Genomic DNA, 144179 nt, shown 5'->3' with positions numbered 1-144179 from the left:
TTAATACACATTCCAGGTGTTTTCGTGCAAAATTTATGAATATACCCCCAAAAAGGTTGCTTTTGCAATTTCATGCTGAATTGATTTTTATTTTTTATAATATAATTTTATGATAGCAACACATCTAAAAGCAGTGAATACACAAATGTTCCAATGTACTCATTCTAAAATCAATTTAGTTATTTTTTTATATAATATAACATTTATTTGAGAAATCACAGAGCTTTGTCAGTATTTTCTTTTCTTTCATCAATGGCTCTTGTTACACAGCATATGATGATTTTAATTAGTTTACCGTGGCATATTCAAGGTTAAACGGGGATGTTTCTGTGAGATAAAACTTATCGCCACATATATGAATATCCAATATGTGCATTTACTACAACATAGCATTACTAATTAGGATTTTACATTAATGAATAGACTGTTATTGAGGATATAATCAAAAAAGTATCTTAGTAGGACCTCGAAGCTTACATGTTCATCCACTCGCTGTGCTGGTTTATTTTCTGACTTGTAACTGTTGAATAGATTTAATTGATGTTACGCCATTCTATAAACGGGCGAGAATCTCAGCAGCTGTAAATGGAGTTGCCATGCAAGCCTTTGAGGCTTAATTGTTTGTTGATTAGATTAACATTAACTCCCAGGACCATCTGGGAGGCTTCGGTCGGACCGTCGAGGCTCTGAGAATTCTGGCTCTTTCTCCTCTGATGATTAGCGGTTTTGCTCCATGTTTTCCAAATGGAATCGTGTCTTCTGAAGCGGAAATTAGCTGGATACATCCTCGCTGTGGCATTTCGAACTAATGCCTGCTGATTAGGCAGGAGATATAATCATCTTTTGCTGGCAAATGGTGGAAAGCAAGAGCTGGGACTGGGAAAGTAGAATCTAGTCAATTGACGATTAAACAGAAAATGTATTAGAGCTTTACATTTACTGTAATAATGAGGATGGGTTACAATGGTTGACAAGTTGTCCAACAACTGACTTGTTTCTTAGCGAGGTCAACTAGTTTATTTATATTTTTCATTTTCCTTAAGTTATTTGTGTTAAACTGCATCCAACAACTGTCTGGTTTATTAATGAGGTTGACTAGTTTATCTAGTTTTTTTTAAAATCATTTATTAGTGATATCGACTATTTCTTTGTGTGTTTTATTTATTGATGTTATTTTTAAATGCATCTAACATTCAAGTGTATTTTTTCAGATCTTTTTTTTTTTTTTTGTCTTTTAAATTGCATTTATATTTTGTCAGTGAAGTCAACTAGTTTATCTACATTTGTATTATTTTTCTGTACATATTGGACATGTTGATGCTGTAAAAACCAGCCTAATGTTTAAGACTTGCGCAAGCAGATAGTTTAATTAAGGCGATTAATTAAATTGTATGTGTTTGTGTTTGAGATATCAAAAAAGATCATTAATTAGCCTGTTAAATTAAATAAACACTGGCGTATGTACGCAGCTGATTTTTCCTTAGTGATTGCTCATTATAGTCTGTTAAACTGATTAACTATGATCATGAGTGTCCATTAATTAGAAAACTAATGAAGCTGAGGCACTGCTCATTAATTGTGTTTTTGTCATTATATCAGATTTCGCTGCATGCAGCAGAGTGGAGACAAATCAATATGTATTTGAAATTATCTCTTAATTGAGAAAAAGACCAAATATAAAAAGTAACTGTTAAGTTACTTTTTGAGGTTCAGAAGTCTAAAAACAAAAAGCTTTTATTTTTCATTGTTTTATAACATATATATCTATAATTTGTAAGCATACAAATTTGAGTGAAAATTTTCATTGAAAAATGTCTCGCTTTGGCTTTAATGTCTCGCTTTAGCTTTAATGTTCTTCAATTGAATTTAACCCTTTGAGCTTTCTCGTCAACATTAATGTCGCAAATTTTACATTTGAGAAGTGACGGAAATTCTGCCGAATCATGAATATTTCCGCCTAATAACTGTATATATGTTTATTATGACTTATTTTAAATCTGTAAAAAAATGACTCTGCATTTATATCTATGTTAAAACAATAAAAATAATATTGATAAACTCCATTTAGTTTTTCACTTAGTCTGACAGAGCTGTTCATGGCTCCACCGCAGGGATTTTCAGCACTAGGCAAATGTGCTCAAATGAACCAGTGTTTGTTTTTACATTCCCAGCAGTTGATCCGAATCTTTCTAAGTAATAACACTCAACTACGGTTTCTTTGGAATTTATACACATACAGAACTTAGTATATAGCTGCGGTTTATTACCCTAGAAAACCTCTATGCCGGATACCTGGTCAGGGTTACATGAAACCTTAAAGTGGGTAAAGTAACAACATGGGCCATAGATATGGCCAGTACATTGTGCCCAAAAAAAGTGTTATGGCATGCAAGGCTTTTTCCAGTACCTTGAACACAGGGACAAATACTCAATGTATTTGGGGGTTGAGAAGAGGGTATTTATGCACTACATATGTATGTATATGATTTCAAATTGGAGCATAACATCTTATTCTAATGTAAATTAACATAAATCTAAATGTTTGACTACAAGGGAAAAAAAGTTTTCCCATACCTCCCATTATGGACATAAAATCAATAATAATCTAGACAGGTGGAGTAATAATAAAATAATAAAATATGATTCGTTAACAACGGTCTCCTGGTGTTCTTCTAAAATGAGGGCGAGCCACAAATCGTGAGTACAGTTTACAAACCCGTGGGAACGGATTGCGAAAGTGTGGGCACGGTTTATGAATTTATGGGTACAGATTGCAAAAACTGAAGGCACGGTGTACAAATCTGAGAGCGCAGATTAGAAACTCATGGGTACGGTTTATTAACCAGTGGGCACAATTTGTTAAACCGAGGGAACAGTTTGAGAATTCGTGAGTACGGTTTATAAACTGAGCGGACGGATTGCAAAACCGTCGCCACGGATTGTTTTTTTTTTCCCCACAGGTGACTTCCCGGGCTCCGTAGGATCAGATTCTGGGTCAAACTGAAATGCTTGAACGACTGCGTGTCTTCGTGCCATTGCAATATATCCAACATAAACAAACATGCATGGTACCGTTGCGCAAGATGGTCAAGGCCACATCTTGCGCCGCCTTTCTCCTCCTCATTAGCATTTAAAGCTACAGACACCGAAACGACCCGTCTGAAGGAAGCTCATTCTGGAACTGGCTTGTAGTGGCTATAATTCTGCACCGAGGCTGAATTTTTGGAAAGAGATTTCAGATACAGTACTAAGGACCACTAAGGACTATATTAAAGCCTACAAAGTAGCATGTCATGGGACCTTTAAATGTTGAGCAAGCCATCTCATTTGCTGCAGGATCAGCAGAAGCCAATCAGCTTGTGCAATGTGGTAATGATGTGATTGCTTGCAGATTGCATTGAAATGACCTATATATCGGACCAATAGGGCTGTTCCAATAGGGCTTGGTATTGCAAAATTAAGCATTCAGACTTGGACTGTCTTTCCCAATTGATAATTGTGTATATAGGCTTAAATCATTGTTAAATTGTTGAGGGGAACAATAGTCTAATCTGCCTGGGCTCGATGCCCTGTCCACATCCTAACCAAATATAAATAAAGCGGACATGAAGACTGCATTTGAGTTAATAACAGATGGGTTCTGTGAACAATATTAACAATGACCGTGTTTACAGTCCCAGATTGCTGTTAATTCGAATTCAGTTCCAATTGCAGACTCAAAACATATTGTTTATATGTAACTTAAACACTGCGATTCAATGAAAATCTTTGTTTAGATGTGCATCAGATGTATTCTGTGCAAAGAATGGAATGTAGTGTCAATGTTACTAAGTTTTTAGCCTCAATTAGACTTCATTGGATTAGAGTACGGAGCAAAGACTTCTGGGAAAGAGTTGACCTACACCGCACTGTGCCTGTAACGTTTTTGTGAAGATTGTGAAGGTAGTTGGATTCAACGGATTCGGTTTAACGCATTCGCAAAACTACTATAAATTGGGTTAAGGTAATTCAGAGATTTATTTTTTTCCTGAATGAAGTGTTTATGAAGGCTTTTCTTTCCAGCTGAGCTATTAGTTAAATTAGGATATAAACCTGAATTGGTCAGTATAATAACGTATTCTATATGATTTTATTCAACTGTATTTCTATACTAATTATTTATTTATTTAACTGACTTTTTTTTAATCCAAACTGGTATTTTAACTGTAATTGTTCACCATAACAGACGATTAAATTACTTTGGGAATTTTTTTGGAAAAGCCTCTCAAAACACACTTTTATCCTCCATAGTTTACATAATACCGGCTGGAGGTCTGAAACTGCCTTACAACAGTTTTATAAACATGAAATTAATATTGAAAAGACAAAAAATGGGCAGTTCATTTGTATATTTCTTGTCTGCCAATGAAAATAATTGTGTGTAACTGTATGTTTCTTTATATTAACTTATTCAACTCTTGCTTCAACTGAAGTAAATTATTTTCAAAGCCGTTATGAAGCAGCATTTAGAAACAGTACGGTTATCTAAGGTCAAGGCGGTTTTTAAATCCAAAAGACTCTCAGCGGTGTGAATGTTTCCAGGATTGCCTCAGCTCTGAGGTAAACAACCCTCAACTTTTACTTTCACAGCAGGACGCACAAACCACAAAAAAGGCTTTAGTATGTGAATCCATTTCATTCTTTTTCATCAGTCAGAGTCCTGCTATATAATCCCCAAAAATATCTGCCCTAATATCTCAGATGTGAATCCAAAAGTAATTTACAGTCAGTTTATTTGTAGTCATTTCAGCTGTTTATGCACAGGCAATGCGGATGTAATGCCGATGAGCTTTGTTTAAGCCTGAGTCAAGAGGAAAGATGAAATCTGGCATATGATGTATAGTTACAGAGAATGTTAAAAAGTATCCGTCCGCACTTTTTTCCAAGGAACTTCGTGCTTCTTTATTTGTTTAATCTTGTGAACAGGGCTGTTGCTAAGAATACAGGGCTCTTTGGCCACGAAGGCTCTTGGGTCTGTTACCATATTTTAAGTGAAGTGCACAAACACGTATTTGACATTGGGAAAAGACTCCATTTTGAATCTTGTTCAAGTTGTTTTTCAATATAAGTCTAGGCCTGTTCAAACCCAGGATGATACCCATTTGGTTAAAGAAATACACATACTGATAAATCTTCAACTTAAGTTACATTGAATCAAGGCATCTGTCAATTCATCAATGTAAACTTTATATTTAATCTGAATCCTTTATACATCATCTTTTCATATATATATATACAGTATATATATATACACACATATATATATATATATATATATATATATATATATATATATATACAGTATATATATATATATATATATATGTATATATATATATATATATATGTATATATATATATATATATATATGTATATATATATATATATATATATATATGTATATATATATATATATATATATATATATATATATATATATATATATATATATATATATATGTATATATATATATATATATATATATGTATATATATATATATATATATATATGTATATATATATATATATATATATGTATATATATATATATATATATATATATATATGTATATATATATATATGTATATATATATATATATATATATATATATATGTATATATATATATATATATATATACACTCACCCAAAGGATTATTAGGAACACCATACTAATACTGTGTTTGACCCCCTTTCGCCTTCAGAACTGCCTTAATTCTACGTGCCATTGATTCAACAAGGTGCTGAAAGCATTCTTTACAAATGTTGGCTCATATTGATAGGATAGCATCTTGCAGTTGATGGAGATTTGTGGGATGCACATCCAGGGCACGAAGCTCCCGTTCCACCACATCCCAAAGATGCTCTATTGGGTTGAGATCTGGTGACTGTGGGGGCCATTTTAGTACAGTGATCTCATTGTCATGTTCAAGAAACCAATTTGAAATGATTCGAGCTTTGTGACATGGTGCATTATCCTGCTGGAAGTAGCCATCAGAGGATGGGTACATGGTGGTCATAAAGGGATGGACATGGTCAGAAACAATGCTCAGGTAGGCCGTGGCATTTAAACGATGCCCAATTGGCACTAAGGGGCCTAAAGTGTGCCAAGAAAACATCCCCCACACCATTACACCACCACCACCAGCCTGCACAGTGGTAACAAGGCATGATGGATCCATGTTCTCATTCTGTTTACGCCAAATTCTGACTCTACCATCTGAATGTCTCAACAGAAATCGAGACTCATCAGACCAGGCAACATTTTTCCAGTCTTCAACTGTCCAATTTTGGTGAGCTCGTGCAAATTGTAGCCTCTTTTTCCTATTTGTAGTGGAGATGAGTGGTACCCGATGGGGTCTTCTGCTGTTGTAGCCCATCCGCCTCAAGGTTGTGCGTGTTGTGGCTTCACAAATGCTTTACTGCATACCTCGGTTGTAACAAGTGGTTATTTCAGTCAAAGTTGCTCTTCTATCAGCTTGAATCAGTCGGCCCATTCTCCTCTGACCTCTAGCATCAACAAGGCATTTTCGCCCACAGGGCTGCCACATACTGGATATTTTTCCCTTTTCACACCATTCTTTGTAAACCCTAGAAATGGTTGTGCGTGAAAATCCCAGTAACTGAGCAGGTTGTGAAATACTCAGACCGGCCCGTCTGGCACCAACAACCATGCCACGCTCAAAATTGCTTAAATCACCTTTCTTTCCCATTCTGACATTCAGTTTGGAGTTCAGGAGATTGTCTTGACCAGGACCACACCCCTAAATGCATTGAAGCAACTGCCATGTGATTGGTTGATTAGATAATTGCATTAATGAGAAATTGAACAGGTGTTCCTAATAATCCTTTAGGTGAGTGTATATATATATATATATATAAATATTTATAAAAAGTCATAAGAAATTACCGAAATTTAGTATAACTTTCAATAAAGTCAATTCTACACATGTAAAGGTTTTATTTGTTCATTTTGCACTTCAGCAAATTTCTATATTTTCATTGCCTGAATATGTCTATTGAAGTAATACGCTATTTTTTTAAAGAAGAGCAACTATTAACAAAACTTTCTCCATCTAATCTGTAATGATCTTAGAAATGTGGTACCTTTAAAAATGCCAATCAGACGGGAGCTTCCAGCGCACGCTGCGCTTTCCAGTTTTGTGTGCATAGGCATATTATAGTTTATCAATTTGTGGCATTATTATGACAAAAACAAAACACGTTATATAACAGTATATTTCCGTTCCCTAATTTAATTAGCCATGCTTTGTTCCAAGATTGCTGATATTTCCAGAACACAGTAATACTTGAGTTGCATATTTATACAGTCCTAATTTTAGTCTTTTGTCTTTATAGATTCTTTGAGGAATGGGTGTGTTATCATTTTGACTGTAAACACCCTCCAAGCGTTCATTATAGACAGGATTGAGCACATATCCGCCAACCTACGGTGACTTTTGAGAAAGTCTGGAAGACATCAGCGTTTGCACGGCCCTTGAAAGACATCTGAAAACCCCTTTGTTTATGGGAAACAAAATCTGGCTTGGTTTTAACATCACCATATCAGTTTACCTCCCCTGCCTCTTGAGTTCAGATTTCTCAAGTAAACCTGACACACACACACAGACACACACACACACACCATTAGTATTCCATCTGACTCACACTTTGCACTTACCTGTTTATGTGGAGTTTCTGGTGTGTATCTACATAAACAGCTGCCATGGATTTCACTGGCGTCCATGCATACACACTGTTCCTGGATAATGTTGCTGTGGCATCGTAAAAAAAGACAGACTTTGACAAAACAAAGGTACTTTGGACAATATAGGCTTGATCTCAGAAACTAGTGAAACAGTAAAATGTCTATAACAAAAAAAAGATGCCATATTTTTAGTGACGCCCGCACGTTTGAGCTTTGTTAACAGGGTTTGTTCTCGTGAGGCAAGTACGGTTGAGCTTGTTTGTGCGAATAAGTAAATAATTAGACGTGAAATATTGACTTGAGTTGAAATATTTTTATTAGGTCTTTAAACGCAAAGCTTCCGCGGAGAAAGCAGTTGCTAGCAAGCGGGAAGCTCAAACTAGAAGGACATTTAAGGGATACGGTACAGTCACATACAGTCAAACCAAAATTTATTCAGACACCTTCAACATTTCTCACATTATCACAGTTTAGGCTATTCGCTATAGTTTAGAAAATGGTAATACAATATGACAAGAACTCAAGAGTTATCAAATCAATTGACTTGGTTTTGTCTCACAAATGAATTATGTTGAATATCGGTCAGCTGTTAAATTTAACTACACAGTCCAATTTAGGTCAACCAATTACCAAGCAATGCTTAATTTTGTTCAGTCTTTGGTGTACAGTGCTATGCATAAGTTTAGACACCCATGCTAAAGTTGACTAAAAAGAGGAATAAATAATCTTTTGGAAATTGAACTTAATGCCTTAATTAAAAAAAAAAAATAGGAAAAATCCAACCTTTAAGGACACCAATTTACTTTGTGAATGAATAATGAATCGTAAATAAATAAATGTTCTTCCTTAAAATACAGGGTGCATACGTTTGGACACCCCTATGTTAAATTCCCATAGAGGCAAGCAGATTTTTATTTTTAAAGGCCAGTTACTTCATGGATCCAGGATACTATGCATCCTGATAAAGTTCCCTTGGCCTTTGAAATTAAATCAGCCCCACATCATCACATAGCCTTCACCATACCTAGAGATTGGCATGGTTTTATTTCAGTTAGCCTAATAGCTGGTTTGATTTGCATTGAGAGATGATCTTATGGAAAGTACTCCATGCCAATCTCTAGGTATGGTGAAGGCTACGTGATGATGTGGGGCTATTTTAATTCCAAAGGCCAAGGGAACTTTATCAGGATGCATAGTATCCTGGATCCATGAAGTAACTGGCCTTTAAAAATAAAAATCTGCCTGCCTCTATGGGAATTTAACATAGGGGTGTTCAAACTTATGCACCCTGTATTTTTAGAAAGAACATTTATTTATTTACGATACATTATTCATTCACAAAGAAAATTGGTGTCCTTAAAGGTTGGATTTTTCCTATTTTTTTTTTTTTAATTAAGGCATTAAGTTCAATTTCCAAAAGATTATTTATTCCTCTTTTTAGTCAACTTTAGCATGGGTGTCTAAACTTATGCATAGCACTGTAAAAAGGTCGTATTAGCAATTAAAGAAAAAAACACTTAAGCAAAACATGATCAGGTCCAAGTGTCTGAATAGTTTTTGGTCCCAGATCTTTATACATTTTACTGGTAGTCACTGTATGAAGAGTTTTTTGGGTATAATATGTCACAGTTTACTTTATTTTGCTATCCTCACGCACATAAATGAATTATAATGTCCTGTACCCACTAATAATAAAATATCAAAAATTATATCTGGTGTCTGAATAATTTTTGGTTTGAGATTTGAGTAGTTTGACTGTATATATACACACACACACACACACACACACACACACTGTATATATATATATATGTATATATATACATATACACTGTATATATAGGCTATATCTCGAGACTTTTAACGATAAACTGTGGTTTCCTGATATTTTATCATATTTGTGTAGCTTCTTCAAATTGTGATTGCCATTTTTGGCCCAAGACTAATGTTTGAGCAAAGAAAACAAACAAAATATCATGCTGGCTTAAACATTTCTGAGGAGAACCTAAAACAAAATCAGGAGAAGTATAAACTGTCAGAGATGGGCTAAAGAGAAAACTCCCTAGACAGTTTAACATATTTACCCCCATCAAACACCGTCTGTTCAGCTTCATCTGGCCTGTTCTCACAAGCTGAAAATTGAGACTTCGTGACGCTGCACATTGTCCTCTAGAACCGAATGGACAGGGGGATAACGTCATTTCAAAATAAACAGAATTTCGGGAAGGTTTGCGTGGCCTGCTGGCAAAATGCAAGAAGAGCGTTTTTTCAGCGTCAAATTTTTAAACAGATTCCACAATAGTGTGAATATTGTGAATAAATCAAGTCTCTTAGTACTACATGACTTGGAGATCTTTGGAGAAATCAACCAGGTGTCTAAAAATTCAGGAGTTCTACAGCAGGAAAACATAAAAAAGTAAAAACGGGAAAAAAAGCAGAACCGACCTCAATCCTTTTCTTTATTCCTTTCATAGACATTTCAGTGTTCTACTGACCAAAATACATAAAGGAGTCTTTCGAATCTTGACTTTCCTTCTTGCATAGGACAAAGAGAATTTGAAGAAAATTTGAAGAAAGCTTGTGCTGCTCTTCTACATACATTTGAAAACGTATTGCATTATATTCACACACAAAGCTATTGTATGACTTTAGAATTTTTTTTTTTTTTTTTTTTTTTTGTATGGCAATCTCTTTCTGTATTCCACAGAAGAAAGCAAGCCATATAGGTTTGAAACGACATGAAGCGTTGAAGTAAATGATGACAGAATTCTCATTCTCGGAGTGACCTAACTCTTTAAAGAGGATAAGCCGACACTAGATCAAGCACAAGAGATGTTGACTTTTCATTCAGACACCTTTAAAGTGAGTGCACAACATATTGTGTCATAAAAACTTCTATTAGCTCTATACGGACAGGGTTCTTTTACAGTTAATGCATTTTTTATGTGCATGTGTGCATCTGTGTTGTGCTTATAACCTCATTTTATTACCTATAAACGGTAAGAATGATGTCAGTGGTTAGACTTTACTGGCTATCACTCACAAAGTACCTAAATGAAAACCAGCCCTGTGAATATGCTTTGTGTCATGTGATGGTAACCGTTTGTACGTCTTTACGATTCCTATAGAACAAAGAGAGCACTGGAAATGTAGGGCACTGAATAAACAGATTAAAATGAAATCCAGAAATACAATTTGCACCAAATAAACAATGGAAAAATCACAATAACTTGTTTTATTGCTGCGGCTGTTTTGTTATTCTTTTTCATTTCTTTGGACAAGGTTTGTGAACATGTCAGAGACTCACTGGTCATTACAAATCATTCTTGCTGAAGAAAACAACAGAGGAAATGCCTCTTTGAACCTGATTCAAAGCAAACAATTATTTAATAATTTAATGCATTTATTATTACATTATGTATTTTTAAAATGTTCGGCTCTTTTAGCCCAACATCAACAAGGTCTCTTCAAAATCCAAAAATGTTCACGTTCCAAGTGTTCGGGATGATGCAACTTACTCGCGGTTTAAAGAATCCAAAGACGAAGGGGAGTCAAAAGTTACAACCTAAAGGGATTTGATAAAAGAATAAACTCAGATAATCCAACATAGTGTAACAGCAGACCATGAACTGAGGAAACATAGGAACTTAAGTATTCAATGATAATGAATGACTAACAGGTGTGATGATCAATGAAATGCCATGGTAACTGATATGAGCGGGAAAAGTGGAAAAGACAACAGGTATTTAATAAAAGCAACTAAAAGTCCATCAAAATTAAACTAAACTAAATATATGTGATACTTATGATTCAATTTTTGGGTTAAATAGAGTTTGTGCACAACTGTCGGAGCGCATGCACACAATGCCAAGGCCAATTAACAGATTCATTTCTAAATGCTGGATGAAGCCATCTACAATCACATTATCTCTGTTAATCTGATGCAAAACTATAGACTGGTGTGATTTCGGTAACTAAATCGTTCACATTAAATAAATAAAAAAGACAAGTTATTTTTGTCTGATTGTAATCAAACTTCTAAACGGCATATATAAACGTACTGATTGTAATTTTAGTCAGCTAACAAAAATAAACTTCTGATGTGAGGGGATGTATAGGCGTTTCTTTATGTATGTATGTATGGATGGATGGATGGATGGATACAGACAGACAGATAGACAGACAGATAGATATATAGACAGATAGATACAGACAGACAGACTTTGGTTAATCTTCTAAACATAAATTAAGATATTTTTTAATGAAACCCTAGAGGTTTCTGTTCCTTCATTGAAAATCTAAGTAAACAAAATTCAAAAGATCCAAAAAGGTTATTTAAAGGCATTGTAAAACGAAACCTAAATTGCATCTGTTCATCATATAAAGCATCAGTGTCTCTTCAAAAACTATACAATTCATACCAGATTTGTTTTACAATGCTTTTTTGGATCTTTTTAGTTTTGGGTACATGGACTTCCAATTGAAAGACAGAAACCTCTTAGGTTTCATCAAAAAATATCTTAATTTGTTTCAGAAAGATTAACCAAAGTCATATGGTTTTGGAGTGACATGACTTCACATGACATTCAGCGTCCTATGGGGTGTGGCCAACTAAATTCAAATCCCAACTTATTTTGCAGAACCCTAGTTGGAACATTAACATTGCGAAACTGCGACACAAAATTTCTGACACTGTTCGTACTTCATTAGAGGCTAAGATTTATCATGAAGGCAATTGATCACCCATCACTAAGCGATCCAAGAATGATGATTTTGCATTAGAACATAGGAAATGTTTTACAACCCCTGAAATGTGTCTCAGATGGGAACTTTGTGGCCAAAATCGTACAGTGTGTGCACTCTGCTTAAGTGTTCAAGACGATGTGTGCTTAGGGGCCATATACAGGTAGCAGCCACTTCCCTTGCTCTAGAGTCTCACTAATATTAGTAAAATGGCCCACAAAGGGCTCACTTCCTGTGTGCTTGTTGTGAAACTGATTAGAAAGGGATTTGAGGTAGAAGATGGTTGTTATCACACACTTGATTTATCACTCTCCGCTGCCAAAGGCTGGCCAAATCTATAAACTCCAGGTGTTTCTGTTGAAACTCTTTAGTATAGAAACATTCAGTCTCTTTTCCATTAGAGAGATTGTGTTTTATATCATGCTTTAAAAAACATGCATTCAAAAATCTAAACTGCTTTGTCACCATGTACGTTACTTTAAATTATCCTCTACAAAGTGCTTTTCATTGGGTGACCTGTTGACATTGCTCTGCTAGTTATTTAGGGGTTTCAAAGCACAACATATCAGTCTGTTAACCATGGCTTCTATGACTGTCTCATAAAAATGTTATTGATAATAAAGATGGTTATGTGTTTTGCAAATCTCATCGGACCCGGTAGTAATGCTGTCACTTTGTATTTAGTGGTGGCATTTATAGAATGCTATCCAGGAGTACATCGTTCAACCATACACATCTTTATTGTTTCATCTTCCCTATACACACGTTGTTCTACCTAAAATGCGTTTTCAAGCGTTTCACAAAAGTTTCACATTAACACTGAAGTGTCAGAAAATGCCAAATTAACCTTATTGTGCAGATGAAAAACCTTGTAAAAGCTCACTGGGATGATACAGACGGAATGGACATAATAAAGTTATCATGCTAATCTTCAAGCAGGATCATTTTTTTTTAGCAAAATATCTCACCGTTCACTGATGCGTCCAGGTCGCACTCAATCACCATTATATGTTTGGTCTAAAACACAACTGCTCTCATATTTTTCTCATATTTAAATCCATGCAGGACTGTGATAGGCAGAGTGTACTAAGTAACATATCTATAGTAACAGAATGAAAGTGAATAGCACATAACAGGCACAATACCTGTATAAACATAGTATGCACAATATGCGTCACATGACTAAAAATACATCATAGTTTTCGAAAACCTCAGTCCACACTACAATGTGAAAATGGCGTTTTCAAACGTTTTTCTAAAAGCTCCATCTTTACTGACAAAAAACGGCGTCTCAGTGTTGATGGAAGGCCAAAACGGAGAGAAAAAATGTGTTTTCAAACAAAAATGTATTCGTGTGGACAAGGCCTCAAGCAAGCTTTTTAAAAGTTTAAGCTAAAATCTTACACACTCACAAAGCATGCAACAAATCTGGGCTTGTGTTTCATTATTATATTTATATGTTTTGAGGAATGGTGTCCAATGTTTTCATTTTTCACAGACTCAACCCAAGGAAACATTCATTTATCCATCTGAGTCACATCCCGAGCAATTGAGAGTTGTTGGAGAAAAAGCAGCTGGATTTAGTGAGAATTTGTGACAAAATATGTGCAAAATGGAATGATATTTCCATAGCATGCCAACCTCAACTTTAAAAAGGCTCCAACCTCAACTGGTATTTAACATGACATGCACACATGCCAGTTATATCTGAAATGAGTCAAAAATGGCTCATTTTCTAAGATAACAGTATCCTGGTCCACCACAAGCCACAGAAAAGCCAAAACACATGGAGACATCTGAGTCTCCACAAGTTAAATGCGATTTGTTAAAGAATTTTGGAAAAAGCCCACTATTGTTTCAAAACTTGCCATAATAAAGTCAATTATCATGTTGATTTATTTTGTCATGACATCCAGCAGGAATTGAGATTAAAATGACAAAAGTATCCTGTATAACTGACGGATGAATGTGTCAACTAGGTGTCACTCTAATGTGTGCAGCTTCTGAATTGCCAAAATATGATTCGGAAAATAGGCAGAAATTATAGTCATATCATTTTTATTAAACACAACATACATGTTTCCCATGTTAGCTTAAATGTGCTCTCTCACTATTGGGGTACCACAGGGTTCAGTCCTTGGACCCCTAGACTTCTCTATTTACACCATTAAGTCACTCAGAACAGTCATACAATCATACCGCTTCTTTTATGACTACTGTGCAGAGGATACTCAACCATACATCTTCATTTCCCCTGTCTGCCACACGTCCACAATCGTATGAGGGATCTTTGTATAACTCTTGGACACATTTGAACTGGATATGTCATTACCACAAGTTCCTGAGCTCCCACTCCCACCATCCAATACCTCCTCTTTCCATATTGTTTTAGTCAAAAGGTCAATGTCTCAAAGCGAGTTAAAACGCTTGATGTCATTTCTCTTTTGTGGACCACGTTATGAAAACTTCCAGGTACTTATGCTTCATGCCACATCACATGAAGAAAGTGACACCTTTCCTCCACAACTCTTCAGTCAGGTCTAGTAATTTAATGGCTAGACTACTGAGACTTCCTCCTTGCCATACTGCCACATTACTATGTCCCTTTTGATCGCAGGTAATGAATGCAAAACCCGATCTCACTCATAAAAACAAAATTTATTGAGGTGTATTCAAATATATGAGACACATTCTCCGACTAATAAAACCAGTGATATTTGCAATATATCGTAATGTGTTTTAAAAAAAGGTACAGCCACATTCAGTGACTACTAGGAACCAAAAGTCTCTAGGGCATGTAGTGTATGAACAATGTTTTTCTACCAGTAAGTTGTACCTTTTAGCAGTTTTAAATGTGATACAACACCTTTTCACTGAAGTTTTGAATCAGTCTCCCAGGGGAGACTATTTTACTATTTTGTTCCCCCTTCGTTTTATGGGATATCCTGTTTTTTTAACCAAGCCACCAATGATTTAGGTGACACGCTTGAAGTAAAAGTTCCCCGGGCCAGAAATCAGCTCAGGTTTTTATTGTGTTAGCACTTATAAAGTAATAATATAAAGAAATAAATGAAGTTGAGAGTTAAACATTTGCTGGACCTGTTGATACCCTTTAGGCATTTTGAACTGCACATTTTTCATGCATGGCTACACAGCTGGTCAAAAGTCACATTTCCTTGCCAATGGCCTCATCCAGAGCAATTTGCAAAATGAATAAGGATTGCTGTGGAAGAAAGAGGCGAGAAGGGTGAGAATTTATTGTAGGCAAGGTGACCTGGTTCCAAAATGTTCCTGGAGTGGTTTTTAAGTGGCACACGTCATACAAATATACAATTTCAAACCGAGCGCGACATAAGGTTACAACATGACCAGTACTTAAGTAGTTGTAACTAGCTTCCACTGATGGTAAAAAAAAAATATTTTCATGATTTGTTATCGCAACTTTTAATCTTTTGTCAAATCAACTTAGATAATTAATGTGGTTCAGATAACATAATATTTTGAGTTTCTATTTGTTAAACCAAACTCTTTGTTGTATTAACTCAATTAATTTCAATGAACTCAAAATTAAAGGCAACCAGGTAACTTACTTTTTTAAGTTAAACCAGCAATCATTTTTTAACAGGGTAGGTCCTATCCTTTCAACTTTTTTTTTTTTTTTTTTTTGCAGTGCACTCCAAAAACAAGTGAACGGCTTTGCTGTCTACTGTCTTCTACACGCCCTTAATAACACAGAACCTTATGAGTGACTGGTATGGAAGTCTTTACATAGGCAGCATCTTTGTGCGCTATACAAAAAGTGCCTAACTCTATTGATTTCAACAGAGTTTGATGTTAGCATCTCGCTAAGATAACAATACATAGCCTAGCACTTACACATATTGGGTACAATTCTCAATTTCTAATTAGACGGAAATGTTTTTTTTTTTCCACTGGCTTTGTTGCAATCCATGATGGGAAGGATTTAGTTTCTCACAAACAATAAAGGCAATAGAATCTGAAATTAAACAAATTGTGAAGGAGAAAGACTAAAATAGGATATTCTTGTAAAACATACTCCAATAATCTTTGTTTTATTTACAACTTTGAATTATTTGTTTTATCTTTTTACAGTGTACGATGCCTTAAAATGCTTCCTACGTAGGCAGCTTCCTAGGATAACAGCTTTATTTTTTTAACATTCGAATGAAAAAAAAATAACATGGGGTCTATCAAATTTCAGCATTGCATCGTGCAGAGTATGTTGTACATGTTTTATAAGATTTATGTAAGCTTCTTTAACAAATTGGACATGCAGTAGAGTAATTTGTAGTAGGAACACAAGAGCAGCTGGAAGAATTAAATAGGTTCTCTGGCTTGTCTCCAAGCCATTTTTTACTGCCTGTTTTTCATTCGTAGTGTGCTTTGTCTAATGTTTAATGACGCTTTGGATTTTTACTGATCTCTCATTTTCCTCTACAGTCTAACGAGGGTGAGAGAGAGGGAAATGGGGGTGATAAAAGTGGTTTGCTGTCAAATTACATGTGCGGTTTAGAAGCGAGATGTGTTTATCTGTGTGACTATATACACAGCATTTTGTAAGGAAAGAAGTAAGCAATGGCTTTGCTTGAAAAGAGAGGTTAGACGAATGTTTACCATGGTGTTGTGGAAGCTTATTTTAGCTTTATATAATTTAGAGTAGTTACATTTAGAAAAAAAAGTCAATTTTCCCAATTTAAAGAAATTATTTAGTTATTTATTTTTATTCATTCATTCATTCATTCATTTACTTAATACTTACTTAGCCCCTAGTAGTTTAAAAATGTTAAATAACACAAAGATGAATGATTGCTTGGGTAGAAGTTCTCAGATAACCATTATTTTGAATTTATTTTACATTTATTTTGGATTTTATGTCACTCTTTTTAAATTTACTGGGTGTTGGGGCAAGTTTCATGCTGCTATGAATATATTTAAGAGCACGTCAAGCACCTCAAACAAGCTCCATTGAGTCTATTTTGGAAAAGAATATGAAAGGAAACAGCCGACCATGACAAATCAGGTGTTTTAAATTGTACATCAGCTGATGGCGTTTTGTGCTGTGATTTCCTCCTAAAGTCAGACGATATAATGAACATGAGAAATTTATGTGGCGAGATGAAAATGGAAAGAATTTGCCCACTTTCACAAAAATGAGCACTGAACAAATAATGTAATGCCTTGGTGCGGTATTAGTTGCAAGATGGATTTATTGTCATCACAGGCCATACTGTGTTTTCATGTAATCCATCTAAATGTAATAAGGCCATTATCCGAACTCCTCTAATGTCCAGAGTGGAAAAAATGATCAAATAATGTTTAAAAGAAACAGCCATTCAAACACAATCTCATGGCAATTCGTATATATTTTACATTTAGTTGAATTGGTGGCTAATTTGTATGAACGATTTTTTTTTTTTTCTAAAAATCGCAAATTTCCGTACAAATCACATTGTATGAATTCATAGGAAGTGGATTTGTTTAAACCCCTAAGTGATGGGTACGTTTAGAGGCGGGGTTCAGGGGTAGGTCATGAATTGGGCAACCCTTAAAACATGTACGATTTAGCAAAATTCGTACAAATTCGTACGATTTTTCTTTCCTTCTAAAATTCGCATATTTCCGTACAAATCACATTGTATGAATTCATAGGAGGTCGATTTGTCTAAACCCCTAAGTGATGGGTACGTTTAGAGGCGGGGTTCAGGGGTAGGTCATGAATTGGGCAACCCTTAAAACATGTACGATTTAGCAAAATTCGTACAAATTCGTACGATTTTTTTTTTCCTTCTAAAAATCGCATATTTCCGTACAAATCACATTGTATGAATTCATAGGAGGTCGATTTGTCTAAACCCCTAAGTGATGGGTACGTTTAGAGGCGGGGTTCAGGGGTAGGTCATGAATTGGGCAACCCTTAAAACATGTACGATTTAGCAAAATTCGTACAAATTCGTACGATTTTTTTTTCCTTCAAAAAGAAATCGCATATTTCCGTACAAATCACATTGTATGAATTCATAGGAAGTCGATTTGTCTAAACCCCTAAGTGATGGGTACATTTAGAGGCGGGGTCAGGGGTAGGTCATGAATTGGGCAACCCTTAAAACATGTACGATTTAGCAAAATTCGTACAAATTCGTACGATTTTTCTTTCCTTCTAAAATTCGCATATTTCCGTACAAATCACATTGTATGAATTCATAGGAAGTCGATTTGTCTAAACCCCTAAGTGATGGGTACATTTAGAGGCGGGGTCAGGGGTAGGTCATGAATTGGGCAACCCTTAAAACATGTACGATTTAGCAAAATTCTTACAAATTCGTACGAGTGAGGTCGTATGAATTCGTACGAATTAGCTACCCCGTAAAATTAATACGAATTGCTGTGAGATCAGGTTGACCAAACCTGAGTCTGATTACTTTGGGTAACACCAATTTGAGGTTCTTTTCAGATCAAGTCCTGTATAACGGTACATCAAACTGGAAACCATTTTTATTTTCGTAGGCTGTGAACACAGTCATGGGGTTGTTTCAAGGTCTGACTGTCAGAAAGTGTCTTGCTCCTCTTGTATCTGGTAATGGCAATTCTGAAGAGCCCTTCTGTTAAGAACGGCTTTACAAATGGTGGGTTTTGATGTTGCCATCCTACTTAGGGCTTTTTAGAAACCCGTTTGGATTGAATTGCAAATTAGGATTTTATTCAAGAGCACCTGGTTTTGTTTTTCATTTGTTGAAGAAGTACTGTCACTCATTTGAGTGCCTCATCACTTATGTAATGGTAAATGATCCCATTTTTTACGATTACAGTAGGTGGGTTTGGGATCAAATTTCATTGTATTTTATTTATTAAATATCAGGTTATACATAGATTACATTTTGTATTCCATTATTATTGTTACACTTAACTATACTATTATAACTAAACTAAAAGTGTTGGCTGTTTATAAGTATTCATAAAGCACATATGTGACACTGGACCACAAAACCAGTCACATGGGTCAATTTTTTGAAATTGAGATTTACACATCAGCTGAATAAATAAGCTTTCCATTGATGTGTGGTTTGTTAGGATAGGACAATATTTGGCCGAGATACAACTATTTGAACATCCGGAATCTGAGGGTGCAAAAAAATCGAAACATTGAGAAAATCTCCTTTAAAGTTGTTAATTTATGTTGGCGATTGTGCAGCATTCACTCACAAAAATAAACGTTTTATATATTTACGGTAGGAAATTTACAAAATATCTTCATGGAACATGATCTTTACTTAATATCCTCATGATTTTTGGCATAAAAGAAAAATGGATCATTTGGCTATTGCCACAAATATACCCGTGCGACATGTGACTGGTTTTGTGATCCAGGGTCACATATAATGCCTTATTCTGCATGGCCATATTATATATGCCTTAATCTAACCCAATACCTAAACATAACAACTACCTTAACTATTAACAAGCAGTAATTAGTAGATTATTGAGGCAAAAGTCGTAGTTAACTCGCGTTTAAACAAAAAAGTTGCCAGTACAGCCTGTTTGAATGAATATCTGAACATGCAATCTATCAAAAGAAAGAACAGAGCCTTTGCTTTTAAACAAACAAACAAAATGTTTTTTTGAACCCCTCCACCTCCCCAGCTCCACCTGCCTAGATCTGCTACAGGATTTATGTATGTAATATATGTATTTTGATCAATACATTTTTGCCATTTTATGTATTTTGAAAGATTGCCAATTTGAATCAATTGACTTCCCTAGAAGAAACGCACATTGAAATAAAATACGTGGAGGATTAGTGGCCATACATTGCTGTTCAATTGCGAGGAGTGACCCTCCTGTCTGCCCTCCACGGCAGTATGCGAGAGTGGACATTAATGAGCTGTGTGCTGGCACAGGAAGTTCCGGAACAATGACTTTAACAATTAAGAGAGATCAACTCTGATGCCCCACTGATCACACAGGAAAGGGCTGACTTTGATGGAACAATTTTTACCACGCAGCAGCCTTCATTCCCGCACACACTTAATCCATCTGTGTGTGTACTATGTAATCTCACACAGCCAATTATCTCAGCAGGCTTTGAATGTTTGCTTATGAGCTCCAGTAACTCTGCTCTGTATTGCCAAAGAGCTCTGTGCTTTCATTTGAACCCCTGAGCCACCATGATTTACCCACTTTACAATGTAAAGAAAAGAACATTTCTCATTATGATGGCTTGACAAAGCCAACACACTGCTATTTATTTTGGTTTAAGGTTTTTTTCAGAATCCTTAACCCTTGACCAAAACTTCTGACTCTTCCTTGAGCTTTCAAACTACTACCAAACTTACTTCAAGCTTTTTTGACTTGATGGGCTTTATTTTTCTTTCTAATTGACCGGTCTTATGGTTTTCCTGAAGGAACACACAAAAATCCCCCAAATCTCCTAGACTTCCATTAAATATGTGTGCAACTCATCCTAGAGTGTTCAAGCTACATCTAGCAAACTTGGCACAGTTCTTCCTTACAAAAGCCCATTTATATCTCAAAGTAAAAAATAATTAAATACAAATGATAAAGGTAATGGCAAATTTATATCTCACAACTGTGGATTTTTAAACCTGCCAGTTATGCCATTATTTCTCATAATTTACATCTAGATTAAAATATCTCACAAGATTGTAATTTTATATCTCACAATGTGACTTTATATCTCATAATTGACTATACATACCGATTGTGACTTTTAAATCTCACAACTGCAACTTGTGACTTAATTGTGAATAAATCTCACAATTGCAACTTTCAAATTGCAAATTTCTCAGAATTGCTTATTTGTATCGACCAATTATGACTTTGTCTCACAATTGTGACTTGTGAAATTTTGTGACTTTGGTTTCTCACAACTGTGACTTTACAGTATATCTTGCACTGTGACTTAATTTCAGAATTGTGACTTTGTTTCTCATAACTGTATTTGCTAAGTCACCAACTGTGACTTTATATTGCATAATTGCGACTTTCTCACATTATGACTTTATTTCTTGTTTTATTATTATTAATATTATTATTATTATTATTAGTAGTAGTAGTAGTAGTATGTTTTAAGTGGTTAGACTTTTTTCAAATAATTTTCTTCTAATCAAAAATCCTAAAACATTCCCACAGCAGCACAATATTGTTTTGATAATCCTGTTTTACAGTGTTAAATATTGGTATAGTTCACATGAAATGAAACTACATCCTACTTATTAAAACTTTCTTTTTATACTTTACTGTTACAGCCAGTTACAATAGTCGTATCTCAAAAGTCCTAATTTTGACAGACGAGATCTGCTATTTGTCTCTTTAGTGTCAGCGTGTAATAATAGCAATTACAAAGTAACACTATATTATAAGTAAATGCTTGGGAAGTTTTCCGATGTAATGTGGTTTTCTCCGTTTCTAGAACATGACTGTCAAAAAGCTTTAATTTATTCATCTCTCTTTTGGTGGGAAACTCTAATGAAGAACACAGACCATGAAGTATGATGATGAAAATTCGAGCAAATTCCATAAGAAAGTTCGAGGTGAGATTCAACCTTGCCAGACCTATACAGAGATTGACCAGTTTATATCACCAGCATAGATACCCACCGAAGCAAACCTGTAATTATTATGAAACGTGATAGGCATGGTGGATACATGGAGTAATGCATCCTAAAACCCATTACCTTAAAACTACCAAGAGATCTGTCAAATATCTACAAAAAAAATATGATTGATCTATTTTCATTTCAGGTAACGTCCAGTGTCGGGAAACTACGAATGTCAAATCAGCAGATATATACTGTAGCGCAAACCGACTTCCCTCCAGCCCTCACCATTGCTTTGCTATTGGAACCGCAGACCCCCTCCCTATCGGCAGCATTCGTTAAGCCAAATAACACACAGCAGATGCCCACGAACCCCAGCGCTGTAATGTAGTGAAAGGAGGAAACTGGGGGTAGTATTTTGGGTTCTCAACCGTGCCAGTTTTCTTTATTTTTCTGCAGCCTCTCCAGAGCTGTAGTGGCCTGCGATGGAGAGTCCCAGGGGCGCAGCAGTGTAATGGTAATACGGACCATCTGACAGCTGTCAAAACAGCCCTGTTAGTCAAGCAATGAGGCCTGTCAACCTGCTGAAAAACCAGTCTGCAGCCTCTCAATTTTTCTCTCTCTTTCCCCGACTTACTCACTTTACCCTAACTCCCACAAAACAGAGTCGGTTTCCTTCTTGGGTTGACCTTTCACACTCCGGCCGGGTCCATACAACAACATGTTCTGGTAAAACGCACGTCTAGCAGCCCAAAGGCCTCAAAACGGGAAGTGTTCATAGGGGCACTGTAAGAAGTCATTTTTCAATCAGTATAAAGTATTAAAAATTTCTAAACAACTTTAGAACAAGACAAATTCTCAAGAATTGAAATTTTTCAAAATTCAGAGAATACATATGCACCGTTCAGAAGTGTGGGGTCAGTAAATTAATAGTTTCTTGGCAATAAAGACATTTATAATGTTAGAAAATATTTCTATTTCAAATAAATGATGTTCTTTTGAACGTTCTATTATCAAAGAGTCTTAAAAAAAAAGATCATTTTTTACAAACTGTTTTCAAGTTTGATAAGAAATGTTTCTGCATGTTAGAATGAGCAACTCATCATATTAAAATGATTTCTGAAGGATCTTGTGACACTGAAGACTGGACTAATGATGCTGAAAAATCAGCTTTGATCTCAAATAAATTACTATTTAAATATATATTAAAATAGAAAACAATTATTTTTAAATTGTAATACTTCACAAAATAAAATTTTGATCACATAAATGCAGTCTTGACATAAAACATTAAATACTTCTTTCAAAAACAAATCTCCAAATGTTTGAAAGGTAGTTTATATTTTCTATTGAATACATATATTCTTAAATAGAAGATGTATTTTATTTTTCATAACCCATTAGAAATTATTATTCTTACTTCAAGTTCCTTTATTATTTTATATTTATATATTTCTTTTATATGTTTTGCTTTATTCCAAGATATGATCTCAACAAATATCTAACAAAAACATCTTATGCAAAACTGATGTTCTAAAAATGATGAAAACTGATGAAAAATAAAAATAAAAAAAATAACAAAAAAGATCAATGTTTTTATAAAAATTCAAAAGGTGAAAACTTTGAATTTTGAAACCTTTTTGTTTTCCATGACGAATAATCAAAAGTTAAGCTTGGTAATGCAAGTATGCCAAATATATAGACTACAATACATTGTGTAAAGTGTCCTGGGATGCAGGATATATGAAATACAGTACTCCAGTAAATATCTCCAGGAAATAGCAGCGTCAGTGTAAGCGTGTTCTGTCTTTTCTCATGTAAAATTAAAAACATTCCTGTAATGTTTCATTACATCCTTCCCTTCCTGATTATTAAACGTTTGGCTTGCACTGTCGACACCAGAAGGATATGCAATTGTTTCCATTGAAGAGCACTTGGTTGCAATAGATCACAGGTGGACACTGAAGTAAACACTACATTGTTACACATACACCTGGGTTTAATATAAAAATGTATTATATTTCACTATAATGTATTTTGTTTTTACATTTATTTGGTTTGCATTCCTTTTTATTAGATTTTGTTGGGTTTAATTGATAGGAGAGTAGAGAAACGACAGGAAATGATGTGGAATGTAATATTTCTGTCCACATTGAAACGAATTACACCATCAGAACCAATCAAAGCATTTTTAAGTTGAATATACAGTCTTGAGGATTGGGAACAATGAGATCTAACTGTGGCTATGCAGAATAACGCCACATGTAACAGAGGCAAGCTAATAAGAGCTTTGCAAGTAAACCTCACTCCTCTGGCCTCAAGAGGCGCACTTGTGACTGAAACTGGAGGCTGCGGTCTTTAGAGTCCCTGTTACTGTGTCCACCTCCCATGTCAGAGACGCTGGTGCGAGTAGAACCAAAGGGGTTACATTGGTGCCGAGACCCGGATGGGAGTGAGTGTAACGGTGGCTAGCTAGCAAGAGTTGTACAAGTTAATCTCACTTCCTTGGCCTCAAGAGGTGCACTAGCGACTGACCCTAGAGACTGCAGTCTTTAGTGTCCTTGTGAGCACCCACCTCCTATATCTGAAATGTCAGTGGTGCAAGTAGAACCGGAGGGGTTATATTGGTGCCGTGACCCGGGTGGGAGTGCGGTTTAGGGGGTGAGTGTAACTGAGGCCAACTAGTAAGAGCTGTGTGAGTAAACCAGGGGTTACATTGGTGCCGTGACCCAGATGGGAGTGAGGTTTAGGGGAGTGAGTGTAACTGAGGTCAACTAGTAAGAGCAGTGCGAGTAAACTAGGGGTTGCATTGGTGCCGTGACCCGGATGGGAGTGAGGTTTAGGGGGGTGAGTGTAACTGAGGCCAACTAGTAAGAGCAGTGCGAGTAAACTAGGGGTTGCATTGGTGCCGTGACCCGGATGGGAGTGAGGTTTAGGGGGGTGAGTGTAACTGAGGCCAACTAGAATGAGCTGTGCGAGTAAACCAGGGGTTACATTGGTGCCATGACCCAGATGGGAGTGAGGTTTAAGGGAGTGAGTGTAACTGAGACCAGCTAGCAAGAGCTGTGTGAGTAAATCAGGAGTTACACTGGTGCCGTGACCCGGATGGGAGTGAGGTTTAGGGGAGTGAGTGTAACTGAGACCAACTAGAAAGTATCAGTTTCAGTTTCAAAAAGTGAAGCAAATTACAACTCGTTTGTAAAGTCATTTAATGCTATCTTGTTTTCTTTCCTTTTGCTATTGGAGCGAATGGGAACGCAAAGATTATATTTGCTTTAGTTTCAGTTCACCGCTATAGAAGTTTACCCAACTATGATGACTTTTTCTTCTTAAAACCATGGAAATGTGGTTTGGTTTCATGTTAAAGGTTCGATTTATGGTAAGTTAGAGCAAAAACACCCTTACATGGAAGCTATGTCATTGTTACTTAGAACATGGTGTACATTGTTTTTATACTGCAGTTCATAAATCACATGAATTCGGTTGGTGAAAACTCCATTTTGACATCTTTGCTTTGCGATTGAGTGTTAAAAATCAGAGCTTTTCAGCCTGAGTGAAATTGGTGTGCTTGGACACATTGATGGCTATTTTCTGGATCCTATTTGGTAAGTTGTTACTTTTCATCCTAAATTGGCACTTTTCTACTACAGGGCACATTACCCAGTATAGGTCTGCAGTTATATTCAAGCACCTGATGTCCAGCAGAAAATAGGCCTCAATTTCACAAGATAAGCTGCTGAGATGCATTGATGCGTGGGAAGAAAGCAGGGTAAAAAAAAAACACAAAACAAAAAGCACATCAAATCATTATCTCAAGCTCAGCTGAGGGTGTTAAATACAAAAATACCTCGCATCCATCAATAGTTTGGGGAAATAACCTCAGTCTTAATTCTAGTGGTGTATTTTGGCAGAGATCAGAACAGCTGTGATGTAATTTGTTTGGAGGTCACGTGCGAGAGCCGGGTGTCAGGCTGTCATGTTTAAAGGTGAACAGAAGTCAGCCATCCAGAGAATACCGAGGGCAAGTTCAAGAGGCTTTAAACTGCCACCAAATAGGAAAAGTTGAAAGCTCTTTTAGTGCATCCTGCACTTTGTAATGTATGTATCCATCATCATTATAGCCACTCTAAATGCATCATAAAATGCAGGTACCATTGACAGTATATTGATCTGTCCAGGGCTGTTCACCGTTGACTGAAGTGCACTAGGTCAATTGCAGTGTGTACTTTAATCAAAGTCTTTAAGTGAGTTTGAAATGGTAAGAATTTTCTGTAAGTCATTTTCATTTCTGTGCAAACCGTCAATCTCAAAGATGTTTTAAACAAAACACTACAGGTTTTATTGATAGAGTAGTACTGTGTAAATCTATAATAAAGTGATAAATAATTACAGTACTTATGCTTTTTGTCAATGCACCAGTCATTTACCAATTCATATTTTTATTGTTATAGTTAGTTATCGTCCTTGAGTGTGAATGGGCCTTAAGTGTTTGTCTTCTGGAAAACATGTCTTTACACTGTAAATGAGGTAAGTCTCTGTAATGCACATGTCACATCCATTATAGCTTGAGTCCCTAATGCTGTTGGAATGACTGATTGGTCAGGGGGATACGAGCGTTTGGAGGGAGACACCGTTGACTTTGGCTTGTGTTTGAGGGTACTGTGGGGGTTTCGAGCATTTCTGCTTCCCACCGTTACCTGGCGAGAGTGTCTGGAAAGCCAGCTTGCAGTATGATCAATTTGGCCAACACAAACAGGTGCTGCTTCAGACGTTCTGTCTTTAGATGGTCCCTTGCCATTCGCCAGACAGCCAAATTAATTAACTTCATTCAGACTGTCATAAACAGATATTACGAGCAAATCGTTTTATTTAGACATTCTCTGCTAGACTGATTTGTGAGGTTTGTTTTTATACTTTATTTATTTATTTTTTGTGGTCAGCCTTCCAAATTATGATCATTGAAAATTTTGAAAAGTGCAATAAACATTACAATTTTATTAAAACAAAAGTCAATGCATTTTTTTTTTCCATTTATGATAGCAAATTGACCTTTATCTGCAGCACCCTAATGTCAGTATTTTAATTTCGACATGAAATACACAAACAATGCAAAACATTGTTTCTGCGAGTAGCAGAATTTCAAAAATGAACAGATATATTTATTATAGGAAATAAAACACACACACACAAATGGGAACTGTTTAAAAAAAATGTATGATATAACATCAATATTTTGAAATTAATTGACTTAATAAATACTTGAGTACAGGGTTATTATAGTTAACAAACTAAAACCCTTAAAACATGTTTGTTGCTTGAAATAAATTAAATGTTAACTGAAAATTTGTTTGTACTTGCGCACAGTGCAATAAACCAATCAAAAGTCTCATCTCCCATTCCCTTTAAAAGCCAGTTGCGTTCACGCCATGGCGGATTCGCTTTTTACATGGCGGAATTTGCAAGCGGAAAAACTGAATGCTTCTCTAGAGAGGAAACGGATCTGCTCGTGTGCAAGGTTAAAGTGCAAGCAGACCATCTACGGGACAAAGTGTACGTGCACTGTAGACCTGTCTATATATGACTAATATGCTCTTTAAATAACAAAATAAATACTGCGCCATTGACTTTAGACCAGATTTCAGATGGTCAATGGCTCAGTCTATTTCAGTTTCCTCAAAATATCAACGCGCCAACAATGCACCTGAACACACCTTGTTTCCAGACCAGCACGCCCATGGGCGCAAAAATGGGCGCAAATGCATTTGCTATTTAAACAACGTGGCGCAAGACATGAAAATGATAACTGCGTCAGGCTGAAACTAGCAAAAAACACTTGCGTCGCACCTGGCCCCGTATTGCGCCGGGTGTTTGATAGGGCCCTTGGTTTCTTTCTCTTAAAAACACAGACACACAAGGAAATTCGCATGCATAGGCAGAAAAACGGCTTGCAGAAGACAAAGAAGCTGATGACGTGTTATTCAGATGCTATACCCTGTTGGCGCCTGTGACGTCACCTGACTGTAGTAGCCAATCAAGATTGGCTTGTGTTCACACGTGCTTCAGACACCGGTTCACGCGAAGCATTCCCATAGAGTTAACACCATGATGGAGTGTCAGAGTAGTGTGAATAGACAACAACAGTACTTGAAATATTGCTTTAAGTGTCCTCATCTTTCTGCTTCATTAATACCAACTGGACTTACAAAATGCTGCAAGTCGTATTTACTTTTCCCTGAGCCCAGTCATATTTGTCACTTTGAAGAGATAGTCGTTTCCAGAGAGTAAAGCTTAGGGATGAAAACTTAATAAACTGCTCTCATACAGCCATAGTTCTGCTTGGACATTCGAGAACGTTGTTTCTCTGCTCCTTATTTTATTGTTTAAAGAGCTCTCCATACGTTTTCCATGCACTCTGATCTTTTTCTCCTTTGGTTTCATTAAAGCAAAGCACACTTGGAAAATGGGCATACGCGAATTGCTGCTTTCTAACAACACTCTCGTTCTAACAATCCTCTAACAACTTCAGTATTTGACCTAGTTTATAGTTTAGCACATGCGAAAAACCCACACGGTTCTGAGAAAGAGGAAGAGAGAGCGAGGCGAGGGCGAGACCTGCTCATGTTGTTAATAATGTGGGCGTTTCGTTCTACATCCACACTGAGATTCAGAATAGTTAATGGCCCTCGACAGAAGTGGAAATTGTATTATTAGGTTGAACAGGGGACATTTACTCATCCAACACAAAGCTGATATCTTTACATACCATGCATTTGGATATCTATTAAAGCACTTGTGGATGAGTGTTTGACTCAAACACATGACACTTTTAACAGTGAACTCAAGATATTTTTGATAGATATCCATGCTTTCCTTATGATCTGCATATAATAGTGAGGTTCAAAGGTCTTGGATCATTATAGTGAAAATACATTTATTTTGCACTGGCATGGGAGTGAAAGTCTTATCTTGTTGCAGGTAGTGAAGAGAAGTGGCTGTTGAGCTGAAGACTGGCAGATGATGACACAGAAGACTGAGGAAGACTGAGGAAGATGTGACAGTTTGATGCACAGGTACGTTTTTTCACAGATACATAGTCCGGTACAGGTTCAGTGTAGAATGACAAGTCCAGAACCTGATGTGTTTTTGGTGCTGGCTTATATGGAGGAACTAATGAGGCTGATGGCAGATGTGGTGATTGATGAGTGCGACAAGGTTGTGAAAGATACATTTATATGGGATATAATTTGAAACTGAACTTCAGCCTATACATTTTTTTTATATATATATATAATGGAACTTAGATGTTGAATCATATTAAACAAAACCTAGAGAATATGGGTTGGTGTCTATGACTGCTTCTGTGAGAAAAGACTAACAATAATGAGATAAATGTTTCTGTCACGGTTATGCCGGATAGACTGTTGGGCTTAATAGTAATAATCACGCGTGTTAGTCCCGTCCAATGTCGAAACAGCCGAACCGAAGCTGACAGAGATTCTTCTGGTTTCGTCGAAAGCTACAATTTCCCTTGCGCTGTCGGCGATTAAGCAAAACTTCTTAAATGTAAATATTATATCTCATAAATGGGTGGGAATTAATGTCACCATGAAATGAAAGTTGCACTAGTCTTCCTTATTGTGACTTATATCCAAGTGAAATGGCAAATGTGGGCGGGGCTTGATTTTGTCTGTAGGGAACTGATTGGATGGTTGTGGTTTGCTATTGGTGGATCTGATGTGATTGACAGGTTGCCCCGCCCTCGTCATCAGAGAAGAAAAGAGAGGAGCTGCAAGAGGGAGGGTAAATTATTCTGATTAAAGATTATGAGACACATGATAAATGATAAATCATTTAGAATATACGTGGCAATATTCTATAAAAAAAACAAGAACTGTCCGGTTTGATTTCATGTTGACTTTAAAACCTTCATTTTACATGAACAGCTTCAATTTCCCTCTCGCTGTCAGTGATTAAGCAACATAAACTTCACTGTTAAAAAAAATCCCGTAAAAAAAACGCTAAATCTCTGGCAGCAAAGTTTCCAGACGGATTCCGTTAAATTACAGTAAATAACCATTTCACAAAATTACAGGCAAAAACCATAAAAATACAGAATTGACTTTACAGTCAAAATTAATTAAATTACAGTACATTACTGTTGATAATGGCTTATTAAACCGTGGAAAAACGGATAAATGGTCAAATTACATAAAAAGAACATTTAACTTTAAGGTTAAACTGTAAATTTAGGGTTTTATGAAGTTATTTTATAATAATACTCTGTCTATCTACAGTAATTATCTTTTAATATATAGTTTTTCTGTGTAAAATAACTATGAAGTTATGTATAAAAATGCAGTAAGTACATCAATTCAAATACAAAGTTTGTATATTTACAGCTTTAATTTTTGCAGATCCAGTTTCACAACTTTGACCAATCTCTAATTAAGTACTTAATAATAGCAAATGTACAGTCAATTTCTTTTAAATTAACTAAACGTACAAGTACGGAATACCTGCACATTTACAGTATTACTCATTAAACAAACACTGAACATCAAGATACGTGAATGATAGGAAATGCAAGCTTAGTATATAATTTAGAACATGTAAAAATATCCACATTAAAAGACAATTGCTGTATACCTTTATACTCTAATATAACTTATTTTACACATTTACAATTACATTTTATCCAAAGTGACTTAAAATTAAGAGAACAATAGAAGCAACAAGTGCAGTGACAAGTCCCAGTTAGTGTAGCACAGTACACAATTTTTTTTTTTTTTTTTTATTAAAACAAAGATTTAGTATTATTGGGTCAAATGTTTATGAAAAGATGGATCTTTAGCAGTTTCTTGAAAGTGTGTTGAGTTGGGCAGGTCATCCCACCAGCAGGGAACAGTCCAGGGAAAGGTCAGTGAAAGTGATTTTGTGTCTCTTTGGGATGATGGCACCACAAGGTGCCGTACACTTGCAGAAAACAAGCTTCTGGAGACACATAGATCTGAAGCAGTGAGTTTAGGTCTTGCTGCAGCATCTGGATCAGTTGCAGAGGTTTGACTGATGCTGGAAGGCCTGCAATAGTCCAGTCTGGATAGAACAAGAGCTTAGACAAGGAGTTGTGTGGCACCGATAGGAAGGGCCAGATCTTTCTGATGTTGTATAAGGCAAATCAGCAGGATCGCAGCAAGGATGGTTTGGCTGAAACCATAAGCAGTTCTGTCTTGGCAAGGTTGAGTTGAAGGTGTCGGTCATTCTGTCGGTCATTCATCCAGCAAGAATTTTCCATCAGGTAGGCTGAGATGTGAGCAGGAACCATCAGATCATCTGGCAGGAATGAAAGGTAGAGATATATGTCATTAAGTGATAGGAAAAGTCATGTTTCTAAATGACAGAACCTAGTTACAATACAAAAAAAAATTAAATAGATGGGTGTAATCTAACACAATCGTGGTCTGTAGTAAAACCAAACCTTGTGCAGCTACAGTGGCCTCACAAGGGTCAAATGAATATTCACATGGGAAAATACAGTATAAAATACATTTTCTGCCACTTTTAGTGCAATCATATGGAATCAGAAGACTCGGCCATTACAATATTTTAAATTACTTCTTCCCATACCTTGTTTGCCATGATCATTTTGCTTTCCACTTTGACCTGAAATCACACAAAAAAAAAAATATATATTTTTTTTTTTAACAACTCAGTATTACATTTACACATGTCAGAATATGTTCCACTGGGACAATGCAAAACCTCAACTGACTATGATCTGGAAGCTGAGCAGGAAAGGCTAACAGTGAAGTTTTGAGCTGAGACACCTAGGGGTGTAACTGTCTGTTCATCAGGATCAATGCAATTTTCATAACCAATGATCAAAAGTATCCTATGAAAAAGGCTACTATGATGACCCCAGGCCATCCAAAGTGTAGATAAGTTCATTTCTTCATCAGAACGTACATTCTATCAACTTTTATGTTATAAGCCTAATATATGCACATATATGCATTCTATAGCTACATGTTGGCAAACAGATGCAGCCAGAATATGCAATTTATCATGTTGTGTTCATATTCTAGTCTCATGTGCTTTCCTGTATCAACAAAAAGTACAGTATTTACTAAATTCGTTATCTTAACAGTCTTGATAGCCACGTTAACCCTTACGAAAATTAACTATGGTTTAACCACAAAGAAAAAAAACACACAAAAAAAAACAAACATGGTAGGCCTATTTGTAGTATAACTGGTTATTAAAAATGGTAATAAAAATCTGCCAAAAATGTAGTTACTATAATTTTACTATAATTATAACCAAGGATATTTTTTAAGAGAAGAGTTTTCAGCTTCCAGATGGTGTTTCATAATGTCCCGCCATTTAAGAGATTGATTTACTGACAGATACTATCGCGTATTAACGAAGATTTTATACACAATTAAACGGACTTTGATATGTATAACAAGTCTACGAAAGCTTGTTTTAGGTCTTTTGAGATGTAGGTTCAGCTGATCTTTCTTAAAACAGATGGATGGAAAATGTAAAGACGCATGCTACATTTTCAGTGTTTTGCCCTCCAGCGTAACACAAATGTAATATAAAATATCGTTCACATGTAACTTAGTATAATGAGACTCCTCAGCCGGTGATCGGTTGGCATGATGTCCGCTGTGACGAACCAGGCTCACTGAAAAGGGCGTTATTTCCTAAGAATCCAAATGGACTGACTGACAACAGAACTCTGCTCACGGCTTCTCGATTGCTTTGAACCACTGTTGATCTCACAAATTAATCCACTTCACAAGAGTAGACTGAATTCAAATCTCCCGCTTGCCCAAACTCGACTGATCAGCTAACGTTAACCGTTGTGGGCGGGAGTAAACAGCGGAAAAGTAATGGCGGCGAATTTGAATCTGCGCCATCGCGCGCGCGCACACAAAGCCCTGAATGTGCAGCAACAGAGATTTGGAAAAATATTTCCAAATATAAAATATACATGAAATTATGGTAGAATAAGACAATGAAATGATGATCAAAATGAGTATAAAATAAAATGTGAAATAAAAAATAATTCAATACAGGCCTACTGTAGCCTATGTAGGGTACTGTAGGCCTATATGTACAAATACTATTATTTAACCTAAAAAAAACCCTCACTTTAACCCCCACATGCTTAATAATCTGTAAGGAAAACATATTGAATAGATGCAGATTTCCGCAGCTATACCTTCTTTTCTTTGTTTTCTAATTTCACAGAATAAATCTGTAAAATATTACTTAATAATTTCTGTAAAATTACACATAACTCTGTAAAAATACAGACAAGTTCCTTTTAAAAAATGTAAAATTGATGTAAAACCGAAATACAAGCAATTACCTGTAAAATTAACAGTGGACCTTTAAATTACAGCAAATGCCTTTTATTTTACAGATATTTGCTGTATAATGACAAAACGGTAAAATTCTGTAAAAAAAATACAGACAATTACCTGTACAATTACACTTTTTTTTTTTACAGTGTTCTTAAATGTAAATATTAAAACATTACAACATTTTTATTCATTTTACAGTTTGATTAGATATCCAGATTCAACTTTATTCTTAAATAAATAAATACCTTACCTAATAACCTAAACAAATGTAGGTTAAATCCATAAATAAACATCACACCTTCATCAGATATTAAAGATATGAAATGGGGCTCTTTATTAGTAGGTGTTCAGTACAGACGGTAATTAAATGTTAAGCGGCTGCTGCACTGAGCAGCAGGGAACAACGGCTGTTTAGCGACTGTAGGCTGCAGTCGGCAGAAAACCCACGGGGAACACTTGGACCAGTCCTAATAGTAGCCAACTGTTTTTACGCAGCTGAGCCTTTCTTATCGTCTGCACTATCAGGGTCCATTGCTTCCACAAATAAAGGGGCAATCAAACCATGAGAGCACCACAGAGATCAAAGCAGCGTCCCCAAAAAGAAAAGAAAAAAACTGTGGGACAGTAAAACAACTGCATGATTGTGGATTATGGGGACTGAAGGGAAGTGAACCACCACAGACCGAATCGCGCCCACTTTAGAACCGGATGAGTGTTAGGTGTCTAAATGTGCATGACTGACCACTTTAAATGTTGAGAAGCCAGCTGCATCTTTCTTAATAATAGGTTTTGCTCTGTTGAAGCACAAGAACGAATTTAATCCAAATATCAGAGAAGCCCTGGTAAATACTGAAAACTGTATCCCACAATGTGCTTAACTTGATCTTCCATTTCCAATGTGACAAATAGATTGACAGTAATATTAACCACAACTTTATGCAATATCTCTTCTCTTCTCTGATGACGAGGGCGGGGCAACCTGTCAATCACATGAGATCCACCAATAGCAAACCACAACCATCCAATCATTTCCCCACAGACAAAATCAAGCCTCGCCCCCTAAATGTGTTCTTGTTCAAGAAGCCGTTTCACTATAGGGAAGAAAAGAATATCGCAAGTTCTGTTTAAATCTCTTTCTTGACAGTCTGCCAAATATTTACACAAATTCTGAATAAAATTGCACACCAAATTTCAATTTAATATTTAAAAAAAAAAAAAAAAGATTAAAAAAGATTTTTTTCTAGTATAATGTGCTACAACCTTATATGTTAACCTTACAATCTCTGTGCTTTCTAAATAAAATTTTAGTCAGTAAAGTGTATACTGTAAAAGATTTACAGTGTGTACGGTGCAGAATTCAGCTAGACTTCCATGCTGGTTGCAGGCATTTCAAGTAAAACAACAGGAAAAAGTGTCATCTTGACAGTCAAGTTAATGTCGTTTACAAAACCCTCTCAACATTTTAAATTACTGCCTTGTGTTTTGCATAGAAATATTCCACTGCATGTCTTCAGCGGTGACACAGAAAGCTTAAACTGATATATGTGTGTGATTACTAGAAGATTTACCGAAGGGAAAAGAAATCCTTCCCTAGAAGTTTGGTATTTAGTGTGTGTATGTGCATGTGAAGAGAAAGAGTGTGTGTGTGTGTGTGTGTGTGTGGTTGTGTTTCTTACTCTTTTGGGAGTGAGGTAAATTGCGGTGTGCCCAGCGTGGGAATTGGTTTGCATTTTTTGCTGAGAGAAATTCAAATTCCAGGATAAATTGCCTGTGGAAAATATGAATGAAACAGCACCATGAAAACCGAACACCAAAGCCGAATTCATTGCATCACACTTTCACTGGATCCATACGTTGCACAAGGCAGCGAATGCAGTTGTATTGAGAGTTAGAATAAAAAATTGCAGGGTGAAAGGCTTTGATTTAGATATATCTGCATTCCACGGGTCGCCCGATGAAGCTAGGTTTGAAAAAGATTTTCAATACTGGTCAATCTCTGGCTCACAGCCGTGGCTCCATTGATTGCAATTCGAGCGTAACTCTGCGCAGTTAACATAAATTATCACCAGTCAGAAAGTGAAACCAATCAGTTCCTGAGAAACACAACCTCAGTCTAAAATAAAGGTTCCGATTCATTCCGGTAATGCAGAAATTGACTTAATTTATTTATTTTCAATTCCAATTTTACATAATGCCATCATACTATGGTTTAGTGTAATGCTGACCATTGCAAAAAGGGGTGGGTATGAATTATGCAGGACATATACATGAACTATGATGTGACATGGTGGGAAGGCTTAAAATAAAATCTTAATAAAGATCTCGAGAGAGGGATGGTTTTATGTTTGCTCTAGGGGTCTGTGCGCTTTGGGACCGTGGGGGTCTGTGTCACACCATTCGTCATATTGACAGGTCAGTGGCGTCAAGTGCCAGCAAGTGTGACATTCCTCAGTGCACTAGACCACCAGAACACACACACACACACACACACACACACACACACACACACACACACACACACACACACACACACACACACACACACACACACACACACACACACACACACACACACACACACATCTGGAAAGGAAGATGATATGGTATGTATACCCCCTCTTCACTGAGCGCATTACATCTTCATAACCCCCTTCTGTTTATATGTCAGTTCAAAAGTTGTTGGGTCTAGGTGGGGGAGAATTCGTGCCTATTTGTATCACTAATCATAAATATAAGAGCGGATAGTGTTCAAAGTCACAAACTGCAGACTCAACAAACTGCATTGTTTGCAAAACTACTCTCTTTTATCTTTTGAAAGAAAATAAAACAATACACCATGAGAGGTCATGCTGTGGTTATGCGGTGCGGTCAGGTAAAATGTATAGGTAAGTGCTTCAAATCTCCTAAATCATGATACAAATTCTATGTGATGCATAAACTCATACTGTGGATTTTATCCTATGTCAGGAGGTGAGGGAAGTGAAGAACAAATCATGCTTTATAAAAGCAGAAACTGACAAAAAAAAAAAAAAAAAGCATGAAAAACTGAAGAGCATGAATACAAACTTTTTTGTGCTAAAAATACCTGTTATTCAATTAATTCATCATTGTGAATGAAAATGTAAAGATAAATAACCAATCACAATATGAATTCATATAAATATATATGCAAACGAGCAAATTACTCCACTGAGATTTCCTGTAAATAATAATAATATATGTTTTCCAAGAGCACGCTTGGATTTGCTTGCTCATTGATGATGATTGCTATGCTTCTTATGAACCATAAAGAGATGTTTGTGGCTGTTTTGTAGGTGGAGATGATGCACTTTTACATTTTGCACTTGAATTTAAGATGGACTGTGATCTATTCGCATTTAGCAAAACTTTTGTGCATTCAGACTTTTCATAAATCGTTCATAAGAACATTTGGGATTTAGGATCAATATACACACGTCTTTATAAATAAGGCCCCAGACGTGTTACAAAAATCGCTCCCTATAGTGCACAATTTGAGGGGACAGCCATTTGTAGTGGTGTCCGACCTTATGAGTGCACTCATTCAGTCCCATAATGTACCTCAATAACAAGTGCAAACGCTGTACAGTCTACGGCTAGCCGCTAGAAGATAGTGTCCACATGTTCAGTGTCTGGCTGACTCGTTTACATTCATTCAGTGGACTTTATTAGTGGAGTAATGTAGGGAATAGTAAATGAGGGTATAGAGGGTGATTTCGGATATAGCCCAGGAGTCAGTACTCAAACTCGCGTCGGCCAAAGTATTATTGCGCTATATGTCAGAACGCTGCCAGTACGGTATAGCAAGCACCACTGATAGGAATCACAAACAATAAATCCACAAATTCACATCCTAAATTTGATATTGAAAACCTGATTAAGATTATCCAAGGTCACAAGTGTGCTTATATCAACTATTTTGTAAAGGCTTTGAATATAGGCTCATTCAGTCAGATTTTAGAACTGGAACTACCAGCTTCATATGATTTTTTACATGAAGGAAATGAGCATTTTGCAGGTTGCAGGGACCCACCCGCAGACTTTCCTGCTGAACCATTCATCCTTGTCAAGCTATCATTAACGCTTATTTGGATTAGCGCTGTAATGAAAAGTCCACATGTGCCACATCAGATGGGGATTTGAGATTCCTTCGCCTTTTGTGAAGGTATAAAAAAATCTTAAGAACAACAAATGCATCTACATGTTTCAACTTCAACTTTAGATTGAGATCAATGTTAGATAAGTTAATAAATAAAAACATGTTTTTTTCATGTCTTCTATGTATTTTTAACTTACTATTAATTGTCTGAATTAAAAAAAAATCTGACTATAATGAATAGCAAAACAAGTTTTGACATAGCCCCAAGAAAGTTATTTGAATTAACTACATCAAAGAAATGTATGCATTAAAACCCATTATATGTAGCACTATCAAGACCAGGTGCACATAAATGCCAAGTGCCCTTTGTTTCTATTGAAATTGGATTTATTTTATGTTCGTTTGGTATTAATTTTTACGTCTCTGTTATGAATTGACTGATTGTCTCAGCTGCCATAAAAGGGTGATAATGGGACAAAATCATTAATAGAATTATTTCTGGGAATACAAAGAAGGGGAATACTTGTTAACATTATGAGGTATTTAACAGTTTCGAGTGGATCCCAAGGCCACCCAAGCTTAGCCATTACTCACATAAACATGCGAGACTGTAGTGTCCTTTATGTCCTCTACTGCCTGTGCTCATGCAATATGGTTTTATCAGCACTTCAATTGGCCAGTGTTGAGAGACAGAGAAATGATCTACCATTTTCCTATTGCTACCCAGATGTCTTTTTGATGCCAGGCATGACACAAATCTGACAATAGTGGGGTCAAATACAAAAAAAAACAAAGTGACTTCCACTCAGCTGAACCTTCAAAACAAATTATTTGGGATATGTATCATTTTGCCTTTTAATGGGGTCTGAACAGCCAGACCAAGAGGAATGACCTTGTTTAGGGGGGCAATTTCATTCAATCATTCAATCAGGCTTGGGTTGCACCATGCTCATCCCCCAGACTGAGGATCTCTGGGTCAGGCCAGGCCAACACTTTCATCTGTCTATGATGGCGTCTGGCATTGGAGTCTCTGGAAATGCATCCCAAGCATGGCTGTTGGACCAATCCATCATCACCACTGCATCCAATCGCTGTGTCCTGTCTATTAATACACTTTTGATGATGATGGACGGTGTTTCAATGGATTGGGTAGACAGAACCAAGCCAATATGCCTATTTCAAGGTTTGATTGTGCTTATTCCATTTGTCATGGAAGGTCTGGCATTGGTACAGAAAGCAAGTATGTATCGGTGTCTTAGATCCTAATCTTTTCATGGTGGGGCATTTCAGCAGTATGAACCATGGATGATCCATGCCTTTGGTTTCGTTAATGCCTTTCACATGGACCTATGTCCCAACAATTTGTTTGTTATACAAGTACATCCATCAAATCCCATGAAAATCCAACTGCCACTTACTGCTCAGTTCAAAGCCAAAGAGAGAATGAAAAAATAAAATTTGGAATTTGCACTGGCATGCATCCATGGCCATGTAGAGGACAACAATATGTGTTCTAGTTTCGAACAGGCGCATTCGTTTCCCAGTGGCTTGATGCCACAGTTCTGTGTTGGTTTAGCTACGCATCTCCCATGCTGCTCGGATTTGCTCAACGGACTCTCGGATGTAACGAGCCACGGCAAGCTGAGCACACATGCGGTGTTCCCTCACCCCCTTCCAATTTGAAGATAATTACAGGCAATTAAACAAACGCTTTCCCTGTTAGGTTGAAACTCCAGTGTGGGCACATTCCAGTGTGCATCCTTTATAGGCCCTCACAATGTGGTCAAAGGTGCCCCACAAGGGAACAATGGGGAAAGGGCTGTGTTATTTAAGAGACTAGGCAGTGCTTGAATGTGGATGAGCTAAAGAAAAGGGGAACTGGAGAGGGGTCCACTTCAAACAAGTGGAACCGAAGAGTGGAAACTTGGCCCATTTTTCCTTGCGAAACAGGAAAGAACTGGAGGGTAATTAACCAAGGGTTTAAACTGAGCAGTCATCAAGGTGATACTACACAGCACGTTTCTAAGCTTTCAACCACCAGTGCCGACCACACAAAGCTGTAGATTTGTAAGCATCAGCACTGCAAACAGGAAGGAGACCTTGACTAGAACAGGTGCTGGTTTTCCATATAGGTACGTTCATCTTTGCATATCAAATGAAGACTCTGTGCTTATCATACATTTTCTGTTCTATTGCTTTTGTTTACAGACAGTAACTGTCCTTGGACTGTTCCAGGTTAAGAAACTAATTTGTTGGCTTATTTTGCGGTGGTCAGTGGCCTTGACCCTTGCTTGTGACTGGGCTGAATTTTAATTCTTTGCCAGACACAGAGGATCTGGGCTGTTTCTCTTTGAAGGACATCCAGTGACAGCAAGCACAGTCCCTTGGCAGCCCTGTCAGAGCATTGCAGCAGAACCAGACAGACAATGAGCTGTGTGTATGAGGTGCATTTGAGAGTCCGTGCCAGAGAGGGGGATATTTTGCCCTTTTGCAGGAAGCACAGGAACTCCTATTCCCTCTGGGTCACGTTCTCACTTTTAACTTCCTGTTGACCACCGTTTACCATCAATGACATTTCTGCAAGTGTAATTGATATGTTCCCTTTATGCAAATATATATTGAGGGTGTTTAACCGCTAGATGTTGAATTTGCAAGAAAGAATGGTTACACTTTATTTTGACGGTCCACTGAGGCATTCTGCTAACTATAAGTAACTTTGCAACTACATGTCAACTAACTCTCATTAGAGTATTAGTAAACTGTTAGGGTTCGGGTTAGTAGAAAAAGTTGATGCAGTTGAAAAGTTACTTATAGTTAGTAAAATGTCTGTTGAGGAGCATCAAAATAGAGTGTTAGCGGATATTAAGCAGACAGTCTACTAATACTCCAATGACTAGGAGTTGACTTATAGTTGCAAAGTTACTCATAGTTAGTAGAATTTCTAATGTGGACCATTGAAATAAAGTGATACCGAAATAATTATCTTTCAGCAGAATTTAAAAAATGAACACATGATAACAATGCTCCATGACTCTTTATTTTAAGGTGACCAAGTGTAAGTGTAGTTACACACTACTACATGTACTTACTACAGTAGTAACAGTAAATTATGCATAATTACAAGTAACTAACCCTAAACTAAACACTAACCCTAACTCTATAGTAAGTACATGTAGTTAATTAATATTACTCAGTACGTATTTGAGTAAATAAAATGTAACTATGCCACCTTAAAATAAAGTGTAAACCAATGTCTGTACAGAAGGAAATACAGTAAGTTTTGTACACCTATTTTCTCATCAGGCTGTCAAAAATTGTATTTCTAATCACAGTGAAAAGTAACAGCATATTTCTTCTCAAAAAGATATTTTGAGGTGTCAATTTCCTAACTAGAATGAAGACCTAATTTTCTGATATATATAATGTGAATAGCATGCTTTGATCAATCTGGACTCTTGGACATGAATAATATTCTTCCTGAAAGTTCAAAGAAATTCCACAGGATGTTCAGGGATGTGGACATTGCTTATCATTTACTTTCAGAGCAGATCAGACAAGGGACGGGTAGTGTGAAGCGGACATGGTGAGTGTGTCCGTAGCTTCCTGTTCTTTCCTATCCCTCCACCATTGGCCTCCATGAGGCAGCGGTGTGCAGAATCAAACAGGAGTCCTCCCTTAGGGACCACCCCACCCGTCTATAAGGGGGTTTTGCTTGAGTGAAGCATTATAATGGCTCAAGGAAACAGTGCTTCTCTAAAAAACTTTCAGAGCTGTCAAACGGTGAAGATTAATGCCTGAGCAGGATCCCTCTTGGGGAATTAACTCTCCATTCTCTCCCCCCCTTTCTCTTTTCCTGCTCCCACACTTGGTAAACTTACAAGAACATCTTTCGGTCTCTCTCTCTCTCTCTCTCTCTCTCTCTCTCACACACACACACACTCTCTCTTTCTCTCCCATCCGCCTTCTTCAGCATTTATTTCCTTTTCTAAACATATGCATGTTTAAACATTTAATCCAACTTCAAAAGGTGCCACTCAATGGGCGCATCTGACAGCCAGGCTCAGATCAGCTGAAGTGGGACTCAATGTGTCCTCAATCTGTTCTTGGGGAAAACTCAGTGAGGAGCAGAGATTTTGATTGATCCATGGCCATCGAACGCTTTAAAGAAGAGCAATCTCCTCACTGACAGTGGAAGATCACACAAAGAGGCTTTCTCACTGTACTTATTTACTTGCTTGACAGTTTGATCTTAGATGGCCAAAGAAAAGGTCAATCTAGAGTTGCCAGAGATGAAGAATAAGGATTTTATGTTACTAAACCTGATTTCTCAGAAAACAGAACTCTCTTGTTTAACCCAATTTATAGAAAGCTGTGGTGGAGGCTGATTGATTTCTACGACATCACAGAGCTATGGACTGTCTTCACTCATCTTGTCAGAGTTTCTCGAAATCCCTTTGGGTCTGAGCTTTATTCTGTAATGGAATGATATTTCTCCACTGGGGTTGGACATTTGAATAGTTCAAGAAGAATATGCACAGTGACGTAAGGCAGAACCAGAGGACCGATTTTGAAAATATCTTTTAAAACTACACTGTAATAAAATTATGATCAATAAGTTATGGCAACATTATGTTTTTACATTGCTTTACCTTTAATATGGTAAGAAATTTTATTTTATTTTGTATTGTAAGTTATACAAGATTCAACTTATTTTAAGTCAGTTTAATGTAATTTAAGCTGAAATGACTTAAACAGCCAAGTTGATTGTACTTATAAATGTAAGGCAGCAACTTTTGTTTTACAGTGTATATCAAAAATAAGACTTACCCAGAGGAATTTCTTAAATAAACCTTTAGACAATTAGCAATGTACACATTCACATGCTAGTTTGCCTAATGTGAACCTCATAACAAAACATATATTCCCAATAGACCGCCCCCTGCAGGTGCCATGAGTGGATTTGGCCACGATGTCTTAAAGACATACTGATTAATATGACAACTATATCATTGCTCAGTGAAATCTTCCTGGGCTGTATACTATGACCAATATGTAATAATTTGTAGGCAGTGACCCAGTGACTGATCGACATGTGTGAGGTAATCGGATAAAGCCAATCAGGGGAAGCAGAAGCAGTCTGCTTTGAATGCAATGAATACCTTCATTCAAGAGAGCCAAAATCTATACTTTGGTTTGACTTAATGCATGTCAGATTCATTTTAAGCGAAGAAAGCTGCTGAGATCTGGACTGTTCTTCGGGTGTATCTGAATACTTGCAGTCTTTGGATGCTAGTGCAAACATAGATACATGTGTCTCACAGACGTTTTTGTTAGGAGCAATGAACATATAATAACCAGGGTCTGTTCTGCATGCCCAGATAATCAGCATTAAAAATAACTCAATCAAACCATGACGCATCTCCTTTGGAGCTGGCATCCTATAAAACCTTTTCAACATGATCTCTTTTCCTCCATCTCCTTGTTCTAAAAACAAAATGGGTGGCATTCCTCGCCCACCACAAGCACATATGGCCAGTATTCCTCGTTTTCTCCTTAATCGAAGTCAGTGGAGGACCAGTCTGAAACGATTACTCTTGCTTGGTTTCTCTCTGTGGATTCGGTCTTGAGGTTAAGCAGGCTTTTCATATAGCAGATCGCTGATGTGACCCCCCTGACACCGCTTCTGTCTGACTGGGCTCTTGGGGTCAAGCTGAGCCTTGTGATTGCAGGATCTTTAAGGGGCAAGAGGGGTCAAGTCCATTTCCAAGAGGGTCAATGTTTCTTCTGCAGGTGGACAAGAATAATGATGTGTCATTTTTTGTTACCGGGCAGTACACTAAGCCGTTTCTATGAAATAGCACATTTGGAGGCTCATGTTTGGCCTTCCTTTCTTTGGAGTTGCTAAATTGCAATGCTTAGACAATATCAACATTTAAGCATATTGTGGCTGTAAACAAGAAACATAGATGCCGACCTGTTTGGTTGCAGTTATTTTTTGACAAAAAGAAATATTAGTAGAGGAGTAACAACCGGATTTACCTGCAGAATGTACATTACCAGTATGATTTTCCCCAAACTAACATACTATTAAAGTGGTCAATAAAGATGAAACGACATTTCCTGATTACCTGTAGAACAATGAATACAATAGAAAACAATGCACTATCTAAAGTACAGCCCAATGGGGTCCCAGTTTACACCACCATTTTGAAGTGCGTTCAATTTCGTCAAGTTGGCGAAGGAAACCTATTTTTGACGGACCCTCGACCCCTCGATTTGACAGAGGGAGCGAGTCTACTCAACATGTACACTTCAGGCATATCCATAGACCAAAATGCACTATGATTGATGTCACAGCAGATCGCGCTTAATTTACCCCCACCCCACACAACTCTAGTGTATGACATTGGAGTTATTTTGACATTTAACTTGCAGCTACTTTAAGCTACTGTTTTTAGCACAGTTGGATTATCATTTTCGTTTGTTTTATTTGCTCCAACAGCCCAATGGAATGGTGCATAAAAAATGTCATAAGGACAAAACTGTGAATAATAGATCAGCTCCATATCAGACTCCAAGTGATCAAGGGCTTAGGGCAGGGATCCTCGGACCTGTCCCAATTGGCACACTTCAGGTTCTTTCGGTTTTGTGGACATACAATGGCTGCCGTGTGCGCATGTCCATTAAGTCCATGAGACCGTAAGGTGTCCCACTTGTCATTTTAGGTTTCAGAAGGGTGCTCCCGATCCGGTCCGGGAGAGCCACTGCCCTGCAGAGTTTAGCTCAAAGCCTGATCATACCTGCGATTTTCAAGGGATCCTGAAGACCTTGATTATCTTGCTTAGGTGTGTTTGGTTGGAGCTAAAAACTGAATGACAGTGGCCCTCTATAGCAAAATTGAGGAACCCTCATTAAAACATATTGCAAGGGTTCCGCCAGTAGTGGGCGCTCGCACAGCGTAAGCAGTGACGTACATCTGAGTGAACGAGACGGAGGGAATTTAGGGAGGGAAGGGCATAAAAAATTGGATCTAAACGCAGCTATTGTATTAATGCTGTTTGGCAAGCCAACCTAAATGATGCATTATGCCACCTAGTGGACTGGAGTTTGAAATGCTAGCTGTCGTACAGGGCTGCGTTTCCAAAAAGTTGATCGTAGAGACTATTGGTGGCAATTGTTCTATGATCAATTTAGGCTTACGATGCTTTTGGGAAACGCAGCCCAGGACAGTCATAGTTCCCGCCACAGATTTGAAAATTGGGTAACACTTTATTTTACAGTGTCCTTGTTACATATGCTACATGTAGTTACTATAGTAAAAGCTATAAATTATGCATACTTACATGCAACTAACCCTCAACCAAATCCTAATCCTACCCTAACCCTATAGTAAGCACATGCTGTTAATTATTATTACTCAGTACTTAAATATATAATACAGTGTAACAATGACACCTTAAAATAAAGTGTAACCGAAAATTGCTTTAAATTCTGATCATTCTTTTTCTTACACATTTACATTCCCAAACATCACTCTCATCACTGCAATTGCAAAATCTATACCTCAACAAAATCAGATCTTCATGATGCAATTCTCTGCAAGAAAATTACAAATAGCACATAACGCAAAGTCTTTCTTTTTTCCTTCCAGTTTTAACGATTATCGCTGTTCTAGTTCTGCTGTTCTTCTCTCCCAACAGCTCACTGTGTTAACAAGGGCTGATTTCCTGATACTTGATTAAATAATAATATCCCTCACTTTGAATTATCCAGAAGCCTCAACAACGGCAGGCACATGGCAAGTATGGACGGCCTCCAAAACCAGCAGCGCTGAGAGATGACTGAGAGAGTGTGAACATTTCAAATGGCTTCACCGCAGGAGATGTGGTTCATTAGTCCATCCCACACTTAATTGTATCTGTTCTATCATGCGTTCTGTTTCTTTTTATTAACCAGCGTCCTCCAGTTCAGCTCTATTATAAAAAGACTTGACCCTAATTCCTTCTACCAAACTGAATTTCAAGTAATGCTTTATTGCTCATTATTGTATTTTTTCCCCCATTTGTTCATTCTGTCAGTGATTCCGATCAAACGAGAGCTGTTAACAAATTAATTAAGGTTATTTTCTGAATAAAGTTTTATTCTTAGCCTTTTAGACTGAAAACCTCAGAATAAAAACTGCTTCATAAAAACATCTTTTTGATTTACAGTAACAAATCCACACTAGCATGCATTAATTATTATATATTTGAACACATATATAGTCATATAAACGGTTTTCTCAGGACAAGTGGTCACATATGTTTCATATATTCATTTTAACTCATTATTTACAATTTATGTTAGCTGAAACAATGTTTTGATATTTTATGCGCTCCTATATTTACTTTTTATTTACATTTCGCCTATTAAATAGCTTTGGACAGGTGGATTTTTGTTTTACATTTTTCTTATTAGGCAACAGAAACATTCACTGGAGAAAGTAGTGTGATGATTCCCCCGTACTCTATATCGAATAACAATGTCTGCAATCTCCTTAATGTGAATCACACAAACAGAAACTGTTAGTGAAAGATTTAATTTATAATTTCACCTTGCCAAATTATGCAAACAGAGCAAATTATTTTTTTAACAGGTCTCTGCATATCTGCTTTGATGGGTGAGCTGTGAAAGTCATTGACACTTCAAGGGATGGTGTGAATTCACTCACTCTCAACACACACACGCACACACACACACACACACACACACACACACACGCACGCACGCACAAATATACTTTCAGAGGCATACTTTCTCTATTCACTCCTCTGATGGCAATCAGACAACACAACCTCTGCTAGATAAGAAAGGGCCACATCCTGGTGCCTCATGTCCTTTTGAGGCCACCGTCTCCCTCACTTCCTGTTGCTAGACACCAGTAACACTTCAGGACAAGAGTGTGTGATTACAGTAACACTGTTTATCAGCGTGTTAAATGAAAGAAGGCCCTTAAAGAAGAAACAAAGTCTTGTTTTTAATACCCAAATAACCTGATAGTCGCATAGAAAAGGAAAATTACATAAAACATTCATTTTATATGTTAAGTTGTGATTTCAAATAGAGATCTCAGCGATATCGAATATTGTTAAATTGTTTATCTGAGCTGTACAATGAACTTTAATTAGATAAAATAAATAATGTGCTGAACTGTCATAAAATCCATCCAATAATCAGCACATTCCCTATGAACGTTACTGTAAAACATTTTGAAAGAAAACATTCAATAATTACTATAGTACAATATAGGTTACAATTTATTTTGGTGTATAGTAAGTACATGTAGTTAATTACTATTACTCAGCATTATACTGTAACACGGACACCTTAATATAAACTGTAACCAAATACAAATATTGTATACAATAAACAAAATGTAAGTAAATAAATTAATAAGACTGTGCTATTTAAATATGCATAAATTAAAGGCAGTGCAACAAATAGAAATCTGATATCACTTTATTTTACAGTGTCCTTGTTACATATGTTACATGTACTTACAATAGTAATAACAGTTAATTATTCATTATTACATGTGACTAACCCTAAACCAGAACCTAACCCTATAGTAAGTACATGTACTCAGTACTTAAATATATAATTACACTGTAACAATGACACTTTAAAATTTATTTCTTTTTAGCTAAAAAATTCACCCAGTCTCAAAAAGGGTGATATTTTGTTGGCATGGTCACAAAGATCACTATCTTTTTCCCTCTTATATTAATTATACCTCTTACAGATTTTAAACTTAACACAGACAATGGAAGATAAACTTGAGAAGCGTGTGTGTGTGTGTGATCTCTACATGTCCAGCTGTCAGGAAGCGCTTTCATCTGAGACTAAACCTGTGATATGCAGATTCACTCTGGAGGGCAAATGGTCGACGGGAGGGGGGCTTCACGCGTTCCTTCCTTGAAAGAGTGAAAAATGACAGCTAATGACTTGAAATGACAGCAATATTGTAAAGCTCACACCTACTTGCGTCGTGGGAATGTCTAGACGCCCGAGTTCTTGCTGACTGGCTCACGGAGACATGATCGTATCCTGTTATATAGGCCGACCACGTCTAAAAGACAAATACATACACTACCCACAAATAAATACTTTTATTCAGCAAGGACACATTCAACTGATCAGAAGTATCAGTATAATGTTTTTAAGATAAATGCTGTTTTTTATACTTTCTTTTCATCAAAAATCCTGAAAAATACAATGTATTGTACATGGTTTCCATAAAATATGAAGCAGCACAAATGTTTTCAGCATTGATAATAATCATTAATGTTTCTTGAGCAGCAAATCGTCATATTGGAATGATTTCTGAAGGATCATGTGACACTGAAGACTGGAGTAATGACGCATGCTATATATAAAATGTATGTTTTATTAATAATTAATTATATCATATTTTCGACCAGGCTTGGTGAGCATAAGAGAAGTCTTTTCAAGAACATTTCATAATCTTACAGACCTCTAAAGTTTTTTGCACAATAGTAAACAGAAGGCATAAAGATTGATCACAACTGTTAGTGTTTGATATGTAACTTAACAACAAAAATTCAAATATATTTATTTACTCAGAGCTTAGGGTTCGGGGATTTATTTTTCAATTAGAAATTTAAGTTTTTCCTCTGATGCTTTACCTAAAATAATTATAAAAAAAAAAAAAAAAAAAAAAACTTAAAGTGCATTTTTGTCATACAATACGAACTGTACTAACTATAAAACTAACATGGATAGCATAACAAAGATCATTTGATCATAAACAAATCTGAGGAGTTCATATTTTAAGTCTTTGACTTTGGTTTCTTAGCAAATTTGAGCACCTTTTGAGAACTTATCTAAAATAATAATAAAAAATACACTTTTTATTATTGTGTGTCTTTTAAAATATATTTAAGAACTTATTTGATATATTCTATCACAAACTATATATATATATATATATATATATATATATATATATATATATATATATATATATATATATATATATATATATATATAACTATATATATATATATATAACTATATATATATATATATATATATATATTTATATATATATATATATAACTATATATATATATATATACACACACCTATATATAGGTGTCCCTATATATATAGTTTGTGATAGAATATATCATATATATATATATATATATATACATTGTATCATTTTATTTATGCCTATTAGATTAAATATCATCAGTGGTCCAAATACAAATAAGCACTAGCAACAGTTTTGCAAAGCAAAGTAGAATGAAACGAGTGAAACCACAGGGATGTGAAATTATGAAATTAAATTAACAAGTGATAAAATTGTGGGATAATTTGATTTTCTAAGAACCGTCCTTGTGGAGCGCGCGTCTCCCTGTAATTAACCTGAGAGGAAGAGCCGGACACGACGAGACAACATCGAGCTGCTAAAAGATGAGTGAAGGGCTTTTTATTGCGGCGTTCCTCTGAGGCGGAGGCAATTTGTCAGGGACAAATGGTCAGCTTTACAAGGGCTGGAGTCTAGAGGAGTGGAGATCCCAAAAGAGGTGACTTAATGAAGGAAGAAGTCATGGTCAGGGGCTGTAAAAAAAAGCCAGTTGGTCTCCATCACATCCTGTGCAAAACAGTCCTAAGTGAAATCAGGAACACCTCTAAGGGTCATTCAGGACTCGTCCAGTGTTTAGGAACCTCAAGGGAAGCCGGTCAGGAGAGTCGAAGGACCAACTGTCTTCTCGCATCAGCAAACTCTGGAAAACATATAAAAACAGGCTGTCCGTATATTAGCAGAAGGTTTGCATTAAGAGATATGCATATGTTCAGTCCTATCTATGAGAAATGAGGGGTATATAATGGGTATATAACTAAATAATTTAAATAATTTAAAATGTCAAGTATTTTCTTTCATCATACGTTTGGATGCTTTGAAATCTAAACTGACAAATGCACAAAAAAAAATAAAATTTAATAAATATGTAATAAACATGTTATTAATACATCTGAATGAAAACTATTTGTGACTTATCAGCTGATCAATATATTCTAGAAGAAAAAAAGCCATTTTAAATTATTACTTTGAAGTCCCAATGTAATATTAGGTTACACTTTATTTTAAGGTGTCATTGTATATTTATATATTTAAGTACTGAGTAATTATAATTAACTACTTACTATAGGGATAGGGTAGGATTAGGATTTGGTTGAGGGTTAGTTGCATGTAATTATGCATAATTTACTGTTATTACTAAGTACATGTAACGTGTAACAAGGGCACTGCAAAATAAAGTGTTACCTAATATTAATATTAATAATAAATCAATATGAATATTTTGATGAGCATCTTATAGTGGGTTAATATTTTTACAGTCATAATTTAGCTTCTTGTATCAAAATGCAAATGTATAATAAAGTCTTCCTGAAATACATTTTTGACACACTCAAGTACACTAACTTTTAAAAGTTTGGGGTCAGAAAGAAATTCATATTTTTTATTTGGCAATACATTAAATTGATCAAACGTGACAGTAATGTTACAAAAGAATATTTCAGACTATATATATATATATATAAAACATGTTAAATTAAATTGATCAAAAATATATTTCATTTAGTGTGTCCTTGCTGAAGAGACTGCTTTCATAAAACATTTGAAACAAATACCAACCCCAAGCTAAAAGATGACTGGTTGATTTCGGTAAGTTATGAAGGAAAACATAATATGAGGAAATGCTGCAAGAAATCAGGACTTTGCATTTATGTGTTGTAATTAGGCCATGGTGATTATTCGCAATTAATAGTTCATATTTTTCTAAAAGCATTAAGTGGGGGAGTTTGAAGAGGCAGAACACTTCAAACCGGAGGCCTCGAGTGATTAGAGCTATTTCTGCTTCTCTTCAGAGTGAATTATCAGGGAAAAAAAAGAGCCCTATCACACACACTTCTAATCATTCTATTTATGACATCACCTAGAATTCCAACACTTTCATATCGGCGCTCATTTAACCTAATTTCACATCTAAACTTGAAGCTTTGTCAGAGACTGAAATCTTTGTATGCATTCGAATGAGTTTTTTTAACTAAAATAATGTCGGAAGTTTTACTGCATTTCCAGGTCAAGGTTATGAGAAAAGTACTTATTCGAGTTGCGTTCTGCAACCCATCTGCTGTGGTTTTTACAGTATTGAAGGCATTGTTTTCGGAGCAGGCATTGGCAGTCTTTCAACAAGATAAATTACGTCGCAATCTTAGGGCCCACATTTCCTCTCAAGGCTCCGCAATATCAGAAAAGCATCCTCGAGCGGCTTCATTGTTTCAGCTTTACGTATTTAAAACTACACCTGTGCCGTGTGCTTTATAAATAATAACCTGAATAAAAATTCAGTTTGATGAGGAAAGTGACCTGTGCGCATGGAGAAAAAAGGCCTGTACCAAGTTCTACAAGCTAATATGTATATAATCAAAAAAATAAAAAAAAAGACGCAAAAAATCAGTCAAAAATGACTCATGTAATTAATTCAAAAACTCTTAATCTGCCTTTGAGTATGTGTGAATGTTTGGTAAACTCTTATACTGTTAACAGCAAACATTCTTGTTTTTAAAGGGGCTCTAAGTAAATTGAAGAAAAAAAATGATATGATCAATAAGTTATGACAACAAATGTTTTTAGATTGCTGTAACCCGTCAAAATAAGGTAAGCATGCTCTTTTATGTTAAACAAGATTCAACTCATCAAACAAATCCTTTAATGTCATTTAAGTTGAAGTGACTTGCACATCAAAGTTGATTGTACTTAAAAATGTAAGGCAGCAACTTATTTGTTTTACAGTGTAGAATGAAACGCTGTATACTGTGTGTGCAAATAGATGTATGTATGAATTATATGTAAATGTTGCCTTGTAGACAAGAACATAATTTCGTCTTTACGAATCATCTTTTGAGGAAGAAGGATTTTATGAATTAGGTGTTTTAATATGCAAAGTCTTATTGCATTTGGCAAATACTGTGTGTCTTTTCTCATATTTAAGCCAAAAGTATAACATCACTTTTAATGGTTATGTTTGTTGCACCATAAAGATTGTGTGTTTATCAGGTTGACTCTAATGCAGGCAAGGGTGTAGATTTGGTTTGATGCTACTATTACTTACAGACTAAATGGCAGGCCGTCAGGATAAACACTGCTTCCTATCTGCGAATAACATTAGGTTTAGTCTGGAACTAGGCCAGATTTGTGTGTGTGTGTGTGTGTGTGTGTGTGTGTGTGTGTGTGTGTGTGTGAGGTAAAACAGACCACCTGATCTTTTAGCTGCTGGAAGGTTTCTCCACCCAATACCAGAAAAAAAAATAAATAAATAAATAAATAAATATAGCTGATTTCTTTGTTTATGACATGTTTAGCTTTGATCTCATTATTTAATACAATAAAATAAAAAATAAAAAAATAAAAAAAAAACATGAAATAAAAACACCAATATTTAACTGACGGGTAATAAAACAGAAATAAACTAAATAGAAAAAAAGTCCAGAATATCAAAGAGATTTGGCTCTTTTAAATAAAATAAATTATGTAATATTATGTATTACGTCTATGGTATTTATTACAGTATGCCCAATCATAAATGCCTTAATATATAAGATGGAAATTTATTTTATAAATGTTACAGTTAAGGGAATTTTTAATTTTAAAGTTTTACTACTGTCAATTGAGTGAATGCTATTTAAAAAACAAATAAAAAATAAAATCCAGGTGTTTCTTCATCAACCCCCCCCCCCCCCCCCCCCGTTATCTCATCAAAATGTTGCAAATAATAAATGTTTTCTTTTTAAATAACTTTGTATCCTGTTCTATCCCTTGTATTATACCTTTAAATAGCAAAAGATCATTAAGTATTAGCAAATTAATTCTGAGATGTTTTGTTATTAGTTTATTTCACTTCAAAACCCTCCATCCTGTGTAATAAAATCACAAAAAGACGAATATTTCAAAAGATGAATATCAAAAAGATATCAAGCTGACATCCTCATGTAAGCGAACTCTAAATCCCTCAGCGAGCTAATGGCTAATTTTAGCTTTCTATTTCATTTCCAGTTTCCATGGTTTCAAAGTCCAAGTTTTTGAAAACGATACCGTCATCGTGTCCATGTAAACTACAGAAACGTGAATCTGTGAAAACATAACACAGCGTTTTTAGTCATTTTCGCAGATCGCTTGGGCAACTTCGTCATCTGACGTGAAAAACGCAAAAGGAAGACTTTTCCATTTTTACTACATCGTCGATGTACCCAAATACTGCCTTCACATGCTCTCGTCATAAATACGAGTTTCCTAGTTGGAAATTAGACATGAATGGCCTCTCCAGTTGTATTTACGACTGGGAAACTCTCAGTTAAACATGGCGGAGAAAACTATTGCTAAGCTTCTGTTTATTTAATTTTACCCTCAACATCTACATTGCTTTCTCTTGCTGTTACAGTCAAGTATATTTATATAAATAACCATTGTATGCATATTGCATGTTTATTTTACCAAAATTCCAGATATCTGGATATTTCGGCGAATGTTTAGCTACATTAGCGCGGGTAATATTTAGCCTATGTGGTTGCCACCAAATGAGGTGCTACATTTCATTCAAAATTCATTGGATATTGACTTAATATGTTTAATACATTTCGGCTTTAGTAAGATTTCCCCTTAGAAATAGACTTAAAAATGGGTCTGTCCTTCATGATTCCTATTCTTTCCAGCCACAAAGCATCTGAAACCTATAAAAATCGACAGAAAGTAGGAAATTTCAGCATCACTGGCCATTATTTCGCTCACCCTGCCAGTTACACCAGATCACATTTGTGGGCGCAAATTCAATCAGCACTAGGCGTAGGGAGTCTTGGCACCAAAATTCAATTTTGCCGTCTCGTCCCGAGGATCGGAAGCGGGTGCCATTTTAACCCCTATGAGCGGGCACCTTTCAATTTGGGGGATTAACGCCACGGGCATCTGATGATCTCAGAGCTGAAGGACGGGACACCCAATGCACCTAACGGCCCCTCCCCCTCCAACCGATCTGATTAAGCTAATTAACTCAGATATCCTTCACCAGTTTCATCTCATCACATGCCACCCACACAGTCACGCTTGAGACATGCGCTCTCCTGGTCCGCCGCCTTAGAAGACTTGAAAGTAGCTGTTTATTAGATTGTGTTTTAATTGGCCAATGACATGTATCCAGAATGAAGAATCTTTTACAAATATTGCTTAAAACGCATACTTAAAATTGTACTATTTGCATTCATGTTGGTTTCACTTAGAAAAAAAATTTCTTATCTTGTAAAATATGTGGTCAGTACAGCTGCTATCTATTCACAGAGTATGCCTGAATTGAAAAGTGATACATGTGTCACCTGACCAAACACCTCAATGGTTAATTGTTAACACTTCAATCTTTTTCAGTTTGCTGTTTTTTTGTGAGCATATTTTTGAATATGCTATCTGAATATATATCTGAAGAATTTTCTACAATTTGAACTATTTTAGTATTGTGGCAAAGCATACTAAAGATGAGAGTGCTTTTCATTTTGCCCAACAGTGTGTAGCTGGTTAGACGAAAAATCTGGTAATATAATTTGATAATGCTATATGTAGTTTTGGTTGCAGTGCTTCATTTTGCAGGATATATTAGGTATTTTGCAGTTTGGGTGTGTGGTTTTGTGAATTGTGTTAAGTATTTTGATAAAACCAGCCTAGTTTGCAAAATTGTGTGTTAGCAATTGGAAAAAACTGTAATAGTGGCTCCCTGATGCCTGCAAATCATATAGGGCCCTATTTTAACATTCTAAGCGCATGGTCTGAAGCGCACGGCGCAAGCGCACTTATGGCGCGTCCGAATTGCTAGTTAAACGATGGGAAAAATGGTCGGCGCTCCCGGCGCATGGTCTAAAAGGGTTGCCCCTATTCTCTTAATGAGTAATGGGTGTGTTTTAGGCGTAACGTGCAATAAACCAATCAGAGTCTCATCTCTCATTCCCTTTTAAAAGCCAGTGGCGCTCGCGACATGTATGGAGGATTTGCTATTTACATGGCGGAATTTGCAAGTGGAAAGACTGAACGCTTCTCTAGAGAGGAAACGGATCTGCTTGTGCACGAGGTTAAAGCGCAAGCAGACCATCTACGGGACAAAGTGTGCGCGCGTTGTGGACCCGCCTATAGGCGCATATTATTAACGCGCTCTTTAAATAACAAAAAAAATAAATATTGCGGCATTAACTTTAGACCAGGTTTCAGTTGGTCAATAGTGCAGTCTATTTCAGTTTCTTCAAAATATCAACGCGCCAACAATGCACCTGAACACACCTCATTTTCAGACCAGCACGCCCATGGGCGCACAAATGGACACAAATGCATTTGCTATTTAAACAACATGGCGCAGGATGTGAAAATGATAATTGCGTCAGGCTGAAACTTGGAAAAAACACTTGCGTCGCACTTGGCGCCGCGTTGAGCCGGGTGTATGATAGGGCCCATACAATATAATTACCCAACTATACATTTTGGAGAGAACGCAAAAACATTGAAATATTTTTATTCCATCACCATGTCCCTTTAGGTGCTCCGTAGAATGTGTCATTTCCTTTCCAAACACTGTATTCGGCTTCGGGCACATCCTCAATTCATAACATTTTCAAGAACGTTTTTTTGTTGTAAGCAAACTCCCCTCCTGAAGTCAAGAAGAATGCCTGAAATCAGGTCTGTGGTTCACACAAGCTCACATTTTGTCCTACAACGTAAAATACATCAGTAATACACAGTTGCAGTTGCTAACAAGTGTCTAAATGAGTCTACAGAAGTTGTCAGGACATTAATTGTCATCACACCGAACTGGTAAACTCATCTACTCACTAGTCCGCTTTCACAGCCTCGATGTGTTTTCAAACTATTCTAACTCATACTTTCAGGGAGGTATTTTTAAAATAAAGACTGAAAGAGTTGTCAGAAGCTGAACCCTCTGGTGCTCTGCGGTCATTTTTGACCAAACATTTTTACTTTTTTTTATTTATTTTTTTATTTTTTATCGGAATGGTACGAAACTTGGTAAAGGTTTTGGTACTTGCTATGTGAACACACACACACACACACACACACACACACACACACACACACACACATGACCGCATTGGAAATGAATGGGAGTTGAATTTCATATCTACAAATTTCATAATTTCAATTTCAAATTTCATAGATACAAATCTTTTGGTTCTGTGGCCAAACTAAATCTTACTGAAAGCAATTTTTTTGAGATATCAGGCTCAAATTTTGAACACAACTTGTTTAGATTTATGGCTTTCTCACAGTAAAACATGTTTTTGAAAATATGTATTTCGTATCAAACTTTTTAAAATTCATTTTTCATAACAATAAACGTAAAATTCTGTAACTTTTTTAAAGTTGACTTTTTAAACATGTTTTCACTTCAAACACTGTCGTCTTTGAAAAGAGACCAAATTTACAGTTTTTCTCGATTGTTTACACACATTTTCTGAAAGCATGCCTCATATTCTCAGAACTCTACACACAAATCAAAAAACACACACACAATGGGCAAAACCCCTCAATTCCCATGCAAAATGAAACTTTACATTGAAAACAATGTTATTTCTTCTCAAAATGGTATTTTGTTTTCAAATGACACACACAAACCATCATATGAACAGACATTTATAAGAACCAGTTGAACACTGATGTGCTCAATGTAAAACACTATGATGAATGCTAAACACTTCTTCTCCATTCATCATAATGACTTAGGCCTTTTTTTTTTTTGTTCAGTGTTACACTTACTACAAACAGTACATATATAAGTGTGTTGTAAAATATTTGAGAATATTTATACTCAGAACACACAAATACAAGTGAATGAGTTACATGTTGTGGTCATTGTGTCTCAAGTACCAGTATTTGTGTGTAAACAATTGAGAAAAACTGTAATATAACTCCGTTGCTCCAAAGCATTCAAGATTTACGACAGTTTAAGTGGGAAATTAAATTTTCAGGTCTAAGCTCAAAAAGTGAATAAATGGATTGTAAATATAATTTAGCACCATAAAATCCCCTAAAACCCCCCTGAAATATTAAATAAAAAAACACTGAACTAAAATATAGTACTTTCATTTCATTGAAATAAAAAAAAAATACATTTGACTGACACGCAATCGTGCCGTCGTGGTCTAGTTCATTCAAAGCCTAAACTTAGGTTCATCCACTCAAACAGCAGAATCAGACATGACTATACACCTCTGTTTTCAGTTAGTTAGAGCCACAGTCCTACTTCAGTACAAACAGAGGAGAAAGACACTGTCAATAGGGTGTGAAATTCCAGCAGAGGCCTCCATCTGGCTAATGGCAGGAGACGCGCCAGTGCGTTTGCCATGTGGGTGTTCCTCCCGCGAGCGAAGCCCGGAGGTTTATCTGTGGGCACTGGTGCCCGTCGTGCCCTGGACTCAAAACCATGACATCCGGAGCAGGACAGGAGAGACTGGCCGCAGGGCACTTAGTTAAGAGCCAGACTCGGAGCAGCTTGTTGATTTTAAAGTTAGATTTGAGGTCAACGTGTGAGATCATGTTGGTTTATTAATGGACTTTAATAAACAGACATCATTTCCAAGATGGAAAAGCATGTACTTACAGATTTATAGCCTAGAATGTGATAAACATTTGATGCGAGAGAAAGAGGCTGTTAGAAGCAACCATGCACTGTTTATTTTGCTTTCACTTGTTGTTCACAGGTGAATCTAGTCTATAAAATGGTGGAAAATGCGGGCATTTCTGTTCATCCGAATGTAATAAGTACAGATTTTTGGCGTTATATCCTATTTATAATAACTTCTGTGGGTGTGCCGATTACTGGAGACATTTCAATAGATTTGTCCCCCTGAAAACAATCTGTAAGAGTTTAACAGGCCAATGCTCAGATATTTATTTTTACTGGGCCGTTTCAGCCCAACGCTGCGATTTCATTCTGATGTAAAATAGCGTCTTATTGGCGTGTAATAGGTAAGGATCTGGCCCTCGGGGGGTGAGAGGATTTAAACCATTTCTCTTTCAAAGATCGTGCTCTAAACATTCATTAATTATCTCGCTGAGCACAGTGTTAAAAGATGGGACAGATTCTTGCCCCGAGCTGGCCATCTCGTTTCATTCGAGTTCACTCAATATGAAAAAATCTATTTGTTTCATCAACTGTGAATTCAATTTGCGGTGTGTTTTAATACAGATACACCTTTGCCCCCAGCACAGAGGACGGGTTTGTCCTTTTCTAATTTGATCAAATGAAACTAGACACAGTGAGGGAGGACCAGTGACCTTGATAACTCCAAACCGCTCAAGCTCGTACTCTTCTAAACTTTCTCACATATTTAAATTCAAGGAATTAAAGTAGTTAATGGGTTTGCTGTCATTTTTGTGTGTGACTTACACCTGCTTGAAATGGAGAGGCAGTTTGTTTTGAATGTTTTGTCACTGTGGCTCTATCAGTATTGTTTTGCGTGTTTTGCACAGCAACACTGGCTCAACCAATGGCGTGGGGCTATCTGTTTGGCTGACCAATGGCAGACAGGGACACCTGTGTGAAAATTATTTATTTTTACAATTCATAAGTTGTCACTAGTACTAGATAATTTTGTATTCTTTTTTTTTTTTTTTTTTTTTTAGAGGAAGAATACTTCAATAAATGGTCATTTTAACAGTTTAGTTTCATATTTGCGTTTAATGTTACCTGGGACTCAATGAATTACATGACATGAAACGCAATTACACTTTAATGCATTTCGCACCAGTGGCATTTTAGTATCATTAATATACTATTATAATAATTATTCATTTTAGTTTAGTTTTAAAGTTTTAGTAACTTTTTTGTCATTTTATTAAATTCTTAAAATGTCTATTTAGTTGTTATACATTTTATTTCAGTTTTAGTTGTAGTAATTTTAGTAATTCAACTTAAACTAAATAAAAATGAGAAAAATTGGCAATAATAAAACTAATAAATAAAATATAAATAAAAATGAGAAATATAAAATAAATAAATTCCTTTTTTATGTTTTGTTTCATCTCAGTTAAATTTTGTTTTACTTCAAATAATGTTATTGTTTTTAATATTGTTAGTGATAGCAACTTTATTTATATAGCACAATTAAATATATATATACAGTACCAGTCAAAAGTTTGGAAACAGTACTATTTTTAATGTTTTTGAAAGAAGTCTCTTATGCTCATCAAGCCTGCAGTTAAAAAAAACGAAAAAAACAGTAATATTATGAAATATTATTACAATTTAAAATAATGGTTCTCTTTTTTAATATACTTTAAAATGCAATTTATTTTTGTGATGCAAAGCTGAATTTTCATCAGCAAGTACTCCAGTCTTTGGTGTCTTATGATCCTTCAGAAATCATTCTAATATGCTGATTTATGATCAGTGTTGGAAACAGTTGTGCTGCTTAATATTTTTTTTATAACCTGAGATACTTTTTTCAGGATTATTTGATGAATAAAAAGTTAAAAAGAACTGTATTTATTTAGAATAGAAATCTTTTGTAACAATATACACTACCGTTCAAAAGTTTGGGAACAATAACTATTTGTTTTTAAAGAAATTAGTACTTTAATTCAACAAGGATGCGTTAAATTGATAAAAGGTGATGGTAACGATTTATATTGTTAGAAATGTTTTTATTTTGAATAAATGCTGTTTTTATGAATAAATGCTGTTAACGTTTTACTCATCAATGAATCCTGAAAAAAGTATTCCAAAAAAATATATTAAACAGCACAACTGTTTCCATCATTGATAATAACTGAGTATCAAATCATCATATTAGAATGATTTCTGAAGGATCATAAGACACCAAAGACTGGAGTACTTGCTGATGAAAATTCAGCTTTGCATCACAAAAATAAATTACATTTTAAAGTATATTAAAAAAGAGAACCATTATTTTAAATTGTAATAATATTTCATAATATTACTGTTTACTTTAATTACTTTCTAATTACTTTAGTTTTTTTGTTTTTTTAACTGCAGTCTTGATGAGCATAAGAGACTTCTTTCAAAAACATTAAAAATAGTACTGTTTCCAAACTTTTGACTGGTACTGTATATATATATATATATATAAACAAGCATTACATGGGCAACACATATAATAAAATTGTCACTGAACTTTATATTTAAGTTAACTGTAACTGTAAACACAAAAGTTCCTTGCATTTATTGCACTTAAGGGTGAATGAACTTTTCATTTTGTGGATGCAGAATACATATTTTGTGGACAAAATAACCCCAGTATGTCACAAAATTCTCAGTCTTCAAATAAGATATGTATTTTGCCCTCTAAAATGGTTGTCCACAAAGTGTTTCTGAACATTTCCATTGTTGAAATGCAACTGGCTTCGGTCATTCTGTCATGTTTTTTGCATTCAAACTACACTTTATTTCATATCCTGACAGCGACTGTTAAAAAACAAACATTGCAAACAAAAATTATAGTTCCAACTAAGATAGAGGCGTGTACACCATGAGGCCTAGATAAATTTGCCTAGTGTTCCTTAGACTGGTTTTTAACTTGCAAATACAAAGGTTATATGCAATTTGCACTCTGTATTTGTACTCTGCACAATGATGTTAAATCTAATCTAAAGTACGGGGCAGTTGTGCTCTCGGTTCGTGGCTGAATAGGTGTATCGCAGAACACAATGGCAGTATTCAAGTAGATTTGAACTCATAACTGATAACTTGGCCGCACTTATAGACCTTCTTATGAAAAACTTTCGAAAGACACCAGGGGTTGTATAATGTCCCAGCGGAGACTCGGCTTGTTTAGCTGTGGGTGGGCGTGGAAAGTGTCAGAGTGGCGCTGAAAGAAACCCAGTATTTACTGCGTGTCAACAGTGAGGAAACCCAAACACTGAACCATTCAATCCGTCATGTGACATCATACCAGTGAAGCGGGCCAGAAATGTACCAGCTTAATTCAGTCAATAAATACGCCCAATCTTCAGGGAGGATGAAGTACATTTTGACAAAAATGACATTTTATTTGAGGGCGTCTGTTTCCTCTTTCCATCTAACAATAAAATATTGTAGGCTCACATTTTTAATTGGCTTTCTTGAGTTGCTGCATGTCTTTGGCAGAATACATGTCAGTTTTGAGATAACTATACACAAACTGGGATATAATGCACCAAAAAAAGTTTTTGTTTGTTTGTTTGATTGATTGATTGATATGTTTGTCTATCTATTTTAATTTATTTTCCATCCAACCATCCATTCTCCTAACCACTTATCCTCTGTAAGGTTTTATTTTATTTTATTTTATTTTATTTTATTTTATTTTATTTTATTTTATTTTATTTTATTTTATTATTTTATTTTATTTTATTTTATTTTATTTTATTTTATTTTATTTTATTTTATTTTATTTATTTTGTTTTATTTTATTTTATTTTATTTTATTTTTTTATTGATAAAATAAATTGATTTCTGCAACATTTATTTACCAGTGATAATCATGCATTTATGAAATTAAAATGTATTTAAATTATATATTTTATATATATACTATATATATCCTCTGCAAGGTTGCAGTTTTGTTTTATTTTATTATACAAACAGTAATAAATAACAGTAATAACAGTAAAATACACAAATATTTAAATATATTTTATATAAATATTTCATATTTTATCATTTTAATAAAATAATAATATTCAATAATACATTTATTTCAAAAAATACATTTATTTAATATAAATATGTTATATAATATAATAATTATTGTTATTATTTAAATAAAACATTACCAATTTAAATATTTTGATCGAATTGGATTTTGAATGCAAAAAGGTATTTGTTTGTTTGTTTATTATTTTTTATTATTATTATTTTTACTTTTGTTTTACATTGTATTCATACTTCTGGGAGGAATGTTTGATATTAATGATGATGACACTTCTGATCATTTAGAAGCCTGTCCTGTTTGAGGTGGGACAGCGTCTGTCCTCAGTCTGTGGGAACCTAGTCGTGTACTTTACTCAGAATTTAGACTAAACAAGGTACCAGGTGAGCTTTAAAACACCAGAGAGAGAGAGAGAGAGAGAGAGAGAGAGAGAGAGAGGGAGACCATACACTGCAGTCCAGCCCGCCTGTTGACTGTCACAGCCAGGGTCCACTTTGAAATACCAGGTGCTCTCTTGGTGACGCCAGGCGTCCTGCGTGTTTATATTTCATCATAGGAGCCAAGAGAAACTCCAGACACCCTTGCTCTGTGGTTTGTGAGCGCTACACCTTCCCTAAGGTACCGCAAGCCCATGATGGCCCAAAGTGAGCCTGATGTCTTTCCCTACAGTCTGTCAATGACCACACACAGCCAAGGGTAATGTTCCCATTTTCCACCACTTGACCTCAGCGTTCTTAATGACATTACGTGGGCAAAAAAGCTCCATTGTGCATCATTAATAGTGTAGTGATATGTGAAGCACAGCTCACTTCACACTGAGCTGCTTTCTGTTGGTCAACACAGTAAATCCGCTTGAACTCACTGCTTGATCTGCATGTGAAAACATTTCGCCCTTATGACATTCCCAATCCTATGGATTTTATTTCTGCCACAAAATAAAAATATTAAAATGGTATATAAAATGGTATATATAAAAATCTCTCGCAATTGTGTTACATTTAGCTATTCTGTGTCCCCCCCCCCTAAGAATCCTGACTTTACATTTCGCAATTCAGTTTTTTTCTCTCAGAATTCTTAGTTTACATTTCACGATTTTGACTTTTTCCTGGAATTCTGAACTTATATTTCGCAATTCAGATTTTTTTTTCTCAGAATTCTTAGTTTAAATCTCACAATTTTGACTTTTTTCTCAGAATTTTGAGTTTACATTTCGCAATTTTGACTTTTTTCTCAGAATTCTGAGTTTACATTTCAAAATTGTGACTTTTTTTCTCCGAATTCTGAGTTTACATTTCACGATTTTGACTTTTTTTCTCTCAGAATTCTTAGTTTACATTTCACAATTTTGACTTTTTCCTGGAATTCTGAACTTATATTTCGCAATTCTGACTTTTTTCCTTAGAATTCTGAGTTTACATTTCGCAATTCAGATTTTTTTCCCTCAGAATTCTTAGTTTACATTTCACAATTTTGACTTTTTCCTGGAATTCTGAACTTATATTTCGCAATTCAGATTTTTTTCCCTCAGAATTCTTAGTTTAAATATCACAATTTTGCCTTTTTTTTCTCTCAGAATTCTTAGTTTACATTTCACAATTTTGACTTTTTCCTGGAATTCTGAACTTATATTTCGCAATTCTGACTTTTTTCCTTAGAATTCTGAGTTTACATTTCGCAATTCAGATTTTTTTCCCTCAGAATTCTTAGTTTAAATCTCACAACTTTGCCTTTTTTTCTTTCAGAATTCTTAGTTTACATTTCACAATTTTGACTTTTTCCTGGAATTCTGAACTTATATTTCGCAATTCTGACTTTTTTCCTTAGAATTCTGAGTTTACATTTCGCAATTTTGACTTTTTTCTCAGTATTTTGAGTTTACATTTCAAAATTTTGACTTTTTTTCTAAAAAAAATTCTGAGTTCACATTTCGCAATTCTGAGTTTTTTTCTCTCAAAATTATGAGTTTACATCTTACAATTCTGTTATTTTCCCACAAAATTTTAGCCACCTGACCTGACTGCATGTACATGCAGGATTCTGAGGAAAAAGGTCAGAATTGCGAGAGATGTAAACTGTTTGAGAGATAAAAAGTCCCATACTTTTGTATAAAAGTCAGCTAAGCTTCCATACAATTGAGCTGAAATGGCTGCATTTGGCCTGAAATGTGACCGCAACTTTAGAGGTGAAACAAACTGTAGTGACATGAAACTTTAATTGAAGTTGTTTTCCGCAACAATTCAGGGCTTGTGCACTGACAAACGTTGCTTAAGGGCAGTTTTATATCAGATTTATTATTTCATAGTTTTCTATCAGCTGCGAGCAGTTAATCTTTTGCGTTTGATGGATCGCTATCTTTCAGTCTCATTTCCACCACCTGTAAGATGCACAGAACAGGACTGGTTCTCTGATTGCCGTCTTGGCAGCGACGGGACTGGTGTCTGCATAGTGTGTGTGTGTGTACATGGGTGGGGGTACATGTGGATTACCTTCTCTCGCAGGAATCTTACCCTTTCTTGGGTTGGAGTTCTGTGTCACAACACGCTCCAGTGAGATTTACAGGCCACACATTCTACAATTGATATGAACCATAGTTTCCATGCTAATCCCTGACTACGGGAGCCAAAAGACTGCTATTAACATATGTGTGTAACTCACAAGATATACGTTCAAGATTTCAGGCATTTTCTAGTGTCTAAAATTATAGGTTGATAATAATGGGCTGGTTTGGTGCTCTTTTAAAGTTTATTATCCCACATAATGTCATTAGCAATCCCACATATTCCTATATAAAGTGTGGTTCTAGCACAAATACATTTTTGTATGTTTGAATGGACACTGAAATGTACATTATAAGCATACTGACAGCATCCAAAATGTAAGCATTTTATGTATGATCAACTTTAGAGAAGTATTAATGTTTATGGAGCATTTGAAGTTCATAGAATGTATTTATTGAAATAATAGGTTGATTTTATTGAATACATGACAATAATGAGATATGCTCAATGCCATCACATTACTGTAGCTTAGTTGACATTATATAGTTCTGTGTGATTTCTGGTGCTGTATTCTTGTCATGTAAAACTTGTTTCGAAGGATTTCATCACATTTCCCAAGCCTAAAACTTAAGACGGTGGCATTTTATGAAAATTGTGTCTTTAATCGTTATTTAATCATTTTTATTTAGTTTTCCATGGCATGGTATAGCTACAATAACAAAAGTAAAAGTACATACAATAAAAGTACATTGTAACTAAAAATATTAGCAATGTGCATTGATCTGCCATATTAATAAATATGGAAGTAAAATAATGTCAAAAATCATGTTGAATTGCACTAATAAAAATGCGTTGCATAAACAGTTCTTGCATTTTAATGCATTGTATTTTAAGCGCTTGCAATTTTTAGGGGGTTCCCACAATAATATGTGAGCAGAATGTATGTAAAAGTTTGTAGTTTTGAGAAAAATAACGTTTATGCATGATTTGTGAAAAACAAAAAAATGAGGCCATAAATCTCATACTGATTATTTGTTCACAAGACTTTTGAAAATTGTATCATGTAGCCTAGAATATTTGCTTCAAAACTGTGCAGAAATGCAGACCTACAACTATAAATCATTAGAAAGGAACACTTCAGTACACTACACCAGAGAGAAATATATGGATTTTCATATGTTACTTCAAATGTTTTCAGACGTTATGAGATTGGAGTAAAAACATCTAGGCTATCCGAATATTTGGCACGTTTTGCTTTTCAAACTCACAGCACTTGCAGAGACCATTTACTGAAGCCATCGAGCGTCTCCTCACTGTGATACATTATTGTTGCCACGTTATAAACATTGTTCCACAGTCTCACAGTGTTTGACTCTGAACAAAGTAAGCATTTAGAGCATCACAACGGCGTCATAATTTAGCTGTTAAATATTAATCATATGAAGACATCAGAGGACACTTTCATTCACACAGTTATAGCAGGCGATCTGTTCCTGCTCCATAAAACCATTAGAGAAACTCTGAAATCAGGCTGAGAGGAGAAACAATCGCGACATTTGAGAAGAAATGAGAGTTACAGGAGAGAGCAGAGCCAAACACTCGCAGGATCTCATGACAACATCAAACTAATTTGAAGATATTTTAACATATTTCTGTTGAAAGTCACACCATTGACGTACAGGAAGTTAGGGCATACTGGAGTGTGAATTAGTCAGCAAAAAAAAAAGTGCTAGATACATGCATAACCACTGAATAAATAGGCAGATGAACTGATTGTAGAGTTTCACTTCACTTTACCACGGGGAAGCTTTACATCCGTCATTTTATTACTGAAAAAGTTTTGAAGAGTTTGTCTTTTCATATTTGTGGACTGAAACCGTTGAAGATGTTTCTCCCTGTTTTGCTCTGGTTGTGTTTGTGGCTTCCGGATGGTGAGTTTTAAATGTGTTTTTATTGCTTCGGTTGCTTCAGTTGTAATAAATGACTGGTTAATTTAGTCAGAGAGGATCAACATTCACTGTTACAGAAAAATGAACATCTATGAATACTAATTACGTCATGCTGGATAACCCTGTTGTTCACCTGAGAAACCAAACTGGTGAAGAACTACAACCAGCATCAATGGTTTATTAAGAGTTCAATGACTCAATATCTCTCTCTCTTACTGTTGCACATTTATTAAACTGGAGTTCTGCCAGTAAACGGCGAAGTTTCCTGCAGTCGCGGTGAACTTTATCTGCATTTGGGTTGCGTTCATAAATGTTGCTCAATATCTCCAGGTGTTCGCTATGAAGTGAGTTGCGATAAGATTAACGAGTTCCCCCAAAACAATCCGACACTTGGAGACAAAGAACAATGATGAAGTGTGTGGATGTTTTGTCATGTCTGGGTTTCTCCTTCCTGAACGCATGCATCAGTCAACAACCCCCTGCTTAGAAGATCCCGGGGAACATCAGTCAGACGGAGGGCGTTTGTGCGCCCCGGCTCTGCCCAAACATCCCCGATGACTCTGGTTCCCATTACCCGCGAGTTCTTGAGCCGAGAAACATGGGTGGTTTGATCACACGCTGCACGGCCATGGGGGAGCATGTTAGAAGTAGCATGGCCTTAATTCAAACCAGGCGTACTTGCGGCCGGGTGCATTACAGTAAATACTAAAGAGAGCTTTTCGCAGAGGTGCGAGAATCACTCTCTGCCACGGGGCCGCAAAAACATAAAACGAATTAAATGAGATCTGCACAATCGCGAGGGGCTCGATGACAGATGGGCTTTTAATACCCGTATGTGTAATGGACTTTTCTGGATGAAAAACTTATCAACTTCCCTGACCTCTGGATCACCTCAATCCCATAATAACCGAGTGATCGTATCCGCAATGCATTTGGAAATGAAAGTGAATTCCCCCTTGCCCCCTAACGCCCCGCTTCCTCTCAGGCTTTAGAGGGTGTGTTGACATTGACCTATTGTGATCGACTCTTAATAGCCGCTGCCACTGTACTGGTAATACTGTATATGTAGGAGAGGCCAAAGGTCAAATAGGAGAGGCAGAATGAGATTGAGGGAACGTCACTTAGTACTTACATTTGGTTTCGATTCTTTGTACAGTTTTGGTGGGGTCTGAGTGGCTATTTGTCATTGTAAAGATGTTTTACTATGGATATTATATTATGAGTCAGACATGACTTTTTTTGTAAGACCTTTGGCACCAATCAGAAAACTGAATGCCAGCGTTCAATTCCGAGAACTGTATCATTGTTGTCCGTTGGCATCGCCTCTCTCTGTGGCTTAGCAATTACGTTTTGTTCTGTGAGACAATGCATTTGCAAAGCCCTACTTAAAATGGGTGAAACCTGTCAGCAAGCATTTCACACTTATGCTCTTATGCACAAGAGTCTATACATGTCAGGTGTGTGTGTGTCTGTGTGTATACCTATTTGACTATATTTTGAGGACAAATTTGTACCTAGAAGTGACACAATCTCGTCCTCATTTGTAAATCTGGTATAAAAATAAAGTAATAAAGGTTTTTTAAAAATGTAAAAATGCAGAAAGTTTTGTTTGATGGGTAGGTTTAGGGTTAGGGTTACAGTAAAGGGTGAGAATATACAATTTGGACAGTATAAAAAACATTACATTTACATTTGGCAGACGCTTTTATGCAAGGCGACTTACACTGCGTTTTCAAGGCACACATTTACATTCTTATCAGTTCTTGCTTTCCGTGGGAATCGAACCCATGACCTTGGCGTTGCAAGCGCCAACGCTCTACTGTTTGAGCAAAAGAAAATTACATCCATGGGATGTCCCCATTTACTGTAGATAGCTAAGTAGACGTGTGTGTGTGTGTGTGTGTGTGATGGAGAGATCAAAATAGAGATCAGTACGGTGTGCAGTACGGAGTGTTTGAAGTGCAGAGCAATGGGAAGACACTTTAACTGAAGGCAGTGATAAAGAGAGGGGGACGGGGGGAGGGTTTCTGTAGGTGCCGGGACATCAATTAGCAGTTCCCCTCCAACTTGAGTGCCCGGACCATGAAGTAAATGACGTTTCTACATGCAGAAACTTACACACACCACTAGAACTTTAGATTCGGAGTGTTTAGAACTACTACTAGATTTGCAAACGTATTTTAGCATCCAAAGTAATTGCTTTACAGTGCAAAGTCCTTAGACAATGAGTATTTTTCCCCCCACTTTTTTTGTTATTTTATTTTGTTACTGACACCAGTAGCATCATCTTGGTGTCTCCCAGTCAGATGTATGTTCCCTCACTGTATATAGAGCAAAACAATATGCTCATGTCCATATTGCTTCAGCCCCAGTGTTTGTTAGTTCAGCATCAAAGTTAGTGCCGGGCCTGCAGTCCAGTAGTGGAAGGGGATCGGGTGTAAGTTTGAGAAATTTCCATATGTCCACATGGCAATAAAATGTCTGCCACTTTACTTATTGCGGTTGTAATAAATGCCAGGTGCGTAGTCTGTTTTTTTCAAGGCACTCCATGGACACGCAAGAAAAAATTATGTTTAAAGAAATCTTGCTGTTTGACCAAATACAGACTTTTCAAGTATCATAAAATACGCAGAACGGTTATTACCATTCATAGGGACAATAAAACAGAACAAAAAGTTCTCAATGAAAACTAGAATTCAAATAACATTTAACCTTTTCAAACAGTTCACATATAATGACAAATAACCAAGTAATAAAACTTTTGCTAAACAACATAGAACCTAAAGGCAGTGAGCCAATCAGTCTATTAACTTGAATTTTCCATTCATGCAAAATAGACCCCTGAGTTTTGGTCTGGGTTTTAGTTTGGCCCCATATTTATGGCTTCACGCACATACTTTTTTAGTTTAACAAACATTCTTATGAGAAGACTTCCTTAGTGTGCAACTAATCCCTGTTCTCATGACCCAGCCCTCTTTCAGATCGCACATAAGATTTCATTCAAACACATGACTGCCTAAATAATAAATCAAATCTCACTTGTGTCTTTATACAGCAAAAGCAGCCCCATAAATAACAAATATATATAATAAATGTTGGAACTGCAATTGATACTCTCTCAGAGTGCATTAATATTAGCTGAAACGCCACTTTTGTTGAAAAAAAAACACGTTTTTGTGTGTGTGTGTGTGTGTGTGTGTGTGTGTGTTAAAATTACACTTTAGATAAAAATAAAAAAATACTGTTGTTTTCTGCAACGTTATAAAGTATTTTGTAAATAATTTGGTTTTAGTAAGCAAAAAAAAAAAAAAAATCATGCAGCTCTATTTCAGTAATTTATGACGTCAATATAACATTGAAGGCAAAAAGATTTTGGATAAAGATGATGCCAAACACAACTTTGCACCAAACTCCTGAAGCACTTGACCTCTCAAGCAAAGTTAAAATATCTAAATTCAATCTGAAATATGATAGAAATGTTTGCTTTTATTGGCAATCAGTGCTCAGATAAAGCTAAATTAAACATTTGGAGTGAATCAAGGCTCTATCCTGGGTCCTTTTATATTTAGCCCAGCTACACATTTCTAAATGATTTTCTATTTCAGCTATACACACTATATGTTTTAATGAATTGACAGTAGTGTCAAAAAACTTTCAGCTAAACATAATAACAGAAGCCCAGAAAGTGAAACTAATCAAACCTCTTACCACGCTCATTTAAAAACAGATGTGAGACTTAAGTCATATATGCTTTTTATCATTTGAAATTAACTGTCAAAAGTGCATTGTTTCAGATTTTATCACAAATACACAGATGTTGAAGTATGCCTTCATTACTAGCAGACCGCAAGGCAATGCTCTCCCGTGAAAAAAAGATCAGACCATGAATATAAAATCAATGTTGAATACCTTTTTTGAAAAAGTGTTTTGATGTGTTCACGCAGCATGCAAGCAGTGCAACACACATTTATGAAGTAGTTAAGATTGTCAAACTAACACTGAAGATAAACTGAAGTTATTAAAGAGAGTCACTTTCCATTTCTTAAAAAAAAAAATTAAAACATTATTCAAAAATAAACAACATTTAAATAAAATAAATGAAGGGATGGGTGAATGGTATTTATGGTCATTTTAAATATAAATTAACCTATTCAATGTTCATTTATAATTTAGATTATGTAATGCCTAACTTAAAGCAAAGTAACAAAGCAAAATAAACACTCAATAATAATAATAATTACAACAGCATTTTACTCTTAAACTTTATTATTTTATTTTTTTAGAAAGCACAATAGCGCAATCAATACTTTCAGGCAGAACCAGTTTAATTTGGATATAATTATTATATTCCAAAGAGGCTTCAAAATTGTTGTCCTCTAAACAGAGACAGAGAGGGAGCGAAGGAGAAAAGAGCGTGAGTAAAACAGAGCTAGCGCGAGATGATGAGAACAATATAACCCTTCTGATAAGCAAGTCTACACAAGTACAGCATGTGATCACTTCACGTAGAACAAATGCTAACCATATGTTTAGTCTAATATCATAAATCATAACATGGCAAAATATGAACATGCAGGTCAACGTGGCACATCCGAAGCGTTTCCCCAGTCCACGCCAAACCTTTAACAATTCCCTCCGGCTTTATGCTTCGAAAGTAGCATCCGTATAATTCAGCAACTGAAGCAAATAGGCTGCTACTACTAATAAAATATATCAGTGTTCATTTTTCAATATATTTATGCATGTAAGCAATACAAATTAAAATAGTTGTACAGTACTTACAGTGTTTTGTTGAAATAAATCGCGCAATTACACATTTTTACTATCATAAAAATGCTGATAAGTGTTAAAATAATAGGCCTGTGAATGTTACACACACTGTAACATAGAATGTTACCAAAAAAGAGTATTAGGTTTGTTCGTTTCCACGAGAGCTTTTGAAGACATGCAAGCTTTCAGACCCGCAGAGCGGCGCTCTCACCCTGCCAACTGCGCCGGATCCTCCAGGGGGCGGGGCCACATGAATGACTGACAGCTGATTCTGAGCGTAACTCCTCCCCCCACCGCCTTCCTCGCTCTCCCTCCTTCACTCTTTCCCTGATTTCAGAGAAGCCGATCTTCATTCCAGTGCACATGGAAAGGCAGAGGAGCAGCAACGGTCCGCGCTCACGAGAGGTAACGCGCTCAGGGATTTTACGCGTGAAGCCGCTATAAGGTGATTCTACGGGACGCGCTTTATTCTCGGACTACAGCAGAATGTTATTTGAGGACCAATGGACATTTAAACAACTGCTCTCCGTGTAGGGATTTCACTGTGCAACATCTATAAACGGACACACATGTTCTCCACTGATGAAAAGAGCACCCGGTGGATGAGTTTTAAAGCTCTTTCAGCGCTGATTTAGATATTTCGCACATTGGATTACATAAACACTGCTGAAATTATTGCGGTTTATGGAAACAGAGCTGAGAAGAAGACAGCTGAAGTTGGAGAAGAGGGTCTCTGAAGCTGAACTGAGGGTCTGAAGGATTTTACAATCTCCTCCACTTTCATGTCCGAAGTGTCTGGTTTATGACAATGGATTATTTGCTGTTTTTATGCGGCTTGTTGCTGCCTCTGTCCTCGGCTGTTGAAGGTAAGATAGCCTATTAAATATATTTTACTCGCGATGCTTATCAAGGGACGCGCGTCACCGATCGATGTGCGTCTATAGAAGTTGCGCTTATAATAATAATAACAACATCGAGGTTTTAAGGTTTTAGTTTTATGCGTTTGAAGTAATGCAGAAACGCGTCTGGTCCGATATTTCTTTAAAAGGCACCGGGGAATCGATCTGGCCAGAATGTCACCAATACACATGCAATTACACCGCACAACTTCTCCCTCCTAATCGTTGTCTATTTTCTTTCACCACAACACAATAGTTTGTCTTTCGTAAAGGAAATGTCTCTACAGGGAGTCCCACTTCAACAGTCTCTCTGTCAGTCGGACACAAACCCAGGTTCCCTCAAAAGACTCATGGGGAATTTTGAGCATATTATTCCTGGATACATTTAAGGAAGTGTGAGCGATTTATTGCACCTATAAATTGACCAAGATTAACATTTGATTTGCTACTATTTGTATATAGGCTAGGTTGCACACATGTCAGGCATATTGTGAATCAGTTATGGCCTTTGTGTGTGTGTGTGTGTGTGTGTGTGTGTGTGTGTTATTTTTAATCAAAATTGTATTCATTTACTTCATAATGACTCAGATCGGTAGTTTAGTTGGCTTTTGATTCAATTAATTCTTCGAAGTCTGGACCCCCATTATGGACCAGGGGACCTTTTGACACCAATAAAGATGAAAATGAGTGCGCGCGCGTTCACAGATTTTCAAGGGAGAACAACAATGTCGTTTTATTTATATATGCATTTAGCCTATTGTTATTTTAACCATAATCGGCGACAAGCATGACATTGCGAACACTTGCTTATTGTACCTTGACTTGTATTTGTGAATACGCCAGTTATATTCTTTAAAACAGCACTTATAATGCCATAAAAGTCGTATTATAGGCCTGCTATTAACGGGCGATTTATTTTATATGCTGTTGCCTTACGAAAAGCCCCGAAAAGCCTAATTTGCTTTAAAGATGAAAAAGCTTGCCTTTCAAAATACTGCTCAATGTTGGATTACTACTTTCTTCACACTATCAATGCTATTACTCACTAAATGAGAGGTTATATTACCTACTTTACTTGTTTATTTTATTTTATTTGAATGTTTTAATGAGTGAAGTGATGGATGTCGGGTGCGGAAAGGTTAGCCTAAGTTATATTTATTTATCTATCTTTTTGTCTATGTAAAAAAAATAAAAAATGAACTTCGCGCTTTGTTTTATGTCCTTCTCCGATAACAGTCTTAAAGAATAAAGGTTCCAAAAGGTTTGATGCTATAGAAGAACCAATTTTGTTCCCCTAAATAACCTTTCAGTGAACACTACTGAAAATATATTTTTTTTCCTAGTGTGAAGAACTTTTTAATAATCTAAAGAATCTTTTTTTCACTATAAAGAACCTTTTGTGAAAAGGTTTCATGGATGTTTAAGGTTCTTAATAGAACATCGATGTCAATAATGCAGCTTTATTTTTAAGAATGTATCAGAAAAAAAAAATGAATACATGTTTATATGAAATGCACACGGGCCTCAGTTACTAAATTTTCTGACAGTTTGTCTCCTTGTTTAATAAAAATCAAGCAGACTATTAATTGTAGGCTACGCAAGTATCTTAATGTTTAATGAAAAATATAGGCATATAATGAAAGAGTTTTACGAATAACTTAATTAAAAGTTATTAAGTAGGTTACATTGTTTAGGGTTGTAAGCTCGATCCGTCTTATGTGTCCGTTCATACTGAATGATTTTTTGAAGTGAATTTGAATTACATACTGCAGTGTTCTCGCTGAAAACAATCATATTCTTGGTCCCTGGAGATTTCATAAGAGAGTCCATTGAACCTAAAAAAAAGATCAAAACTGTCCAACATGCATTCAAATATGATTTTGTAATGCATTTCTAATTTCTACTCTGATGTTGCCTATATAAAACATTAGATACGCTCCTCTCTCTGTTTGAATGTGAAATCACACGCGTTAGTAGCAAATCTCTCTCTCTCTCTTTCTCTATCTCTCTCTCTCTTCTACTCCAATTAGTCTAAGGCCTGGTTTTAATTCCCACTACCCCACTGCACTTATTATTTAGCACATACACATGATAAACACATTTTGTCCTATATAATTACTCTGAGGTAACTACAGTCATTTTAAAGGCACATCTCATCGCAATGTGGTAAAACAGACCTTCGCAGGATAGAGCGAGTAAAGTAAGACCATTTGACCCCATAAATCAACGTACCAAAATACTGACTTGATTCATGTTTGTTCGGAGCGCCCTGTCGTATTGAAGTGGTATGCTTATTCATAAACGCAGCTAAAGCAAATGTAGCCCTTATCGACGAAATAACAGGCTCATTTTGGGGGTAAACAGCATTAACATGAGAAACAAGAGAATAATTGCAGGGCCATTCACTGCAGAAGAGCCGTAATGTGAGTTTTAGGAAAGGCCTGAACGCGCAATGTGAGCAAACATTTATTTATAGGCTGTTTAATAATGTATTCATTCATGTGAGCTATTATGCATAGGCCAGTACATTTTATTTAAACTGTTTTGCATGATTTGAGAGGCTATATGGAATGTTTGCACTTTTAAGAATCATTTTTCACACAAGTCCGTTTAGAACGGAACTGCTAATGCAAACAATCAATGATGACTTACAAGAAACAGTGATGTCACATCTCATGAATTATAGACTGATTTCCATTGAAACATCAATTTTAGCCTAAAATTCTTGATGTTGTTAAAAAATAAATAAATAAATAAATAAATAAAAAGGATTAGGCGTAGGCTATACGAAATTTGGGCTACAGCGCTATTATTATTTTCTTAATGCTGTTGATATTTTAATTAATCGTAAACATTAAAAACAGAAAGCAATAATAATAATTATTTATAATAATAATAATAATGATTATTATTATTATTATTATTATTATGACAGCTGTTGAGCGCAACACCCGACCTCTGTAATCGATGCGACTTCATCGATCTGTAAAATCTATGGTCAAAAGGTTTAAAACGAGGTCAAAGTATTGATTTGTTCTTCACACCTACACACAGCATGAGTCAACTCACTCAATTAGAGAAACCAAATATAAGCACTAATAACATACAATTAAAAAAAAGAAAAAGTAATTGGCCTATTTATTAGCCTATTTATTGTTTTTTTAATGATGGGCGCCAAAAGGACAGCAATTTATTTAAGATAATTATTTAAGATAAGATAATAATGATTTAATAGCCTACAATAAAAATAATAAAAAGAAAGGAAAATTAAATGGAAAAAAAATTATAAAAAGGAATGAAGGTTCAGGCGGAAGACAAACAACATGTATTTGCTGCTATGTGTAAAGATGCAGTTGTCTTTGTAAAGTTATAATGTATGATATTTATTTATATTATTATATTTATTATATCTATAAACTGAAATAAAATTGAACTGAAATATGTAAATATCAAATATATTCGATTTTTTTCATATATATATATATATATATATATATATATATATATATATATATATATATATATGTGTGTGTGTGTGTGTGTGTGTGTGTGTGTGTGTGTGTGTGTGTGTGTGATTAAAATGGTGTTCCCCTCACTGGTGGGGCCTGTATGTGCCACAGCTTTGGCTTATATTTATGTCTTTTCATTCAAATAATGAATTTTATTAATATCCAAGTCCTGTGTGCGAGCCATTGAAAGGTCATATGTTAAACAGAGTAGCTATAGGGTGAACAGATGTCTGTTGGCTTTGTTTCAGACTCTCGTAAGGAGCTCAAAAGGGTCTCAGACTCAGGCTTAAAGATGCTATGAAAACCAGGCAGGGTTATCGTAAGCGTGTGTACTCTGGTGGTCCGGCGAAAGCTCACATAACTAACCCATAAACATTAGTGCCGATAACCTTTTGGATCCAGGAATGCTCCGGCTGTAAAATTCGCCAGCATTCTAAGCCCCATGCAGCGTGGAGCAATAACTTGCGCTGAAGGCCAATATTTAACCGACTGCTCTGTTAATTGATGAAGAAGTGGACTGGACTCTGACTGGAATGTAGAATTCGCTCTTTTTTTGGAGTGTCCACTCAAAAGGGCAATCCTGGCAGCTGATGCAAAGGCCTTTACAGAAAAATAGGTCTTGACACTCACGACAGTGTGAGGAGAGAATGTGTCTGGGCCTGAACACTGCCAAAATCCCCCCGGTGCTGTCTGCAGCTACTGAAGCGGAATGAGAGAGAGGAATCGAGAGCAGAAAGAAAGAGCGATTGAGAGAAAGAGAGACATCGGAGCTTGGTTTCTGTCTTCGGTTGGTCAGGAGCAAGATGGGTGGCGCTGGCAGGGAATATATCTCCTACCAAAACGCCCTTTGAAAAGAGGGACGGCAGCGCAGAGTACCCAAACAAAGTCACATGATGACAAGCACAATGCATTTTTCTTCCCATCTAAATGGTTTTCCCTCTCCGACCCAACCACAGGGATTTTGACTTTACTGCATGCCTTAATTGGTTCAGTGAATTTACAGTCAGAGCCAATTTGATCAGATACAAATATAGTAGAGAGTGTTTTGAAATGTGTCTGTCTAAGATGTGTTTTACCTCTATAAGATCTAAGACTAACAGCACTGTGACCTGTTAGCTGCGTGAATAATAAAGCAGCGAAATAATAATTTCGCCAGATATGAGGCAACTCCGTCTTTCAATATGCATGTAGTGTGTCAAAATGCACATAAATAGAAGTAGCACGCAGAAATAGGCTACATGAGCTCAGACTATTGAAGTGAGATGACATGCGATCTGACACACACATGGAGTCCTGCTACGCTCCTGAGAAATGACTAACACATTTTTACAAGAATACCATAGACATTACTTTATAGCGTAGCTGTTTGGCTAGATGGAGTTAGGGAAAGCTTTCAGACTCTTGATCCTTTGATGGATAATGTTTATGAGCATTAAAACAGTCTGGCTTGCTCTGCTGATGAAGCAGATTTCTTTGATATGAATTCATCAGAATTAGAGAACAAGAGGGGGGAGAAAACACAATCCAGAACCTAATATTAGCTTTTAAACGCCAAAATATAAACCAAAAAAGATACTGACAATGCAACACAGTGAAAACAACTGTAACTGTCAGAATCAGATAAATATTTGTGCTAGTTTTCAACCACAGTTCAATTGAAGGGACTGTGTGATGTTAGAAGCCCTGCAGGAAATGGCTAATGCTAACGCTAGGTGCAAATGTCTGCTTTGATTAGCAACATGGGCATGTGCGGACAGGGTGGGGGATGTTAGTCTAAAGACGGCTTCTAAACTCCACGCTACCAATCAAACCAGGCCTCTAGACGGTTGAAACATGCTCATAATCTCCACATCAAACATCGGGAGCCCCAGGCAAGGGCCCAAAAGCACACTGGCCCTTTACCCTTTCTGTTAAATCTAGACTCGAATTTGCACTTTTGAGCCACGCTGTTCAATTACACATCTGTAGACTTCCTTAGCCATTCATTTTGTTGATGCGTATGTGTACAAAAATGAGTTCTGACTGGTTTGATTTGTGCATTTGGGGATATTTGAGGAAAAGCTGAAGATTCTTAATGTTGTTATTTATAGATTTTATGTAATCTATGTAAAACAAAACAAAAATGTTTGATCAAATGTTCATTAGGTTTATTGATTTGTATATATTTTGTTAAAAACTATTTAGCATTTAATATAATATTTATCAGCTAGCTAATACAAGAAATACAGCTAATATTAATAACAGTAAATAAATGTGTATTTGGAATACAATTACTCTTATTGTAAAATCTATCCATTGAATATTGTAAAAAGCTAATGTAATACACCAAGTTGTATTGTAGCAACAATAAATGCAGTAACTATTTTAGTGGAAACTATTTTTACCATGGTATGCTTTTTCGCCGACAACACAAAATGCACTGGTGTTAGGCAGGAATTCTTTTACTGCTTACGCGATCTGTCACCTCTCCATTTGGTGTTCGAGGTTAGAGCAATGGCCCTTTGGCAAGGTGCAAATGCAGGTGCTTGTGAAAAACAGTTGGTTACGTGTCGTAAAAGTCCCTGAAGGCATTGCAAGTCTGTCTGTTCAAAATACTGCTAGTATTTTGAAAATCAACTTTCAAGTAAATTCCTTTAAGACATCTCACTTTGCTGATAAAATGTTTGATTACCATGCATGTTTTGAGTATAAACATAAGATATTATTCAGTGTCGCATGTAATTCATTAGATAATTTGCTTCTGTAATTATAAGCATATTTTCCCCCAACATCCGTTCTCATACCCTCCGCTGCTTTAACTGTTGCTACAACACCACATCTAGTTTCGACAGGGTCGCCATCCACATCCAATCAGGGATTCTCATTGAATCTCTGTGACTGATTCATTTATGGCTCGTTGTCAGGCTTGATCGATCACATTTCCTTCTCACTTAGCCTTCCTGGCAACTGCCCTTTCGAAATGTGCCAAGACTCCTAGCGCCTCTCATTACCAGCTTTTTTTGACTTATAGATGAATGGCAGGGTAGAGGAACCGATGAGTTTGCAGATAGTATCTGTCCAGTCATCTTCCCATCAACCTCCTGTGTAGCTGACATAGGCCAGAACTGCCATGGAGAAAGGGCGCTAGTCGAGTCTCAAGAGCAACCCTGTAGATGAAGTGACATGTTTCTTCATCGACTTCAGAACTGCCCTTTTCCAGCCTTGTCTCAAGTCTAGAGAAGATTAGAGATATAAGATAGGCAATCGTGCTCCTGGAGATCTTTCTGCAGAACTTAGATTGAACCCTTAACCATACACCCAGCTCCTGAACTAGATAATCAAGGTTTTGGGGTTGATTAAAAAACACAGACAGGTGTGTTACAGCTCTAAACTCTACAGAAAGATAGATCTCCAGGAGCAGGACTGAACACCCCTTAATATAAGGCATACCGTGCACCCCCAAGTCACTTGCGATCTGCGATGAGTGGCTTATCTGTTATTAAAGTGCCCTCAACCTGAACGGGAGAGATGAGGATATAGGCGAACAAAGGGACAGAGAAAGACTGAGAGAATTGTCCGGTATCCAAAAGGCACTTGGTACAGTATTGGTTGAGCAGTTCATCTGAAAAGGTGCTGAGAGGAGAGACAATGGAAATACACTGGATCTGGTCAGATGGGGTTATGAATGCAGTGGGAATTGAGGCAGAGCTCGGGACAGCGAGAGCAGAGAGTTTTCATCTTCTGTCTTGGACAGCTGCCATGGATCTATCTCTGCATCTTAAAATTGACTTGCTCTGCCTAGCTATGCCTGAGAGGAGATCATTGTCCTGCCTTTTCACTCTCTGTCTCTCTGTCCATCTTTCTACCTATCACTCTTTTTTTTCAGAGCTAGTCTAAGAAACTCTTGATGGGCAAGGGGTATGCAAGGGTTTTTAATGAATCTGAAAAGCCAGCGAGCATCAATCAATGACGGCCTTGGGTCTGCACATGAAATCAGGTTCACCTGACAGTGGGAAAGTAGAAAAGAAGGTTACAGCCTGCATACAGAATAAAGAAACTCACGAGGCAGGAAAAATGTGCTTTCCAGTGTAACAGACAGATGTTATCTCTTATGTCACAACAGTTGGTGGCTTGAAACTGTCACTATTTTTTATTTTTTTGGTATACTCATTTATAAGGCTGAAACTGCATCTAGATGCATGTCGACCATAAAAGGGATGACAACCTGGTGAAAACCCAGAGAACAAGTGTGGGAAGTTCAGAGGCCTCTCCCCCAACAGGTGGGCCTTATCCCGACAGAGAGGGTAAAGACAATGCACCTCTTTCTCTACTCTGTTTACCATCCCTTTCCCCGCTTCCCTGTCACTTCTTTGCTACACTTTCCCACCATCTTTTTACAGCCCCCCTTTCCTGTTCTCCCTGGGCACCTTATACGGCCGTTTCTTATCAGGGAGATAATTCTAATTGTGGCATTATTTTCCCTATCTGTTATCTCACCCTTTCAGTGATATCAGAATCCCAGAACAGGACCAGAAGCTTAGGGACAGGGCCTATTTACCCACAAAACCTTTGTTGCATCCAGTCATTGATAAGATTTGTGACTGTGTGTGTGTTCCTACAACTCCATTCTGTCAGATTCCATACACTGCACGAAGGAGAGTCAAAAAGAGGTCTCTAACTAAGAACATGCAGCATGCTGATGTGACACAAACCCTCATGGGGTGTGAAAGCAAGCATATTGACGTGAAATGGAGCTGGCACTGGAAACAAATTAAAATATCCCATGGCCAGATGGGGATGGTGAACTGAGGAGCCATATTTGTATCATGGGTGTGAGACGCACCACAGTGAAACAGCTTCATTGCCACTTTTGCCCTGCCGTGTCCTCTGGGAAATGACCTAAAAGGATGGCGATGATTAACAATTCAATTTAGCCAGCCGTCGGTCAATATGGCAGGCCAAGAGGAGATGGTTGTTGATGCTGCCTTGCCATCAAAATATGTGGCGATCGAAATGTCTGGGGACTCTCTTCTCTTTCTTGGTTAATTAAGCAGGCGCTTTGTCACTGTTCTTACTTATTCATAAATCTTCCCTTCATTTTAAGACAGCTTGGTCTGAAGAAGCTAGCTAAGTAGGCGAGCACTTAAGGGTAATCTATAGAGTTCAACACTGGATGCAGCTTTGTTCCTGGTTAATTAATCAAGACACTACAGTGGTGCCATAAACACAAAGGCACTTATGACTAAAGCGTATTAAGAGGGTAATATCTAGAGATTCTTATTTTAGCTCATGCATTTGTTGGCACTTTTATTGATTCAAAACAGATAGGACAGGAAATAAGCCATGAATTAATGTGTTGTCTTCAAACCGCTTCGAATTTGTAGGGTCACGGGGATACGGGTGCTTTTCCCAACACCCCAAAGTCAGGGCACCACCCTGCACAGATGGACAATCACAGAGCTAGCAACTTCATACCACACTGCATTTCTGAAAACCAAATCCCAATGCTAGCAGATATTTAGCCATTAGGACACTCTATACATGTCTATCAATAAAGAATGAGCAATCTGTTTTCTTATCTCTCTTTTATTTATGTCATTCTTTTGCATCCGTACTCGCCTGCCCTCAGGTTATGAAGTTTAGACTAAGGGAAACATGTTCATTCATGCATCCTTCCTCTGAGGAAGATGTAAATACAGGGTTGAAACCAGTTCATATGGTCAGTCCTCCAGTGATGGAACTCCTGTACAGCTGACTTGTTCCTATGAGTAATCTATGCTGAGGTTCAGTACACACCCTGTGGTTCTTTTGATGAGCGCTCCCAAGTTGAACTCATCCTGCTTCTAGACCACCAAGAGATGTAACGTACCTGAAACACAAAAGTTCACGTCTTGGTTCCAAGCAGTCAAGGTGTGGTTAGCAGGTCTGTAATTAGTGTTGAGGCCACCAAGTCTTTGTGACGGCATGTCTGTGTGTGTTGGATTTAGTGGATCTATGTGTGTGTGTGTTCAAGTGTGTGAAAGAGAGCAACAGCAGACAATTCCCAGACTTCTTATTATCTCTATACCCGACAATTGCATCTCTTAGCACCTGTACAGTACTTCCTAAATTGAAGGGTGTTTTAGTATAAATTATTTTCTCAGAAGTTGCCTTTTTGCCACATTTTCTATCTGTGCCTTTGATTTCCCAGATAATGTTTCAGTACCGCAAAACAAACCAGTGTTTATATAAGACACAGTCTTATTGAAGGACTTTATTGATTCAGTGTAGACGCTGTTAAAGCCACTGTGGTTGATTTATCAGTCAATGATTGACTCTAGATTGCTATAACCTTCCATGTCACCTGCACTTCAAACAGATGCCCAGCAGCAGCCCTGCATTTCCCATCCCACGTACACAGTTCTTGTTGATTCAACTATGTTATCTCATGTGGCCATTTCCCTTAGTTCTTCCATCAGCGCCACTGTCTTCACATAATAGCGGTGTCATTTTAGTGGTGTCTCTAGATATACCCACATTCTGACTTTACATGTTTTATTTATAATATGAATGGGAAGTATGGATAAAATAAGGTTATTTTAACAGGAAATTCAATCTAAAATTGTTTCAGATATTGCATAACCATATTGTGAAAGCATATTTAAAAAATGAGACCCATCTCATGTCGAACTCCATCTTCCCCCCCACCCTCAGCCTTCTCACCAGGCCCTCTACTGAGACCCATAAATCAATGGAGCTCAGTAGCCTGTCGGGGGTTTACCGTCTGTGGGGGGTATTGGTGGCCCAGGCTCCCCAGCCGTTGGTTTTAGTTACACATCAATGAAGGGTGAATAATACATTAGTCAGTCCCTGACAGTACAGTTATAGGCGGGCAGGCAGACGGAGCCTCCCCTGGCCCTTCATCAGCGCATCTGTGCCATAATCAGCCTCTGGAGACATACCTTAGCTTTGGCCTTCCTCTCTTCCACCTGATTTACTTACTGTGTATGCTAATATTATGATATTTAAACGCCTTCCCTGTGGGTAAAAGGGGTAGATCTCCCAAAAATGAAAACTCTGAAACAACATGAGCTTGAGCAATCACATAAAAAGAGAAATTTTAAATAATGCATTTGTCTTTTTTTTCTTCATACTAGTGTTTTATATGTTGAGCTGCTCCGTAAAGTGTATCTATATAGAATATAGAATATAGAGTATGGCTGGCACTGTATGTAAGGTATTAAATGCAAAGAAATTGCACCATTCCTTTCGTTTAGGGGTCAAGAGCTGCAAGTGACACCCATAAAGTCTAGGTTAATAATCTGAAGCGGGCTGGAAGTATTGCAACTGACCCAGGTCGGACAGCAAGGACTGTAGAGATGGATTGTTGTGGCATAAATGGCCCCGGAACTGTAGCCTTCTCAGTCCAGCTGCACTGTGTACTGATTTATATCGGAAGATTTTCAAGTGACTAGCCCCCTTCCTTGCATGCACAATTACAGAAACATTCGCAGTCTCCTTCCAGTGTATCAAGGCTTTTATTTAATTGTTCAGAGACATCTAAACCCCTGGCCATATGGGGCACCCTAGAATTGGATGTCAACCGTTCTATCAACCTTCTCCAGCATAATTGCCCAGAAATGAACTTCCATCGCTAATACCTTCTGTCACAATCTGCGAGTCAATTTGCTGTAAGTGAAACACTTAAGTGCACGATTGTGTGATCGCCAATGACCTAGATGGCCACGTGTCCTAATCAGGCAGTTTTTTTCTTTTTAATCAACAATCCCAGAGGTGGAGAATACTCTGATGACCGTCTTCCATACACTCCGCCAGTCTGCGTCTATGCGTTAAAGAGCCGAAAACCATTTAGAGAGGTCTAACGAGTCAAGTTATTACTGCAGCCAAGTGTGAGATTAATTAACTGAGCAGCAATTAAGGACATGGCTGAAAAGATCTAACAGATAAGCATGGGGCGAATAGTAACCACCATTTTTTGCTGTAGCCAACTGGGAGGGCACAAGGAGTAAACAGAAATAACAAGCTACAGAATAGCCTCCAATTACAACCCAGGCTCATTGAAAAAATGTGGCTGTGGCGACATTTCTGAAAAGTATTACTATTTGTTGGTGTTGGCTGCCACCAGTGTTCATTTCAGCTGGAAACTGCAGTGAATTGTATGTATAGGTATATTTTTGTAGATAAAAGTAGGCAGAGGCACATTCTAGGTAGGTTAATATGATTTTACCTGGGTAACACACACCTGAATCAGTGAACTTTATTGGTCCCTGAACAACATCCCCATCAACCGATCAGTTCACTCTGGTTTGAGCTGTAAAATATTGATCCAGGAACACGCTTTATGGGGTAAATTCATCTTGTGCATTAATATGCATGCACATTTGCATATTTCTGCGCCCTACTTTCTATTATTGACATATTTCCAAAGTGCCAGAGTGGGGCAGAAATTTCCAGGAAGAGTGTTCTCAAATATAGAATGAATAATAGTGTCCCTTTCACTCAGGACAGTTCCAAACCATGCTTTAGTCATTGTTTTTTGCGTGTGTATTCAACAGTCACAAAGGCCCTACCCAGCCACATTCCTGTCGGTAACTGCCTAACCTTTCTTTGTTGTTGCGGCTCTGACCTGACTGAGATAATGAGTGGGCAGGTGAACATTAACGAGTGACTCTGGGATTAATGAGCTAACGTGAGAAGAGGTAGTCGAAAGAGACCTGCGCTGCCTCAGGCTAATGTGTCATATATAGCAAGAAATGTAAAAAAAACAAAAAACATAATAACTCCTATTACGTTGCGGTGTAGCTGGAGCCATTAGAGATGTTTTCTTTGTTTGAGCAGGTAAACCACAACATATCCTGATAATTAGCATGCAGCATGACAGCTGAAACCGAGCTACAGATTTGTTCCCATGTCTTCAGCAGTAGCTGCCAATGCTAATATGTGACAGCACTGGGAAGTTAGCAGGGTTCTTGCCCTCACAGCTTGGGGGTTTCTTTTCAAGAAACGAAAAGGAATCTAAACCTCACTAGCCGCCCCAGACGGTATATTTGAAACATTACAAAGCGATCGAAAGCCACTGGAACGCTGGAAATGTGGACCACATCAGTCCAGTAGCTGCGAACAAACAGCTGTCCCATGATACGAAGCAGAAATGTCATATTTAACAGCCATTAGAGGTTATTTGTATGTTTGCATAGTACGATGATATTGTATGTTTGGCTGATGACTAAAGCAGGAGTAATTGTATCCTGACATATACATCTCAATGCCTAATTCATAGCAGAACTGTAAAGAAAAAAAGTTATAACCAAAACCTTTACATTTGTATATGCTAGAGTTATAGGTCCTTCTGAGTGATGAATACACAATTTTGAAGGTTTCTTTAATTATACGGGCATGTTTGATTTTTATTACTTGTCTTTTTAAATTGGTTTTTATATTATATTATGTCATATTATATTGTATTACACTGTAAAAAATAGTATGATAAATAAGTTATGTCAACATATATTTTACATTTCTTCAACTCATCAAAAAAAGTTATACAAGATTAAACTGTTTTAAGCCAGTTTAATGCAATTTCAGTTGAAATGACCTAAACATCCAAGTTGATTGTACTTAAAACATTTTTTGACAGTGAAACACTAACAGAATTCAATGTTTTGAATTCACATTAACAATTATTTTTGCTACTTTTCATTAACATCTTAGTTTAGCTATTGTTTCAATGCCTTTTGCATGGGCTATATTTGTATATCAAATAGTTTTAAACTTATCACACTTTCAATTGAAAAATATGGAAATATTACATCTTTAATAATTGAAGAAACACCCATATATGTGTGCATTTGTGTGTTCCCTGTTCACTGTGTGCCTTTATCGACCAGAAACCATAATTTTAGCTTTGACATCATCCCTGACGTCCTTTCACAAACATCTTAAAGGGGTTGGAGAAAATGAGAGTTTGGGGGCATTTCAACATCCGGCACACTCTGAAGTACCTCCTTAGTGTTATAGCATGGCAAATGCCTTCCAGTGGTCCTGAGGGATCGTGCCATTACCATATATTTAGCCTAGATGTCTGTTGGCTGCCTCTGCAGTGGCATAATGAACGTGTCAAAGGGAAGCAAGTACGGCAAACGGGCTGTTGCAGAATGGAGATGAGTCCCTGGACAGCGGCTTCAGCCGACAGCTCCTCTCCGAGGCTGACAGGCAAGGCCAGTGGGCAGCATGGTGCCAAAATACCTCCATAATGAACCTGGAATGAAGGTATGAGGAAGTCAGCGGTGCATCCTGCCCCGTTCTTTATGGCTTGGATTACAAAACACAGGACGGGAATACAAAAATATTGGTTGCATTTTATTTTACAGTACATTGCACTTACCTAAGAATTGTACTTGGGAATAAAAGGTAACTACACGGGTTAAGGTTAGGTTCAGGGTTAGAACTAGCTTGTTTCTGCCACAGTATAAAACATTTTTAAAGATAATTGCAACTTTTTGTCGCACAATTGCAAGTTTACATCTTGCAATTCTGATTTTCTCAATTCACAATTCTCAATTGTGTTATAAAGTCAGAATTGCGAGATATGCAATTTTGAGAAACAAAGTCAGAATTGTGAGTTTATTTCTCACAATTCTGACTTTATAACTCTCAATTGCGTTTAAATCTTGCAATTCTGACTTTATAACTCTCAATTGCGTTTAAATCTTGCAATTCTGACTTTATAACTCTCAATTGCGACTTTATATCTCGCAATTCTGACTTTATAACTCTCAATTGAGACTTTATATCTCACAATTCTGACTTTATAACTCTCACTTGCGAGTTTATATCTCGCAATTCTGACTTTATAACCCACAATTGAATTCTGAGATTAAAAGGTCAGAATTGTGAGAAAAAAAGGCTGATTTGTGGATAAAAAGTCGCAGTTACCTTTTTAATTTTTTATTCTGTGGTGGAAACAAGATTCCATATAGTACCTAGTTATTACAATTACTATAATAAATAAGTACATGGTATGTACATGGGCAACAGGACTGTAAAATAAAGTGCTACCAAAATATTTCCAAACACAACATATCCAAGATTTTAGGGTTTTCCAGTTTCTGTTTGGGCATTTCTGTCTTTTTCACTTTTATTGCTCAGCAAAAAGATGCAATTCACTCAACATGCCTTAATAGAGCCACATGAAAAAATACCAATGCTCTTAGGTTCTTTTTGATTTATGTAAAAACTATCTCTGTCAGTACCATATTCCAGATTTTGGGACATAGCTTGACTGATAATATGAGTTGAGGGTAATGATGCATTGAGCTCTCTATTGAGCGTGGAGGAATATCTTAGCTTCAAAAAAGATTTGTTTTTCTTCAGCAGTGTTGGCAGACTTGCGTCCCTGGCAGTTTATTACAGTCAGAGTTGAATTTCAACCAGAACGAGAAAATCAATCAAAACATAGTTATCGTGATTGTAGTCCTTTTAATTTTTTTGGCTTGAGGAGAGGGAGAGGTGTTTGACTGCTGGTTAAAATGTGCTTACGCTAGGCTCAGCCAAACGCAGGATTCATCACGGCTGCAGTTTTCTTCTTTATTTTACATTTAACTGAAATGTCTCAATGTAACTAAAGCAAAGATCTCACTAAAAGTCTCTGAATCAGGTGTTTGATTCTGAATAGAACGTATTTTTATATGGAACACAATGAAGCAAATCGGTGAACCTTTGCTTGGTTCGCATCACTTTTTTGACCTAAACATGTTTTATTATGTTCTCAGTGGCTTTTTTGATATTCTTTAGGAGTGAAAGTGTGCCTCCTCCTCTTCCAAACATTCTGTAAACCGGTTTACTCTCACCTGCATTTTTCAACCGGCTAGTTGAGTCATCTGTATTTATTCCAGCTGGCCCTGCCTCCTGCTGAGAGTAATGGAGAACCGGGGAGACGTGATAGACGGGGAGAAAAGGAGAGAAGGGGTTTCAGAGATATGAGGGGAATGAGAGAGAATGAAGTGGATGGAAAGGAAGCCTGTGATCAGCTCCGGCCTGTCAAAACACTTCCTGTTGACTGATACACACTCAGACACTTGGGAAAAGAAGACCGTGATAGAAAAGGTGTAAATGAAACATTAAATAGAGAGAAAGAAAGAGTGGTTAAGCAAAGGATGGCTTCTTTGAAAAACCCAAAAATGTAAGATATTTTAGGTCGGTTACTATATAATTCTGATATTTCCACTTGTTTCTTGCCGCCATTTCTAAAATGCAGACAATTTTAATATAAAAAAGAGTACCTAGTTGTGTCGAAAGAAAAAATATAAATATATTTATATATATTGCAATGCTTTGGCGTTCTCGTTTCCCTCAAGAAATCGTAGAAACTCAAAATCTTTGCGTTCGTTCACAAAATCTTTGCGTTCGTTCACAAAATCTTTGTGTTCCTTCGCAAGAACCTCACGGACCTTTGTGTTCCACTGAGAAACTTTGCATAGTTGCAAAAGTGTTGCACTCCCCTGAGAAATTTTGAGTTCGTTTGCAAAATATTTGCGTTACCTCGCAAAACCTTAAACCTTTGCGTTCCCCCAAGAAACTATGCGCAGTCGCGAAGTTTTTAGCAAGTGGACGAAAAGTTCTCTATGGGAAACGCAAACATTTTGCGAGCAACCGCAAAGTTTCTCAGAGAACTCAAAACATTGAAATATAATTTTTCCTTCTATCTCATTTTTAATATATATCACCATATCTCTTAGGCATTCCAGAGTTTTCTTTTATGATTAAGTACAAAACCCCAAACAGAAACTCTTGCTTAGATGTCATGACCATCAACAGCGATACTGAAACGTGACTGCGATGAGTATCACATGTTCTGACACATACATTACGTTATGCTAGTGTTTAAGTCTAGGATGCCACAAAAAATACATCATGTAACATCATAAATGTACAGCTGTCGTTCTCTCTGATCAGCAAACACTGTCATTAACGTTGTGTAACGATGCCTGAAGCGTCAGCGCTAGCGAAATACTTTTACATTTTGAGGGAAGGATTGGAAAACCACATGGTGCTCATCTTCTGAATGAAAGCCTTGGATATTGATTAGTGGAGAACACATTTGAGCTTTTTTCTAACCAACAGGCCAAACTAAAATTATGAATACACAGACGAGGCCTACGCATTCTTGTTTGCCTTGTGGCTATACAATAACTCGCCTCTACAAGAAGAAACACGAACGCATTAATTGATTGTACTCCTGTAGCAACGTGAGTCTAACAGACGGCTCCCGTTTAGTGTGAAATCTGTAATCGGATCAACATTCGGTATCAGAATACGCCGGCGTGTTAGCTTAAGTGCTCATTAATAGCTGATCGTGCTTTATCTCCATCTCAACGCATCTTGTGTCCTGTCTAGCCACAACAGAGAAACTGATGTGCAGTATCGTAACTCTTTCTCTAAGTGCTTTAGGGGACACGCGCCGAATTCATGGCAATTGTCCACAATGGCCGTAGGTGGTCAGGTTGAAATGGCTTGAGGAATTTTATTTTCATGGTATTAGTAATTTATTGCTTAAATAGAGGGGTTTTCACTAGAAATGTAATTGCCAGATGTTTAGTGTATTGCATAACCATGTAATAACGCCTTTATTACAATATTATAACATTGCAATATATAAACTCAAAAAAAAATGCCCTCAGGGGTAAAACAGCTTGTCCCTTGTCCCAGTAAAGGGGCATCTTTGCATTTTATTCATGTCTAAAAGTCAAGTCACCTTTATTTATGCAACACTTTATAAAATAGGTTGCTTCAAAGCAGCTTCACAGTAATAAACCGAAAAATGGCGGGATTATGCAAACTTAATCAAATATGAGACAAATTAAAATTCGGCTCTAAAGCAGCTCCAAAAAGACAATAGTGTAATTTTTCAGTTCAAATCAGTTCAGTGTCGATTTAATTCAGTGCAATAACATTCAACGTGTCGATTATGAAACAAATTCGATTTCATAATTTTTAAGTACAATCAACTTGGAAGTTTAAGTCATTTCAACTTAAATACAATAAATCCGCTCTTATCCGATAGTGTCAGTGCAGTCGAATCGATAATATTACTGAATATTATGTCTTTCAAACCCCAACTAAGCAAGCCAAACGTTCATAGTAGTACCTCAAGGGTATATATTACTACTCTAAGGTACGAACAAACACCTTTTAGGGGTTAAATACCACCTATACTTCAACGGAAATGCATTATAACTCTTGAGAGAGGGAGACATTGAAAAGCTCTCACTGGGTTAAACAGGTGACATGATTCCCGTACTCAATTAGGAGCTCTCGCACATGCGGCGGTGGCATGGGCTTGCTAGCTAAGGATGGCCATTCAGGCACTCTGAACACATAGTTGTGAGCACACCTGGTTAGCAGACAGCCGCCTCGGGGTCTGCCCGTTCGCCAGATTGACTCTGCTCTGTAATTAAAGACCTTGGAAAGAGGAAGAAAAGAGAACCAGTGTGAGTAAGGGGGTGTGCAATGCCCATTCCCATTTTTGACACAAGGCTTGAATATTAATCTGGGTTGTGGCTCATCTTTTGCTCGCCGTATGAACCCGCGTGCTTGTCTTTGTGCTGTCTGTGAGCGGGAACGGCATGTTTGATCAAAGCAAAAGGGCTCATTTTCCACAACCCCATTCCCTCGATGATGTCAGCTTCGAAATCAGACCCCCTACGACCTTGTGTCAATCCGAACGTCAGCTGAAGAACTAATTAACACAACAAACGAAAATGTAGCAGGCGCACTTATGCTCTTTGTCATCTTCCTGTCAATTGTTGTCATCATAACCGGCGTTATGTACTTTAGTACATTTAGTACGTTACTTCTATTGTCTTTGAAATATGGTTACTGCCGAATTTACTGAGAAGCATTTATTGAAAGCTAAAATATACTTTAATTATATTTCTATTGAAATTTGTATGTCACGCATTTAAGTATATTTGTAATTACACATTTTAATGATATTTAAATGTTGTACAATATATTAAGCTTAAATGTAATATTGAATAACAAAAACTTAAAATAGTTTGCAATTTAACATCAAATTAAGTGTACTTCTTTAAAGCATGACAAAATACCATTACAACAATGATTTAAAATGTACTTAAAAGTATATATTTAATTTGCCATTATTACAAAGTGCACTTTTTAAAAGTGTACTTAAGCGTTTTAAGAATGTGTACTCTCTTTAAGTAAACTTAAGTGGCCTTTCTATTTAATTAATATTAAATTGTTTGCTAGTACACTTTAAAAAAAATAAAAAAAAATAATAATAATTATATATATATATATATATATATATATAAATATAAATAATATTCATTCATTCATTCATTCATTCATTCATTCATTCATTCATTCATTTATTTATTTATTTATTTGAAGTGCAAAAACAATACAATTAAGACCTTCTTTTTCACCCAGGCTTTTCCCAATTCTTTGAGAAAATTGTCATTTTACAAAATTTTGATAAAATTCTTGAAAACACTTTATTTTACAGTGTCCTTGTTACATGTTACATGTACTTACCATAGCAATAACAGTAAATTATGCATAATTGCATGCAACTAACCCTCAACCAAATCCTAATTCTAACCCTAACTCTATACTCTGTTCATTTTGTTAATTAATATTACTCAGTACTTTATATATATACTATATATATATATATATATAATGACACTTTAACAATGACACCTTAAACTAAAGTGTAACCCTTGAATACCTTATAAGTAGCATAGCAATAGTCGGTAACACTTTATTTTAAGGTGATGCAATTATGCGTTACTACATGTACAAGTAACTAAACCTAACCGTAACCCTATAGTAAGTAAATGTAGTTAATTGAGTAAGTACAATGTAACTGCATCACCATAAAATAAAGTGTAACCCAATAGTCAAGTGGGAGAAGTCTGTTTCCTGAAGTTAAGAGTTTCCACTGTACAATTACAAATTCGACAAAGACACGGGTGATTTTAGTGGTCGGAAATTACAGTAATTCCGTCATGAAATGGACGCTACAGCTGCAGCTTTGACAGTGGGCCTTGTTAGTACGTAAATGGCCCAGAGAGTGACAGGCATTGTGCCGTGACTGACGGCAAGTGGACGGATGGGGATAAGGAGGCTCCTTTCATGGAGTTCCCGTGGAGGATTCAGGGTGTTGGAGATCCAGCATCTACATCAAGGACCGTCGGCCAATTAGAGGTTGCACGCCGGCTCGCCAAAAGCAGCCTACTCCTCTAATCACCACACTCCAGCGTGCCACAAAAGCCCGGGACGCTCACCACATTTCAATTTAAATAGAAGCCCCCCCACCCACCCCTTATTTTCCTCCGTCCCCTTTCAACGACTTTCCCCCTCTCTCTCCCAAAATATCTCCCCCACTTTCAGCCAGCTTTACCAAACCCCCCAACAGCTAATGAAAGCAGCAACAAAAGCACATACAAAGCAATCAGTCTAATAGCTTTAATACGTTTAATGCACTGTTTTCCCCACGCTGTTGACACATCTCAGTGTTGGGTGGCAAAACAGAGCTCAAGTGTTTGGCGACGGAGAGTGACGTTCCTTTATTTGTCCTTAAGCCTGTTGTTTGGTACGATTCCACAACAGCGCAGCAGGAGACAAAATTGGCAAATCAAGATTGTTTAGATAAAATCTAAACTCAGATACATATATATATATATATATATATATATATATATATGTATATATTTCACCAGCCTGCCACAACAACATAGTGTTAACCAATAGCATAAGTTTTGGGTGGGGCTATTTGTTTGACTGACCAGTGTCAGTCATCAGAAAACTGGTTTTACAGCATTTGTTTATTATTTTTTGTATCTCTATTTAACTAATAGTGCAGAACATACACACTCCACCTTTCATTTTCTTACATGCAAAATATGTATGTAAATCGAAGTCATTCAATCAGCACAATCCTGATCCAGTCTTTGCCGTTTCACTTTGAGTTTTCCTTGCTTTTCCACGAGTCCTAACCTCCAAACAACACGGAAAAAGGAATCACTAAAGCTGAAAGCAGTTGGGCTGAAATCCCGCAGTAATCTCTCACCTGTCTGCCCACACGGCACTGAGTCAGTTTCTAAATCCACTGAACATTCTTTGTATCAATAGAGCTGGTTTTGTTCACATACCCCTCTTTTTAAAGAAGATTGCTTACTGGAACAAAGAAATATTTTCAGGCGCTTGTAAACTCGCAGAATGAGTGAGTGAGTGTGTGTGTGTGTGTGTGTGTGTGTTTCAGAAACCAAGTGTTTCTCTGTCTTCCTCTGTTATTAACGCTGCTCTGTCATTAGAGGATTAAAATGGAAGAGCTGACCTTTCTTACATCAATATATGTGTGTGTGTGTCTCTCTGTGTGTGTGTGAACATGCAATTCTGTGAATGGGAATTTTCCACTAAATCTGTGTGTCATGCAGCTTTTAAATTTAGTGTTTGAAGCAAAAACTATGACTTATTGTTTAGTAATTTACACATACTTTCATAAATTTGCTTTGAAAACATCAAGTATGTGTGTTTCCTGGAAGAAACACGCATACGTGAGTCTTTGAGACCTTATTAATAAGCAATTAAAATATTTATGATGCTTTTTATGATGCTGTTATCATAGTAAGTTTTTAAAGTCCTACCCATTTACACATTACTTAAAAAGATATAATGGTGAAATTATATATTAACTATATGCTATTATGAAATATTACTATTAAAATATATTATAATTAGTTTATACCGTTTTTAAGTAGTTTAAATAGTAGGCTATCATGTTATTATATTCTTGTACTTTAGTGATTCTTACACTTTTTTAAAACTTTTTTTTTTAAGTACAATCAATGTAAAATTTTAAGTATAATCAACTTGAATGTTAATTACTTAAAATTATGTAAAATAATATTTTACAGTGTAGTTACAGAAAAAAAAAAAAAAAAAAAAAAGTTTAGTGTTTGGACCAAAAATTTTACACATATGTCCATATTTATCTCTAAACATATGGCTACAAGTCAGTTTTCTTTGAATTATGTTATATGATATGTGCTTGAGTAACTTCAAATATTTACATTTCCTGCGATTTTGAGACTTTATGAGAATCAAGTTCAAAACCTTACTAAGCCAATTCAAATATGTATGAAATATATGATTATTTTTGCCAAATTATAAGTTATTACAAAGGGCAACCCATTTATCATTGTACACAATAGTGGTGACATTAAAAATACATATTATTACTAAAAATATATATTTGTTTATAAGTAGTTTGTGTAATTGCTATTTTTGTCTACTTTAGTGTTTTATAATTAAACTTTTATGACAGCTAAGTCAACACGAGGTGAATTAGGTTTCATTTTTAATTTTTGTGTAACTTTTTCATAAAAGTTCTGCCTCTCTAACTCGAGTTTATGGTGGGTGCTTTATGTCATTGCTTCACAGTCAAACGTGTGATTGTAGACGGGTTGCGCAAGGGAAGTATTTTCTCAGAGCACTCGTCAATCAGGTTCGACATCCTGCCAGAAACCACCCGTACTCTTCGTTTTACCTCAGAATTGGGAAAAGCAGGAAACAAGCCATCGGTTCTCCGCTCCCAAACGTTCCCTGTGTGGAGCCATTTTAACTGTGGAGGAGTGCGTAATGGAGGCTGGGTGCTGCTGTAGGCTTCATGCTGGAGTGTGAATGAATTGTCGCATTGAGGGCACGGCCTCTCGCCCCCCTGACTGCGACGGGCCGGGGTGAGGGGTGGGTCACCCTCCGCTGTGTTCGCTCTCTCATTGAGCCAGGACTTGCCTCCTCATCTAAAAAGCGCGCTCAGCTGACACAATGCTCGGCTTTGCTGTTTTTCAGCGCAGCTTACAAAACGCAAACAAAACAGAAGGCTGCAGTCAATCGCCGCATGCTCCGGAACGTTCCGTCTGTTTCACTGAGTCAGAGCTGACTTTCACTCCATTCCCCCTTTTCTCTGGTTTCGCCTGGCGTTGTATTTGCGCTAGCACCTGCGTGCTAGCTCTCCCACAGCTGACAGCTATGGTTTTCTTTTAAACGCCGAGGTGTTTTGTAGAGCGTGTTTGAATGTCAGCGGACCTGTAAGTCAGCGACACAAAATGACACGCGATGAAAGACATCCCAACAGGAAATCAATGGCGTATGTGAAGAATTAAACAGCTGCCTCAAACGGTTTCTACTTATTTTACAAACACCTATGTGTTGGAAACATCTCAAGTAGCCACTATCAAGTTAGATATTTCCAGTAGACGAGTGATGCAATATCAGGTAGTCAAATTAGACAGTCTGTGTACAACTATTAATATCAGGTTTGATTGACAGGCGAGGAGGTGGTCCTTCACTGTTGTCCGGGACAAATCAGCTAAGACTTTATGTAAACGAAGACTGTGCACTAAGAGTGGGAGAAAGTAAAGCACGCAAAATGACGGAATAAGTCCCACTTTCTAAGTGTTCTGAGACGTCATTATTTGCAGAACTGCTTTATAGATGAAATTAACTGATTTAATAATTGATGATCTTTACAATTGAGCTGAATCAACACTGAACTGACTTCAGCTGGCAACTGTTGAAATGCATTATTTTCCTGTTATTACTGGAAAGCTGCATTGAAACGATCTGCATTAAAGCGCTATATAAATAAAGGTGACCTGACTTGGTCTTGAAAAATTCATTTTTTGTTTCGTCATGATTTGAGAGTTTAGAAAGACTTCAAATATGAAATTTAATCATAAGCGTGGTGAACATCTTTGGAGAATTTGACGTTTCAAAAATAAGCACAGCAAAAGTTGGATTTTTATTTTTATTCATTGATTGATTTATTGATTGATTTATTGATTTATTTATTGATTATTTTTTTACTTTTTTTTTTTTAAGTTGCGGTCACAATTTTATTCGATTTTTTTCTTCTTCTCCAAACCGTGAAGCCCTACAAATGCATTTCTGACAACATTCAAACCCTGTTTATTCCTGAAACGGATGTTAATACAAGGAGTAAATGGGTTTAGCACTCACTTTTGAGTGTTTTGTTCCCTAACACATGATTTCAGTGCACTTTTAAACGCTCCCATCCATCTAATTTACTAAAACACAGTCACAACGTGCAGTGGTGACTGCGACCGCCGTACATAAACAGCAGAAGCAGGTGGTGGAAGGTAAAATGGTTGACTCAATATGTTCGAGCGAGCGTGCTCACTGTAATAAAAACAGAGAGCTGCACATATGGCTGGTGGGATAACAACAGAAAAAAACAGACAGGCAGAGCATATTGGGCATTGAGGAAATTGTGAAGATCTTCCTTTTGCGAGTTTTATGGCGCTATTCAAGAACTCCTTTGCTCTGTTATATATCCTCTTGAGTTTACAGCTGCTAGCTTAAGGGTGCGAGTGAGTGGATGTTTTGTGTGTGTGTGTGTGTGTGTGTACGTGTAGGAAGGGTAGAGGGTTGTCTTTCAAAAACACTTAGCTTTTCTTTCCCACCCAGCAAATACACGGCTAATTAAATCTAATTAGAGGAGGGCTGTCATAAATCTTTGACAATGTCTTCTGGATCACCCACAAAGCTGTTTTGCCTTTCTTCCGTCTTTTCACTGTTGATTAGCATGATAGTGTTTCTCTGTAACAGCACTCATGAATTTAGCACAATGCATTAATGGCCATTAACAATATGGACAGTGACTGTTATGTATTGCTTAGCTCGTCCTTCACAGTGTGAAATCAATTCCTCCCAAGGTTTTCTATTTCATTGAGTTTTCTCATTTTTGTTGTTGTCAGTTGTTTAGGCTCATATTGTTCCTCAAACTTAGTGGATCTTTTTTCTTTTCTTTTTTTCCCCTGCAGAAACACTTATGGACACCAAATGGGCCACCACTGAACTCGCATGGACCTCACATCCTGAAACTGGGGTGAGTTAGTGCTGTTGTGTGTTTGACTTTGGTTAACCTGAGCACGTTATGCTTATATGATCTGCTCCTTCAGTCCAAATAAAGTATGAGGTGAATCTCAAAAATATCCTCTCCATGTCATATTTAACCCTAACATAAACAAATAAATAAAATAAATAATAACTGGTCCGTTTGTAGGAACAGTTTTGTTTGTCCCCTTGTGTTTTTATTTTGTTTTATGTTTTTTTTTTTTTTTTTAGTTATTTGTTGTTGTGGTTGTTTTCCCCCCATTTAGTTTTTATTTATTTATTTATTTATTTGTCTCCTTTTGCCCCCCCATCCCCCCCATCCCATGTTTATGACAAATAACCTCCTTTTTTGCATTACAACATTACAATTAAAATATAGAGTGGTCCTTAAATGGACCTCGATTTCTTCAAGAAAAACCTAATTTCTTATTTCTTTCCATTGAAATCTTTAATTTGAGGGTTAAACATGACTAGTTATATAGTTATATAGTTTTTTTTTATTTTTATTTTTTTATTAATGTTTGTTGTTGTTGTTTCCTCCCTGTTGTTTTTATTTATTTATTTGTTTGTTTGTTTGTTTGTTTAGTTAGTTATTCCCTCTTGTTTTGTTTTCCCCTTTTGTTTTTGTTGTTGTTTTGTATTAGCATTATTTTCAAATAATGCCAATACAAAAATAAATGTATTTATTTATTTTGCATTACATAAATACCTTAGATTTTTTTTCCATCACATTAATGACACTTACAAATATTTTTAAATATGCCTAATTGTCATTAAAATAAAATATATTGAATTATTTCATTTGAGGGTTAAAAATGACTTGGCAGATTCCGTGAGATTCTCTCATAAATGTCGTAGTTAAACTACCTTTAAATCAAGAGGCATTATAAACGGTCCTTGTTCAAATATAGCGTTAAACACAGGAAGCTCTGAGTTTCATCAGATAAAGGCAATGCCGAGATCAGATTTCACCCTAGCCGTGTTACATTCGTTCTCCAAAAACGAAATTTGTGCCCACAAGCTTTTGGCAGACACAGCAGAAGTATCCTACAGCTCAGTATATCTTTCACAATACCCAGAGACTGCTGCCTTTCCTTACTTTTTTTTTTTTTTTTAGATTCTTTGTCTAATTCTTAGTTTTGGGTCCTCTATATCCAGTACTTCAGGGTTCTGCATGTGTCCACTGCCCCTTCCTGCCCCCAGCCACACCATCTCAGCTGTTGCAGTCACCCCTCCCCAAAACCTTTACTTCCGAGTAACTTAGCACCAATGAACAACCCCAAAGACACAAATCAACTGCCATTTCACCTTCCCCGTCTATATATTATTCTTGTAAATATCCCTCGCCGCCCCCATTAAAGCACTAAAACTCTCCAGCACAATGGGCCAAAGCACAACCCCATGACACCCCAACAGATGCCTCCTTTCAGGACATACATTGCCCAATTCTTTCCCTTCTGCTCTCTGTCATGCACACAACTATACATTTCACCCACGCCGCCCCACTGTATTTTAAGACAGACAGGGGAAATGTGGCACCAGTGAGTCCTTGCCTTAAATATCACAGTGTTATGGATGCCTTTTATTTCAATCCCAAGCTGAAATATTCTGTGAATCCCACGAAAACTGGTCACATTCAAACCAATTTCCAAATAAATCAAAATGGATGAAATGTGATTTTGACTGTTTGTTCTTGGAGATTTACCCACCGGCTTAATTGGCACCCTCCATATCTCTCTTTCTTACGTGACACTCATTTCTAATTTCGTGTGACACTAAGTTCAATGGTATGTCACACCCAGAAAACCGAAATGGGAACTGTGCCCAGATAATAAAAACAAGGGCAAAAAGTTGGAATAATTCCCAGCCTGACTCAGCAGGTCTTTTTCTATTTTCATTCAATCTGCCATAAAAAAAACAAAAAAACAACTCTATTATTCATAAGTCTTACACCTGTAACCTGAGAAATAAACACAGATAAATACAGACTTTAACACCATTAAAGGAACACTCCACCGTTTTTTGAAATAGGGCTTATTCACCTTCTTTCCTACATTTAGATAGGTGGGCAAATGCATTTTTGTCTCCGTGCATGCATTGTTTTAGTTTGACAGGGTCGGCGCTAGCTTAGCTTAGCATAATGAATGGAATCCTTTGTTGCCAGCTAGCATGTCCTGAGTAAAAGTGATATAAAAAATAAATAAAAAACACCTAATTACTTCTTGTGGCCTGCATACTCACAACGAGTACAAATAGCGATGCAGATTAACACTAGGCGACTTCCTAGGCAGATTTTGACTTATATATTAAGGACTATATTAGGGGGAAGCACAGGCGAAGCACTGCTACTTGGGCGTGATATCTCTGCGCCCAAGTAGCAGTGCTTCGCCTGTGCTTCCCCCTAATATAGTCCCAAGTCAATATCTGCCTAGGAAATCGCCTAGTGTTAATCTGCATCGCTATTTGTACTTGTTGTGAATACGCAGGCCACAAGAAGTAATTAGGTGGGTTTTTTTATTTTTTTATATCACTTTTACTCAGGACATGCTAGCTGGCAACAAAGGATTCCATTCATTATGCTAAGCTAAGCTAGCGCCGACCCTGTCAAACTAAAACAATGCATGCACTGAGACAAAAATGCATTTGCCCACCTATCTAAATGTAGGAAAGAAGGTGAATAAGCCCTATTTCAAAAAACGGTGGAGTGTCCCTTTAAGGAAAAATAAACATAATGGCCTGCTGTTGCTTAAACCTGACCTGCTAATTATTCCAAGATAAACTTACTGAGTTAAAAAAAGTAATGCACTTACATATTTATAAATAAACCACATGAACCATCATTCCACGGCTGCTAAAGTGAATTTATTCACCCCCCCCCCCCCCCCCCCCCCCCCCCCCCCCCGGCATGCAGCAGGGAGAAAAATCAATGTGCCCCCCCCCCCCCCCCCCCCCCCCCCCGGCATGCAGCAGGGAGAAAAATCAATGTGCATAAACTTACAAGTGTGTATGAAAGTGCTTTATTGCATCAAAGTTTAATATGCAGAGATCACAATTTGTAGGCTTATTTCCCTGATATTGAGTTGAAAGGAAATTGAGCATCTTAATCCTGGAAAGAGGAATGTTTCATTGCGAATCCACACCAGTGCAATGTGTGGGGCCCGATTCCTCTTTCCCATCTTCACTCTCTCAGCAATTTATTCCACTGAACTAAATGCCCATTTACACTTCACTCTTTCTCCTGTCCCATTGACCTGATGCGTATTATTGATTTCAGCACCCTTGGCTCAGAAAGGCTGTGATAAAGCAGAGACTTCTGGAAGCCCTGTCTACCTGGGGTCCCTGGGGCCCGTAGGGATGAATGGCCTGTCCGCACAACATCCATATCGCTGTGTTAATTAAAGACTTCACCCCTACACAAACCCTACGCTACTCTCTCAACAAATCTCTCGATGCTGCGCTAAGTTTTCTTTTTCCTTTCCGGCTACAGCTCATTTTCTCCTTTAGGATTGCTTTAATTTGAACTCACTGTAATCAAAAGAAGTGGGCCGAGCATGCATCTAATTGTTTCTTTACCAATTTGAAGATAAATCATTTCTCGTTGATATATGCTGTTTAAGCAAGAAGAGGTTGATGTAAAAACCCTCATTAGCTGCCAAGATTGCTAGTAGGCGTTCTTACTCGACCACAGTCTGCGCTCCCATTAGTAGTTTCTGAATAACACTGCTTCTTACTTGCATGACGTTGAACTATATTTAACCTTGTCGCATCTCAAATCGCCAAATCTCAGCTGAAAACTTATGTTCATTGTCACCGAGACCTGTATACTCATTGTAATGTAATGCACAAACCTCTCATTTGTCTTTTGAAAAGATGTATATTCTTAATTCTGGTAGATAAGAGAAATCATTCAGGTAGAGGATTGAATGTAGCTTGTTGATCTGCATGAATACAATGTAATCATGATGGCTTAATTGGACAGTAATTGATTGTGAAGTGATGCAGAGAGCACTCCACACTCGAGGTGTGAGGTAAACATCCACTCGTTGTTTTATTTAATGGAGTTCTGAAACTCCACGGTACTTTTGATGAATTCGCCAGGCGGGTTTCTTCATTGAACTGGTGAACGCAGATGAAAGACCAGCGTGCAGCTCCCCACTTAATGCCACCGTACACAATGTGTAATTGAAAAGGCACAAACCAAAAAGCACAAAATTTAATTTCCCCTCTCTTTCATCTGCCCCATTCACTCTTTTTCTCGGCTTGCTCCCTCCGTTATATTGTTTTTAAGCTGTGGGGCTGTCGCTGAGAAAGAGGAATTTATTGCCTGCCGTACCTCAGTAGCGTAAAACCTCAGAGTTCTAAAGCCCCGGATAACATCAAAATGAGAACAGTTTCATTTATAATACTGACAATGATGCGTATTGTACCATACTTTAGATAAAAACATTAGTTATTGCTATTGTCCTGTAGAAGAATCCTTGAAGAATGCGGTATATATTCTAGCTCATTCTGAAGGTGAACTTGTAAGTTGCTGTATATCTGTGACTTACAGTGTTCTCTTTTTTCCCCCTCTTTTTTTCTCAGTGGGAGGAAGTTAGCGGTTATGACGATGCCATGAACCCCATCCGAACATACCAAGTGTGCAATGTTCGTGAGCTTAACCAGAACAACTGGCTTCGCAGCGACTTCATCCCCCGAAAGGATGTTCTTCGTGTTTATGTGGAGATGAAGTTCACCGTACGAGATTGCAACAGTATTCCCAACATTCCAGGATCATGTAAAGAGACCTTCAATCTGTTCTACTATGAGTCTGACTCGGATTCAGCCACCGCCACCAGTCCATTTTGGATGGAGAATCCTTACGTTAAGGTGGACACCATTGCTCCGGATGAGAGCTTCTCTATGTTGGAGTCTGGTCGGGTCAACACCAAGATTCGCAGCTTTGGTCCACTTTCCAAGGCCGGCTTCTATCTGGCTTTCCAGGACCTGGGCGCCTGCATGTCTTTAATCTCTGTCCGAGTTTTCTACAAGAAGTGTTCCACGACCATTGCCAATTTTGCAGTCTTCCCAGAGACGGCAACAGGAGCCGAGGCCACGTCACTAGTCATCGCCCCCGGCACTTGCGTGCCAAACGCTCTGGAGGTGTCTGTACCTCTTAAACTCTACTGCAATGGAGATGGAGAGTGGATGGTTCCTGTAGGTTCCTGTACTTGCATGGCTGGGTTCGAGCCTGCAGTTAAGGAGACACAGTGTCAAGGTGAGTGCTGATATATGTGTTTTTTTTTCTTCTCACTGTGCAGTTTGTCTGATCTCCTGGTATCACATTAAGTCGAATGGACAAATCATCCTGTTTTTTTATTGAGGTGTTTGGCCTAACAGCAAATTTGGTTATTCAACCTGAATTTAAGCAGAGCAAAGCAATGAATAAGTAAAAGAGTCTGTATGTCCATCAGACTGGAACATTTTGCTGAGAGAAAGGAGCGGCCTTGCTGAAAAACATATCAGGTTCAGACTGAGGTGAATTAAGCCAGCGTGTAACATAGCCACGGTGAAAGTGAGCAGAGCAGACAGCGGGAGGTCATGGGTCAAATGGAGAGCTGGGAGTGAGAGGAGACCGGAATCGATTTGCGGACCAAGGGCAAGGGCTGCAGTGAAACATTAATGAAGAGCACGAGATGGAGATAGAAAAATAACCCTGACAGTCAAGGCACCAGAAGTGAAAGGTCTCAAAGAGACGGTTGGTTCCAACAAATTGTAAGAACTACAAAGAAGGAGTCAATGAGAACTGAACTGCTGGGGTAAAGAACTAAACTGAACAGCAAATTATTTGTGTATAGAGAAAGGAGGATTATTAGTGGTGTTTGAGGTAAACTTCAACGTTATGAGAGTCGGTTGAGAGTCGCTTAACACTGTGGCGCGCAAGGTGCTATGGACATTAATGATGCCTTAAAAATCATATTACTACCAAGCATATAAAGCTAGACTAATACTTTTCTAAGCAGTCTATTTTGGATGATAAATCAGTGGAAAAATCCTGTACGTTAACATTTAAGGAGGGACTAGAATATCATGAGACTTAGGGGTAGGCTCTTTTGACTTGAGACAGTAAGAAACCATGTAGCGACTATATAGAATGCTAAAAAATAACAAGAAAGAATGCCTTATGAACCACATTGCAACACTTTGACAACCTATCACCAAACCCTAGCAACCACCCTAAAATGAACACCTTTGGAAATGCCATGAAAACCATTTACAACACCTTATCATACAACTCCAAGCACCACTCACATTATTATCATTATTATTATAAGAAATGTATGTAGTTGTCAAAGTAATAAAGGACTTTTCTACTACTGCCAACTTAATATTAAACCAGTGTATACCCGTGGGGAAAGTGGGCAGTCCTGATGTATAGTTAAAAACTCATTTGTTTGCTTGTGGTGGCTCAAGGTGAAAGCCCTGGCAGCAGTGACCTGATAAAATGTTCTCTAATCAAGCCACCCGGAAACCAAAGGAGGGATAAATCTCTCTGTCACCTCTCTCTTACTCGCCTTCATCTGAAGGCCGTTGGTCTCATTAATACCCTGCCAGAGCACAGTTAGGATATTCACATGAATATTAATCGACAAAACCTTTTTTTTCCTTAGCGCTGCATATTTCTACTATCCATTCTTTCTCCTCGCTTTCAATTTCACCACAAATTCTATTCACTCCCTTAAGTCCTATGTTCTGCTCTCAATGAGAGAGAGAGAGAGAGAGAGGTGTGAAGAAGGTTTGGGCAATAGAGTGTGTGCAATAGACTGTAGTGGAGAGAGAGAGCACAACTCATGAAAAAGCCACAGGATTTGCATTTCCTTTGCTGTCTTTCACCTCACCTCTCTCTCTCTCGCTCTGTCAGGAGTGCAGCTAGAGGAAGGATGAGGATGAAAGGAAAGGGCTGACTTCTTACCTTCTTGGAAGCGATTAATCAGCACTTTCAACCCTTCAGAAAACAGCCTGAGTTTTTTGAAGGGGAATTTCAAGCAGTCTTTCATAGGGTCTAGAATCTAGATGGTCTCATTTGTCTCCCAACGATTTTGGTTGATTTATGTACATCTAAAATGCGAGGCACAACACTGAGGACTCATTAATCTCCAAAGCGATACGTTATGTGTGATAAACTCGAATTCACAAGGCCTACACTCTTTCATCTTTATCACTATGTGAACTGTTTTCTATGTTCCTTCTTCGCTACCTACCTCTGGCTGGCCTCCCCTGATTAATGATTAAACAAATAAGCCCCCAGGCAACCAAGTTAACAGTATCCCTGCACTAATGAAGCCTTGTGTCAATATCGCACATTCTGAGAAAGGGAACTAAGAAGGTGACCCCAGGAACATCACCAGTGGTGTGTTCTGCTTTTAACACTATCAGTCCAGAAACCAGATGTTCAAATCTTTTCCTGAAAAACAGTGACTGTTCATTATTTGCTGATCCTAAGCCTTAGAGACTATTGCTAAAATGGCCCAGAAGGCTGGGAACTGGTGTCATACTCCTTCCCATCCGTTAATAAACATAAAACTGGCTCCTTGATCACTTAACAAGACAGTTAGGTGACATTCCGAACAGAAAGATCACAAAGCCATTGTGTGCCAGGAGATCACCTCTGCATTTATCATAGACGCGATAAAATGTGTACACAATGTCCGTAAATGATGTCGGAGCTCCACAAAGGCCAAAGACCTGTGAATGACACACTAATCTTTGTATTCATAAGATAACAGCTCACACTTTACTGTGTAGCCTTCAATATGACTTTGTTTATCTTAGAGGGACACTTCCTGTGGTACAACATCGACATTCCCTGTGTTTGAGTATTGATTGTAGGAGTTCATTTCGAAAAGTGCTCTTGTTTGGAACAAACAGGCATCTGTTTGTAATTGAAGTTGACGGTTAGCTCATGTGTGCATGGGGTTTATGCAAGGCCAGGGTATGTTGTTGGAACTCGTCTAGTCATGAGGGGTTTATTTCCCTGGAGGAAAGCAACAACAAACTAATGGTGCCAAACAAATACGTAAGCAACAACCTGTGTGCCTTCGTATTTTACAATGCCAAGATGGAAAGGATTAGACTGCATACTGTGGGCAAGGAAAACAAAAGGAAAATTAAGGCAAACAGAGCTCACAAAATGCTAATTGCAATGGGGAAATTACTATTGATTTTGCTGTTGAATGCAATAAAAGCTTTGTCACATACCTAGATGGAAGCAATACATTTTTTATCTCTGACAGTAAAAGTAAACACCTCTTTCTCTCTTTAGCTTGCAGTCCAGGCACCTTCAAGTCCAAGCAGGGTGAAGGGTTTTGCTCTCCATGTCCGCCCAACAGTCGAACAAGTTCTGGAGCCGCCAGCATCTGTTCCTGCAGGACAGGCTACTATCGGGCAGACAATGACTCACCTGACTCAGGATGCACCAGTAAGTAACGCCTTAGACAAAAACCTCCTTTTCACCCATCATGACCTCATCTAATCTTAAGCAGTGTTGTTTATTTGCCATGTTCTCTGCTCTCAAAATCCACATTGATCAACTGTGTGTACATTCATGTTCATCCATATGTAAACCAATTCCTCCGTCAATAGTCCAACAAGTAGGAGAATGCTGGGATTGTTTCGAAACATTTCCCTTTCTCCTGTTTTATATAAGCTTATTTTTGGTTGGGTTCATTGTCAGTACTCTGAACAGATACATCCAAAAAATGTTTTCCCCAAGTGAACACCACAGCTATTTCTTGCCATTTTTGATGTTAAATGAGCAGCACAAGTGGGGAAAACAAGGTTTTGCTTAATTTTAGTTACATGAAAGCACTTAATCTGCATTGAGTGTAAATGAAGTCCCATTTGACCAGTTTTATTTAAATTTCCTGCTTAAAAAAAACATCTTTACCCAGTCTTATGTGGTCTGACGTTCTTAGCTGTGTACCAGGCGGGTTTCCACTGCTCAGTTTAATAGTTTTGTTGGGGTTTGGGGAACTTTTCAATTGGCCATTCTGGGAAATCAGCTGTCCAAACAGCTAGACCAACTGAACACCAGCTTTACTAAACAGGGAGACCAGAAAAACCTGCTGGGGAAGGCAAGTAAACCACCTTAAACCTGCTAAGACCAGAAAACCACCTTAGTCTGGTCTGTTAGACAGGGTTATTACGAATGCTAAATTATCTGAACACAACAACAAGCACTTAACTAATTTAAATGTTTAATTGTGTCTTCAGAAGAATAACATGACACATATATTTTCTTTTTGCAGCTGTGCCCTCATCTCCACGCAGCGTCATCTCCAGCGTAAACGAGACATCGCTTGTACTTGAGTGGAGCGACCCACGTGACCAAGGTGGAAGGGAAGACCTTCTCTACAACGTCATCTGTAAGAAATGTCTGCCCGAACGTGGTACCTGCACCCGGTGTGATGATAATGTGGATATCTCTCCCCGCCACCTTGGGCTTACTGAGAGACACGTGACGGTCAGAAACCTTCAGGCTCACACCCAGTACAGCTTTGAGATTCAGGCCGTCAATGGAGTCTCCAACAAGAGTCCCTACGCACCCCACTTTGCCTCTGTGAACATCACCACCAACCAAGCTGGTGAGTTCAGTGAGTTGTTTCTGTTTCAAGTTGGTTATCAGTCAACCAGATATCATGTTTTGAACCTGCGGATTTGTTGTTGATTCTAGAGGCTATAATAACCATTCTTGAACAGCTAAAAATGAACTACCATGCTCCAAAACACAGCTACCAGCTTTACAAAAAGTTACAAATATTCTCTTCCATGTGTGTCCTAAAGAAAAGGTTACAAAAAGTTTTCTTCATATGCTTTCTGGCACTGAAATAATGAAATGTGATGGTTCTCTTAGTATACTTACAACCCACAAAACTATATTCAAAGAGCTCAGCCCACTGAATGCACAACACCGGGCAGATGTGCTGTAATGCAAAGCTAAGCTACTCTAGGCTAGAGCATGCTGGGTTTAGTGAGATGTGAAGATGCATTGCCTTTGTGTAAACAGCCTCTTATTGTTTAATTCAAGTTTTGAATTGATCACTGGACTCAGGATAGCTTTCAGAATCATGCATATGCTTAGCTCTCTCCTTAGCACTCTATGCCAGCTCCAAGAATGCCTCTGTTTGCTATCAGGGATTGACCACATGCATTGTAATATGACCCAGGCTGTTGTTGCACATAAGTCAATCCCAGGGTGACATGCACACCCACACAGCAGCCCACCCCCGTGGTTCCAAATATTCAGGAAAGTCTGTGAGCAGATTATCTCCTAGGACTGTGCCTGAATATTCATCCACTTTTTAAGGCAAAAAATAAATATGGGCCGTCGGCTCAAGGGACGTCATGGTTACTTCCACTGTCTCCGCAGGATGAGGCCCCTTAATCCCGGGGTGAGAGTAAGCAAGCGGGCTGCCCAGGGAGTATTGTCTTCAGGGTGAGGCTCTTCTGAGCAAGGCCTGGGTTAGGAGGTTGACGGTGATGCGTTGGGGGAGAGCGAGCTTTTGGGGGAGGCGGACAAAGAGACAGACAGAATAATAAAGAGCTACTAGGGAAAGGATCAAAGAACCGGACCTGGGGATTAAAACGTTTTTAAAAAAGAAAAAGTGAGGGAGAGAGAGACAGAGGCAAGAAAGTAGGGGATGTTGAGAGCTATTGTAGTGTGTGAACAGAACTTGATAACATCAGAAACCGGAGACGGCAACATCAGGTCTGAGGACAAATGGGGACAATTTAGATTATGTAAAGCTGGGTGCTAAGATAAGTAAGGTGCTATGGAAGAACTTGTGTGAACACAATATATATATATACTAACATGATGAATAATTACTTCACAATTTAAATAATATATGCATTTTTGCAGTGATTTGGGAATATCGTAGTGATTAGGGAAAGAATATAAAAATATGAGATTAATCTACACGTGGAAGACAGGCAGTAAAAAAAAGGCATCATGGGCCATAACAAGAGATTAGGGAATGGACATAGGTTGTGTGCAGCTAGAAACATATTTGCATTTGTGTGTAGATTGTGTGGTAAATTGTCTGGACTGGATCTGCCAGATACCAAGCCTTCCGGTTTGTCTGTCATGGTGCTTTTCACAAGAGAATTTAGAATCTTTTCTGTCTGTGTAGTTTGAGAGGCTGGGCCCCCGAAAGTGCCAAAGACTAAGGGCTGTCTAATGCTAATACTTCAAAGTAGCTCTTTGGTAATCCTAAATGTGATCATGCTCTAAATGTGAAAAAAAGAAAAGAAAAAGAAATTCAGTTTTCATTAAAATAGGATTTCTCTCATTTTCCACCCACATAGCTCCCTCTGCAGTTCCTACCGTCCACCTGATGGGGGCCTCAGCCAACACCATGAGTCTTTCCTGGCTCCCTCCTGAAAAACCAAATGGCATCATCTTGGATTACGAGATTAAATACCATGAGAAGGTAAGAGCCAGTGTAAGTCAATGAAGCGAAGGGCATTCAATCACAATTCCACCACTGTCATCCTCTGCTCTATACATAATCGTTCATCCTGACAACAGCATCAACCCTTCCTGTCTCTCTCTCTCATACCCTAACACTCTCCTCCCTAACTCCTTCCTTGATTCATCCCCTTCTTTTGAACGCTGATACCGCAAGGCAGTTGGAGCTTGGCAGGGATGGAGGCAGGAGGATTTGCATAGAGGAGAAGAAAGAGCCAGGCATATCTGCTCCGTGTTTGATGTGTTGTACTGACAGATTAAACTGGAGCTGCCAGACGCTCGCTTTTGGGTGCTGGCTGGTTTTATATGGCTTGTTTTATCACTGTTTCCACAGGACCAGGGAGAAGCTATTGCCCACACCATGACAGCCCAGCGTAGCTCTGCACGCATCGAGGGTTTGAAGCCAGGCACGCCGTATGTGGTGCAGGTTCGAGCCCGAACAGTGGCAGGGTATGGCCGCTATAGCAGCCCTACTGACTTCAGCACCAACCACCAGGGTATGTAAAGCACCCTATATTTCTATATTATCACATTAAAATTATGTCTTTCCAAAGCATATCAAGCATTGGTCTGAATATAAGTGGAGTTTTTGCATTAATAATCCTATAAATAACACTCATAGAAAAATAAATGCTATAAATATATCTGAGAAATACGATTCTTTGAATATTTCCTATGATATCTCTCTTTGTGTGCCTCACACAGCTGATGCAGACAAGACTCTGCAGGAGCAGCTACCCCTCATTGTGGGCTCTCTAACGGCAGGGCTGGTCTTCATCATTGTTGTTGTGGTTATTGCCATTGTCTGCCTCAGGTAATTTTCACTTACCTCAACAATATTCAGTAATTACACTTATAAATGGATCACATCAAATGTAGAAGAAATAATTACATGTCAAAGTATACCTATGAAACAACACAATTCTTTGAATTAATTTATCCATAATGCTTTCTTGGAACCTATTGGTCAATTATTGGACGCATTTTAGGCACTCTCAAAAGCAGATTCATTTTGGATCTTTTACTTTGTAAATTGTATCCAGTGGTCTCAAATGTACGTTCCCTACATTGGAATTCCATAATGTCCTGGTGATCGTTGGCACTGGCAGTTTCTACCTTGTGGCCACCTTACCATTTCCACAGCGGAGGGCAAGGCAGCTGTGTATTTAAAGCCTTATCATGCAAAAATTCTCAATTTGCACTCCCTTCCTTTCTAATCAGCATAGTGTGTCTCAGTATCTTAACTTGTCTGCGACTGAAAAAATGTAGGCCTTGGCATATTCCGGAACTGAATTTGAATTGGAAATGAGATACAAATCACCAGCGGGTATTATTGGCCCGGTTACTAGTTAGACAACAAAGGGATTGCATTAACATGTAGCTACTAGAGGGGGTTGAAATTGCATTGCATTTAATGGACTGATAGTGGAGAAAGTGTGAAGGAAAGAATTAAAAGACAGGACTGAATTAAACAATGTGGCAGTAAAGATTCCTTAGTTTGTAATGGGAGCAAGACAACCATTGCTGCTTCTGTTTTTCTTAGCTGCCTTTATGTAGATTTCACTTCTACCATTCAGTCAACTGAAGTGACAAGGGTCTCTTGAGGCTGAATCTGTTGTTCTCTTAATTGTCATATAATTCCCCTTCTTTAATCGACCTCAATTCATGTCCCTAAAGGGGCTAGCAGGGAGAGAAAAAAACAGGTCCTTTTCAAAATGCTTATTTTGCTATTTTTAGTTAAGAAATCATGAACCTTTTGTAACTGACTGTATTGTCTTTGGTTCACAGGAAGCAACGTAATGGCTCAGAATCAGAATACACAGAAAAACTGCAACAATACAGTAAGTCTCTACAAGAGTTTACTTGCCATTGGATGACTAAAAATGCTATAAATATTGTGTATTACGGCAGTGTGATTCATACGTCTATTCGCACTATTGAATCCCCTATAGTCACTCCGGGGATGAAGGTCTACATTGACCCATTCACCTACGAGGACCCAAATGAGGCCATCCGCGAGTTTGCCAAAGAGATTGACGTTTCCTGTGTGAAAATCGAGGAGGTCATTGGCGCAGGTAACCAACAAAAGCTCCTGAGCAACAGGGGGAAGACAGCTAGGCACACCCAGGCCATACCTTTAGAGGACTTCACTCCAAGCGGTACTTCAATCAACTCATCCCGCTCCAAAATACAATCCCTTAGCACCTTACCAATGTCTCTAACAGCTTTACTTACAAAATGGAGCTTCTGAGGTTATCTTCAGAGCTAACTATAGAGCTACCATTCCTGCTAACTTACCAAACCTGTCCTGAGCCTGATTATACCTCTTGGACAACTTAATGTCCTCCTGACCATTTGACCTGTTAACTTCTCCATCCATGGTGCTCCTTCCTGCCCTTGAGACCACTCCCCTTTGTTTTGTAAATTTTGCTAGATCTTGACATTAGTGTTTACAGTTTAGTTTCTGAAAGCCAAAAGCAAAGACAAGTAGGATTCTTGTTCAGTAAGACTTGCAGCCATGTTATAATAAAATGGAGTTGAGGAGCCCCATGCCACACTCCAAAAAACAAGGCTTTTAACATCTAACGCTGCTACCTGAACCTGTTGTTTCCCAGCTTTGTCTAAAGTGATGAACCCCTACCATGCCCTTCCCTGATCCCACTCTTTCTCTTGCACCTGCTTACACATTGACCTAGAATGCAGACGCAAGTCGTCCAATCCTCCCAAGCTTCTGTCCCCACCTACTTCCTACACTCTTACCCTGACTCCCTCCACACCCTAGCATTCCCTGCTTCTGCCCTTTACCCCTTCCTCTATTGCCTTTCTTTTCCCATTTCCTTTTTGGTACCTCAACCCCCAACAATGCTCCAAAAGTGTTTTCCATTTAAGCATTCCTGACCTCACCCTACCCCTTCCCTTGCCCCCTGGATACACTCCAATAGCATCACCTTTAGCCCTGGCTTCTTTTGCTGTCTCCCCCTGCTTCCCCCTGGCTCCTTGATTCTAACCAGTAACTGTCCCTCTCCCCTTTCTCTCCCACACTCCTCCACTCTTCCCTCTCCTCTCCTCTCCACCCTTTCTGCCTCTTTCTTGTCTGTCCATTACCTATGTAGGAGAGTTTGGAGAGGTGTGTCGCGGCCGTCTGAAGCTCCCTGGAAGGCGTGAGATCATTGTGGCCATCAAGACTCTGAAGGCAGGCTACACAGAGCGCCAAAGAAGAGACTTCCTGAGTGAGGCCAGCATCATGGGCCAGTTTGATCATCCCAATATTATCCGCCTGGAAGGGGTGGTGACAAAGAGTCGGCCAGTCATGATTGTCACTGAGTTCATGGAGAACGGAGCGCTGGATTCCTTTCTTCGGGTTAGAGATGATTACTACCTTAATCAATTTATTTATTATTATTATTATTTTTTGATGCCTGGATTCCTGTTTGTGAACATGCAAGTAATACTTCATTAAAAGTGATCTACTTCATAAAACAAATACCATCATGGCTGAGGTCTAGCACAAGTTTTATCTAAGCAGTAGTTTTCTAATAAAAAAAGATATGTTCTCACCTATCCCCTTGAAAAAAAAACATCCTAAACTTTCTGAATAGAGATGACAAATAGCGTAGCTGCTAGCTGTGACATTCAGAGATGAATCAGCTGGGTGATGAGTAACATCCTGAAAAGTTAAAAACACTTAGACAGCAGACATTTCTGTTATGAATGGGTCTGTGATTTTCCTCTCTCTCTCTCTCTCTCTCTCTCTCCAACAGCTAAATGATGGACAGTTCACAGTCATCCAGCTCGTCGGTATGTTGAGAGGGATTGCAGCTGGCATGAAATATCTATCCGACATGAACTACGTGCACCGTGATCTGGCAGCTCGTAACATTCTAGTCAACAGCAACCTGGTGTGTAAGGTGTCCGATTTTGGTCTTTCTCGTTTCTTGGAGGATGATGCCACTGACCCCACCTACACAAGCTCATTGGTCAGCATTCACACCTTGATCCTTTAATATGCATAGCAATTAATAATGTTGTCAGCTTCTGACTGAGGTTAAAAATCATTGTATTCACTTGCATCTATAGGGTGGAAAGATCCCTATTCGCTGGACAGCCCCAGAGGCTATTGCTTATAGGAAGTTCACATCAGCCAGTGATGTCTGGAGCTACGGCATTGTGATGTGGGAGGTGATGTCATATGGCGAGCGCCCATACTGGGACATGAGCAACCAAGATGTGAGTTTCCGCTCTACTTTGCCTCTATTCAACTTCATCTGAGAGTAAACTAAAGCCAAACAACTATTATTTTTCAATCAACAGGTGATCAACGCAGTCGAGCAGGACTACCGACTGCCCCCACCCATGGACTGCCCTACTGCCTTGCATCAACTTATGCTAGACTGCTGGGTGAAAGAAAGAAACTTGAGACCTAAGTTCTCCCAGATCGTCAACACCCTGGACAAACTTATTCGCAATGCCGCCAGCCTTAAGGTGGTCACCAGCACACATTCTGGGTAAGGGCACACATGGACTGACTCATACTATCATGCTAGTTAATTTGTTTTCATGATTTGTATCTATGCAGGCAGTATTATAGACTTACTCAAACTGGTTCTCTCATTTTAAATTCAGAATTAGGCCAAAGTTACAGAGGCATTTGAATTAAGAGACCATTGATTTCAGATCATTTTCAATCGACAAATAATATTGTAAGCTGAGAAACTCTTTCATTATAGAAATTAAGAGGACCTTCAGTCAATAAAACATTTGGTTTAATTGCACCATCACAGGGCTATTGATTGTTTTGCCTGAGATGCTTGCTCGGGTCTAAACTTACAAGAGCTTTTTCTGTTTGAGATATTTAATGACATTATCTGCCTTCCAGATGCCAGTCACTATAAAACAGAATCGATCCACATTTTTCTACAAATGTATTGTTTCAGTTGTGTTAGCAAGAAGCTTCAGGCGGGTTTTGACCCACCTCGGGGTGCCTGCCTCTGGGCCGTAGGTCCTGGGGGAGGGCCTCTAACAACCGGGAAACTGTGGGAGCCTGTCTTTGTCTACTCTGCAATGATCAGAGTTTAAAGGAAGAATAATTAGTTAATATAATTCAGAGATGGGAATGGTTTTAATTAGCAAGTAACAAGATTTTAAAGGGGCCACTGGATAAGTGGGCTGCCTGCTGAGCTTAATGAAAGAGGGAGAGATGGGCTCCTGTTGTTGCAACATTTGATGTTCTGTGAACTATCTTCAGTGATCCAATCCTTAAATAAACTAAGGAAAGTTCATTTAGTTAATAATTGCTCTCATTTTTGAGTTAAGGGTAGGTTAGTTATGCATGGACATTTATCCTTTTGGTTTTCTCGTACAGTTTCCCAATGTTGCACTTAAAGTCAACGTCCCAAAGACGTGAGAGCCAGACCAGCTCTAACAATGCTCCATTAAGGAAAGCTGCCTTCCAGGTTAATGACCACAAACCCTTCAGCCCTAAAGGCAGGAGCTTATTAAAAATCACTCTTCCCATCCATCTACAGACCTTGTCTTCAATAGAGCCTCTGTTCCATTCTTATTAACTTTTTTCTTATGCTTTTAATTGTTAATTAATCTAATGCCATCAAAAGACAGCTAGGTTCAGCAGAGCAGAGAGCTCGCAGACAGAAGTGTCTTTGCTCTGAAACTTTGCCTCCCAATCCCCACTGCCCAGACCTCATTGTTAGTTATTAAGACCCAAATCTGGGCATAGATCAAGCCTGGTCTCTGTTGATTTTGTCTAATATAATTTAAAATGGCTGTTTTTGTGCATGACATTAAATATAGTTGTGCTTTAGTGCAAGAATGATCTTGTTTCCCACATGATTTACCCAAATAGATCACAATAGCAGTGCTGCTCCAGGACCAACAAAAGAGATGGATACAACTACTTGGACAAATCATGTCATGCATAAGCAAACAATGATTTCTAAAGGAAAATAGAATCATAAAATACAATATAAATAGAATTGTAGCATATCAAGTATCAATACATGTTAGGCAACACATCTTAAGACCAGAAAAAGTGCTGTTTCATATGTACCTGGACCCACACCCACAGCTTCCTTGAAGTTCTCTCTAGGAGGCCGCTGCATGTCTCCAGCCAGTAGGCCACAGTGGCAGGTCCAGGCCCTACAGAGAGGTGGTGATGGTGGGGGGTTTGGGGGTGAGGTTTTGGTGGTGGAGGCCTGGCGTGACCTAACCCTCTCTCTCTCTTTTTATCTCCACTCCTCTCTTTCTCTGTAGGGCCTCCCAGCCGCTCCTCGACCGCTGTGTGCCTGACTACACCACCTTCACCACTGTGGGCGACTGGCTGGATGCCATCAAGATGAGCCGCTACCGAGACAACTTTCTCAATGCTGGCTTTGCTTCTTTTGACTTGGTGGCCCAGATGACTGCAGAGTGAGTGTCTGGACCAATTGTTGGAATGCTCCTCTTTGTTTTGGTGGTCTTACGTTAGTCCGAATTCAAGGCACTGTGCACTTTTTAGTGGTCCAAATTTTATCTGTATGCAACTTTTAATTGTTCCAGTAAGGAGTAAGGATGATTTTATCTCAGAGCTTGTGGCATGGACTTGAGCCAGCTGCATGGAATCGAACTGTGGTTCAGACCAAGCATTCGAACCAAGTGCAAAAACAGCCTAAAACAGAACTTCAATAGGAAATTAAAGAGACAATATCAATATTTGAATGATCAGAATGGGGTTAGTGATAGAGCTTTTGAGCATGTGATTATTCTCCTCATCTCGCTTTAATTAACTATAACATTTCATTCTCAAAATAATTTCACAAACAAAGAATCCTACAAAGGTCATGGTGCAAAAAAAGAAATTCATGATTTGTTACTGTTAAATGTCTAGACAGAAGTGAAGAGAGCAGTTGGGATCAAATAAACTAATAAAGAAAAAAATATTATAAATTCATCACACCCATTAAATTGTAATAAAGGATGGAGGCAGGGGTAATTTGTTTCAATTTGGCAACTTGACAGGTGTACCAGTCGGTGGTTTTCTTGTGCTCTTAATGACTAGTAATTCTCCTAATGGGCTCCATTTATTATCATTTTATCCAACGTTGTTGGCTTGATGGGACCAACAGAGGAAAAAGAGAGAAAACACTTTTACATTGTGTGAAATTACTCTGCTAATGTTGTGCGATTGTAGAGATGAGAAGGGCAGACAGACTGGGGGCCGCCACGGGGCTGGTTGCTCCCTGACAACGTCCGTCCTCTTGCAGGCTTATTCTTATCGGAAGGTGAAAAAAAAAAGAAAAAAAAAGTAAATGACGAGTCTGTGCTAGCTTTTAGCTGCACATGTTGCTGTGTAAACTAAAACCTCATGAAGGGATTAGATTACCATTTAAACAACAGGAAGCATTTTTATCATAAAGCCTGTGGTAACCTTTACACCACACTCAAGCTACAGTATAATGACTGCTGTCTGTTGCGCAGTGACATATTATTCCAAGTCATGTCTGTGGTTACACTAATTGCTTTTTCTTCATGTGAAATTTGACATCTGGTAGCTCTAGGTGCAAACCCTTGCAAATCATTGACCAACGCTTGAACTATCTCCAGTTTGAGAAGTGGCTTAGCACCACAAACTTGTCTCAGTTTAGCAGCCAAAGGGTGGGGTTCTTCTATTTGCTCAGCGTAGTAACAATTTGCTAAAGGGATTTGCTCACCTGGCTACATTCCCATGGGAGTTTATTGCTTGAATGACTTATAGAAACCACTTTCGGTGGTCATCATCTTCATCATTTTGTAACGGTGGCAATAAGGTTTTTATTTTGTTGTTGTTGTTTTCTACAGAGATCTGTTACGGATAGGTGTGACATTAGCCGGGCACCAAAAGAAGATTCTCGGCAGCATTCAAGACATGAGACTGCAAATGAACCAAACGCTGCCCGTCCAGGTCTGAAATGGGGGTTGAACTGTTCCACAGAGAGCTAACCGACGACCCTAGACGCCTGATCATCTCCACTAATCAGATGAAACTGGCTTGCAGTGCCTCGGACAACTTTTTCTTTTCCATTTTCCTGTTTCCCTGTAACGACTGCATTATTTTACACCCAACAGGATTAGATAAGATTATTTTGTACTTATTTTTAAGAACGGAGAGGAAAGCCCACATCCCAATGCCTGCCTCACGAGGCTCCGGCATGGGATTGGCGATTGCATGCGTGCGTGTGATACTTTCTTTTGCGAGGCTGGCTGGGATCTCTAAAGCCTCCCATAATGCATTTCTCCCTGAAACTGACTCTGAGGGACAGACTCTCCTGGATGGACTGACATTGCTTATGGAAGAGAAACTCTAATAGTACGCATAACTTGAATATAAAGACAAAAAAAACTGAAAGTGAATATAAATTCACAAAGCGTGTGGACACGAATCCCTCCAGTGCTAGCAGATGTTCTATTGTGCGTGTGATTTTGTGCTTATTCCCCATCTTCATATTGAAGGTGTTTTATTTAAGGGCACATGCCTCAAACGGACAGGAGGGAGAGGCACAGCCGAGGGCGAAAGATCACGGATGTCGCAGGACCGGATTTGAGGAAGTTGCATTTGTCCACCAGGTTTAAACTGACAAAAGGACTTCTTAGAATATACCTGGTGAACTCAGGATGCTTTCATAGTTCAGCTATGTTTTCACAATTTCACTTTTTATTCTCTTTCGTTGTTTTCCCTGTTTAGTTTCTGTTCCACGATGGATTGACATTTAGCTGGTCATTAACCATTATGTCAGGATTTTTTAGCAGTTAGAAAAGAGAAGGACTGTGATAACTTGTACTACACTGTGATCAATAAATTTGCTAGCACTTTATTTTACAGTCCTGTTCCCCATGTACATACTATGTACTTATTATAGCAATTACAATAACTGGGTAATAACTAGGTACTAAGCCTGAATCTACCACTAAACCTAACCTTAACCCATGTAGTTACCTTATATTACCAGTACTTTTTTTTAGGTAAGTACACTGTAAGTACATGTGCTGTAAAATAAAGTGTAACCATAATTTTAAATCAATATATTTGTCTTTTTCCAGGAAAAATATCTAAGCATCCTTACAAAAGATTACAAAATGGTGCAATATATTAACTTGTTTTCAGAGAATATATCTATTTTTTGGATTTTTTTTTTTATTATTTTTTTTTTTTATTGTTTCAAGACTAAATATTATAAACATAAGGTTAAAACATAAAATAATTGTCAATTGGGTAAGAAAACAAATCTAATGAATACTGTTTTGTTTCTCAAGTAAATGTATCTTGCTTTAAGAATGTTTAGCTGTTTCCTGGATATCAAGACAAAATACTTTCAGTGTAAAAACAGTGCTAATCACTGACCATCTCTAAAATGAGTGTGTGTACGTGTCAGGATGACTATGTTGCAGTGTGTGTGTTTCTGTGTGTGTGTGTGTGTGTGTATGTGTGTGTATAAAACAAAAGGAGAGTATAAGGATTATGCACACAAATTCTGTAGATGAACATTTCAATGCACAAATGCATGAAACAATTTGTGAGGAGCTCCAGATACATTATATATCATTACTTACGATTCAATGATATTATGTGGAGAAATACCAATTTATTGTGATTTTTATTTTAACATATCCCAAGAGGCCAAAAGGAATGATTAATGTATCTAAAGATCAGATATAAATTTGAATCAGTATACACTGTAAAAAAAATTATATGATCAACATATGTTTTGACATTGCTTTAACTCATCAAAAATAAGTTACGCAATTTTCAACTTTTTTATGTTATACAAGATTCATTTTTTTTTAAGTTTTAAGTAATTTAAGTTGAAATTACTTAAACATCCAAGTTGAATGCACTTAAATTTAAGTTGATTGAATTTAAGGCAGCAACTATTTTTTTTTTTTTACAGTGTATGCTGACATTCAAAAAGAGACATGCAACAACAACAACAACAACAACAACAAAAGATTTTAGAAATTACATCATGATGTTTATTTGCTGAAGAGGAAGTGCATTGAAATTGGTTTAAGAGAAATGAATAGAGGTGTTGAAGATCTCATGAATGTTGGGCAGATCCCTAGTAAATCTCTTCAATATTAAAGCTAAGCCTTTCCGTCACCACCACAAAGAGAAACTGTTAGTACCAATTATTTAACGTATCCTTTTGTAAAGCTCGCTCGCCAAGCGTTTCGGTAATTTCTAGCAATCATATTTTTGGAATTACAGGATTTTCCGGGGGTGTTTTCAAATGAGATCTTCAGTTACAATGAAAATTCATGTTTGTGCTCTGCGGGCGGCAGGATACGTTACACTTCCTGAAACTCTCGGTTAGTCTTCCACATTTTTTAAGCCTTCACCTCGCTCATCTTTGTCTTGGCGAATAGGCTGTTTACAGCCTGGCAGAGACGGATGACCAGCCCATTTCGGTTTTTGAACTAATGGATTAGTTACCCCACTTCAAACAAGAAAGACGTACAATATGCAAAACGGTAGCATATCTGAACTAAAGCTAGAAGCTAATGTTATTACCAAAATCTGTATCTAGAATAGTGCGTATATGTTGCACTTTGGGGTAATGGTATATATTCTGCAGAGTACTCCTCTGTTTGTGGTTTTGTTTCATAAGTTCACAAATCATTTAATGGTTCCCTCTTTTCTCAATTACAAGAGTTCCATGTAATATAAGCGATTTTATGATGACAGACATTATCTTTTTTGATCTTGATATGTATATGAACCCTGTTCCTTAAAGTTCCCCGTCTTGCACTGCTACTAACTTACAGAGCCGTCCGGGAACTAAACGTAGCTGCTTTTCATCATGTCTGACGGTATATTCTCTCATAACTGGATTTGAGTGTGTGTGTGTGTGTTTGTGTGTATGACTGTATTTAGGTAAGGTGCTATTGTCATTGTTTTTTATCGCAGCAGTTTTGGAACACAACTTGCATGATTTCTGTTCAATAACTCTGTGCCAATCTCGGACTCTCTCTTTCTCTTCCCTCCACTCCTTTCCTCTTCCTCTGTGACATTTTTGAGTTTCGAAGTTACTCTTTTATATTGAAAATCAAGCAAAAACAAAAAAAAAGTTTTTCTTTTCTCACATCGCAAATCACTGACGTTCAAAAAGCAACATGTCTGCTGAGTGCTGTACTTATATTGAGAGAAGCAAGACACATTTCAAGATATTTTCTTTTCTTGTTCTTTTTTTGTTTTTGGAAAGCATTGAGATGTATTTAATGGTGAAGACAAAAAACAGCGATTAAATAATGCATTCTTGTAGAAATATTTTTAAAAAACCCTTTTGCAATTAAATTATTTAAGAAATACCTGCGTTTGGTGAGTCTGTTCTTGCGTGGTTTACTTCATGGCTCTTCTGTTGAAAGTTATTGTGTATCGACATGTTCAGTTGTTGAAGTCTTCAATTTTTTTCAGGCACGTTGGGGCCACAAATTCTTGTTTAATTGAAAGGCCTGAGGATTTTTATGACCATCCTCCTCTATAAAACATTCTGCCCTGTGTTTGAGCGTAAGGCTTTGATCTTTACAGGTCAGGGAACCTGCCTCGCAGATACAGACTGTGAGAAAGTATGTGGAGTTCATGTGTTGTTCAGACGGCTCTGGACATTCAAAATGGAGAATCTTCATAACTGCCGACATCTAGGCCTTGAGGTTTTGTATTATACTTTAGTCTGAATTGGTTATCTTAGCAATATGTGCTTTTATGGTCTTCATAAGTATGCTACTGGTAACTATAGAGGGCTATAAAAAAAATAAAAACATGTAAACATTGGCCCCAACATTTTTAGACACTTAAGTCACACTTAATGGTATCCTACGTATTTAGAATGTTGGTTTCATATGTTTTTTTGGTAAACTTTCATTTTCAGCAAAAGATTAAATAGAATATTTAAAAATGTCATGTGGTGTAACCGCCGAGTAAAAACATCAGTAATGCAGTAGCATTTTTTTTAAGGCATAATGTTTTGTTGTTTGTTTGTTTGTATATTTGTTTTTGCAAATATCATGAATTGGTCATTTGTGGTAATTCAAGTTTTTTGGACATTGAATCACATTATATTTTATCATCTAAATTAGCCTTGCCTCGTCATAAAAAGGTCAAATTATTTAATATTTTAAAAGATTGATTCTTTTCTATTATATAATTTTTTTACTTTTACTCGTGTGTGTGTGTGTGTTTGAGTGTGTTTTGTTTTGTCATATTTTGTTTTGTTTTGTCGTGTCTTGTCTTGTTTTGTTTTTCAGTTTGTCTTATATTTAGTTTTTTTCTTGTTTAGTTTAGTTTTGTTGTTTCGTCTTGTGTCTTATATTTTGTTTTGTTGTTTTGTTATGGTTTTGTGTTTTATATTTTGTTTTGTCTTTTGAGCTTTGTTTTGTGTTTATATTTCTGCATGTTGGTTACACAATTTACCACAAAAAAAAAAAGAAGAAAAGTAAAATATTAATAAGCATTAAGCATCAATATGAATGCTTTTTAATTTATTTTTGAAATGATGAATAGATCTGGACAAAAAAAAGTGCTATTCCATTGCATTAGATAAAATATAAAGTAGTGTTTGCAAACAAATGATGCTGGAACTTTTTTCCAATGACTAAGAAAACAAGGGGGACCAATTCTTGGTCTTTACATACTTAGTCCTCTTACTCGTTCTCTTGTTGTGAAGGAGCTGTGTGCTGTTGCACGCTTTCTCCAGGACTGTGGCGATGCGCTCAGAGGTCCTTAAAAGGAGGATTACTTGTTTGTTGCCTGCGCAGAATGAAGAGAGGGAGAGAGAGAGAATACAAAAGAAATCTTACGACACCAAACCCTGTTCCTTGGGCCGCACCAGATAATAGATTCAGTTAAGCAAGCCCTGACAGATATTACGGGGCAGGAATGTGATGACACAGTGCTTGTATTGTGTGCTATCTCTTGATTTGCAATGGCAACCAGTCTCTGTCAGTCTCTGCGGTGAGAGCCGTGACATTACAGTGGCTGGCGCGCACACAAGAGCCGTTGTCAGATTGGAAAGGGAAACAGAGGTGCTTCCAGACGGAGCAACCGCACATCCTATATGGCAAAATGTTTTGACAGCAGCAGACGTGAAAGGCTCTTTAGACCAAGAGATAGCGTTTGCGCTGATTTATGTGCTTACAGAGCCGTATTGCTTTGCATTTGCACTGTTTCAATAGTTTATTCATCCTTTTGTGCAGAGGACAATCCCAGAATTCACTCTGACAAGCTCGGTGAAAACCTGAATTCAAAATGGTGGAAGGGAGAGAAATGTTAATTGTAATTATCAAGAAGTATCATTAAAATACTTTTTATTAGTAATTACGTTTGTAAGTGCGTCCCAATTCACATACTTGCACACTATTTATGGCGTTTTGTAGTATAAATAGTAGTGCGTTCACATTGAAAATTCCAAAAAGAAAAAGTGCACTTTAACTACACGGATGATGCGCTGTTTACACGACACCGTTTGCAACTAAAAACTTAAAAACTTTTGTGCGTTTTGGCCGTTCGTTTACACGACAACAGCGTTTTTGGTGCCTGAAAATGCTAACTTTTGGAAAACGGGTTTCAAAGAGCAAGTTTTTGAAAACGGTCTCCATGTAAACAACATAAACGTGAATCTCTGAAGACGATGACGTCATGCACATGCGTATTACGTGTTCAGTCTATAGTGTTTCATCGCCATCTACTGGCCTGGCAGCAGAATACAGCGTTTTTAGTCGTTTTTTTTAACGCGGAAATCTCAAAGGAAAAACTTCTCCATTTTTTTATGCGTTTTGGCCGTTTGTTTACACGACAACAGCGTTTTTGGGTGCCTGAAAACGCAAACTTTTGAAAATGGGTTTCAAAGTGCACGTTTTTGAAACCGGTCTCCTGTTTAAACAACAAAAACACGAATCTCTGAAGACGATGACGTAATGCACATGCGTATTACGTGTTCAGTCTATAGTGTTTCATCGCCATCTACTGGCCTGGCAGCAGAATACAGCGTTTTTAGTCGTTTTTTCGCGGATCCGTGTGAATGGGGATCGTTTTGACAATGGTGTCGTCTGTACGCGGAAAACTGTACGCTTGTTATTAAGCGTATCGTTGTCGTGTAAACGTACCCTAAGTGTGGAACGTTGGACACTTAACTGTCGCAGCTTTAATTACATAGCGGAGGGGGGGAGGAGCATCAGAATCATTGAATGTTGTTAGCTTAGCACCATGCTAACATCAATCTCTGCTGGAATCCATTGTGAGTCGAGCCTCATGTGCACATCGTGATATTTTGCGTGATAACCTATAAAATTATTATAAGACGGCTTTTATGAATCTTACGTCTTATGTCTTACGTCAACATTTATAATGCATTATAAACGCAGGCTTCACAGACAATTTCAATAGACCGAGCTTTACCAAGCATCCTTTGATGAATATTGTGGACCATGTGTTGGTTAAAGAAATGATCAGTACAGCCTCAGAAAATACAGAAAGTACAGAGAAAGAGAGAGAGAGAGCAGCCTTACACCTCCCTCCCGGCAAAAGCCTTTCTATGTGTTCTTTGCTCTTATTCCCATTAGATTCGCCTCGTTCTCCACCCACTCCTCTCTCCCCCTCACCCTGTTTTCATCCTCGCCCATCTCCTCCGCTCTAATCCCTTTTTTCTTTCTCTCGCTTGGTGCAGAGGTTCGGCTAATTGGTCACGTCTGTGCCATGACACGGGGACCTGACATAATTGTTGGACAAATAGTGTGCCGTTTAGCATCAGGCCTGTCTCGGCTAAGCAACATGCAGACAGCAACTGACTGGAAACGCTAATTACAGGCCCAGCGCCACAGCGTTTAATTGGGAGAGGGTTCCCACAAGAATGGGGGTGTTTGTGTGCTCATGTGTGCCGTTCAGAGAAGGAGTTGACAGCGAACTGTGTTCGCAGCGGAGGCCGATGCCAAGACCAGGCAGAAAATACATACGTTGTTCCATATGGGAAATTAGTACACAAGAATGATATATCTGCATCATTAAGGGTTTCAAATGTTTTTCCAGTGGTCATCTGTCGAATGCTCACAAATCACAGGTCTTATTATGCACTATTTCATATAGTGTTTCATTAGGATTTCTGATAGAACAACCGCAATCTTACCAGGGGACTTATAAAATGTGTTTTATTAATTCTTGTCATGTCTTCAGTTCCGAATTTGCCACGATTAATGAGCTTGAATGCGTATTTTGGAGGACTGTTGATTCAGTCTAAGTTAAACTGCAGAAGGTGTTGGCGACATTACACTCGTCCTCTGGTTTCCCATGTCATTGAAAGTCGGAAAATAGGACTTTATCTAGGCAGGGATCTCTGGAAGCAAGGCTTTTCTCCATTTTGACTTTGGAGAAGGCCCCACTGTACTTTCCCATCGACGTCAAGCAGGATTATCCCATTCCTACCTCCAACCCCCCAAAACAATTCTGTTCGCCTTGACTGATCCATCCAAAATGGCAGCCTGCACTGACAGTGGTGCAACAAGCAAGCCTTTGTTGAGATCTTTGAGCGCAGCTGCGCACCCCAAACTGGATTAGCTGGCCATGCACTGTCATTACTCAAACAATATATTAATTATAAGTCTGGAACTTGTCAAGCAGGCTATTTCTACATGTTACATGTATTTTGAACCAGTAACCAATTACTTTAATTACCCTTACAAAAAAAAAGAAGAAGTATACTTCAAGTTCATTTTAAGTAAACTTAAGTTCAAGTATATTTTCCAAGTATACTCTATGTAGGAATTAAACTAAAAATTTCAAACTTCTATTTCAATACTTCTTGGGACTAAATTGGCCCACTTTTTAGTTTATAAAAGTATACTTTTAAGTGTTTCTGGTAGACTTAAGTGCACAACTCGTTTACATATAAGTTTTTCTTTTACATCGCAGTGTCCGGAATTGAATATTATATATTCCCTACTATATAGTACGCGAAAAACAGTAGGCCAACAGAGTAGTATGTCCAAAAACAGTGGGCGAAAAGTACCCGGATGACCTACTACTTCTGCTGAGATTCTGAAGTGTGCGTTCGATTACTATCCCATGAGGCCACAGGAGAGGATTTATCAATGGAGGTGAAGAGACGAAACTGACGCTGGTTGGTCACATGATACTGACAACATGGCGGATGTAGTACGTGCGAATTTCATTCATACTACTCACATTCATACTATATAGAGCATACTTTTTTAACGGTCGCAAAGTTCGAATTTAAATGTAGTACCTACTCAGACAGTACGCGATTTTGGACGCAATATTTTACTATATACTTCTAGCCCACTATTTAGTTTAAGAAGTAAGTAAAGCTTAAGTTAAGTTTTATTTAAGTGAACTTAACTAAAGTAAGTAAGTTTAGTAAGTTTTCTAAAGTAAGTAAGTTTTAACCTAGAGTAAGTTTTCTTAAAGTGTAGTTTACTCACCGTGGAATAATTGTAATTAAAATCAGCTAAATGTTTATCTGTTTCTATGTAGAAATCTGTGATTGCAAAATTATCATTTTCTTAAGTATAATATTAAGTACAAGTATTGGCCAAATATTCTTCAACTCTTTTGTATACTTGTCAGTATAAGCCAAACATTCTTTAGTATAAATTGGTTAAGTATATATTTGATAAGTACTGATAGTATACTCTCTTAAAGAAGTATACTAATAGCAACTTATTTTTGTATGGGTATTAAGAAGGGAATATTGTATAAATATCAGATTATATTGCTTATTAGTGTTTCTGTGTGTATTATCACTATAAGTATTGCATACATTTTCAAACAAACCCTACACCTATTCATTAAAACTGTAAGTTGTGCAAGTTTTGCTCTTAAGAAAATGTAAACAATTATAAAATATATATAACATATAAAAAACGAATTGTAGACAATAGCTTGTTATTGAAAACCAACACAAGCTTTTTACTATGCAATGAGCTACTGTTATGTTACTAAAAATGCTGTCAAGTTAGTGATATATATATATATATATATATATATATATATATATATATATATATATATATATTTTTTTTTTTTTTTTTTTTTTTTTACTTTAACATGCTTCTTATGCGCCGTGGTGTGAACATTTTTGAGACAAGCGCATGAACTTGAACTTTCAGTTCCTTTGATGTCTATACGTGAGGAATCTATTTAATGCTTGATACCTTGAACTGCTAACCGAAATATTATTCCCACCTATGAGGACTCCATCTTCTCTTCTGTTGTCTTTTGATAAAAATGAAAAGCCACCTGACCAGCGCAGTGAAAGATGACCTTGAGATATGTGGGAACGCGCTGTCCTGTTTTTATATTATGTTTTGCGGGTGGAAAAGGTTAGGCTGGGAAAGTCCAGTTAGCGTCTGACATCTCATTAACTGAGCGATGATATTTATCAGTCTTAATCAAATTTATGGCAGACATGCCGTGATAATTTCCCAGCGACCACAGTGTCCTCTCACACGTCCTTGATGGGTATAAGAAATGCCACCAAACTTGAAGTATAATAAAATATTGAAAAATAAAAATATTTTATAAAGGCAAAATATACAGTTTACATAAATACTAACATGATAATTTTAAGGACACCTGATTTTTCCTCACCTATACGTGTGTGTTTGTGTGTGTGTGTGTGTGTGTGTGTGTGTGTGTGTGTGTGTGTGTGTTTTGACATATATAATGATTAATATTATATTTTGAGCTAAATATCCTCGTAAGACCAATTAATATGCCCAAGCTCTTTGGTGTTTTGGTCTGCACTTCAGCCTCAAGTTTTCTACATTTGTAACTGAGTTTTGTTTTGTTTTGTTTTGTTTTGTTTTGTTTTGTTTTGTTTGTTTGTTTGTTTGTTTGTTTTGTTTTGTTTTGTTTTGTTTTGTTTTGTTTTGTTTTGTTTTGTTTTTGTTTTGTGTTTTGTTTTGTTTTGTTTGTTTTGTTTTGTTTTGTGTTTTCTTGTTTCCTTTCATTTAATTGTATTTCCTGTGAGACAGCTTATGGGTATAGTTTTTGTTAATACTGTTTTTACTATACAGTTATAATTGTACATGACATTAATGCATTTGCTATTCTTATATATATATTCTCATTTGATTTATCATTTCTTTATTTATTTATTTAATGTGTAAGCTTGTGTGTCCTTCAAATGCTTTCATTCAGCACAGCAGGGACAAATACTAAAACATTCAAGGGAAATGTGCTAAGTGATGCAAATAATATGAATAACCTTTGCTCAGAGCTTAATATACTGTTATTTATAAATATAATCAGTTATTTACATGTCGTACTGTAGATGTGGAAACACTTTACAATACGGTTCATTAGTTACCTACCTTAGTTAACATGAAGTAAGAATGAACAATACTTCTTCAGCATCTATTAATCTTAGTTAATATTAATTTCAACATTTACTAATACGTTATTAAAATCAAAGGTTGTATTTGTTAACATTAGTTAATGCACTGTGAACTAACATGAACAAACAATGAACAGCTGTGTTTTTATTAACTAACATTAACAAAGATTAATAAAGACTGGATTGCTCATTGTTAGTTTATGTTAGTTAATACAGTAACTAATGTTAACTAATGAACCTTATTGTAAAGTGTTACCATAGATGAGAACCCCCTTTTTAGTTGGAATGTAAAACCTCACCTGCAACCAAGCAAATCTCTTCATATTGTGCTCTAATATCCACATAACCGGGTCTTTCAAAATGTCCCCAATATTGTACAAATATATCACCATTTATAAAATGGTTAGTTCCGTCTTGATTCTGATTCTAATGTTTTATTCATGCTAAAGCAATGGAATTCACTATTTATTAGCGAAAACTACATAATTAGCTACCAAGTCAGAAAGATGTCATATTTTATAACCATTCTTGTAATGTGTATTAAGTTGAATTCCTAATAAGTGCAAAATAGACCTGCTGTGACCAGGTGGCCCAACTAGCACAACCCTAGCCTTCGGTCTGCATGAAAACAAGTGATTTTAGTTTCTCTAATGCTAGTTGACAGCCAGACAAAGGCGATAACAGTGGGGGTGTCTGGGGTTGTGTGCTAACATTTCTGCAGCTGTGTGAATTGGATTGGGAGGTGTTTTTACGTTCAACAAAGTGTCTCCTCATTACACTTCACACTTTATCTTGTTCGTCGCTGACCTGTAAACATCACGAGCTGTCGGGAAAACAAAGGACGAAAACAAGGAAAATGTCTCGACCTTCGTCGGAAATCGCCACGTTCGCCGCTAACAATGGCAGTACGAATGCGGGTGAACGTACCAAGTGGGTCATGTGAATGACGGTAACATTTACCGATAGGTCAGCCGCAGCTGCGCTTTGGTCACGTGATGCGGGGGCGGAGTCTGTCTGAGCGCATCCGATTGGCTCACGGTGGCCGAAATGTGACTCCGCCCGCGGCTAGACTGTGACATAATTGCAAGCGGGGTCATAGAAAGGACAACGCGAGAATGTTGCATTATGGGAAAGCACTGGCGGGCTGGTTGGGGCTGTGGTGAGTTTCAGGTCAAACTATTTTTTTTTTTTTTTTGCTTTCATATGTTTTTATCAACATAAAAATGAAATGCATAAATGGGGATATTTCATACTTTTATAAAGGTGAAGCATTATTTTTTGGCTGAAACATGCACATTTAAATGAAGACCAAAATAGAAAAAAAAATAATAATAATTACAATAAAAAAATACTGTCCCACTTTATATTAAGTGTCTTTAACTAATATGTACTAATATTTAAATACAAAATTTGATATAATGCACTTACTCTGTACATGTTTGTTAATTGCACTTATATTCAGTATTGTGTGTAATGCATTCATTAATTTCTGTAATTTAATTATTCTCCATTGAAAAAGTAAAGTAAGAGATTGCTCTTATTTATTTATTATTTATTTTATTTATTTATTTTTTAATTACAATTACTTCAAATGTAATTGCATTAACCCTCTGGTACTGTTCGTGTGTCTGTTAAAAATGACTCTTTTTTTTTCTTTTTTTTAAAAATCATTTCAATGAAATGATTGTACTATATTTTAGTCCGATAATCTTTTTTTTATTATTATTTTTTTATTTTATTTATTTTTTTAGGGGATTTTATGGTACTAAATTATATTTATGCAGTATTTATAATCCATTTATTCACTTTTTGAGGATACAATTATTATTATTAGTATGATTATTATTATTATTATTATTATTAAGGTAAGTACATGGCAGTCGCAGTTTCAACGTTCCTCACATGGAAGTGTGTTCTTATGTGTATGAATCCATGTGTGTGTATGTCATGGTTCAGTTCTCATTATTATTAAACCATCAACGCATTAACACTACTGACAGTGTGTAACTGAAAGGGCATCAAAACACACTTACACTCGTCAACAAGAACATTGTTTTATTTAATTTCATAATTACTCACTCAAATTACTTTTTTAAGATTTACTTATGGATTAAGAATTTTGAATTACAAAAAAACAAAACAAAAACAAACTAGAGCTTAATAAAATATTGTGTATAAATGTTAATGGAACAAGGGAATAGACCATTTAGTTTATGTGATTTTTTACTAAATGAATAGTACGAATCACATAAACTGAAATTGTCCATTCCCTTGTTTTTGTTTTTTGTTTTTTGTTTTTTTTGTATAATATGAATAATTTCTAATTGATTAATCAATTCAATTTGATGTAATTTTACTATAGGTCTACAATTGAAATTCGTAGATCTTAAAAAAAAAAAAAGCTTACATTTAAAAACTTTTTTTTTGAGTGTTCCTATTGTTTTTGAAATATGTTTGATGTTACTTCCAAATGTACTGACAATAATTTATGGTAAACTAAAATATACTTTAATGTCATTTCTGTTGAAACTTGTATGTCATAAATTGAAATATATTTGTAATTACGTGTTTGTAATGATGAAGTTGAAATTGTAAACATTCAACATTTAACTTTTCATTAATGTAATATAAAACAACACACTACAGTTATATTTTTAAAAATTATAATCAAGTATTTTACATGTGCTTTAGTATGTCAGTCAACATATTCAAATAAGTGTATTATTTAAAGCACAACAAAAGATTATTAAAACAATTATATATACAGTGTATATATATATATATTATTGCACATTTAATACATTTAAGTGTGCTTAAACAAATACAACAACCAAAAAATTTTGAGAAAAAAAAAGAAGAAAAAACACTTCTTTTATCTATTTAAAATTCAATGGGGTCCAATATGTTGCTGTTTTGGATCTCATTGACTCTCATTGTACAGACAAAAGCAATCTTCAAAATATCTTGCACTTCACACTTTCTTTCCCAATCCATCGAATGTTTGGAATGTGTTTAATACCATGATCATTTGCCCTGTGCTATTGAAATTAGTATAGCGAATTATGACATTTCAATGTTATTGACTTCTGAAATTGTAGTATCGTGACAATCCAACACACACACACACACACACACACTTGATTTCTCCTGTACACTCAGGTAATGAGGTTCCTCTGCACAAATGGATTGATTTGACGGTGCAGTCCGATGCCGATTATGTTAATGCCTCTGTGCCGTGGAAAATGGGGCCAGTTTAAGAGCCTTATTTTTTTCTTTGTGCCCAAACTGCTTTGTTCAGTTCTAACTGTCTGTCTCTCGCCCTATGTGTGTGTCTCTCTCCCCGCACCGTCTGTTTGATCTACTGTGACGATAACTGCTTAATCCACACGGCCACCAGCACCGACTGAGAGGTCACGGATGGGTCATATTTGCCAGAAATAGCTTAATTGGTGCAGAACGCTAATGTGGTGTTTAAGTGTGTGTGTGTGTGTGTGTGTGTGTGTTTCTCTCTGATATCCTGCAGTCCCGTCTCTTCCGGTTCTTTTCTCTCTGTGGCTCTCCGGAGTCATGATGCGCTTTCGGCCAGTGTGTGTGTGGGATGCAGCGGATGTTTGGAGCACTAGAGAGCGTTCATTGTTATTTCCCTCATGACAAAACTGGCCAAAAACATAACTTCTATTTCAGAACAATCTATCTATCCATCCATCCATCCATCCATCCATCCATCAATCCATCCATATCTATCTATCTATCTATCTATCTATCTATCTATCTATCTATCTATCTATCTATCTATCTATCTATCTATATATGTGTTTGTCTATCTATCTATCCATCCATCCATCCATCCATCCATCCATCCATCCATCCATCCATCCATCCATCCATCCATCCATCCATCCATCCATCCATCCATCCATCCATCCATCTATCTATCTATCTATCTATCTATATATGTGTTTGTCTATCTATCTATCTATCCATCCATCCATCCATCCATCCATCCATCCATCCATCCATCCATCCATCCATCCATCCATCCATCCATCCATCCATCCATCCATCCATCCATCCATCCATCCCTCTCTCTCTCTCTCTCTCTCTCTCTCTCTCTCTCTCTCTCTCTCTCTCTCTCTCTCTGTCTGTCTATCTAAAAGGACTAACTAACAAAATCAATATTTCAGTAGCCTACCCATTTTTTTTTATCCAATTTTCAATGCTTTGACTAAAAAGCCAAAGTAAAAAGAAATATAGCCTATGTCTTAAGTTCAAGTTTTTTTCACAGAACATCTGATATAATGGAATAATATTCCAGAGTATTCCTTATAAATTGTGAAAAACAAAGAGTAAATTATGCAACACAAAATAACAAATGTGACCCTGGACCACAAAACCAGTCACATGGGTCATTTTTTTAAAATTGAGATTCATACATCAACTGAAAGCTGAATAAATAAGCTTTCCTTTGATGTATGGTTTGTTACGATAGGATGAAAAACAATATTTGGCCGAGATACAACTATTTGAAAATCTGGAATCTGAGGGTGCAAAAAAATCGAAACACTGAGAAAATCGGCTTTAAAGTTGTCCATTTATGTTGGCGATTGTGCTGCATTCACTCACAAAAATAATATATTTACAGTAGGAAATTTACTAAATATCTTCATGAAACATGATCTTTACTTAATATCCTAATGATTTTTGCCATAAAAGAAAAATGGATAATTTTGACCCGTACAATGTATTGTTGGCTATTGCCACAAATAAACCCGTGCGACTCGTGACTGGTTTTGTGATCCAGGGTCACATATGAACAAACGCTGTTACTGGTAAATGTGTTCTGCGGCAGCAAGCACACCAGAATCAGCTCTTCTGGTGATGAATGCGTTTCAGTCAAGACTAAAATGGGTTTGTCCACGTAATTGCTCTGAAGGAACCCCAGCCAGTTGTCCAAAAGATTGGAAACTAAGAACTACATTTCTTAAAAAATTAACCTTGATAAAAATGAGTTCTATTCTCAGACGGGTGTATATTTAATCTGCATCCACTTAAAGGCATCAGGACGGTGTGTGTGTGTGTGTGTGTGTGTGTGAGGGCTGCTCACTCTGTTGGAGACTTGTATACACTGAAGCGAAAACTAAAATATTCATGACCTGGGAGAATAACCCTCAGAGCTAACCAGCTTTACTTATCCAACACCTTGACCAGTCGACACTGTAAACAGATTCGAAGAGAACCGAAAACACACACAGTTTGGTCAGTCTTCAAATTCTGGCTGTTATGCCCACATAAGCATAGTTTCTTGTTAAATGACATGCGAACTTACATATATCATGCTGTTGGCCACAATAAGCAAGCTAACATTCAGTATATTTCATTCAATTTAAAAATATAGATCATTTAATCTACTGTATATATGTTAGCGTCTCAACAATAAGCGCCATTTCTGAAGAGTGAGGGAACTCATAACATGACATAAGAGTCAACCCGTGATGAATCAAACATCAAATAAAGCAAAAACAACATGAAGAAACAGTAAAGTAGTCATTAGGTGATTCATAAGCAGAAGTTATTACTCCATCACCAGCTCATGACGTGGTTACACTTTATTGTAAGGTGTCATTGTTACAGTGTAATTATATTTTTAACAACATTTACTTGCTATAAGGTTAGGGTAGGATTAGGATTTGGTTGAGGGTTAGTTGCCTGTAATTATGCATAATTATTATTGTTACTAGGTAATGTAACATATGTAACAAGGACACTGTAAAATAAATTGTTGCCCATGACGTCATTAACAACAGTCCTATATTGTTGAACCAATGATCAATTAGTTTCCCCAACGATGCATCGTACTATGGTACACTAAAAAAAAAAATAAAAAAAAAAAGTGTTACATTTACGGTAAAAAAAACGGTAGCTGTGGTTGCCAGAAACTTACCGTAAAAAATGTGTGTGAGGGCTGCTCACTCTGTTGGAGCCTTGTATACACTGAAGCAAAAACTAAAATATTCATATACTAATATCTGTTTTGCACCATTAATACACTGACAAACACTAATCAAAGTGGTGATGAATATAAAGAAGCTGCGCAGTGTCATTCACAACACTGAACACCATACTGGTAACACACATGAAACAAAAAAAAAAATGCAATAAACATGAATTTAACAACATTACATGTAACATAAAACCCTAAAGTACATAACTGATTAGAAAAAAAACTAACAAAAACTATGAAGACAAAGTTATTTCAACAAAAATACATAAAATGTGAAGTGTCACGCAGGGAATTGTAGGAATGTCAAATTACGTTTATAAATTATACAATGACTTGTTGTTTTTCACAACCAAAAACGGTATTTTACTGCTAAATTACATTAAATGTACGGTTAGATCTATCACAGTTATTAACCGTATATAGTACTGAAACCTTCAGTTAACCAATTAACAGTTTTTCACCGTAGCATTTTTACAGTATTTTACCGTTAAAATCATAAAATCGTAAAATCATAAATCGTACATAGCTCTAATATATCGTACATAACCTTTGATTTTATAGTCTAATAATTACCATTTGATTTAAATGTATTATTATTATTATTATTAATTATAAGGTAATAAAATAAATAAATAAAGTTAATGAGCAAGTTACATTGTTGCATGGGAAACGCATGCCAGGTTGATTTCTTGCAAAGTCTGGGAATTCAAATCAAAGTCTTTTCGTTATTAACATCAGCAGTGGCGGATGGGTCATTAATGGGCCATGCTTTCCGAAAATATCCAAATTTGATGTATTTAACGTATCTTGGCTTGACTTGTCGCGCTGATCCACAGAGAGCTGGTTCATCCGGCTGAAAGCAGCAGGCGGACAGGAGAGGTCACAGCCCAACAGAAGAGGTGTCGCTGGGTCACCCTCCAGAGGACGACCCTTCAACCTCCACCGCCTGAATGTGCTATCTCCCGGCGGGACGTCGTGTTCTCCCTCTTGCCAACAGCCGAGCCCTGCTGTGGCCCGACACAACCTCCGCTGACATGCACTAACACCCTGCTTAACACGGCTCCCGGTGCGTGTCCAGACAAGACTTCCTGTCAGCCCACAGCTGCTCATTGTATTGGAAATGAAATAAACACACTCACAAACTTCATTATGTTGTGATGCAATAAACCGCAGGCGTGTATGACTCAGAATACCTCTAAGGTTTGCTTTTATTGTACTGTATTGTATTGAAAGTGGACTGTTTAAATAACTTGAATGATTCATCTGTGCACGTGCTTTAAATAAAAAAAGAAGAAAAGTTTTGTTTCTTTTAACTTCAACGCTCTGACGTCAGATGCTCGTCCACGTTTACACGCCGCCGACTTCTATTGAGTGTTCGGAAACTTGCCTGACAAGTCACGATGAGGTAATGAGGAGGATTATTATTGTCTCTCAAAGCGTGCAGTTTCTGACGTGTGTAGCACCTACAGCTCTGCGGAGATTTTCAACAACGCTCTAAATGACTAAATGAATAGGCCTAAACCAATTCATTTTGCATAAAGAAACAAAGTCTATTTATTTTATGAAGTCTAAACATTATCAGAAAGAAAGTAGTAGAGGATTTATTTTATAAAGTCTAATAATTACCATTTTTCAAAGGTATAAAATAAATAAACAAATACAGTTTGCACAAAGAAATAAACTAATTTTTTTAGACAAGAATGACAATTAACTGAGAATGACTAAATGAAAAAAAATAATTTTGCATAGAAAATCTATTTATTTTGTATATAACAAAAAAAACATTTTTTTGTTTTAAATGTATTATTATTAATTATACAGCCTAAAACAAACAAACAAACAAACAAACAAACAAACAAACACATGCATGCATACATACATACATACATACATACCATACATGCACACACACACACACACACACACACACAAATACATATATATATATATATATATATATATATATATATATATATATGCATATATATATATACACACAATACTCTAAATATATAGTAAAATACATTATTTACATTATGTTATTTAAATACAAATTGTTGTAAAAAAATGCAACAATGTTGTAATAACAATATTGTAAATAATAATTTTAAATGTTATTAAATAAACTAAACTATGTTTAATAAATAAAATATTAAATACATATTGAAGTGTCCTACTTGTAACATGTTCATTGCAATAAAAAAAAATCATTGCTAAAATAATTGTTTTGATAAATAAATATTAATGAGGGATGCAAAAAAAGAAGACTAATTCAATAATTTTATGTAATATCAGAACACGACCCACAAACCTCAGCGTTAGTAAATCTGACCCAGACAGGGAAAACTTCCTGAAGCTGCTGTCTGGAATAAAATATGAATAAAGACTTTGATTACGGCAGCCCTGCTCACATTTACTGGCCTATGTTTGTGAATTCATCGACTTTCTATGACTTTTATAAAGGCAATGATTCAGGGCCGCTGAGCTGATCCTACAGACTCAACTGAGAGAAAGTGCAGATCTCGCTCTGTATCTGTGCTTTTTGTGCTGTCTGTGCAGCCCACACACACACACACACACACACACACACACACACACACACACACACACACACACACACACGTACACACACAACTCTTGCCTCTCCAGTCCTAAGGCATATTCTCAGACTTCTGAAACTCCTTGGCTCAGAGGAGATACAGAGATGCAATAGTTGGGTTATATCTGGGCCTAGGCGGGGAAAAGACATCTATCAGACTCTTATGAGGAATGCATTCAATTTATTTCACCGTATTTCAAGTCATCCCTGCTGCAACCCATTTAATGTACAAGATATTATGTGTTTGTGTTTTTAAATGAAAATGTATGTGACCATTGTAACATTATTTTCAGGACAAATAAATATATTTTAATTAATATTTTCCCAACAAATGATATAAAAAATGCATAAATAAATAACTATTCTGGATTAAAAAAATCCAAAAACTATATTTGAAATTATTTTGTTTAAACACAATGTAAAATGTAACAATTTAAAAAAAAAAAAAAAACTGAACACTAATGTAATCAATTTCAGACCATTAAATACAACAAAACAATATTATCTTTATTGTTACCATAATTAAATTATAATAATAATTATTATTATACAGATTTCTATTACAGTGAAAATTACTGTAATTTTTCATTGCAACATTATTTTCAGGACAAATACATCTATTTTAATTAATATTTTCCCAACAAATGATACAAAAAATGCATAAATAAATAACTATTCTGGAATGTTAATTAAAAAAAAAAAAAAAATCCAAGAATTATATTTGAAATTATTTTGTTCAGACAACAAATTATTATCTTTATTGTTACCGTAATTAAATTATAATAATTAATAGTATTATAAAGATTTCTATTACAGTGAAAATTACTGTAATAGTTTAATAATTCTTAATTAAAATAATCTTAAATTAAAGGCAGTACAACAATTACTCTCACAATATTTACACAATTTAAATAATACTTTTGCATAACAGTAAGAGAAATTTGGCCTGAAATTTGCGTAATTGTCATGAAAACACTGTCAGAAAGCAAATAGTCTTTGTTTTCTTAAACAAAAAATAAAAATAAATACTTCACGGTAAAATCATTTTAAAGTGAAGTGTGTACTTGTCAGGTTTCACAAGATTGCCTATTTCACAACGACAATCAAACCTTTACTCCCTACAGTACATACAGTAAATCTGATTCACTTGCCAATAACGCATTTTCTTAGCTCTTCATTTTCACATTTCTATCCCGGTTCGTTCCGACAAACTGCTTTCATCTGTTCTGTCGTTTCTCAAAGAATGTGCGTTTCTCATTTTTGTTATTGACAGATACCTTTGTTACTCCTTGTGCTTTTAAGGCAAAGGCTTAGTTATTGTCTTAACTGCCAGCTCTTCATTTGAGCACTTGTTGAATGACTAAGCATATTTGTATTGCTAAAGCCCACCTCCAAAAAGCAGGTTTGAAAAGACATAATAGTTCGTGACTGAAGAATAAATATCAGTGTGGGTAACAGCAGTTTGCTTTGCTTTGATGGTGAGTGACTAAACCTAGCCAGATATCAGCCGAACCAAGTATACAGTCGACTTGCCTTCACTCCGTCATTCACTTTAAATGTGTACCGAGTTGAACAATTATTACGTCTGAAAAGCAGGTGTCTCGTCTTGTGTCTTACTTCAAAGTCCATGACCAGCCTTTGATGTGTGTGACGCTTATGCTACATGTTCAAATGTTTATGGTGTTTGTTCAAAACGAGAAAAAGCAAAAAAAGAGCAGGTGCAAAACATGTAAGGTGGATTCATTCATTGTTTGTAATCTGTCAAGCTAGCAGACTAAACAAAAGCATTTGATGTGGAGTTGCATTAGCGGTGTTGAAAAATAGCTAATTAGCTAAAAGTTGTAGCGTTATTCACTACAAAGCGCAAAAGTAGTTGTTTACAAAATAGCTGCAAAGGATCTAAGTTGCTTTGTAGTGTGAGACAACACAACATTTGAGCTTTTATGCAATTATATTATGTGACTTAAATTTTTGAGTACAATCAACTTGGATGTTTAAGTCATTTCAACTTAAATTGCATTAATCTGACTTGAAAAATGAGTTGAATGTTGTATAACTTAAAAAAAAGTTGGTGATTGCTTAACTTATTTTGATGAGTTAAAGCAATGTCAAAACGTATTGATCATATATATATATATTTTTTTTTTTTATTATTATTATTATTTTTACAGTGTACATTATATGCATGTGTATATAACTTGACCCATTTATCTGCCGGTCTAAATATAGTTTTCCCAACATTAGTTTGCAACATTCTCATGAAAACAAAGGCCACATCGCTTCATGTGTCTTATCATTCACAGAGGCAGAAATGCCAATGTGTCATTTCTGATACAACAAATGTGGGGGAACTTTGATTGTGGGAACAATATGAGGAACAAAGACAGTGTGTGAAAGCCAGCAGCCGAATGATCCCGCTTTAACGTTCCTCGGAGAGCGTGGTGTGCTGGATCTGGACTCTGTTTGAGTGTGTGTCGCTCGGCTGCGGCTCAAAGCAGATGCTTAGCAGACGACTCTGTTTTCTGACAGCCGCCGAGGGCTTGTGGGAAAATAGTGACAGTGGATCTTGGACGGGAAGCAGAAACAGATACCTCGAAGAATCTGAAAACGTCAGCTTTTTTTCTTTACTTTTCCCCCTTACTTTTGACAACCTTTCAACTAGATAAAAACAAGGTAACACTTTATTTTAAGGTGACGTAGTTACATGCTACTACATGTACTTACTATAGTAATAACAGTAAATTATGCATAATTACAACTAACCCTAAACCTAACCGTAACTCTATGGTAAGTACATGTAGTTCTACAGTAAGTACAGTACTTATATGAGTAAGTACAATTTAAATACGTCACCTTAAAATAAAGTGTAATCAAAAACGAAGCTAGATAATATATCTTAAAAATATGTTTCTTCCGTAATGCTGACTGTTTGAAAATAAAAACTTTTTTATTATTTTTTATTAAAAAAAAAAAATAATCATTGTAAAAATATTGCCAATAGGGACTAATAATAATAATAATAATAATAATAATAATAATAATAATAATAATATGTAACTATGTCTTACATTTATTTTTCATCCCTTTTGGCAAGTTGTTGTAAATAAATAAAATCATTTAAATAAATAAATTAATATGTTTATTTATTTGTAATTTGCAAATAGGGATTACAAATAAATAAGGAATATGTTATTATTATTATTATTATTATTATTATTATTATTAATTTATTAGTCCATATTGGCAAATTGTTTAAAATGAGTAAATTATTATTATTATTATTATTATAATAATAATAATAATAATAATAATAATATTAATAATAATAATGCATGCATGCAATATATTTAAACATTTTAAAATTAGTTGATATTCTTTTAATGGATATTTAGATTAATATAGATCAAAACTAAAAATGATTTAGAAGAAGAAAAAAAACTGCAGTGCAAAAACTTATAGTTTGCATAATCATCAATTAGCAGGGGCATGAACTTTCAAAAAATGAATAGATAAAGCAAAAGAACTCAAAACTTAGTGAAGCGTCTTCTTTCCACCAATCAGCAGTCGCGAATAAAGAATAAAGCATTTTTCCTTTCAGGCCTCGATCCTTCTCCCTTTTAGCTAGGGGGGGGGGGGAAACAAAAGAGAAGGAGGGAAAGGGGTGGAAAAGGCCATTCAGGGTTCGAAGAGTGTTGCTAAACAGGATTAGGAATTTACAGAATGAAATAAACACCGTCTCTGTGAATGGCGAGGGGGACGGAGGGGATCTGAGTTTGAGGAGTGCGGGGAGACAAAGGGCAGATTAACCATCTGTGGGGTTCGGTGTGCGGTTGCGATTAACAGGCTTAGGATTCATCGGCGACTGTTTGCACAGAAGCAGGCCCACAGGGGATGAATGGAGAGAGGGTGTGCTGGCAAAAGTGACCCGTCCGTCCCTTATTCCAACCCCCGAACCACCCCTCTGTGGATGGGACACTGTACAAGCAGCCAAAACCCAGCGGTTCAGTTCAAAACCAATTCATTCCAACACACAAACCAAACACTAGGGAACTCAGATGTTTTTAGGCTTGGGTTTTATACATACTTATACATACTTGAAGTCTTTAATGGCTGCAAAAACACAAAATATATTGAAAAATGTAGTAATATATAAAATGGTCTCGCTCTACCAGTCGGTTTGAAGGAAGAACTGCTTAATACGCATTCTCACCGAAGCTAATCTAAAAATAATTCCTCCATCTGAATCCATTTCCTGACACCCACGTAATGTGCCGAATGTCAAGTCCTATACTACAACCATTCAATACAGATTCCACCGGAATCTGGCTCGTTAACTTAAACGAGTTAGATAATGACTGAGCTAATTTAAGCATTTTGCAGTCAATTAACACTGTACGGAAACAAAATTTAGACCTAAGCGTCGATCTCGAGGCTGCGTTCACTCAATATCGGAAGCATAATTGTGATGGATGAAATGATGGCAAAACCATTTTCTTCTTCAGTGGATGTTATAAGAGAAAAAACAGGTCATATCCATGTCCGGTTTTTATTCTAAAATGAATGCTGGAAGAATTATAGTTCATCTGAAAACATATATGCTTAGTCATTTATCACTGACTGAATGGTTTACCAATTTAGTGTTTCATGTCCATTTCATGACTCTTGGTATTAAACTAACACGTTTTGGCACTGTACCTTTAATACTTTTATATGTAAATTACCTCTGTTATGATTGGCTAACCTACCGGTACCAGTGTAGTGTGCAGTGCATGTGAAATGTCATGTGGTGCGACTCCACAAAAACATTATGATGTTTATGAATTTAAAAATGATTGTTTTTCCCTTGTAATATCTTTACTTTTTTAATGCGTACACTTGCTTGTTTTCAAGGCGTAAGGGAAATACGTTACTTGATGGTTATATCATGTGACATTTTTAGAAATTTGGAGTACCTTTCCTCAGAAAACATTGCCGTTACAGTTGAAGAATGTATGATGGGGATCTGAAACTGCACTGCGCAGAAGCAGTGCCACCTGCTGTTGTGGAGTGCGAATTACATGACCGTTTACTAGCATGTGTGTGGATCTGAAGGCATTTGTGTGTGGATCAGCAATGCGGAAAATTAGTGCCAAAAGTCACGTGACAGTTTTTCGTACTTGTAGAATTTTGTTTTGTACTTGAAGGATTTTGTTTTGTACTTGTAGAATTTTGTTTTGTACTTGTAGAATTTTGTTTTGTACTTGTAGAATTTTGTTTTGTACTTGAAGTTTTTTTTTTTTTTTACTCGAAGGATTTTTTTTTGTACTAGTTTTTAGTTTGTACTTGAGGATATTTTTGTCATTGAAGAAATACGTTTCTTTGTATATGTAAAACGTACTGTATTTGTTTGATAGGTACGTTTTTTATTTGCAGAACAAAATGCATTAGTTTGTGAGTGATGTTTTGTATTTGCAAACCACACTGAGTTTGTTTGTGAATCGTTGGGTGTGAGTAAAACACGTTTTGTGTGTGTGTGAGGTTTTGGCATGATTCTAACTCCATAGCAGTGACCCATAACGGATCTCCAGAAGCACTTGGGTGTTGTTTTTGAGCAGAATCTCATTCAGTCTCCACTAATCCTCTCAGCCTGATTTTCATCAAGCAACGTTTGTGCGCAGGACTCAAATGAGGCCTTTGGCAACTTCTAGTTTTCTTCTCATTAGTTTGCTTGGCTTGTAAATTTGCCAAAAGACTAAGTGTGGTTTGCACAGGCTGATTAGGCTGCTTTTGCTGTGAGGAGGATCAGTGCTGGAGAAGATCTTCTGGACTGGCCATTAGTGGATGGCGTCTCGTTTAATTAATCGCCAACTCTCCAGTTTAACTCAGCTGTGAACACAGTAAAGAAATGTTCAAAGTGCAATGTTAAATTGGCCAGCCACAAGCTTCTCAAATAAAGAGTCTTTGCCTGAGGTAAATATTTTACAATTGATTGCAAATGAAACTGCAAACTCTGCGATTTCTGTCCACGGCCTACAGTCTACAGTGCTTCTGTGCAGTATATCATATAAATAGAAAAGTGAGCTCAGATTGAACATTACACCGTCAGTTCAATTATTAACAACCAGCATTATAGTGCGAGGAACAGTATAGCCGAACAAGCTCTTGATTTAGTTACTTTCAATATTTATTTCCCCGTCCTTGCATATTCATGCTTTTGCAGTATGATCTTGAGAAGTGTTACTGGGCCTTCTTTGTTCTGTCTATACATTAATGAATCTCACAAAGCTTAATTTAAGAACAATTGGTGTTCATTGTGACATTTTTCATGACAATTAAGCACATTTTTCTCTCAAATCCAATTACTGTAACACACACACACACAAAAAAAAAATTCGAACCAGCATCTACAGCATGGGAGGCAGGCGCTAACAAGAACGCTAAAGACGTAGCGTAGTCTCTAAAGTCTGTTGCTAGTGCACCTCTTGAGGCCTGGGAAGTGAGGTTTACATGCACTGCTCTCACTAGCTTACCTCTGTTACACTCACCCCCCTAAACCTCACTCCCACCCAGGTCATGGCATCAGTGTAACCTCTGGTTTACTCACACTGCTCTTATTAGCTGACCTCAGTTACACTCACCCCCCTAAACCTCACCCCCATCCGGGTCACGGCACCAATGCAACCCCTAGTTTACTCGCACTGCTCTTATTAGCTGGCCTCAGTTACACTCACCCCTCTAAACCTCACTCCCATCTGGGTCACGGCACCAATGTAACCCCTGGTTTACTCACACAGTTCTTACTAGCAGACCTCAGTTACGCTCCGGGTCATGGCACCAAATGTAACCGTTCCTACTCAACCCGCTTCGGACCTCCAGCATGAGAAGTGAGCGTGACAGCGAGAACGCAAATTTTCTTTTTTCAGTTTCAGCCAAGAATTTTTGGGCGCAAGCTTTCTCCCAAGCCATAATGAGTAAATTCTTTGGAGCCACATTCTGGTATTACGCTCTCTTTATTGTAGTGCCCTGCGGTTGAGCAGCAACAGGCTCCTCGGGCTGTTTGTTTGCTCTGTGTTTTGGACTCCACAGGTGGCTAATGTGGCCTTAACAGCAGCTTCTCGACTCCCAGAGAGACCGACTTATCTCTCAAACACCAGGGGCCTATCGCAGATTCCCACACAATTACTTCCCTCACTCCTACCACTCTTCAAATGCCTCTTTACTGCGCGCGCACACACTCAGTGTCCTGCGTAACTTATAGAGCGCGTCGCTCTTAAATGTCAGGGGAAGATTTCAGCGCAAATCATCCCCTGTTGGGAATCATAACAGCAGGAACTAAAAGGCAGAACTAGGAATAAAATCCCCTAAAATGTTACCAAGCAAACACAGACAGAAGGCATTAGGGGATTTTAACCCCATTTCAATATGTACAAGCTTTACCTGAATTTCTGCCTGAAATCCTCCTGGGAAGTTAGTTCCTCGAAAGTTTTAATTAAATGCAAATAAAGTTGCATGCAAATAAAGTCATAATTAGAAATGAGAAACTTTGAGCCATGCGTTTACGAATTGGGGAAATTATTTTTCCATTTACAATCTATATTACGGATGTTAAAACTTAATTATATCCAATACCAATAGTTTTTAACTGACAAGCTCCCATAGAAAATTAGTCCTCAAAGAAAATCCCGCTGCAAATCCAATGTGCGCTCATCTCATAAACATGACCATTGTGACTGCAACTGAAGACCGAATATAGTTTCTTTCCTTTAGTGAACTCCTGATAAGATAAAGCAAGAGTAAATACTGTCATTTCAGACAATGATTGGCAGATTGCTCGGATATTGCTTCGGATGTCTGTGGAAAAGTGATTTCACATGGATCCGCATTGTTTTGCAACATCAATCTCTCCAAACTCATTGCATTATCAGTGTTTATTTCAAGCGCCAGGACTTGTAATTCACTAAAGAGAATGACAGCGGTCTGTCTGTCCATATCTGTGCCAAAAACCAAAGCAAATTTAATAAGAAGCTAAATTTATAGGAACAGTGATGAAAAGCTCTGTTTGGAATGAAAGAAATGGAAATGCACACAATGGGAGAGATACAGCGGTGGAATTTAGCACAGCTGTTTTTTGTTAACACCATTCTGGCTGTGTGAAGATATATTATATTTTGTTCTTCTGTTTCATACATCAAGCTAAAGGAGCCAATTAATTCAGAAAATTCTCAAAGACTCGTTGGGAAGGGGCCGTAATGACACTCTTAACAATAAACAACATATTAAGAATGCATTCATTCCCAAGAGTAATGCCATTTATCGAGGTGCGTAAACATGAATTTAGACCTCTTTTATGTTTCATTTTAAACCAACAATAAATGCTACTACTACTGCGGTTCATGTGCCAAATGAATGAATGAATGAGCCAAGTCTTACAAATGCTCTCACTGTATTCATATCATGTAGATTTAAATTAATTAATTCATACTTTTATACCATTTTCAAGAAAGGTTCACATAATGATAAAAGTCATGTGGTGTAACCATCAAATAAAAAGTACTTTTCCTTACATGGTGAACACATGTGAGTGTACACACATCTTAATAATTATTTTCAAAATATTAAAAATATATATTTTTAAGGTAATACAAATGTTTACAAATATCTTGAATATTCATTAATAACATTGACTTTTGAGGAGTCGCACCATATGTCATTTTACATCCTTATCTTGTCATAAAAAAGAGGTTAAATTATCTACAAGGGCCTCTCTATGATATCATTTCCTGTTTTTTTTTTTGTTTTGTTTTTCTCTTGGTTGCACCACATGAGTTTGATGAAATTGGTAGACAAAGCATTTCTTATTTTCTTGTTCTAATATTAATAAACGGACACATTTTTGTGTAAGAAATGATAAAAGATTACACTAAACTATAATAAGTTTCTCTTCATTCTTTTAACAAGGCTTTTTTTTCTACATTGTGAAATTAGGACAGTAAGGATAACATTAAAGAGGACCAATTATGCCCTTTTATAAAGTCTTGATTTTGTTTTGGGCTCTACTAGATCCAGTTTTTATGCTTGAATGTTCAACAAACATTATTTTCCCCATATTCTCCATTGTTGCGGCTCCTCTCTTCCCAGTCTGTCAGTAACGCTCTGGGGTGCGTTTCCCGAAAGCATCGTTGGCCAACTATGGTCGCAAGTTCCGTCGTTACCAATAGAGTTCAATGGACATTGCGATGAACTTGCGACCATAGTTGGCCAACGATGCTTTCGGGAAACGCACCCCTGTTTAGTTCCTGTCTCTATGAAGCCCCTCCTTCTGAAAAGCACACTGTGCTCTGATTGGTCGGCTGGAGCAGTGTGTTGTGATTGGTCGAGCACTTCGAGTGTGTTTGGGAAATGTCCCGCCCCTAATTACCATAACCGCCAGTTTCAACACACTACTAACTAACTCAACCAGGCCCCGCCCCTTTATTCTGCGTATGAATTATTTAAATGAGGAATATTGTGACGTGTTCGTTCCCGGAAGAAAACTCAAGACTACAAATGGAGGCGTTTCAGGGAAAAACAGTGACACTGATATAGAGAAGAACTCCCATAACTTTGCAGAGCTTTTTCATGTTCAAACAGCAACATTACACACTAAAGAAAGTTGAGCATGTAAAAGCCCAATAGGTCCTCTTTAAAGGTCAAACCAAAATGAAGAAAGTAAGATTTGATTTGCAAACCAGGGGCTATAACTTCCTATCTTAATTAATTTCAAAAAGTGAAATTAGTTACTAAACAGATAAGATTTTAATGAGACACTTTAATGAGTCACTACAAAAAATCTTGGAGAAATATATATT

The 144179-nt window shown here is 37.0% G+C and overlaps 1 protein-coding gene across 10 annotated transcripts; it reads left to right on the top strand.

Moving 5' to 3' along the window:
- Positions 1–65622: 65622 nt before the first annotated feature.
- ephb3b (eph receptor B3b) lies at positions 65623–118715 on the top strand. Of its 10 annotated transcripts, none has more exons than XM_084117305.1 (16): positions 65623–65751; positions 95800–95864; positions 100457–101129; positions 104175–104330; positions 105160–105495; positions 107219–107343; positions 107716–107878; positions 108087–108195; positions 109170–109222; positions 109322–109540; positions 110495–110742; positions 111143–111358; positions 111459–111608; positions 111693–111886; positions 113649–113804; positions 115212–118715. In XM_084117305.1, the coding sequence occupies exons 1-16, from the start codon at positions 65706–65708 to the stop codon at positions 115318–115320; spliced, it is 3018 nt and encodes a 1005-aa protein (XP_083973431.1). In that variant the 5' UTR covers positions 65623–65705; the 3' UTR covers positions 115321–118715. The 10 variants fall into 10 exon arrangements, with proteins under 10 accessions (XP_083973431.1, XP_083973434.1, XP_083973430.1 ...); XM_084117308.1 differs by lacking the exon at positions 65623–65751 and adding an exon at positions 70869–71405 and having other exon boundaries at positions 109334–109456; XM_084117304.1 differs by lacking the exon at positions 65623–65751 and adding an exon at positions 70875–71405 and having other exon boundaries at positions 109334–109540.
- The last annotated feature ends 25464 nt before the right edge of the window (positions 118716–144179 follow it).

The sequence above is a fragment of the Abramis brama genome (assembly GCF_963993115.1).
Source record: "Abramis brama genome assembly, chromosome: 6".
In the NCBI taxonomy this organism is placed as follows: domain Eukaryota; kingdom Metazoa; phylum Chordata; class Actinopteri; order Cypriniformes; family Leuciscidae; genus Abramis; species Abramis brama.
Note: the sequence above shows the minus strand (reverse complement) of the source record. Positions and strands in the feature narration are given on the sequence as shown.

Coding starts and splice junctions, on each gene's coding strand:
- ephb3b (XM_084117300.1), top strand. CDS start 71,342: ATGACAATGGATTATTTGCTGTTTTTATGCGGCTTGTTGCTGCCTCTG. Junction 105,496..107,218: donor CATCACCACCAACCAAGCTG/GTGAGTTCAGTG, acceptor CCACCCACATAG/CTCCCTCTGCAGTTCCTACC. Junction 111,359..111,458: donor CCACCTACACAAGCTCATTG/GTCAGCATTCAC, acceptor TTGCATCTATAG/GGTGGAAAGATCCCTATTCG.